Source organism: Anolis carolinensis, chromosome 4 (assembly GCF_035594765.1).
Source record: "Anolis carolinensis isolate JA03-04 chromosome 4, rAnoCar3.1.pri, whole genome shotgun sequence".
Lineage (NCBI taxonomy): Eukaryota > Metazoa > Chordata > Lepidosauria > Squamata > Dactyloidae > Anolis > Anolis carolinensis.
In genome coordinates this window covers 92,453,978-92,583,959 of record NC_085844.1, presented here as the reverse complement: position 1 = coordinate 92,583,959, position 129,982 = coordinate 92,453,978, and the positions used below count along the sequence as shown (strand labels likewise).

At 40.2% G+C, this 129,982-nt stretch overlaps 2 protein-coding genes across 7 annotated transcripts; one reads left to right on the top strand and one right to left on the bottom strand.

The window, feature by feature from the left end:
* Positions 1–8,353: 8,353 nt before the first annotated feature.
* camsap2 (calmodulin regulated spectrin associated protein family member 2) lies at positions 8,354–128,691 on the bottom strand. Of its 6 annotated transcripts, none has more exons than XM_008115025.3 (19): positions 127,978–128,691; positions 106,238–106,497; positions 72,134–72,295; positions 70,124–70,207; positions 62,395–62,427; positions 59,854–59,995; positions 58,574–58,713; positions 32,580–32,673; positions 31,908–32,001; positions 30,083–30,150; positions 29,129–29,198; positions 23,468–25,670; positions 21,669–21,805; positions 21,118–21,153; positions 19,585–19,805; positions 18,709–18,829; positions 15,680–15,795; positions 13,712–13,830; positions 8,354–11,638 (listed from the first exon to the last, which is right to left on the bottom strand). In XM_008115025.3, the coding sequence occupies exons 1-19, from the start codon at positions 128,114–128,116 to the stop codon at positions 11,333–11,335; spliced, it is 4,545 nt and encodes a 1,514-aa protein (XP_008113232.2). In that variant the 5' UTR covers positions 128,117–128,691; the 3' UTR covers positions 8,354–11,332. The 6 variants fall into 6 exon arrangements, with proteins under 6 accessions (XP_008113232.2, XP_008113235.2, XP_008113233.2 ...); XM_008115028.3 differs by having other exon boundaries at positions 18,709–18,781; XM_008115026.3 differs by lacking the exon at positions 62,395–62,427 and having other exon boundaries at positions 127,978–128,690.
* Positions 99,175–104,456, top strand: LOC134299011 (uncharacterized). Its single transcript, XM_062980794.1, has 2 exons — positions 99,175–100,948; positions 104,177–104,456. Exons 1-2 carry the CDS (start codon positions 99,536–99,538, stop codon positions 104,216–104,218), a joined length of 1,455 nt encoding a protein of 484 aa, XP_062836864.1. The 5' UTR covers positions 99,175–99,535; the 3' UTR covers positions 104,219–104,456.
* Positions 128,692–129,982: the final 1,291 nt, after the last annotated feature.

Genomic DNA, 129,982 nt, shown 5'->3' with positions numbered 1-129,982 from the left:
CTGTTAGTATTTCTGGTAGTTGAAAGTCAAAACATCTGGGGATCCACAGATTGAGAGCTACTGTTCTAGAGCAAATGAGAGGAAGAAATAAATAATGTTGGGAGTTAATGTTCAGTGAGGGCTAAAGTGATTCCTAGACATTATTGTCATATGCTGTTAAGCCAGCACAGGGCCAAGAAATTGAGTGGCCTCCACTTCCATTGGGATCACTCCAGACCATATTAACTGACAACAGAAATAACATCTATGACTCATCGTCATCCTTCCTCTAAGGCTGAACAAATGTGACATGCCCAAGGTCACCTGGTGGGTTTCCATGACTGATTAGGGATTTGAACCCTGGTTTCCAGTTATAGTCCAATGTTTAAACTACTGGGCCACACTGAGAATTTCTACACGTATGTAATTTCAAGTTGATTGTCAAAATATGGTGACTCCATAAATGCAATAGGATTTTCTTATACATACCTGTGTATTGTTGTTTCCAGGTCCTCATTTCTGTATGTCAGATTAGTTTAAGTTTGTGATGTAGATTTTCTCTTGAATTAGCCCAGCCCTCAATCAAAGATGTGTTCCTGCCACTAGCTAAGCAGCTGTTGCCCACTTTGTTTTCCTTAAACTTGGGAGACTGAAAATAGTCTGAATATTTCCTGATGCGAGCTGATTGTTCTATTATCTACACTAGATATATAAAATTAAGAAATAATATTGAGCATATTTGTGTGAACAAGTCATTATCTGTACATTGGCACCCTTTCCCCTAACACAAAAGACTGACTGTTTAGGATTCAAAACCACGTTAGTAATTGTTCTTTAAAGAATCTGTTCCCATTTCACCCTGGCCCTTTTATAAATAGATGCATTTCTGTGCCTCAGGTTTTTGCTAACATTTTGATAATAAAACCAATGAGTGAGTGTAATTCATACTGTCTTCAAGATAAATAACTTTCAACCAGCCACCAGGAACAAAAACCTTTCTGTTTAATGTGGTCACTCACAACAGCTGCCAGCAAAGGAGAGTCAAGAGATGATAGGCAGTACCCACACATCCTGTTTTTAACCACAGGCTTGCCTTCATAAATTATTTATTCCACAAGGACAAAGAACATTATATAATTATGACAAATGTGCAGTGGCTGTCATAGCTGGGTTGTTCAGTAGTTATGGCAAGCAGAGTCTGAGGGTGTGTTCTAATGTGAGTTGATGAGCTATGTGTATTTGTAATATAAGTGGGTCAGTGCCATCAATATTATATACAATGCTAAGAGAAAACCAACTAAGATTTTGCTATAGAGAAAAGATTTGAATACATTTAAATCACTAAATTAACATAGTAATTCATTGAGGCATAACTGATAATTTTCCATTATAACCAGTTGTAATCATAACTAGCCATTTCTCTTTTGTCCAGTTTAACCAATACTGTTCTCTTCATTTCAATTATAGCATAGCAAATACAGATGCCTTTCTTTCATGGGGAGAAATTCTTGTGAGTATCCAACAGTCAATTGCATTAAAGAAAGCTTAATTTTTAAATAGGTTTTTCCCTCTACCTCATTTCTACCTCTAAAACAGTGGTTCTCAACCTTCCTAATGCCGCGATCCTTTGATACAGTTATTTTATTTGCTACTTCATAACTTCATCCTTTGGGACTGTCCACGTTTGTGTGACGATGTCCTTCAGACTAGGCTGTCTCTGAGTTACAAACAACTCCTGTTAAGAATGGGGCTGAGACAACACAGAGAGAGAGGAATCTATCCTTTGGAAGAGAAGTTCACTCCTGAAAGAGTTATCAAGGGAAAACGTGTCTCCACTGAAGTTTTATCTCCATTTTTTTCAAAATCCAATTCTCACAGGGATGGAAAGTGAGGTGACATCTTCTGAACAGGGGCAGGGGCAGAGATAGCAAAACAAACACCACAGAGGTATTAATCCTTCCCTATGCTATTCAAAGCTTGTGTGTGTGTGTGTATGGCTAGTGTTACACTTAAGAAATGTACCTATTCTGGCTTATATACAAATTCAGCTTAAGAACAACTTAAGAACAAACCTACAGAACCTATCTTGATTGTAACCTGGGGACTGCCTGTATATGCTTAAGAGGAGGGAGGAATTTGCAAAGATTTGAATGGGGATGTGGATGAGAAGGTCTCTTCTTTAGTGGGAGGCTGTTCTGATGTGACTTCAAACCAAGCCTGGCTTTTGGAAATCAGGAGAGAGAAAGAGAAAATAAGGGACAGATAGAAAAAAGGGAAAGAGAGGAGAGAGGGAAAGGGAGGGTGATCCATCTCTCCTTGCATTGCCAGAGGAAGAGGAGGAGGAGGAGCCTCTCCATGCCAACCCATAGGACAAAAGATAGAGAAGGGGCTGAAGCAACATGGATGTGGGTGCTGGCTATTTGGCTGGCAGAGGGAGCCTGGCAACCCATCAAACGCTTATTCGACCCCCAGGTTGAGAACCGCTTCTCCAAAACCAATTGTATCTTAGACTTGAGGGGATCTGGTGCTGTAAAGTTTAGTCCGGAACAGGTTTATTTCAAAGGAATATTAAATAAATATATTTAAGGAATCAACTGGGAATATTGTGTCATGCAATCAAATCATGTCTGTCTTATGTCAACCTTCACACTAGAACAGAAATTCTAGAAAAATGTATGAACTATTCTAAATATTCCTTGGCAGCTGAATACATAGCTTGAAGATCTGAATTATAAAAGAGATCTTCACTCCAGTCTCAATAGTCCTCTACAAAGGTGGGCTGAGAGGTAGAGTACATTTTTTTCCTGTGAGGTTTATTTGAATCATAAGACATATTTGTCCCATTTTGTTTTTGCTTCTCTCAACTAGTGCTGACTCCTTGTATCTCTCTCTTTCCATATTCTTATTGGGTCATTCTCAGAGACAGTTGGCTTGCCAAGAGTAGGCCTTGGTATCACAATTTGTCATCAAAACCACATTTTCCTCTATTTCTGCACTGGACAGTAATGGCTTGTTGCCAGTGCATGTAATTGCCATCTGAGTGTGTGCTTGATTCCAGTCTCAAAACCTTTCCTCACTTTTTCCATCACTCTAGCACATCTGTTTTAGCCTTATACTGTGACCAAAATAAAACTAACCCCTAATTCATACAAATCCCTATCTTCCTGCTCGTATACCCAAGCGGATGGTTCCAAATATTAATTACATTAATTAATGTCTTTAAATGTTTTAAGTGATTCAAACATGCAGTCACTTAAACATTTTGACTGAATCAGGCAAATGATTGTGTGTATATGTGTGTGTTACTTATTCTTTGCTCAGGAGAATCAGAAAGCACTTAAGCTTCAGAGCACTTATCTTTAATACCACAGTTGTTTTAATAGAGAAAACAAGAATAAACAAAAATAAAGAGGTAAAATGGGTGAAATGTTATATGCAGGGATGGCATCTGTACAGGTATGTTAATGCAGGCATGCCTCCCTTAAATAGCACCACTTTGCAACATATTTTTACACTTGCCCAATGCCCCCTTTCCTTATATTCTGTTAAACTGAAATTTTAATAGCATCAGCACTGACAGAGTGGCATTGGATTGCAGAAGCATGATTGTAGAGAACAGTGCAATGGAGCTTAATGAAGGAAAGAGTAAAATTCTACCTTTCTGTCTGATCCTATTGTAGCTTTCTTGACTGCCTGCAGCAGGTAAGATAAAGAATAGCTCCCCCAAGAATCCCCTACTGAGTATGTGTGAAAGACAAAAAGGGGAGAATAGATACATCTGCATCATCAGCTCCCCCATCATCTTTTTCAATAAAAGCATAGTTCTAAAAAATCTCACCAGCAAAATGTAAATCATAAGAAAAATGGAGAGCAGTGAAATAAAAATTCATCTTTGGATGCATTTTGAAAGCCAGGCTTGATGACCCAGTTGTTTAATTTTACATGTGCATAATGTTAAGTTTGAATAATAGATATGCTGGAACATGATGAACTTTTTTGTAGTGCAGGAGCGTATCTTCAGTCTTCCCCTGTTACTTTTGCCTCTGTTATCATTTTTTCCTGTTAAAGAAGTAATGCACAGGAACACATCTGTATACTTGTACATGTTACAGTTTTGATAAGGCAGCTAGATAACCAGTGAGGCCTATCAAATCAAAGAGGTCACCAAAGTTGCAAATCAAATAAGCAATTTTTAATTAACATATGACACATGGGATTTGCAGCAAAATGTTGCAGATTACTCTGAGACTATTAAAAGGAGTCCTGTTGTTTAGGGATTCTACTAGCTTGAAAAGGAAATCCTACAGTTTGTTGTCAGATAGAAAAAAAGAAAACCTTCTCCCCCGCCTCCCCGCTATAGCTATATAGCAGTGGTTCCCAACCTTTTTTGACCAGGGATCTCTCTCCAATATTAGTACCAAAATGGGTACGAAACAGTTTTTGGTCAACTTTAGATTTGGTTTGGTTATTTGGGGCGCTGATTCTGAAAATTGCACTGAATAGACCACATCAGCTCTAGTATCTAATACCGAACATATGCCATCCAGTAGTCGCCATCTGCTCGCCCACAGAAAACCACATTTAATAATCTAGAGCTGATGTGGTCTATCCAATGTAATTTTCTGAATCAGCACCCCAAATAACCTGAGGAACACGCTTAAAAAACGAAGACACCAAGGCGCCCCTTCTTTCAGGTGCCACATGAAACGGCTCCACTCAGAGGGAGAGAAGAGAAGAAGCAGCAGTCAGGAGGCTTGTTGCCACATTTTTGTGGGTAGTTAGCCTATCGCCTCCCGACATCCCCGTTGCCTCTGCACTATAAGAGGGCTTTGCGAGACCAGTCGCACTTGTTGCAATGGTGTAGTAACAATGAGGCAGCAGACCATATATTAGTTCTTGGGGACAACAGTTTGGGAACCACTGCTATATGGCTTTTGGGTAAACACACAGCATGCATCATCCCTATCTGCGACTCCTTTGTATTGTAAAATTATAGCACCATGATTCCACTTTAACCATGATCCATAATGGAGTATTGAGTTTGTAGTTCAATGCGGTGCTAAAGCTCATTGGCCCATGGGCTGGATGAGGCCCTTCGGGTCATTTACCCAGCCCTGCCCTAAGTGTGAAATGACTTGGAGGCACACAACAACAATCCTAATGGACTTGACTATCTTATCAACCAAAGCAAGCCCATGCTTCCCATTGAAATATTGGTAAGTTTATGTTGGTTAAAATTGTTCTTCATTTTAAATATTGTATTGTTTTTTCTTATGGATTTTTTGCACTACAAATAAGATATGTGCAGTGTGCGTATGGAATTCGTCCATGTTTTTTTCAATCTATATTCCAGCGCCCCAACAGTCTAAGAAACCATGAACTGGCCCTCTGCTTAAAAAGTTTGAGGACTCTGCACTAGATATTTTCCAACAAAGAATGCTAAATATTCTTTCCTAAATTGGAAATCCCAGAATTCCATAGGATGAAGTCATGGTAGTTAAAGTGGAAAACAGTCCAATGTGATAGAATTTCTTTTCTAACCACCACAATGTTCTAATTCTGATCTGGTGTTTTGAGTGTTGGACTAGGATCCTGGAAGACCAGGGTTCAAAACACTATTTGGAAATGAACTCACATGGTGATCGTGGGCAAGTCACACTCTTTCAGCCTCATAAAAGGCAATGACAAATCCCCTCTGAACAAATCTTGTCAAGAAAGCCGAGTTGGAAATGACTCAAAGACACACAACAAATAACGGAATTGTAAGTACTGTTGCCATTTTGTTTAATACTTTCTTCTCTTCATCCTTCATTGGCACAATATTAATCCAATATTGGATTTCAACTCCCAAAAATCCCAACCAGCTTTCCGGCTGTTAGGAATTGTGGGAGTTGAAGTCCAAAACACCTGGAGGGATGAAGTTTGCCCATGCTGTTTTGTGGCTCTTGGGCTCTTCAGATTCCCCAGAACACTTTTTCTAGGCAAAAGAGACCAACTGTCTATCCAGAAGTAGACTTTCTCCTCCTCTTTTCTCCCCTGCCTCCTCCCTCAGCTATGTCAAACTTTAGAAGCAGCAGGTTCATGAAGCATCAGGCAGAACCTAATTCATAGCCCAACTCTACATTTATACTGATATTGATAACACCGTGCAACACGATTTTTGTTCTTGGGTTATAAATGTCATTTTCTAATTGGTTCTATCATAAAAACATGGTCAAAGTTTATTAAACTGCAAAAACTTTGCAGCACATCCTGCAGCACTTTTTGCTCTAGTTTTTCAATGAATATCTCATCGAGTCTCAACCAATTCCACATCATTTGTGGCAGCAACAAAAACTACTTTCAAAGTAAGTACTGCATAATTAAACAGGAAATAACACTTTCAAACAAGGAACAGATTTTTTTTTCAAATTTTGTTACATGATGTAATATATGCAGGCCTGCTTAAAGAACATCACATCAGACAAGAGCCACAAGGGGCATTCCACTGACAGAATTACTTCCTTTGGGAAAGTTTGGAGGGGTGAAATTTGCTTTTCCCTTTCAGATCCCGTGCATTCTCAATACATGTTTTGGAGAATGAGAAAGGCACATCATTTACAAAAAAAAAATGTAAAAAATGCATTCTAAAACCATTTATCTTCCACAATTACAACAGCAGGAAAATAAAAACACGAAAGAATAAAATGGCCACATTAGGCATATGTTTCTATAAATGTTGAAATGTCAAAATATAATTCTATTTGGAAATTTTAATTTAACAAATAAAGAAAATGAAGCTATAACCTCAAACCAACTTTTACATTATTATTTTTTTGCTTGACATCCAGCCTGAGAGTTCTGGGGAAGTGTTTTTTTTTCTTTCTCATATGAAATAGCACAGTTTCCTTTGCATGTTAGGTATTGCCCTGAAGAACTGAAGTTTGTACACCAAATTCAATCCTCTGACTTAAATGTTGTTCAAACAATCAACACAAATTGCTCATAAAGCCTTTAATGATGTTTACACAAAACCTTTCCCATGCAAATTCTTGTACTACCAGTTTCAATATGTGTCAAAACAATCAGCAGTATTGATTGAAGGAATGATAAGCATTTCATACTTATTTATATTCAGCTGGCTGTGCTGGGACATGCCAGTCTACAGGGTTTATGCTTTGATCGTGTATAAAGAATTGTGATGAAATATTGCTCGATACTGAGTGAAATGCTGTTACCTGATACTGAATTTGTTAAGAATATTTACAAATACCACTAGATACTCTGTGGGCAGATTCAGATACAGTCTTAGATATTTCATGAACATGTTTAAAATGTCCAGTCATATTCAAAATATCAACATTTTTCTGCTTATAGTGTTTCTGCAATCAGCCTGAAATCAGATTGTGAGCTTTCCCAATTAAGACTATGGAGTGCAAGTAGGTAATGAACTGAAAGGGGGCTCTACCTTGTTATTTTCCCTTGGCGTGTCTCTGTGCAACCAAAAACCTCTAAAATCTTGAAACAGCATGCAATTCAGCCTGTCATGGAACTATATAAGTCTCAGCTCCTCTTGTTAGGCTACCCTACCTACAGTTTGAGAATAGTCTTTTCTATTAGTTTTACGAAGGTAGAGCTTAAGGGGACCCCTCCTGGTTTGGATCAATAAGTTTGCCAGGCCCTTTTTGCCCGAGGAAAGAGAGCCATTTTTAGTTTAGAGTCTCTAACTCTGGCCTGGCCGCCTTGGGCATTGGGTGCCCCAGAGGCCCCTCTACCAGAGACAGTGAGCAAGGAAAACTTCAATCTATCTTTCATCTCCGGAATCATTCACGACCAGCAACTTCAAGAACAACCAGTCACCTTCAAATTTTAAGTATAGAGGAAATCAAGATAGTGCCTGGGTGAAGATAAGCCCAAGACTGATAATAAATCATTATTGTTTCTTGAAGGCAATAGCATGGACATTGATTCTGTAGGGTTCCTTGCTCAGACAGAAAGGCAATCCAGCATCCCCCAAGCTGGTAGAAAGTTGGGACATGTTCACGCTAAAGACATTTAAAGCAGCTTGGGTATGACAGCACATAGCTACTCATGGATATCTATCTATCTATCTATCTATCTATCTATCTATCTATCTATCTATCTATCTATCTATCTATCCATCCACCGACCCACCCACTTATCCATCAAGTGGTATTTGGTTGGCCAGTGTTGGAGCCAGAGTGCTGATCTTGGAAGTCTAATCCTAAGAGTCTGGGTTCAGTAGCTAGTCACTTTGGTGCCAAATTGGGTTCTCCATTTGTACAAAGTTTCCAAGACATTTCTGTCTGAATGAATGAACTAGCTGCACAGGCTGAAATAAACAATTGCATCAAAGACAAACACTACTACACAGTTTGGTGCCATGCCTTTTATTTAGATGGAAGGGAAGAACTACATTGTACTAGGTAAGAAGCTATATGACAATATCTTACAGCACAGCATCTGAAAATAAAATAAAAAGGATTGCAAAGCCCCACAAAAGTGGACAAGTAAGCGCATAAGACACTGTACATTTCTCAACCAACTGTGCCCATTAAATTATAAATAAACAAGATTTGGCTTTAAACAGCCAAAGCATTAAAACAAACATGCCAACAGTCACCCAAAAATTGGTTCAGTAGCCACAATGACTGTTGGAGTTTGAACACCTGGCCTGGAAATTAGGATGTTTGGCAAATTCTGTCATATAAACAATTAAAAACAACACCCTTCTGATGAAAGCACCAGTGTGTTCTGATAATGTCACTGAAAACCACTGGGTTTCTTCACAAAAGTCTTTTCTTTTCCTAAACGATATCCTAAACGAAGATACATTGTCATTAGAAAATTTGCAGGCTTACAAATAAAAATATTGTCCTTGCTTTTTAAGAACGTAGTACGGTTTTAATTCCAACATTTTCAGCCTTTAATTGCATGATTCACATTCTACCTTTAGATACTGCACAAATGTCTCTTTCTGAACTGTAGGCAAAATTCATAATACATTCGATAATTTAAAATTACCACCCAACTCTGTCACATTTCACAAATCATCCTATTTGGACAGATGTACATTATTCAGGAGATGGTATGCAACTTTAAATTACATTTCTCTTTTAGCAATAATACTTGATTAAACAATCCTTAAATGTAATTTCTGTTTTTGTCTATCCCATTTATGTCCTAGTAGCTTTTTCCAACCATAAATGCACTAGGCTGGTTTTCATTTAGATTTAGTTTTACATTGATGTGCAAAATGTTTATCCTATGCCATTAGCTGAAGGATAAGCCTAGAAGGTAGAAGGTATAGACTTTCTATCTCATATATATAAAAGTTATGAGTTAGATATCCTGGTCCATATACATGCAAACAATAGGAATCAGCTAACCACAAACAGATGTGAGCCACATACCTATTAAATGAGAGGGAAAGGTTTGTTTTTTTTTACAGTTTTAACAAATATACATAAAAATAAGAACATAAGTTACAGTAAAACATTGACTGCATTTCTGAGAAAATGTTGATAAACAACCCAGATGCATTAATGCCTAAGGCCTTTTAATAATTTAAAAAAAGTATTGTTCTCTAAATTACTTAAGGACTTCCCATTCCTGTACATCTATATAAAGAACACAAGCAGACTGTAGTGAAACACTACTTCTCCAAATCAAGCAGATCAGTGGGAGAAGCTGTAGAGTTTTTCAATACTGCAGAACACTTATTAAAGTATATATTTGAAGACAGCTAGTTCAATACTGTCTTTCAGTTCCAACACCTTTCACAATGATGAAACTAAACAGGGTTGTCAGTAATTCAAGTCTTTTCCTGAGAATGAGGTTCCAACCTGTTTCCCTCCCACCCACCCCCAAACCAAGTCTTCTGGTGTACAAATGTCAAAAACACAAACCCCACAAAAAAAACCCTCCCAACACTCACAAAAATAACGGAAGGTTTCAAGTTAGTACTTCCTTACCTGCTGAAAGAGTGCTTGCTTTATTGAGTAGGATCCTTTAAAACAAATTTCCAAGCAAAAAATGTCTTTTCTAACATAAAAGAGATATGCAGCCCTTTGTAAATACTGCAAAAACGTCATAGTAATTATTTTGGTTAGCTGTTAACATTAGTACACATTTGTAGATCTTTGCCATTCTCAAAATGCTATGTATCCCAATTAATACTGTTTTGTATGTTTTAATAAAATTAAATTAGTATCTTGTGTGTCTATGAAGAAAAAAAAAATCTTTGGTCCATACGTTAGGTGGCATACTGGGAACATATCAGAATAGCTTTTATCAGTAGATATATCTACATAAATTCCTTTTAAAGGACACATGTGAAAAGTACATTTTAGCATAGTTACTATTGTTGTGTTTAGACTTTTGAAGTGAAGAAATACATGGACCCAATCCCAGGAGCCTCCTTACTAGTATGCCTGTGTTGTTTAGCAATGTTGTTTTATTTGCATGTGTTTCTTAAAACCAAATAACACTCCTGAGCTACTTACATTTCAGGGTACTATTTGCTTGGGCAGAATTGTAAGGAAGATCCCTGTTTTTAAAAAAAGAAAACAAAGAAGGGGGGAGGATTGAAAGAGGGGGAGCACCAGTGCATACAAAGCTCATGCTTCCCTAGATCAGGGCCATGACTGATTTTTAAAATATTATGTAACTTTTACAGCAATATCTTTCTGAGCATCTTGGAGGAACAAGAAACGTCTTGGTATCACATTTCTTGGTCAAAATCCAAGATGTGCAAACAACATTTAATCTTGGATATTGTCTGAGAGAAAAATCATCCTGAATTTTCCCTGGAAACAAACGAGAGCCGAAAAAAAGAGATGTATATATAGTTCTCTTCCATTGGAAAATAAATGTGTGCCCTTTTAAAAAATTGTGGGGTACTAACAGTTTAATGGTGCAGCAAATCAAGACAGAAATTTCTCCAGTCAAGTTATAATGAACACAAGCAAATTCCAAAACAGGCATGAATATACCAAAGTATAAGGCAATATATATAAAAATGCTTTGATTTCGGTCACTGCAGATTTGCAAACATTCAATGATTCAGTGTCTTAAACCCAAAGCAAACCCTCTATAAATGGCGTGTTAGCACATACCTATCTGAACTGGCAACACAAGATTTCATGAGCACACGACTGCATGAATCCCTTAAGTGTTCATTTTCTGTAAGTCTTCAATACGGTGTTTACATTCCAGTTGTGCATGGCGACAGAGCTTGTTCTCAGTCCACAGTTTCCTTGGCAAATAGGAACCTCTCTTCTGATAGGCAGCAAATAATGAAGTGCAAAGTTTCCCACAACTGTCTTCAGCAAGGCATCCTCCTCTCAAGTCACTATGCTTTTGCAGGCAGGAGTTTTTTCGGCGTTACTGGTCTCTTGCTCTGCCACAAATGGCTGTGAATGGTGATTGCATCGACACTGGCTGACAGAGTTTTAGCAGGTATGTGGCTGAATTGTTTCCTGTCAGAGTTGTACTTATAAAGCCCTTCAATCATTTTCTTGCTGATGGATTTGGGGCCTATCCCAGTCAACTTACTGATTTCCTCAGTCTCAGGGCAGTACGTATACAAAGATCGGAACTGGCAACCTGAGTCCCGGAAGAGGATTAGGAAGTTGTTGGCATCCGATTTCTCCATTTCCTTTGGGGAAAAGAGAGAAGAAGTAATGTCACATGAAATGTTAAATTCAAAAAATGGTTTTACAAGGAAACAAAAGAATTTGTCTCTTTTTGGTAATGTTGGGCTGTGCAGCAAGGTGAAAGCACACTTATTTGCTTTAAATACAAATATATTGGTCAAAATTCTATTGTTTGTCCCACCTGCAGTAGAGCCATCAAATCAGCTGGATTTACCAATGTGCTGAATCTCTTTTCAACAACAGATTCAGTGGGTCTACTCTAGCTGAGATTGACCAATAGGGTTTAGGCCATCACTTGCAGAGATCAGACAACTAATACATTTACAAGATTTCTATTTGAGATCATCTGCTAGTTACTCTACATGGTGCAGGCAACATGAAGTAGGAGACGGCACATACCAGAATAACAGAATTATGCTGCTGTACTAATTAGAATGGACCCAGAGTGTGAGATTTTGAGCAAACCTCAACTAACAAAGCCTCTGACTATGAAACTTTTACAAAGGATTTTTAGGTTCATCTAAGTCCCATCTTTTTCTCCGCCTCTGTCTAGCTGGAAGTTGATTTTAACACTTTTGACATTGGGAATATGGCAGAGGAAGGCTGGAAAAATGAAGACTTTGGTGTCAAATTGCAACAATCTGCTTGAGCTGGAGAAGAATGGGATTGTGCTCCAGATGATCCTGCCAAAGTGTTTGTACTACTAGTAACAGGTAAGGTGACTCAGATCACACTGCTAAATAGTAAAGCAGAGGGAAAAGGGGAGAGTAGATAAGCCTATTTTACTGAAATCAGGGTGCGTCTTACAATTGATGGCGTCTTACAATCAAAGAAATATGAGTAGTAAGAAAAGTGGATGTTGGTGGAAGGAGGCATTTTGGCTGGAGCTTTCAGGCAATTTCTGGAAGGTCCATGAGGTATGAGGTCACAAAGAGTCGGAAACGACTGAACGAATAAACAACAACAACTAGAAGGTCCAAGATGTTTTCATTTACTTCTGCAAAACTTACCTGGCTGGTCATTTAACTTTATATGCATTCATTGTTAGTTTGGGATAAAAAGGTTTGCTGAAACATGTTAAACTGCTCTCCTTTTCCAGTTCCTAATTGTTTTTATGTCCTTTCTGTCTCTGGTATCACATTTTTTAATATCCAGGAACCAATCTACTTTGTTAACTGAGATATATTCTATATTTTGCAAAGGTCATATAGTTCATTAAATGTAATTTTTTTTAACAAAAGATAACACTTGTTAACTAGCCTCTATTATTAATGCATTAGTGTGGAGAAAGCAAATTTTTCTTTCACTGGTACTACTGAAGAGAATGCAATTGTATAGGTGAGAATATTACGAAGAGTCACAAATAAACAACAAATATCTCAGCCTCATGGCACTTCTTTGATGGTCACCCTCAGTTTTGCTCTGATCAGAAATAAAGCAATGTGATCCTTTGAAGATACCAGCCACAGATGCAGGCAAAACATCAGGAGAAAATGCTGCTAGAACATGGTCATACATCCTGGAAACCACACAACACCCTAGTGATTCCAGCCGTGAAAGCCTTCAACAATACAATAAAGCTGTAGTTTGGATCACCTGTCTCTAGTGTCTAATTGGTGTGGAAAAGATACTAGGGACACACCAAGCCTCAACACTACAAAAAGAAGTATTTCTTCCATAGTACACAGGTAACATAGAATTCAAAGCTTTGATGATAGCTACCAATCTATATGTCTCCAAAGAGGGATTAGATAGATGGCTAAGGGACAAGGGTCTCAATCACTACAAGTGACAATGTGTTCTGGTTCAGAGGCAAATAGACACCAAATAACAGGTGTCAGTAATGTTTTGACACCTGTTATTTGGTGTTGTTCTGGTCATGCCCTGCTATAGGTTTCCTAAGAGGGATCTGAGTGGCCACTTTGGGGGACAGAATTAAAAAGTGTGACTTGGCCATGGATGAGCAGGGATCTGGCTGAGCAGGAATCTGAATCCAGGTCTTCCATAAAAGATACCACATGTTTAACTTTAAATTTTATGTTTCCTCCTTTTCTCCACATACAGATCAGCCTTACCTCTAATATTTTATTCTTCTGGCCTTCATTTACTTTTCCAGCCAAGCAACAATGAGCCAGAGCATTTTGAATTATATGCTTGTTGGATTTTGCACTGGGTTCTTTGTAGAGCTTTGGTCCTAAACAGAAAGGTGGAGAGAAAGAGAGAAAAAATAGAGGATTTATTCAAAAGCAGTTTGATTTTAGGGAAGCAAGTCTTAATCTATACAAACAAACGATAGTCTATGTACAAAGAAAATGTGCCCAAATTACATATGTCATTTGGACACATTTTCTTTGTACATAGAGTATCGTTTGTTTGTATAGATACTTTACAAGTATTCTGGGACTTTGTATAGTAACATTATCACAGACTGTGAAGTTTATGAGTGATGCAACATAAAGCAATTCAGATCATTAGTAAAACACCTTTTCTCCCATTTTAGACATTGTTCATTTAATGTATAAAGAATGAAAGAGACTCTTGGAAAAGTTTAAGCATTTCATTTAGATCAGTGTTTCTTAACCTGGGGGTCAGGACCCCTGGAGAAGGGGTGTCGCGAGGGGGTGTCAGAGGGTTCGCCAAAGACCATCAGAAAACACATATTAATTTACAGTGCTCTCCAGAGGTAGGTGAACCCATAAATCACTGTCAATTCCTCCCAAATCCCTCCAGTATTTTCTGTTGGTAATGGGGGTTCTGTATAGGAAGTTTAGCCCGATTCTATCGTTGGTGGGGGTTCAAGGGGCTCTCTGATTGTAGGTGAACTATAAATCCCAGCAACTACAACTCCCAAATGTCAAAGTCTATTTACCCCAAACTCCACCAGTGTTCACATGTGGGCATATTCATACTAAGTTTGGTCCAGATTCATCATCGTTTGAGTCCACAGTGCTCTCTGGATGTAGGTGAACTACAACTCCAAAACTCAAGGTCAATGCCCACCAAACCTTTCCAGTATTTTCTGTTGGTCATGGGGGTTCTGTGTGCCACGTTTGGTTCAATTCCATCATTGGTGGAGTTCAGAATGCTTTTTGATTGTAGGTGAACTATAAATCCCAGCAACTACAACTCCGAAATGACAAAATCAACCCTCCCCCACCCTACCAGTATTCAAACTTAGTGGATTGGGTATTTGTGCCAAATTTTGTCCAGTGAATGAAAATACATCCTGCATATCAGATAATTACATTATGATTCATAACAGTACCAAAATTACAGTTATGAAGTAGTAACAAAAATAATTTTATGGTTGGGGGTCACCACAACATGAGGAACTGTATTAAGGGACGCAGCATTAGGAAGGTTGAATTTCACTGATTTAGACTAAGGGAAAAATGGACGTGAGTATTATATCTCAAATTGACAGCATGAATTCAAATCATCTTCCTTTATGTGCACTCTGATTAGCTGATCTTTTTTCATTATTACAATGTAGCATACAATATATTTTTAGTGCTAGATTCCACACTTCTTCATGGGCCAAAACAGAGGGTTCCCACAGTCTTTATTCTAACTGCAAATTCCTGCAGAAGTGCAGGCTTGGGGAATAAACTATTAACTTTCAGTAACCAAACATAGGAGACTGCAATCTTTAAAATGAATGCACAAGGAAATATTAAATAACACAAATGGAAAAAATACAGAAGTAAAATGGAAAACTGCGCAGTTAAAATTGTGGAGAAACAAACAAGTCCTTGCTCTGCCTCAAGGAGGCATGTTGATGTAGACTATGTGTTGGGGCCAGGGTGAACTACAATATTATTTGCTAGTATGGATGTCTCTTCCAAGTGGAAGGAACAGCCAGTTCCATTGCAATATGTATGGCTTAAGTCTCTTTAGGCCAAGAGTTGGGAGAGAAGGTGAAGGGCTGGGAAGTATTCTTTCATTATTTTCTAAGGGGATGCCAGGGTTGCCCATGGCAATGGTTCATGATGATTATTTTTAAGAAGAAGGATTGCTTCCAAGCAGTTTTATTTGATGCCAACCTGTATATTCTGTAGCAGAAGCAACTGAAGAGGTTGTTGATGCATTTTCCCAATCCTTCTCTCCATTACGGCTGCCACAACGACTTGGAGATATGAATCCTTCCACAGACTCGGATCTAAAAGTTATATTTAAGCAATAAAGAGTTGATATAAATACAACATATGAAAAAGAACGGTTTTAAGGTTAAGATAGAATTAAGAGGCACACTGCAATGGTTTGTGGTGGTTTTTAATGAAATGAGCCGCTGGTCATTTCTAGTTTAACATCTGTCCCAGAAGAAACACACTTTTGGTGAGGATGCACCCTACAGCAGCTATTTTAGGATAAAAGTTGGTGTTGAACCCATAGCACACTTTTATTATAATTGTATATTAGTTAAAAATATATATAGAGACATTTATCTGTAGAGATTTTGCTTCTCTCTAACCATTCCCATTGAGAAGAGTTAAATTATAATGGCTTCTTAAAATTAAGCTTAGTTAGATTGAACTTCTACATATACATCAGGGGTTGTGCAAAGTGTGGCTTCTGATCCCAGGGTTCAACCCCATCCCCATATGTGGGTTTAAAACATTTGGGCTCCAAAATGATCTCTGGGGTGTGGAAGACATTACTGCCCTATTGGAATCCACAGGGTCATAATGAAATTTTGCAAAACAATTTTATTGGCCATGGAATGACTGAAAATGCCCTCCTAATGACTTGGGAAGGCTCCCAAACTTGACCGCATGTCCCCAAAGAGCTTTAGAGGACATTTGCGGACAAAATGATTTTTTCGATGGAAGCCAGTGCAGTGAGGAGTGAAGTTGTCCAAGGTCTCCAGGATAGTTACTACTACCCCATATTTAGTCTGAAGCAAGTTCTACTGTATTTACTGGGTAAAACATCGACAGATTGCCAGATATATATTCAGGTATAAACTCATGTATAAGTTGAAGGCAGGCTGTGTAGCCAAAATATGCTATTTGGCATGATCAATCAATGGAGATTCTTAAGAACAGACAAGCATCTTATGAAGAGATAAGCATCTCGAGCTCTGAGGATTACCTGGAAAGGAATCCCATTGGAGCATTGCAGTACACCAAAATGCCTAGGAGTTACTCAAGCAAAAAGTGGGTGCTAGAAATAATATCATACGAAAGCTGACTGGCATTACAACCAAACACAGTTAAGACATCTGCCCTTGCGCTGTGCTGCTCTGCTGCTGAATACGCATGCCCAATGTTGAATACACCACGTTAAAACAGTGGATGTGGCTCTTAATGAGACATGCCGCTTTATCACAGGATGTCTATGTCCTACACCACTGGAGAAATTATACTGTTTAGCTGGTATTGCACCATCAGGAAGTAGCAGTCTGTAATGAAAGGACCAAGGCCATCTCCGACTCATCCTCTGTAAGCCAGCAAGCCAACACCTTAAATCAAAAAATAGCTTCCTAAGATCTACAGAGATACTCTCAGAAACACCTCAGCAAGCGAGTGTCCAAAAGTGGGAGGTTAAAATCAGGAATCCCAATCAGTGGCTGATACTGGATGAGAAACTCCCTCCTGGGCACACAGAAGACTGGGGGACTTGGAAGGCACTGAACAGACTGCACTCTGGCACCACGAGATTCAAAGCTCACCTTAAGAAATGGGGCTACAAAGTGCACGACATGCGAGTGTGGAGAAGAGCGAACCACAAACCACTTACTACAATGCAGTCTGAACCCTGCCAAATGCACAATGAAGGACCTCCTTACAGCGAAACTAGAGGCACTCAAAGTGGTCAGCTTCTGGTCAAAGGAAATTTAGTATAATGCCAAGTTTTTAACTTTGTGGTTTTTCTACACATTATAGCTGTATTCTCAATTTGCTTCTGACACAATAAATAAATAAATTCAATGGAGAGAGGAAAGCGCAAGTACCACCAGAGGGGGCCAGCTGTTTCTAGCTTCCATCACCACTTCGCTATCCAGGCATTCAAAAAGGCCAGAAGCAGCATAATGGTGGACAGAAGAGAGCAGAGAGGAGTCAGTGCTTCTTCTAGGTTATGCTGGGATGGACTAAGCTGTTGCTTTTTGCCACTCTACCCAAAGAAGGGGGTTGTTCCTTTTTACATATGAGATAAAAGTACAATGTTCAGGTTGATCCAAAGATATGTTGATCTAAGTTGTTTTTTTGACTAAAATTTCTAGACTTATACATGAGTGTATAGAGTAAGCCTGTTCTATTTCTATTAATACAGCCAGAAGGCATGTTACAGCCCCAGAAAAGCACTGAATGAAACCATCATACATGGTGCCCCCAATCCTCTGCAATACAGTCATACCATGTCTTGTGTTATCAAGTCATTACAAATGCATAAAAAGCAATGTGTCAATGGAGGCCTGTGAATGACTTATAACAGCCTGGAAATTACTATTTCCAGGCCCGTGTTATGGTCACTGTGTGTATTCAGATGGTCACATGAACAGAGCTAGTATATTCATCACTGGGTCTGAAGACATAAAGTCATGAATTTTTCTCAAAAATGCATTATGTTACTACCGTGTTTCCCTGAAAATAAGACAGTGTCTTATATTAATTTTTGCTCCAAAAGATGCTCTAGGTCTTATTTTTAGGGGATGTCTTATTTTTTCCATGAAGAAGAATTCACATTTATTGTTGAACAAAAAATGAACATTTATTATATACTGTACAGTAGTTGTCATCATAAACCAGCATAACCAGACAAACTGTGAAGCCTATCAAGAATTTCTTGTTACTACCAATATTTCCATGTACAACATGGTACGTACATTTACCGATCCTGCATGCTCTGGTGTTCTGTTCGACAGGCATGCTTCCAAACAAAAACTTTGCTAGGTCTTACTTTCGGGGGAGGCCTTATATTTAGCAATTCAGCAAAACCTCTACTAGGTCTTATTTTCTGGGGATGTCTTATTTTAGGGGAAACAGGGTACCTCATTGGCTGAACTGTGTTCTTGCAATCATATAAGGTTAACAATTTCTTCCAAATGGAAATGGTGTAACTGAAGACTTACCTTGGCGTTCTCTTGCCTGACTGAATACTCTCATTGTCTCCTGTATTCAGTGATGCCAATGAAAGGCTAGACACTGGGGATGGGGGGGAAACAACATCAACAACACAGTCAGGTTGTGAACCTAGATGAATACAAGGAAGTTTAAAAAATGATGAAACATAAAATAAAATTTTAAATCAATAAAGCATTAGGAAAGTTGCCAGGATTTCTATGAAATATTTTGGCTTTCTACTATGAATTCTGTGCCTGAACACTAATATAGTACAGATAAATAGATAGATCTGTTTATTGATTAGTCCACTGACCATATCAACAATAAAAGACAAAAACAAAAATATACAAATAGACACAAATCACTATGCTCAAATAAATTAAAATATGATAAAACTTGATTAAAATAATAAGTTTGGCAAAATGGGATTAAATTACAAGATAAAAACAGGGGGAGTGATGAGTATGAAAGAGTATAGTTTCTTACACAATGGTTATATCCTCTCACCATGAGATATGGTTCACAGAGATAAACCCCTTGCTAAAGTAGAGGTGATGTTTGTATTGATTTTCTTAGTTGGGAGTCAAATGGAATCTAGAGAAGTATGCAGAACTAAAACAATAACTACTTATACCTCCCCAATTGATATCCAAGCATGACAAAATCAACAATTCCGTTGAAAAGCATTAACTTTCTACTTTCCACCTAGGAGTAAGTAAAACAAAAGGCTAGAAAGGAGAACATGCCTGACAGGAGGCATATTGCACTAAAGTCCCCTCAGTTATGGAGACTAGAATAAGAAATAGCTGTATGTGCTTTCAGTTATTTCATTTTCCAAACCAAAGCTGTAGTTCTTAGCATTGATCTCCTTCTATATTTATTACCTGGAGGACCTTTGATTGGGGTTTTGGGTGATTCAATGTGGTCTCTATGAATGGATTTGGGTCGTGGCTTCTTTTGCTTGGCTGAGTGGGAACGGGGCTTGATGATAATGTCCATGTCCTCCATGAGCTTCAGCTGCTTTCGTCTCATGTATTCTTGCTTAATGAATTCTCGCCGTGCTTTTTCATCTTCCTTCTTCTGACGTTCCTCCTCAGACTTCCTCCTTGGAAAATTCACATCAATCCATTATTAATAAAATTATACTTCTCTCTCAGTTACAAAAAACCTTCTGATGGTCTCAAGAAAATTTCATGTAAAAACACCATGCTGAAATTCAAGGTTAACTCAAGGTATTCTAGTGCAAATGTGAAATGAGATGTTCTTTAGGTATTCCATTCTAGAACTTGTAATAGTCTATTGCCCAGAAAAGACATTAGCATTGTGCACTTGTGAGAATCAAGTGGCTTATTTGGTTTACCTGGAAGCATTTACAGAAAATGAATTTATTTGGGAATTTTAATATTCCATTGTTTGGGACGAGATATATTTTGAAATAACAAAGTTTGCATTTAAACATAGGTTCAATTAACACTATGTAACACATTTTTTGTTCCTGGGTTATAAATGTCATTTCCTAATTGGCTCTATCATAAAAAACATGGAAACTCTTTATTAAACTGCAAAAACGTTATTTTTGCGGGACATCCTGCAGAACATTTTGCTTTAGTTTTTCAATGAATATCTCCTCAAGTCTCAAACAGTTCAACACAATTTGTGGCAGCCACAAAAACGAAGTTCCTGGAGTATAACAACTACTTTGAAAGACGTACTGCACAATTAAACAGGAAATAACACTTTCAAGCCAGGAATATATTTTTTTTTCAAATTTTGTTACATAGTGCTATATTAGTTTTATTATATATACAGTAGAGTCTCGCTTATCCACCCTCCACTTATCCAACGTTCTGTATTATCCAACGCAGTCGGCCTGTTAGTAGTCAATGTTTTCAATATATTGCGATGTTTTGGTGCTAAATTCATAAATACAATAATTACTACATTACGTTACTGTGTATTGAACTACTTTCTCTGTTGATTTGTTGTAAAACATGTTTTGGTGCTTAATTTGTAAAATCATAATGTGATTTAATGTTTAATAGGCTTTTCCTTAATCTCTCCTTATTATCCAACATTTTCACTTATAAATGCCGGCCCATTTATGTTGGATAAGTGAGACTCTACTGTACCTATGGAATGTTAATAATTATTTGAAGAATTTTAACATCAAGCCTTCATATCTAATGTGACTTCAGATCTTGGCTTATTTATTAGCCATAGGTTAAACAAGTCACAGTTTCTCATATTGAGATGCTTCCAAAATCCGACTCCGGCATGTGCAAGAAGAGTACATTGTTCAAAGCATAGTTTGTACATGTACAGAAAATCCATGCTTTTCTGTTATATGTGAATCTGGTTTTTATTTAGTGATGGGAAGGGGAAAATGCAGTCTGTGTGTCACATGCAATTCTACCCACCCTTCTGTGCTCCCAACATCCTGAAAGCCTCTCCATCTAAAAAATAACATTTTTCTGGGTGAGAAATGTATCCCAATGCCTCCAAACACAACTCAGAAAGGCAGTATCGCATACCCAATTCCCAAATTCTGGAAATTGGTTTTATAAAAATGAAAACCAGAAGTAAATACCTACCGTAGTTACTTCTAGGACCAATTATCAGACACATTTCAGCTAAAAATCACACCTGCTGTGCATATGGAAACTGGACTTCTCCAGTGTTTATCTGAAGGTTACTACTACCCTACTGATAGAAATGTGTCAAGTTTAAATGAATCAGAAGCTGATCTTGTTTCATTTTTGTTCCTAAGGGCATGATGAATGTTGTCTTTGAGAACTACTCAAAATATTGACACTAGCCAAGTTTCTTCTGAAAACAGAAACAGAAATGGTTTTCAGGAGAAAAAACTGTTTTATGACACACATCACTTTTATGGTGTAACTGTTAAAATAACAGACAGAATCCAAATCAGCTATTTGTCAGAAAGACTACCACCAGCGATTGATCTTACTTTGTTTCTTCTTTCTTAGTTTCTAACTCTGCTTCCAACTGCTGCTTTCGAAGTAAGGTTTCTCTTTCTCTTCTCAATCGCTTCTCCAACAATGCGGCCCGTTTCACTGCCATATCATTTTCAGGTTTTTGATCATCCTGGTTGCAACATTGAGGAAAGAGCAAGTGATATTTTATCATTATTAGCAGACCATTTATAGTAGGCTATGTGAACAACTGTTGTAATATTCATTTCCTAGGTGGAAAAGGTATCCCAATACAAAACACTACCAATGAGAAAATGGGGGATAGCTGTGGTTTTTTAATGCAAAAAAATACACCAAGTTGTTCTGCACAAAAGCGTATTTTTGTGGAGGAAAGAAAAGATTTTATCTGGAAAGTAGTATTTTTCATAATATGTTTCTATGTAAAAAGATTCTTTTTGGCTAGAAAACACCGTTCCCTCTAAAACCATGATTAGTATATATTGCAAATTATATAATTTACAGAAAATTATCAAATATATTGTTTTCTTTGCATAAATTATAAAGTATGGGAAAAACATGTTTTATATGCAAAGCATTTTGTTTTAAATGATTAAAAATATTTTAATACTGACTTTGAAATATTATATGAATATAATATTAATATTGTAAGTAGTATTGGTTTTAATATATTATTTTAGTATATTGGTTAGGTGCATAAAAAAGAAACCTTTCTTCCAGTTTTTTTGCTTAGTACAACCACATGTATTTTTTCACAAAATGAATTTTCCCCAAAATCTCAACAAATATTGATAAAAAAATCTGCAGAAAACTTCATACTCTCATAAGAGTGGGAAAAATGCTGGAATTATTTGTCTTTGCACATGATAATTAAATAAATGAAGATTAACATTTGTAACTCATTGTGCAGTCACTAAGAAGGCGTGAGATCAACATAAAGTTTCAAAAGAACTTATCTAAATCTGTAGAGTGAAAAATAAGTCTATTTTTTCAAATTATATTGTTCATTTCTAGTAACCTGCTGCATTAGATTATGTGCAGGATCAAGAGATTCCCTAAGTAAACAGAATCCTACACCAAACTACAATCTTTTAAAACCATTCCTCATATAACAGAGTAAAGTTACTATAATTCTATTTTGCAGAGGAACTTATATTGCCCAGAGCCCTTCTACACAGCCATATAACCCATAATATGAAGGCAGAAAATCCCACAATATCTGCTCTGAACTGGGTTATCTGAGTCCACACTGCCATATATTCCAGTTCAAAGCAAAAAATGTGGGTTTTTATTCAGCTGTGTGGAAGGGGCCCCAATATTAGGTCCAGTTCTATATTGCCAAACCAGAGGCATACACTGTATTGCTGAGAGTGATGAGGGAATAGGCACTTAGAAAAGTATCTAGAACAAATGATTTGCTAACTTTAGTGCTCCAAGAGTTTTAGACATCAATTCCCAGAAACCAGAAATTCAGCTGACCAATGATCAAGGATCCTGGGAGCTGAAGTCAAAATCTCAAGACCAGAGTTTAGGAAACACTGATTTCTAGACTGAGATCATAATCTGAAGGACAACATCAGTCAATAACATTATAATCCAGAAACTGTAAAAACCGAATTCCAAATATTTAAACCACCAATCTCCCACATATTTCTTCCTTTGCTCAATGCTCCAAATACATAACATTTATTGGGGGGCAGGTGGGGTGGAATACTACCATTGAGACTTTAGCAGTGACCAGAGTGTAACCATGTTTTTCAGAGATGTCTAACCTCATTCTAGCTGTTTTGTTCTTGTGATGCACTTCTTCACTCACCTTAAAAAAGAACCCACAGCACAATTTTTGGTCGTCTTCCAACTGTTCTTTGTCACTCTCGCCCTCTGATTTCTCCACGATCTCTTCTGATTTTTCAGGCGGCTTCAAATCTGTAAGGGAAACCTCTATGAGGTTAACTGTTTTAGGTGGAGGCACTAGCAATGATGATGGATCCAGCAGCTCTTCACTGGGAGTAAGGCGGACAATTTCCGTAATGGGTTGGGAGAGAACTTCTGAGACTGTAGATTCCAGGGGCTTGAGGAGCTGCTGCTGCTCTGGTTTTTGCTCATCAAGCTCTTCAGTTGCTTTTTCTCCACCTTCTCCTTTAGCTGTGTCTTCTTTGCCAGGAGCTTCTTCTGTTGTACTTTTGACCTCCTTTGACAGGTTACGTTCACCATCATCTCCAAAATAAACAAATGATCTAGTCTGAATGGATGCCTGACTTGGAGAAAATCTTCTCAGACGAGGAAGGCTGTCCACTGATCGTGGTGCAGTCAAAGTGCGATTCAAAGGGGTTAATTTCAGTTCATTTGGCCTTGGAGTCCTTTGCATTTTAACAGGGAGAGTTGAATTCTTCCTAGAAGATGCCTGTGGGGATTGGTGGGAAGGTCGAGGGGATTCCACAGAAAATGGGGCAATGGGTGCAGATGATCCAGTAAATTTCAATGATGGCTTGAGCTCCCTAATTTGTTTCTGAGGGGAAGGCTGAGGGGGTGAAATAACCCAGGCCTGTTGTTCCCGCATCTGCATGAGCATCTCTTGCTGAAGTGATAGGCGCTGCATTTCTTGCTGAAGGAAGTTCAGAGATGAATTGAGCTTCTCAATAGATTTTGTATACTCCAAAAAGTCTCCTTCATTTAAATTGTCTTCTGATGGACTTACCAGATGACATTGCTTTTCTGTATCCACTGTGGTATTGGGAGACTTTAGCCATTTAACATGAGGCTTTTCGCTGCTTGTTTTGATCATCTCTGCCATCTTGTTTAGATGTTCACCAGGTTTTGGGGTTTCTTTTTCTTTCAACTTAGTGCTGTCAGTAAACACTTTCTCATCCTCTGCTCCAGCTGCTTCTTCTCTGAATGGGGAAATCGTATCACTTTTCTTTTTCACGATGCTAAGGAATGCTGTCCTTCCCATTTTTTGCCTCTGCTTCGTGAACGCAGCCTCAACTTTCTTTTTCTGTGCTTCAATGGCTCGTCTCTTCTCTTCCAGCTTCATCTTCAATTGCACCATTTCAGAGGCCAGCAACTGTGTTGTATCTCTGCTCTGAGGGACAGGGGATTCCTCCGGTATTTGAGCCCACGAAACCATGTGAGGAATGTTCAGCTCAGAGCCCTCCGGGGTTGTTTTCTGAGAACTGCTACCGCTACTTCTACTATCTGTATGATTCAGCTTCTTAAATTTCTGTTCTGCAAAGCTGGTCATTTTTATTCCTGAACTTGAGGATGCGCTGCTACCCGCTTGTGATTTGGCACTGACCGAGCTTGGACAAGGACTCAGTAACTCCTTGTGGTTGCTGCCTCTGCCATCATATTCATGCAGAAATCGAGATGACTCCTCCATATCTGAGTCCAAACTGACGGTATAATCCCTCAAAGTTGAATCCTCATCCATAGTCTCTGGAATGTCTGAGGGGACATGGATTCCAGTATCCACTTCTGTATTGTCAGTCACAGGACTAAGGGCACCTTTAGTATCTGCAATGATGTCAGGACTAGTCTGATTGGATTTTAGATTTGAGTTTAGGATGCTCATCTCTGCATTGTGAAGGAAAAATCCATTCGTAATTTGTTCTGGCTGAGTAACACCGGAAGATTTTTCATTATCATGGATAATTTGCAATGCCTGCTCAATGCTTGGTGTCTCAATCTGATTGCCAAATTCATCAGTGACCAACCTATTTTGCAGTGCTCCATTTGGCAGGCAGTATGGATTAATTTGGTTAGCATTCCTCTGATTGCTATTGTCCTCTAGATGACTGTAAAATTCAACATCCTTTTCTTCTTCAATATCGTCACTTTCTTCCTCACCATTCACAGGCTTGAATGAGATGTTCTTTCTAATATGTCTTGGCATACGGTTCGCATTTTGCTCAAGACCTTCATTGCTGAGAGATCTAGTAATGCCTCTTTTTGGAGTTCTAATATGCATGCTGTCCTCTTTATCAAAGGAAATGTCAAATGAAACTCCATGCACTGAAGATCTAAAAGGGAATGAAAACAAAACAAAAACTGAGAAAACCTTTAAATCAATTCCCAATTGAAAAATTAAAATAAATTATAATTAATACCCAACATTTCCTGTTATAGCATAAATGACGGCTTCATATTCTAGTGACAAAGTGCTAACATGTGCTAAGGCAGTGGTTCTCAACCTGTGGGTCCCCAGATGCTTTGGCTCACAACTCCCAGAAATCCCAACCAGTTTACCAGCTGTTAGGATTTCTGGGAGTTGAAGGCCAAAACATCTAGGGACCCACAGGTTGAGAACCACTATGCTAAAACATAGGAAAAAACCAGCAATAAAGTGTCAATCCTATCTAAATGGTATGAATACTATTATCCAGTTAGTAAAAAATTAGATTTGATTCATTTTTTATCCATTTGAGGTTTCAGTGTATCTTTAAAAAGTTTCTACTTAGCCTCTTTTTGATGTTATTGAGAGCAAAGAGACAGGCAATCATCATTTTTTGTTCTTGCTCGGAATAGGCAAACACATTTACCTTCTTTCCTAAGAGTTCCTGAATGTCCATTGGTTGTTAATAAGATAAACTTCCCTGATGCAAAAAAAAAAAGGTTGCGGAAAAGGCTCCATAAACCACTGGACTCAGACTTAGCAAATACCTCAAATCTGTACAAATGATAATCTAACTGTTTAGACTTGTCAACTGACTATATTACAAGCAGAATCCAAAACAAATAATAGGCCCCCACTTCTTGTGACATTTGCAGGTATTTTGGTAATAACTTTTTCCTGTTCTCTCTGGGAAACTGTTAAAAAGAGCATGTAAACAAACAAGCAGGAAGATTTGTCCACAAGGGCACAGCTTCAAATGATAGAGAACCTTCATGCATCTGACCATCACATCTACAAATCAGATTATTCAAGCGTAATGGTGATGCTTACCTACATGATAGGAGTACATAAATAAATTCTGGATTTTCATGCAATCATGCATAAAATAGGTACTGTAAACCAGAGCTTCTTAAACAGTGGGTCCTGACCCCAAATGGGGGTCACATAAAGTTTGGCAACAGTAAAAGCCATTACACAAATCTGTTAGCAAGAACCTGCAGTGATTGCAGTGGATTCTGCAGAAAGGCTGTACTCCATAAAAAGGAAAAGAAGCCTTTTGTGGGTGTCCATGCATGTACATGTGTATATGTGTGTGCACATCTAAATGTAGTTTGTAAAAAAATAAATAAATAGGGGGCCCCTGGTGGCACAGTGTGTTAAACCGCTGAGCTGCTGAACTTGCAGACCGAAAGGTCCCAGGTTCAAATCCCGGGAGCGGAATGAGCGCCCGCTGTTAGTCCCAGCTCCTGCCAACCTAACAGTTCAAAAACATGCAAATGTGAGTAGATCAATAGGTACCACTCCGGCGGGAAGGTAAAAGCGCTCCATGCAGTCATGCTGGCCACATGACCTTGGAGGTGTCTACGGACAATGCCGGCTCTTCGGCTTAGAAATGGAGATGAGCACCAACCCCCAGAGTCAGTCACGACTGGACTTAATGTCAGGGGAAACCTTTACTTTACCTTTTGGTAAAAATGGTCCTCAACATGCCATACTCAAAGTGACAGCCTCAGAATCAGTTCTGGTTCAAAAGCTATTGACTACTAGTCTATGGCAAGTTTCCAGGAAAGAAAAACGGCACCCCTATTAAAACAGCTCCACTGGCTGCCGATAAGTTTCTGGTCCCAATTCAAAGTGCAGGTTATGACCAATAAAGCCCTAAATGGGTCCTGCCTATCTTTGGGACCACATATCTCCCTACGTGGTCCCAAGGACCACATATCTCCCTACGAGGAGCCTCCGGTGGCCTAGGGGATAAAAGCCTTGTGACTTATTTGTTGGGTTGGGTTGCTGACCTGAAGGCTGCCAGGTTCGAATCCCATCCAGGGAGAGCGCGGATGAGCTCCCTCTATCAGCTCCAGCTCCATGCAGGGACATGAGAGAAGCCTCCCACAAGGATGGTAAAACATCAAAACATCCAGGCATCCCCTGGGCAACGTCCTCATAGACGGCCAATTCTCTCACTCCAGAAGCAACTCAGGTTGCTCCTGACACATACACACACACACACACACACAAAATCTCCCTACGAACTGGTGTGGGCCCTAAGATCCTCCAGTGAGGCCCTTCTCTCACTCCCATCACCATCACAAGCATGGTTGGTTGGGACGAGGAAGAGGGCCTTCTCGGAGGTAGCCTCCCGACTTTGAAACACCCTTCCAAGGGAGTTTAGGCAAGCCCCCACACTGTCCTCCTTTCGTAGGGATTTGAAAACCTGGATGTTTCAGCTAGTATTTGAGAATGTCTAGTCCCTAGTTATAAATGCCCAGTCCCTAGGTTCTCTGATAATATTTTGTTATCTGCGCTTCATCCCATATCCCCGTCCTATGGTACGCTGCTTGCACTATCCCATGCCTGGCCTCTTTACAGTGTGGTCACACCCATTGTACTACTGGTTATTGGTTTTGCTGAACATGGTTTTGATTGAGTCCCAACTCTGCTGTTTTATATTGTTATGTTTTATTTTAATTGTGTTTTTATCTGGATTGTTATTTTTTTTTTACTATGTTCTTATTTTAATTGTGTTGTGCTTTAATGGATGTTTTGTATTTTTGTGTTGTGGGCATTTTGTCCCATATGTAAGCAATCCTGAGTCCCTTTGGGGAAGTGGTGGCGGGGTATAAGAATAAAATTGTTACCATTATTATTATTTTATTGCCACAAAGTCATAGTATGACACAGCAAACAAAATATATATGCTGGATTTATTATTATTATTATTATTATTATTATTATTATTATTATTATTATTATTATTGGATACTGGTCTCTGACCAAAAAATAATAATTCACAGCACTCTCACATATAGCACGCCCCTACAGCATTGTCTTTTTACCCATCCCAGTAAAATCAATCCTAGACCTAAAACAGTCTAGGGTAACTGAAAATGTGGCAAACTGCTTTCCTCTAGGGTGTAGGGAGCATTTTTAACAAAAATTAAAATTAAAATGGACATAAAATTGACTGACATTTAAACACAAAGATTCTTTTCACTCTAGAAATTCTTTTTGTCTGAAAGAGTTTTACAAGCCTGAAATCTCTGTGTTGTGCTTCTCCTCCATGTTGTCTGGCAAACCCCAGTAGTTCTAGTATACAAAAGTAAAAGGCGAAAGATTTATACAATCTGAAGAGAAACCAGAGTTTATTTGTTTGGCTTGGTACTTTGATATGGCCTAAGGGCTAATCAATAAAATGTTCTTCTAGTATACAAAAGTAATTTTGACAAGCTCTAGTTATCCCATGCATGTTGCATGTGAATTTTCAAGATATTCATATTATGATACAATCCTCTTGCAACACAGAGTAATATTAAGTGATGCATGCCTATTTTAAGGTAACACAGCCTGAACTGACAAGTGGCTTACCTTTTTTCCTTGGGCCATGTTCCTACGTATCCATCCATATAAGACATTGATGAAGATCTTCTAATGCTGCCTATCAGAAATCAACACAGGATGAAAGGTAATAATCAGTATTTCTTTCTTTTTTCCCTCTAATCATTTAAACCAAAGGAATTAGCTCGCTTTTTTCAACTAAGGTGGACGCATGTAGGATGTAGCTATTTGGCTACATTTCCTACAAAAAGAACAGTTTTACTTAGATAACATTTTGATAAAGCAAAAATAGATGATCGCTGCCATGAAATAAAGTTAGAACAGCAACCATTCTTCTACCAGTCATATTTGTGGGGATTTAACATTTGTGCACACAATATTCTAAAATAATATCCATAGCTAGAGATCTTGCTGTGTATTGCAAAAGAAAGAGTTCATCATATCATTTCTATCAAGGAAAAGGCTTTTAAATTTCAAGTGGGTAGGTGTTTCCTATTTCACTAGAAAAGTATCCTTTGGTAGCCACTTTGAATCTCCTTTCAGAGAGAAAAGGGATATACATGCAAATAACAGTAATTATCATTAACTTATTCCTCATCCCCAATCAACTACAGTGTCCTCCAGTGAATAGTGTTATGTTCTAGTTGGGAGAACCAAGTTCCAATAATTGCTTATACAAAGCTTGCTGGCTTATGCTTGGCTAGTTACTACCTTCAGCACTACCTAACTCAACGAGTTGATGCATGATTCATGGGCGGGAGACAGAAAAGGGATCGGGCTCCTTAGAATAACAAAACTGGCTATTTGTCAAGCCATGTCTAGCACCATATTAAAGTAATTTAGGACTCCATAAAAAGATCATGATTTGGGGTGTGTGTGTGTGAGAGAGAGAAAACTCCTTCCATAGAAAGCACAAGAGATACCCCTGGCTACAGCCAGATTTCAATATGCCAAACTTCCAATGTTTCTCCTTTACACTCATACCTGCAGCAGAGGAATAAGGCTGTTGGTGTCCATGGCTAGGAAGAATCTGATGGGATGGACCCTCCATGCTGAAAAACAACAAAGTGCAGACTTGAACACTTCTGTGAAAACATCATCAGATGACTTGGTTGGTGCAGTTAAAATAATTTTCAAGATTTCAAATCCAGTATTTTAATGTTAATGGAACTGTATCTTGTGAAAAGGCATTTAGTAATTCTGTATTAATACTGCAATACAATTATTTTTGCCCTCAGGGAAGCCATTCAATTGAATAACATTTCATAACTGTAAGTAGTTTGTCTCGGAACTATGAGAGGAGCTATTATTTGCATGAAGATATCATACTTCCTTAACTTATCACCTACATATACCATGAAAATGTAAAGGTTAAAAAACCATGACTGTTCATCATGCAATGGTTTAAAGTTCTGATTTCTATTTTGAAAGCATGCCTTGTTTCTAGCTGCAAAGCACTTGCTGTATATATTTGGGGATAGCAGGGTTAGGGTCAGCTAAGTGCATAGTTTATGTAAAGAAAAGAAATCATGGGGGGAAACAAAGTTCTTTTGATTCTCACAATGCTTGCTGGGCTTTTAAATAGGTTAAAGGGTTCTGTTAGAAATGCATGGTGGATGCATCCCAGACAAATGTTATGAGTGTCTTCTTTACTCCGATGATGTATAAAGACTAATTGACTTCCCAACTGAATAGAGTGACAGATACTTAAACAAGATATTTGATTCTGCAAAGCTTCAATAATTCCACGACTAAATCTATTTGTTGACTTAGTGATGAAATGGGACCAAACAGAATCATGTTATGAATGGTCTTTCTATTGTAGACAAAATCCCTTCACTCTTGTTTAAAAGACTATTGACTTGGAAGAAGGCATTCCAGTTAACCTATATTTCAATGCCTTTCTAATTAAATTGGGGAGGGCAGAAGATGGGTGGAGATTTATTGATAGATCTCTGAGGGCCCTTCCAGATAGGTCCTATATCCTTGGATCTGACCCCTGGTTTTCTGTTTATCCCAGATTATCTGGCAGTGTGGACTCATAAAATCTAGTCTAAAGCAGAAGACCTGGGATCAGATCCTGGGATAAAGGACCTGTCTGAATTATTTGCAGAAGATTAGCATATGTCTAACTTCCAATAGGGTAAGAAATCTCAAGTTAAAATTTAGTACTTTGAATCCTGAAGCCAACATGAATATATGCAAATTGTCTCACCATATGGCTAATTAGGTTCAACACGTAATTGCCATCTGGGTGTGGTTCTGGTAGATATTTACCTTTTATTGAAAAATGAAGCAGATTCTGTAAGTCTAAAGTTGACTTACCTTTCAGACTCCCCATCAAAGGGCCCAGAGCTTTAGGTAGGTGAGGCTAGCTCTCCAACCTATTCAATTCTTGTTAGCATATACTTTTTAATGTGATCTTGTCCTCCAACGCTTTGAAAGCAGGGTGTGTTGAAGGGGCCCTTTTAAAAGCTTTATGTAAAACTAATTCTATAAAATGAAAATGGCAACTGCAAAAATATCAGGTAGAAAATATATAAAATAAAATAATGACACAAATAATGTGTCAGAAGCAAATTGAGAATATACTACAAATTGCTTCTGGTGTGAGAGAACCGGCCACCTACAGAGATGTTGCCCAGGGGACGCCCGAATGTGTTACCAGTCTGTGGGAGGCTTTTCTTATGTCCTCGCATGAAAGAATATCAAATTTGTCAGTTAAGGAGAGAAAACGAAAGCAAACACATACTAATTGCTTTCTTAGCTACAACTTGCATGATAAATACATACACAGAAATTAATTTACCTTGCTGTCAGCTCAGAATCACGTGAAACATCAGGATAGTGTCTTCTATTGGCATTTGCATCAGAAAGGGAAGATGCTTGTTTTGTGGGTTCAGCTAAAACAAAAATGTTTATAATATATAAATTGTGGGAAAATAAATTAAACCCAAGCCACATGCAAGCCTTCAGCAACCAGAACAGTCATAGAAACATGGCTGTTTGAAAATACTACACTCATTGTACAATTTTGCATTGGCTACCAATATTCTTCCAGGTATGATCTGAAGAATATTTTTTACCTCCTTTATCTATTAAGTCCCTGGGCAGATAAGGTAGCTAGATATGGTGACTAGAAGGGAGAAGGCATTTTCAGTGGCACAGCTTTTTCAGCTGTGAAACCAGTCTGTGACATATCCTCCCCACCCATCTAGACTCTTTTGAGTGCCAAGTAGAAGATTTTTTTTTATTTTCTCAGGCATTTAAGAAAGTCTTTTGTATGCTTTATGTTATCACTGTGACTGCTTTATCCTGTTTTCTGATTCCTTCTCTTTTCAGATTTCTTCTCTTTAGCAGTCCACAAGATGTTCCACATAAAAAAAATAATTATAGCTGCCCAGGAAGTAATACACTGAGATAAAGCTACAGTATTTTAATATCATCCTATTAGCATAAAATGAAGCCCCTAAATAAATACCTTGGGGATGAACTACAACTCGAGGTTGCACAAATGAAGGTTTCACTACTTCAAACCACCAGAAGAGTTCTGCCATGAACACCAAATAATTGTTCTGTAAAAAAAGGACAAAAGTATTGTTAGGATTACATTGCAGCTTATATAGAAACGTTTGCTCTACTTAATCTGAGAACAAGTCAGATTGATACAACAACTATCACAGCAAACAGACACCTATCACAAGATCCAAATTATGTTTCAGAAAACACATCAAGGTATGGTTTACAGCAAAGGGGGACTTTTCCCACTGGCCAGAACCTCAGCAGTGCTGAAAACAAGTCTGAAAGGAATACAGGTACTCCCCAAGTTATGAACAAGATTCTGTGTATACTCAAGTATAAGCCAACCTGAATATAAGTGGAGGCACCTAATTTTACCACAAAAAACTGGGAAACCTTATTGACTTGTGTATAAGATGAGGGTGGGAAATACAGCAGTTACTGGTAAGTTTCAAAAATAAAAATAGATACCAATAAAATTACACTAATTGAGGCATCAGTAGGTTAAATGCTTTTGAATATTTACATAAAGCTGTAGTTTAAGATAATAAGACTTTAATAAGATAAGACTGTCCAACTCAATTACCTATATAGTTGAGTATAGGCCAACCCGAATATAAGCCGGCCAGGACCCTCACTCGAGTATAAGCCAAGGGGGGCTTTTTCAGCCCTAATAAGGGTTGAAAAGGTTGACTTATACTCGAGTATATATGGTAGGTTCTGTAGGTTTGTTTTTAAGTTGAATTTGTATGCAAGTTGGAACAGGTACATTTTTAAGTGTAACTCCAACGCTCTCTCTCTCTCGCTTTGAATTACACAGGGAAGGGTTTCTGTGATAATTGGATTTTGAAAAAAATTGCTTGTTGTGGAAACGAGGATTGGTGATAAAGCTTCAGCTGAGTCACTTTTCATCCATGATAACTCTTTCAGGAGTGAATTTCCCTTCAGAAGGGTAGATTTCTCTCACTTCCTGTTGTCTCAGCCCTATTCTTAACTAAGAGTCATTTGTAGTATTTTAGAGGATATATAGAATAAAAGGATAAAAAGAAGCTAAAAAGAGAAACACTTATTGCTGCCTGCAAGTATTTTGATAATAACCCTATAGTCATAGGTAAGGATGAAGCTACTTTAATGCAGCTTCTTCACATTCTTGAGTATCACAGACAGAAAGTACAACTGCCTCCATTTGATTTCCTGAAGCCTAAGGTACATCTGCTGAAGTCCAGCCACAACAGAATAAGCACTGAGAGTAAGTAAGAGTAGGTGTTGACATTGAGTTCAGAGACAGAGTTGGGAGACTGAATCCAGGGCCTGACTGCTCATAACAGGAGGCCATAGGTAGAAGAGACACAGCATTTAAATTCAGACCCTGTTTCTCATTTTAGAACTACAAAGACTCTACACTTTAAATCAGTATTTAGGGCTTATGAGTTCCATTTGGAGGTTGAATATAATGTCTGAGGGTACTGGCTGAAATACAAGAACAACATCTGATTCTATCAACTCCCATTCATAAAACAGATACATTGGATTTGACACCTCTATCTCACCACAAGATGGCAATAAAGGAAAAATTAAAGCATTTATTTTCAGGTTCCAGTAACCTTCTGCAGACATACACAGAAAACACTATGAAGCATAACTGTGAAACTGTTCCCCAACGTTTTACCATTTTATCTTTCTAAGCTTCTTTTAAGATATAAGCTCAAGACTCCTCAAGTTATCAGAAATGTCAAGAGGCAGACCGCACCTGGGTGATGTATATTCAGAGAAACACACTCTCACCTATGGCTCTGCATACACAACTCATCTCAACTTTCTACAATTATAATTTAGTACTATGGACAGCCTCTTTAGCAGGAATAATGGGAAGAGAAAGGGAAGTAAGTGTATCTTGTCAACAACAGCTGTCTTTGTCTTCTTTGGACATCCCTTTAATATGCTTGTTGCAGTTGACATTTGTTTTAAACCTGCAAAACCATTCTGAATACATAAAAACTAAATGTGATAACTTATTAAAAGTATTCTAACATTTGGAAGTATTAATACACACAGGCCAGATCCAGGTTATTTGTTTTAGAAATATAACAACTGCACCATGGATTGATAGACTCAGCATCAAATGTATAAGTTGTTGACCTGGTTCTTAATGAATATGATCTTGGGTATAATAAGCTAAGCTGCTCATGTAAATGCATTCTGCTTCTTTGTCCCTTCCTTTGTAATATGCTTGATTTCACTACAGAAGTTTTTAATTAAACATATCCACATTTGGAAACTATAGTTCCCAGTACAAATGAAACAGGAAACTATGGTTGGATGAAGACCTCCTGGCTAATCACATATTGCACAAAAGGGATAGGTAAGGGACTTCATGTATAGGAAAAACAGTGAAGGGAACACATATTGTAGTCCAAAAGTTATTAAGCTAAGATATGATCATCTGAATACCGTCATTGTCTGCCCACAGCTGAGAATAAGCTTCATGTTGTCATAGTGATCAAATACAAGCTGCAAATAGTACTGGAAGGCGGAAAACACTGGCATTGGTATTCAGCGCAACAGCAATAAATGGCTAAATAAAGGGCTAAAGAAACATTACACAGAACTGTTGCATGTAATAGAAGGCAGGATCCCCACCACGGTTCACATTAGAGATCTATATCCATCCAGTGTAATGCACTATTTGGTATATGTGTTATTACAACCACAAACCCCTCACATCACATGTCATACTGCTTTTGAAATTATGTTCAGTTTTAAAAATGAGTTGTAATGTGAGATTTGAATTCTATTGGAGAAAAACAAGTTTAAAGCACCTTCAGGCTCACAGAAGTAGTTTCACAGACGTTTCAGTCCTGGCCATGGTGTTTTTCTCTTCCATCCTCTGCTTCATTACTTATGCATAGTAAGTATTATTCATACATAATAGATTTACCATATTTCAGAACAACGTTAACACTAGGTGGCAAGCTTAAGACTTCTTGTTCCACTTTGGAAAGGGAGTTTGACCTTCATTTTTTCTTTACCCCACTTTCTTTTAATAGAGCAACCATTCACATATACTGACTAGCATTGCTGAGAGTAGCAATTCAGCAACTTCCATAGGACTGTACTTTGCACCTTACTTATGTGAATGGTTGCTTGGATAATAGCCCCCCTATTGTCCATCAAATTCAGTTATCCAAGATTAGGCCCGCCTGTTTAACTCAGTGAAGCAGGCTCTACTGTAATATCAACACACACATACGCGTGGTCACATTAATGGAATAAAGGTAGTAAAATCTACAGTGATCATTTTATTTTTTCATATAATAGATTAAGCACTGCACCATGTTCAAGGCTTCTATGCAGACTCTTGGTAAATATCATTGGGTGCAATGTGATCCAAGATCTTGGCAAATATTATTGGGTGCAATGTGATCCTATCCGGCTGGTTGTTTTCAGAGGGAGATGCTTGGAACTGAGGAGGTATCCCCTGGCATTTATGCTACAGTGTGCCACTGGACTTTATTTTGTCCTTAGCTTAAGTGAAGTTAATAGGAGACTTGACATCTTCTAATCACATTTCCTGTGAGACCATGGAAGTGCTTAAACTGCCTGAGTCTGTAAAATACTATATAATGGCCAAATAACTCGAGCAATGTTCAGTTCAGCCTTTCCTGGGTAGTACTTCATTCCCCATGAAACACGTTCAATCAACTTTCGGAGACTCAGTGTCATGATGTGCCTTGTTCGCACTCAAACACAGAGTTCTTGAATCAACGGCTACATCCACAATCTGAATGCCAGTAGTCAGTGTCCACTGTCTGAGGTCAAACAAGTCAGTAAGTAACAGTATAACTAATTGCAAAACAGAATACAAAGTACTTAAGTCCAACTCTGGTCCAGGGTTCACAAAGTCAATCACACAAGTTCTCAATAACACCATCCAGCAAGACATTGCCTCCAGCAACTAGACTGCAAACTTGAGTGTCTTTTATGCTAAGGCCACAGGTGTTGCTTGTGGATTACCTGTTTCTAAGATAACCTGACAAACCTGTGTAATTGAGTTTGCTCTCTCAAAACTGTACATGAAAAGGAGCAGTTAACTCTTCAGCAGCCTGCCCTGATGTGCTGGCTTCTATTTGCTCCTCATGCTGGGAGGTGGTGGCTACTGCTAAGGGTTCTTCAGCAGCAATTACACTCTGCTGCGCATGCTGTTGAAAGCTGTTGGTCTGCAGCTGCCAGAGCTGACCACGACACCCAGCTGTAATGTTAGAAAATATAAAGCCATTTCCCCTTTCAAGCAAAGAATATAGTTCTCATGTACCCCATTTACAAGAATTCCACTTTTAGGTGGCCCCTGGGGGCTCAAATCTACCTGTAAGAAAGGTACATAGTCCCTTGTCTAAAAGGGATATACCTCCCATTCCTACATACACTTTTTTTTAGTGTCAGGAGCAACCGGAGTTGCTTCTGGAGAGAATTGGCCATCTGCAAGGATGTTGCCCAGGGGATGCCCGGATGTTTTGATGTTTTTACCATCCTTGTTGGGAGGCTTCTCTCATGTCCCCGCATGGAGCTGGACCTGATAGAGGGAGCTCATCCGCGCTCTTCCCGGGTGGGATTCGAACCTGGCAGCCTTCAGGTCAGCAACCCAACCTTCAAGTCACAAGGCTTTTATCCCCTAGGCCACCGGAGGCTCCCCTACATGCACTAATACAGCAAATTTAATTTTTTATTCACTACCCTTGAGTCCCTATTCCCATCATTAAATTTGCTCTCCTACATGCACTAATACAGCAAATTTAATGATGGGAATAGGGACTCAAGGGTAGTGAAAAAAACAGAAGAGCACCTGCAACCAAGGACCACATTTCTGATACTCTGTCCAAAAAGATCAGGCCAATTTGGGGTTTTCTTAGGCCCCTTCTATACTGCCATATAATCTATCAAAGCAGATAATCCACATTATCTGCTTTGAACAGGATTATCTGAATCTACACTGCCATCACTGGATGTCCAGATGGCTTTCATGGTAACAGAGCACCTATCTTCAGGTGAGTCTATCTAACCTAAACAAGGTTAGATAGTTCAGCCATGTGTTGTACACAGTCAAGTCTGAAAACCTCAGCTGGTATAAAACTTACCAAAATGATAACAGACCAGGGCTATCTGAAGAGAATCTGCCACATCAGTTCTGAAGCAGTTACCTGGCTACTGCTTTGCTTCTGAGTACAATCAGAGCATCTCATTTTTAAACCTTTGAGCTCTGAATGGCTTCACGCCTGTGTAACTTGAAGGATTGACTTCTTCCACACAGATCTCGCTATAAAGATAAATCAGAGTAGGCTTTCTCCTGGTCCATGTGTGTTCAGATGATTTTTTTATTTGGCCATTTTATGGAGCCTCTGGTAGCACAGTGTGTTAAAGCGCTGAGCTGCTGAACTTGCAGACCAAAAGGTCCCAGGTTCAAATCCAGGGAGCGGACTGAGCGCCCGCTGTTAGCTCCAGCTTCTGCCAACCTAGCAGTTCGAAAACATGCAAATGTGAGTAGATCAATAGGTACCGCTCCGGCGGGAAGGTAAGGGCGTTCCATGCAGTCATGCCGGCCACATGACCTGGAGATGTCTATGGACAACGCCAGCTCTTCGGCTTAGAAATGGAGATGAGCACCAATCCCCATAGTCGGACACGACTGGACTTAACATCAGGGGAAACCTTTACCTTTACTATGGAGTGGGAAAACTGGACCACCTCTGTCCTCCCAACTCTGCCTTTTGGTGAAGAGCCTGAAGAGAGGAACCTGCTTTGTGCAAACTATCTCTCCTTCCAAGAGGTTGAACCCTTAACAATTAGGGTTGTATACTCCAGGTAGAAGTTACACATGCAGAGCAATCTCCCCTCTTCCATCTTGCAATTGCCATTGAATGAGTGCACATGCAACGTGGATATATGGCATCAACCTGTTTATGGAAGGCAATCCCTAAACCTAGCAAGGCCCAGAAGCAGAAATCCTCCAAAAACCAGGTAGAAAACTCCTAACTCCTTTTATTCCATATATGATTGGTTTAACTGTTGTTTAATTAAATTCAAGCTTTTTAGAGACTTTTGCCTAAGAGTAGATTAACAAATAACTACTGCAAATAGTGAAACCTCCATCATCCTCGACCAGTGAGGGCAATCAAGGAACACGGGGCATTCAAGTGGTCCTGGAGACAAAACAGAATGAAATTACTACTGATACTTTTTCTCCCATTAGACCTAGTCTTCTTTTCATGTTAATCTAGGAAGCCTTAAAAGTATGAAGAGGCATAAATATCTGAAGGTAGCAGAAAGGCAACTTTAGAAGTATAGGTTGAGTATCTCTTATCTGGAATTCTGAAATAGCCCAAAATCTAAAATTTGCTTCATGCACAAAATTAATTAAAATATTGTTTAAATTATCTCCAGGCTGTGTATATAAGGTGTATATGAAATATATATGCATTTTATGTTTAGATTTGGACCCCACCTTTAACATATCAAAGATACTCAACCTGTATAATGTGTATCTAGAGAGAATGGATGTGGGTTGTCAAAGTGCTTCTTCTTCTATAACGTTCATGAATCCCTAACCACAAGCAGCATAAGCTTTTGTGGACTACATGCCATGTAGTTCACGAATGCTTATGCTATAATAAAACTTGATAAATCTCTAAATTGCTGCAAAATGCTTTCTTGCTTTGCTGCAACAGACTAACATGGTTACCCTCCTGCACATATTTAAAGTGTTTCTGAGTTTGGCTCCTATATTTGTACTGTCAGATATAGATGCATGTCTCGAGGTGCCAACAGATTTTTCACTGCCTATTAAATAGAACCAGGAGGACTATCTGAAGAGACATGTATTTGAAAGAGAAACATGGGAAGCATGCCAAAAATGTGAAATTTCCTTCTGCAAACAAACATATTTGATTGGGCTGCCATAAATCAGTTTTATTTTTCAAAAGACAAATACTGTTTTGTTGACCCAAGCCTAGTGTGAAAGCAGCTGTAGCAGGAGCTATATATATTTAACTAGATGAACTGCTTTTAAGAACATATACCAGTGGTCTTATCTCACAGTAAGTGAGGCATGCGTTATTGTACCTGACTGCAGCTGAATTCTGGCTGACCGACTTTTGAGAAAAGTGCATTCAGACTGGAGCTCCTTCAACATGAATATTTTAGAAGATACATAGCAGATAGAGGAGGTCAGACTATTCTTCAGGGCTTAGTCACATGGATGATCCTTTGACCAGCCATGAATTTGTCAGAGAACTCCTAGAACAGCCTTAAGTAGGACAATATGTCACACAGAAGCAGTTAGAAAATGATCCAGTTTCTTCTTTACTGATTCCCTTTGAAAGCAATTAAATCTCAATGGCTAAACATGACCTACTTCACAGTGTGTAATAAAAAAACTGCAAATATCAGAAGAATTTACACACGTGAATATATAAATCTAATTAAAAACTGTGTGCAGACCTGCTTAAAGAATGAACTAAAGTTGCAAAAACAAGCAAAAACAGAGGATAGCATTATGCTCTTCCAGGTGTTTGACAGCCCTTGTTTGCAGGTCCAGACATATCAAGGTGGTGTGGGTGGGGGGAATGAAATTTAGTTATGCGTATTTATTTGTTTTACTTATATACCATGTTTTGTCTAATGAACAGAAGGCAGCACACACACAGTCCCTATTTCAAATTCACCTGCCCTGTGACATAGGTTAGAGTCATACCAAGAGACTGTGGATAGCAAGCACAAAAATACGTACAGAGATTCATGACTATGAAGGGATAAGAACTGAAGGGATAAACTCAAGTCATACTTCCACATTCCCAACATTTCACCTCTCTAGTAGGACCCCCCGGGTGCACAATGGGTTAAACCTTTGTGCCGGCAGGATTGCTGACCAACAGGTGGGCGATTCGAATCCGGGGAGAGCGCGGGTGAGCTCCTTCTGTCAGCTCCAGCTCCCCATGCGGGGACATGAGAGAAACCTCCCACAAGAATGGTAAAACATCAAACATCCGGGCATCTCCTGAGCAATGTCCTTGCAGACGGCCAATTCTTTCACACCAGAAGCAAGTTGCCATTTCTCTGACACAAAAAAACCCCCTCTCTGGTTGTGTTGCTGGGCTATGTCTGTTTTGGTTGGTCACAAAGTACACTTTTAAGAAAGTGTATTTGAAGAAACGTTTACCATTCCACTCAGAAAAGCCTACAATAAAATGACCTAGATGCTTATAAACTCTTTCTTGTGCTGTCAGAAACCCACCTTGGACACAGATTCTTACTTGGATGCCAGTTGCTGATTCCAGACTCACCAGGCAACTAAGTCTTGCACAGTTCTCACTTTTGTTTACTAATTTATGTCCAAATAGTTTTTTTAACTTTGCTCATTGAAAAAGGTACCATGGAGATTTTTTTAAAAAAAATATTTCTATGTACTTGTATGAGATTTTTTTTTTTTTGCCAGAGAAAGAGCAACATTTGGGAATATGGTATCTTGTTCATGATTCTGAGTTATTTTGGTTGACCTTAATGAAAGGAATATCATACTGCGGACTCCTCTTCCCCCAGCATAAGTAACAGCGACATGTAAGTTTGTGTTACTTTGCAGTTACCAGGTAATTCTGTGGGTCACTCGGATATGGGCAGGCCTGTCCAGCCCCCTAAGTTACCCTCAAAGCCCTTGACCCCTCTAACAACTTAAATTTTTTTCCAGGCAATTTGTTGTCCCCAAATTGCTTCAGACACCCTACATTTCACAAAAACATAGCAGTTTCCTTGTTTTAGTCTCTCCCACAATATTCCACGCACATATTCTATATAAGAAATGGAAGTGATATCGCACAAATACAACTTCACTGGCAATGCACTGATTCACACTGCCTCCACCATGCCTTTTCATAGTCCACTTTTCCCAACATATTATCCTCTAAATGATTTGTACTGCAATCTTTGGAATACCCCATCCAACAAGGTTATATTATCAAAGATATCTGGAAAATCCTAAGATGAGGAAAACTGCTAAATTATTCCATACCACAAAGAAGTGGTAATGCATAGAAAGAAATCTGGTTACGGTAGCAAGAAAACAAAATTCTCCCTTAAAATGAACTTCAGCAGAGAAGGTTATTTCTTTAGTCTTTTTGTGTCCCAAATTCCCAGATTAACATAAGACTGCCCAAAATATATTAGCTGGAGTTGCTAGAGTGAAATTGGTCGAGGGCTCTTTGTATCTTTAATGGTTGTCTAGAAGAAGGGTTTTCAACAGGTGTCATTTGTTATCTGGTTGTGTGACAAGCAACAACTGTTGGAATTTCCTTTTATATACAACTATGTACAGAGCCTTCTCCAGTTTTCACTTTGAAAGTGTGAGAGATATTTAAGTTGCAAGTGGAGAGTCTGGGAATGGGAAAAGGCTGCAGAGTTAGAAACATACAGTAAGCACTAGACATGTGTTTGAAATTCGTCCCTACCATTTTACTGTTTCTTTTGTGTCTCCAGTTTATCCAGAAGTACAAAACAGGAAGCTCCCTTCTGACACAAAAGCCTGGAGGCAAGGAGCCGAATTGTCTCCTTGCCTGTATGTAGGCAAGCTTGGAGCTAGGCTGCTGGCGAGATCCGGGCCTGCTTGTAAGCCTTGCCACACATAAACACACTTTCCAAGAGTGTTGAGGGCATGTTTGGTAACTGGCGTATGTGTGGTGGGGCCTGCGAGGAGACCCGGAGCTCACCATTTGCAGGAGAACTCCGGGCCTGCTTGCAGGCCCCACCACACACACTCTCAGAGTGTGACAGGGTGTGTGTGGCAGCTGGCAAGATGTGCAGGCAAGCCCGGAGCCTACCTGCAGCTGAATGCCTTACTCCAGAGGAGCAACAGCAGGTGCCACCAGGTAAGAACAACAGCAGGAAGGAGAGGAAGCCCTTCCATAATGGTCCGGATTCTGGGGCCCGATTGCAAACCCCCCGATTTCAGGAGGCTTTGGTTCGGGGTCTCGAACAAAAGCTGGGACTTGAAACAGGGCAAGGTTTACCCCAAAAAACACAAGCACTGTTGAAAGGTAGGCACAATAATAGTGTTGAACTACAACTTCCGACATCCATCATCACTGTCTATGTTGGAAGGAGTGTTGGGAGCTGCAGTTCAACAGGAAATGAAGATCTGAAACTGTCCTCTGCCCTTTTTCACTCAGACAATTGATTTGCAAGGCAAACTTTCTGTTGTTGTTTTTTTAAAAACGATTTGCAATTGAAATGATGCTGCAGGACATTGTTTACTGGAGGGTATTTGGAAGGAATAAACTCTCAAGTGGAGGCTGGCCGTGCTAAAGTTGCTGAGCTCCAGGAGAGAAATAATGCAGTGTGTGTGTGTGTGTGTGTGTGGGGGGGGGGGTTATAAATAAGCCATACTTGGGTTTTCTCTAGTAAACTAGAAAGGGAACTAAAACAACAATGAGCACCAGCAGAGAAAAATAGGGAATGCTTGTCAGGTGAAATAAGTGACAGGCCTTTTCTCCCTTTAATAGTTGTGCAGAAAGGGGGAATGTCATGTGAGCAAAACTGCTGAAATTCCTTACTCTGTACAACCTTTTCCTGTCCTTTAGTTCATCTGGCAATCCATCTCCTCTCTGCCAACAAACTAGATCTATAGTGTTTTCAGAAAATGAAGAAAGGGGAAAAGGAAAAAATATTCCTTGCTAATTCCCTTGAGAATTAGAAAACATACTTTTAAAGTCCCGGTTTTTCGGGCAGCCTATTTTTGAGTGGCTTCGTTGTATGCTGAACAATAAAGTTTCATGAACAAAACACTTGGAGGGCCCAGGTTTGCCCAGGCCTGGTGTAAGCAGTTTTTCAAGATAAGCAACAAATGTAACATGCTATGAAATAAATCATACATTCATAAGTGACAGAAATGCTACATTTTAGTTAAGAGGTCAGACAAAATAAATAAGTTTTTTCCTTCAATTTAAGCTCATAGGCTCCCTGAAATCTTTCCACAGACCCCTCATTAAGAACCACTGATCTATCTACTACTTTGGCTTTGCACTAAATAAATGAGTACAGCCAAACCAGTTTGTTCTCCTGCAGCAATTTTTCAACCTCAATGAAATGTTTAGGAACCGTATTTTTTAAATGAGGTAATGAGTAGTGCATTTAAGATGCAGTTGATATTTGATTGCTGTTCAGAAAGGTGGCATATGCCACGAATGAGCAAATACAGCTCACAATCATCAAACAGATATTACCCTGGGTGCTGATGGTGCTCACTGCACCAAGCACAAATGCCAAAGGCAGAAATCATATGCTATGCAGTCTGCACATACTGCAGATATGATGTAAACCAGCTGCCTGCTAAGAAGTGGTACATTCCTTAGAGGAAAAGCAGTTAAACAAAACAAAACCAGAACAGTGACAGTCAATCGGAGCAGTCTGGATGAACAACATAAGAAGCCGAGCATAATCAATATCCCCCTAAGCTATAGAAGCATTTCACATCCTTATATCTGTATTGAAATTCATTCTTCATATTAAAACCATCAGAACTCCTTTCTTCCTGCTGTTAAGATTCTCTTCATGGAGTCTATACTCCAGAAGGCCTATCCAAGTGCAGCCATGCTGTGAATACAGCAGTAAACACCAAAATCTATAAAATATCAATAGGTAAATTGAAACACATTTTGTGTATTTTGAATGGTCAATAAAGGTATTGCTCCTCTGTGAATTTTGTATTATACTCCAGAGGTATAGGGCTTTTGTAGCACCTTAGAAACTAAATGTGAGAACCAAGTTGGTAGTACAGTACAGTCTCATTTATCCAACATAAACGGGCCGGCAGAATGTTGGATAAGCAAATATGTTGGATAATAAGGAAAGATTAAGGAGAAGCCTATTAAACATCAAATTAGGTTATGATTTTACAAATTAAGCACCAAAACATCATGTTATACAACAAATTTGACAGAAAAAGTAGTTCAACATGCAGGAATGCTACATAGTAATTACTGTATTTATGAATTTAGCACCAAAATATCACGATGTATTGAAAACATTGACTATAAAAATGCGTTGGATAATCCAGAACGTTGGATAAGCGAATGTTGGATAAGTGAGACTCTACTGTATAATATTTTGTAGGTTTCATGTAGTTTGACATCACTTTAACTGCCATGGCACAATGCTATGGAATCATGAAAGTTGTAGTTTTACAAGGTCTTTAGCCTTCTCTGCCAAATAGTGCCGGTGACTCACTAAACTATAGTAAAGCTCCCATGATCCCACAGCTGCGTGAATTCTATGGTGTAGATGCACCCTAAGTCTTCTTCCTCAAATGGAGGTGTTTAGAAATAGACCTTTATAGTCAGACTGTGTGTCAGAATACTCACAGTAATGCACACATTGTGGATATAGTGATGAGTGACAAGTTCAGTTTTAGCAATAGTCACTGAAGGACAAAGAGAAGAAATAAGATGTTGCATAAAGCTAAATGAGTAGATAACAGTATGAATGAAAGAGAGAGTTATTGGAAAGTAGTGCGATGCCAGAAATGAGATGGGATAAACTGACCAAGACAACGCTCAAGATGCTGATGTGTTAACTTGTGACCAAAGGCAATGGTTTCCTGGCACACTACATATATTATAATGCTGGTAGACACCAGATATCTCGGATTTACACAGGGCAACCCCTGTACCCAGAAATTGTAAGAAATGAACACAGAAGAGAGGAAGAAAAAGTTCAGAACAAGATGTCTATTTCTGGTTTTGAATGTGTGTGTGTTCAGGCCTGTTGCCCTTGTTTGGCTAAGTAGCAATATTCCAGAAAACCATTCCTAATGGGAGGAAGGATATAAGTGGGCATGCACTGGTAACCCCAAAACTGGACTTCTGCAATGTGCTCTACATTGGGCTACCTTTGTACTGAGGGTGGGAAAACATCTGCCTGCCAAAATAGGCAACATTTAACACATCTCCAAATTAATACCGAAACTGGGAAACAAGACAGAAAGAAGCCACCACCCAGAAAACAAACACTCAAATTCAAAATGCTCAGCATGAAAAAGAAGCCAATTGGCACTTGATGATGTTCATAAAGAAAACTAAAGCACAAGTATCTGTGGTCTCCCCAAGCACACAAATATGAAACCTCCGAGGAAGTAACAGCAATGCAATCATTAAAATGCACGCATGTCTGCATCTTCTTATATGTCTTTGTAAGAAATGTAATAGTATGAAAATCAATGTAAACATAAACACAATGAAATTTTTAAAGGTCTCACCAGCAAATCGAAGAAAGGCTACCACAAATTTTGTGAACAGGGAGTATATAACTTGCAGCCACACCACAGGTGACCCAATGGATTTCTTCATGATTAATGTCATGACCCAGGCTACAGAGCACCAATAATCATACGCAGAGGCCAGATTCTATCTAATATCTTTATTAAGGAAATATATAAAGTTAGTAAAAGCAAATGTAAAAGTTAGTCCAGAAGCAGACCTTTCAGGAAAGGTCAAAATTAGTCCAAAGAAACAATGTCCAATATGAAATATTAAGGTCCAAAGTTGTAATCCAATAACCGAAACACTCACTTTGCCAGGCAAAGTGAGGGGAGATGACAAGGTCCTTTAGTCCATGAACTTGAGCAAGGCTAGGAAATAACTTGATACTTGAAACAAGGCTTGAAACGTGGAACAAGGTAACGAGGAACAAGAACAAGGTCCGTGGAATAACTTGGTAAAATCCGTGAAACAAGGCAAGGGTTAGTCCTGGGAACAAGGCAAGATCCGTAGGTAAACAAAGGCTGGGAAACAGGAGCGGAGGCTGGAAACAAGGCAAGGCTTGAGCAGGAACGAGGCTTGAATCGGAGCGCGCTGTCCAGACACAACTCACTCCGGAGGCTGACGAATTGACTCCGCGAAGTTACTACGCGGGTAAAACACCTATATAGAGTCTAACTTTCCCGCCGAAGCAGTTCTCTGGGAACCAGAAACGAAAGCTAAACTCTGAGACCAGATGTCTGACTCCTTAAAGATTCTCACGAAAAGCAGACTTAATTGGGTACATTCTTAGCTGCTATCCTCGCACTCCTGCGCGAAGCTGCTTCCAAACCCCTCTGTTGTTTACAAAACTCATGGCGAGAGAACACGGGAGATGTAGGCTCAGGGTTTGTTTGACATACTTCTGGGACACAACTTTCTTGCAGGTGCAAGGTTCCCAGATCTGCCTGGGAAAGATCTGGCTGAGAAGATTCCAGTTCTGACTGGGAAGGTAAAAAACCCAAGTTTTCTTCTTCATCAGGCATTACAATGTCATGAGCAGGACTACAAGGCCCATGAGTCATCACACTATCCCCCTCCTCAAGGCCCCTCCCAAACTGGGACTCTCTCCCCGAGGCGCGAGGTCGTGGCTTGGCGGGATAGGTTTGATGAAAGCGACGGGTTAGATCAGGAGCATGGACTGTGGAGGCGTCTTCCCAAGAGCGTTCCTCAGGGCCAAAACCCACCCAGTCAATGAGATATTGCAGGCGGCGGCGGTGAAAGCGAGAATCTAAAATGTCCTGAACCTCGAACTCGTCCTCCCCATCCACCAAAATAGGGACGGGGGCCGGCCGGTCTACATCTGGCCGCACACCATCCGCCGGAAGGAGCAGGGAGCGGTGAAACACTGGGTGAATGCGCATTGAACGTGGAAGTTGGAGTTTGAAAGTCACGGGGTTTAATTGCGCCACCACTGGATAGGGGCCAATGAAACGGGCATCTAACTTCCGGCAAGGGCGGTGGGAGGGCAAAAAGCGAGTGGACAGAAAAACCCGATCTCCTACCTTGATTTCGGGGCCCGGCTGGCGATGTTTGTCCGCGTGACGTTTATAGTCCTCCTTGGCTTGTTCCAGTTGCTGGAGCAAAAGTTGTTGCACCGCTGTGAGTTCCTGCAGCCAATCTTCTGCTGCGGGAACTTCTGAAGTTTCAATGACAGGGGGAAAGAAACGTGGATGGAAGCCGTAGTTTGCAAAGAACGGCGTTTCTTTTGTAGAAGCCTGGACTCCATTGTTGTAGGCAAACTCCGACAGTGGTAACAGAGAAGCCCAATTGTCCTGTTGGTAGTTTACATAACAGCGAAGGTACTGTTCCAAAGTGGCATTGGTGCGCTCCGTTTGCCCATCCGTTTGGGGGTGATGAGCTGAAGATAAACGAGAGTCTATGCCCAATAGTTTTTGTAGTGCCTTCCAGAAACGAGAGGTGAATTGGGATCCACGGTCTGTGACCAAACTCTTGGGCAATCCATGTAGTCTGAAAACATGTTGGAGGAATAAATCTGCAGTCTCTTGGGCCGTGGGAAGACCTTCACAGGGAATGAAATGGGCTAACTTGGTGAAAAGGTCCACCACCACTAGGATCGTGGTGAATCTACAGGAAGGTGGTAAGTCAGTGATAAAATCCGCAGAAATTATTTCCCATGGGCGAGATGGGTTAGGAAGGGGGTGTAGAAGCCCTGAGGGCTTCTCCCTTCTTATCTTGGAGCGCTGGCATACTGGGCAGGTGTTAACATATTTTTCCACATCCTTGCGGATCTTGGGCCACCAGAAATCTCTTAGGATCAAGTGCATGGTTTTAAATAGTCCGAAATGCCCTGCTGGTTTGCAGTCATGACACAGACGAAGTACTTTTTCCCTGCCCGGTCCGGGTGGGATATAAACATGATTTCTATAGCAAAGCAGTCCATCTTTAAGCGAAAAGGGAAAGTGCAGACCTTGACGAAGTTGGTCCTGCGCCCAGGCATCTGCTTGCTGACTAGCCCTGATTTCTTGAGCACAGATGGGCCCTGGATTAGGGGGAGTTGAATCAATGGGAGTGGATTTGGTGTTCCCCACTGTGAGCGTGGCAAAGTTCTCGGGTTGTAGTAGTTGGGATTCAAAGGTCTCCTTGCGTCCTGCAGCGTATTCCGGTTTACGTGACAGGGCGTCTGCTTGCTTGGTTTGGGCTGGGGTCACATAATGAATCTGGAAGTTGAAACGTTCAAAGAATAAAGCCCAACGTTGCTGCCTTTGATTTAGCTTGCGGGCAGTTCTTAGATGTTCTAGATTCCGATGATCAGTGTGGACTTCAATGGGAAATTTGGCCCCTTCTAGCCAATGTCTCCAAGTTTCAAAAGCTGCCTTTATGGCTAATAGTTCTTTTTCCCAAATGGTATAGTTCCTCTCTGGTGCGGTTAGTTGACGAGAATAATAAGCACAAGGATGAAGGTGATCTCCCACCGGTTGTAGGAGCACAGCCCCAATTGCCACATCAGAGGCGTCCGCTTGCACCACAAAAAGGGTTTCAGGATCTGGATGCTGAAGGATTGGCTGGGATGTGAATAATTTCTTTAGTTGCTGGAACCCTTTCTCTGCTTGATCAGTCCAGCGGAAGGGCCGTTTTCCACGGATGCAGCTAGTGATTGGGTCAGACCAGCGGGCAAAATCTGGAATGAACTTGCGGTAGTAGTTCGCGAACCCCAAGAATCGCTGCACCTCCTTCTTGTTAGTTGGCGCCCGCCATTCCAATACTGCGGAAACCTTGGCTGGATCCATGGAGAGCCCTAGAGGCGAGATACGGTATCCAAGGAAATCTACCTCTTGTAGATCAAAAGCGCATTTTTCCAGCTTGGCATAAAGTCCATGATCCCGCAATCGTTGTAACACCATTTTGACGTGGTTCTCATGTTCTGATTGTGATCTAGAAAACACCAAAAAATCGTCCAGGTAGATTATCAAGAACCTATCTAGATAGTCCTGGAAAATGTCATTGACAAAATGCTGGAACGTTGCGGGAGCTCCGCATAATCCATAATTCATAACTCGGGACTCGAATAATCCGAATTTAGTCTGGAAGGCGGTCTTCCACTCGTCTCCTTCTCTGATGCGAACTAAGTTGTAAGCTCCCCGAAGATCCAGCTTGGTGTAAACCTTGGCTCCTCGAAGTCGGTCTAGTAGATCCGAGATTAAGGGCAGGGGGTAGCTGTTCCGCTTGGTGATATTATTCAATGCTCTGTAGTCCACCACCAAGCGTAATTCCCCTGACTTCTTCTTCACAAACATCACTGGGGAGGCGGCTGGGGATTGAGAGGGTCTGATGAATCCCTTGCGAAGGTTTGTCTCTATGAATTCCCTGAGAGCTTCTTGCTCTGGTTCAGTCAGGGAGTAGAGATGCCCTCGCGGGATCGGGGCCCCCTCCACCAAGTCAATGGCACAGTCATAAGGTCTATGTGGGGGTAACCTTTCGGCTTCTTTTTCATTGAATACATCCCAATACTCGGAGTACTTCTTTGGCAAGGTGATAATGGGCTCGGTGTCTGTGGCATGGCAGACCTTGGCTACGAGGCAATGATTTTGGCAGTACTTTGAAGCAAACTGCAGTTCTCTGTTGGACCAGGAGATGCTTGGGTCGTGAAGTGTCAGCCATGGAATCCCCAAAATCACAGGGAAATGGGGAACCTCAGTAACAAAGAAGGAAATCTCTTCCATATGTTCCCTTATCCACATCCTGGTGGGTTCCGACCACTGGCTTACGGGGCCCGTCTTGAGAGGGCGACCATCAATGGCTTGCACCACACGGGCATTCTTGAAGTCATGATATTGTAATCCCAGAGAGTCGGCATACTCTCTATCAATGAAATTGTTGGTAGCTCCTGAGTCTATCATGGCGTGGATCATGACGGGTCCCCTTTTTGCTGACCATAAGGTGACCACTAGAAGGAACAGGACCCCGGTTGGCGGCTCTTGAACGGGTTTCTTGACCGGGTTGGCGAGCCTCTCTACGCCCGGTCGTTGGCTTCCCCCGCCGGCTGTGTGCCAGCCGCCTCAGACGCCTTCGTCTCCGTGGAGGACGCCGCCGCAAGACGGGCGGCGGGCTTCCCTTTGGCTGGGCACTCTCTGGCGAAGTGGCCCCCATTCCCGCAATACCAGCAGAGATTTAGGCGTTGGCGGCGGGCCTTCTCGGCGGCATCTAATCTGGGACGCACATTGCCCAACTGCATCGGCACCTCCTCGCTCCCTCTGGGGTATGGGGATGGTGGTGGGGGTCTCCACACTGGACGCGGCTGAACGCTGGCGGGAGCGGAGGGTTTTGCCCCAGCTCTACCGCTCTGGCCTCGGACCCACTGTTTTCTGTTGGCAATCATGACTTCAGCCCGTAAACATTGATCGATGAGTGCTTCCAGCGTTTGGGGAGGATCCACCTTGGAGATTTCCTCCAGCATTTCAATGTTGAGACCCTCCCGAAATTGTCCTCTGAGGGCAACATCGTTCCAGCCGGTGTTGTGGGCCAGCACTCGGAACTCGGCTATGTACTGAGACATGGGTCTGTCTCCTTGGAAGAGGCGGCGGAGTTTGTGCCCGGCGGCCTCCAAATTGTCCTCGATTCCCCAGGTCGCCTTAAGGTGGTCCAAGAAATGTTGCGCTGACCTTAGATGTGGGGAGGCTTGGTCGAACAGAGCCGTCGCCCAGTTAGCCGCTGGCCCGTCTAGGAGACTGTAAATCCACGCCACCTTGATGTCTTCCTGGGGAAACTCGGCATCACGGGCCTCTAGATAAGCTTGGCATTGGCGACGGAAAACATGAACCTTAGAAGCTTCTCCAGTAAACTTGGTTGGCAACGCCATGGCCGGAAGACGGATTCCGCGTTCCTTCAAACCCTTTATTTCCCCATCCTGTGCATTGAGCTTATCACGGATTCGGTCCACCTCATCCTTGTCGATGGTGTAGGTAATCGGCTGGCCGCTCGGCCCAGGTACGGTTCCGGTAGACATTCTGGCCGAGGTTAATTGGTGCTTAGGGTGGCGGAGTCAAACTGTCACGACCCAGGCTACAGAGCACCAATAACCATACGCAGAGGCCAGATTCTATCTAATATCTTTATTAAGGAAATATATAAAGTTAGTAAAAGCAAATGTAAAAGTTAGTCCAGAAGCAGACCTTTCAGGAAAGGTCAAAATTAGTCCAAAGAAACAATGTCCAATATGAAATATTAAGGTCCAAAGTTGTAATCCAATAACCGAAACACTCACTTTGCCAGGCAAAGTGAGGGGAGATGACAAGGTCCTTTAGTCCATGAACTTGAGCAAGGCTAGGAAATAACTTGATACTTGAAACAAGGCTTGAAACGTGGAACAAGGTAACGAGGAACAAGAACAAGGTCCGTGGAATAACTTGGTAAAATCCGTGAAACAAGGCAAGGGTTAGTCCTGGGAACAAGGCAAGATCCGTAGGTAAACAAAGGCTGGGAAACAGGAGCGGAGGCTGGAAACAAGGCAAGGCTTGAGCAGGAACGAGGCTTGAATCGGAGCGCGCTGTCCAGACACAACTCACTCCGGAGGCTGACGAATTGACTCCGCGAAGTTACTACGCGGGTAAAACACCTATATAGAGTCTAACTTTCCCGCCGAAGCAGTTCTCTGGGAACCAGAAACGAAAGCTAAACTCTGAGACCAGATGTCTGACTCCTTAAAGATTCTCACGAAAAGCAGACTTAATTGGGTACATTCTTAGCTGCTATCCTCGCACTCCTGCGCGAAGCTGCTTCCAAACCCCTCTGTTGTTTACAAAACTCATGGCGAGAGAACACGGGAGATGTAGGCTCAGGGTTTGTTTGACATACTTCTGGGACACAACTTTCTTGCAGGTGCAAGGTTCCCAGATCTGCCTGGGAAAGATCTGGCTGAGAAGATTCCAGTTCTGACTGGGAAGGTAAAAAACCCAAGTTTTCTTCTTCATCAGGCATTACAATGTCATGAGCAGGACTACAAGGCCCATGAGTCATCACAATTAAGATGCTCTGAGTGACTAAACTTTGTTCTTTCACGTTTGGACCTGTGAAATTTGGGAGGACTAATCGTGGCTTTGTGATCCTGCATTTTGAGGACAGAGCAGGCAAAAATGCTTTTTTTAAAAACAACCCAATACATTACTGTAAATCCTGAATTCACAAAATTCACTGCATTAGGGTCATTGTGAGTAGCTGCTGTTTTAGAATTTGACTCTATTATTCTCTCCAGGGACAATGCCATGTCTGTGAGGATTTGGCCTTTCTGTCAAAAAAGTGAAATGCCACAAAAGGAGCAGCACAGAAGCAATGGAGGAGATGACCTAATTATGCATAAAGCTGGTTATAGACTAAACCCACTGGATATGCTGACATCATGAAGAAAAAAATGCTACATTGATGGCAGAAATAATGGAGAAAAGGGAATATTTTTGTTTAAATTCATGCTGTAAGGATTTGTAATTTTAAGGATGGGTTTTCCTTTGCTATACACACTGGGTGGGCTGGGCTGGGGTAGGGGGGAGAGGCAGAACTGGTAGCAAGTAGTCATTTCTTTCCCTTTTTATCTAAAATGATAAAATATTACAATGAGAAAAAGAAACTATGGATATAAGGAATTGTTTGTACTGTCAGATGATTTTTCTATTCAATCTAGGAATGGGAGCTCTCTAGCTCATAGGACATGTGGTTCACCACGGTGTCCTTTGTAGTCCCTGGTTAAAAAAATAGTTGTATAAATGGGAAATCTTGGTCCCTGGAAATTTCCAGGGATACAACTATTTATTTAAAGACTATATGAGCCCCCTGAGTCTGCTTCTGGCTCAAATGAGTCTATAATTTGAGGAGTCGGTAGCAAATGAGGCTGCCAGATCCATGGCAGCTTCTCACCCAAAATGTATTGATTTAGAGTTAAAAACACAATAAAAAGGACAAAACAAGTAAGATAATAATAATAATAAAGCTTTATTTATATCCTGCTTCCTCTCCCCAAAGGAAGTTGTCATATTAAAATTCCATTAATTTAAAAAGTTAAACATAATACTTTCAAAACATTATCATAAAGATAAGAATACAGCACTGACCATAAAATAACACTTCTGCCCAACCAAAGCATCAAATGTCTGTTCAAATAAAAACAGCTGTTTCCTGTTATCCCATGGGCATTAAAGAGGTGGGATTCTCAACTGGAATCCTCTCTACAGGCAAGAAATATTGACTTTTGCCCCAAATTAAAACTCAAAAGTAAGCTGCATGGCATCATTTGGGGCTCATATAAACTCTATGTAAAGAAGATTTGGAGCCACTGCTCAAGCTCAAAAATATCAAACCCGCTTCTCCTTGATCATGCTGTAGTATTATGTACATGCTGACCAGCCATGGTTAACCCAAACTAGGTTCCCTACCTAAAGGAAAGTGTGTAAATCCACTACAAACCATTGTTGAGTACAGGACATGATCAACATTACCCTGTTTCCCCAAAAATAAGACATCCCCAGAAAATAAGACCTAGTAGAGGTTTTGCTGAATTGCTAAATATAAGGCATCCTCCGAAAGTAAGACCTAGCAAAGGTTTTGTTTGGAAGCATGCCCGCAGAACAGAACAGCAGAGCATGCAGGATCATACATACCATAGATTGTTGTACATGGAAATAATGGTAGTAACAAGAAATTCTTGATAAGATTCATAGTTTGTTTGGTTATACTGATTTGTGATGACAACTACTGTACAGTATATAATAAATGTTCATTTTTTGTTCAACAATAAATGTGAATTCTTCTTCATGGAAAAATAAGAAATCCCCTGAAAATAAGACCTAGTGCATCTTTGGGAGCAAAACTTAATATAAGACACTGTCTTATTTTCGGGGAAACACGGTAACTACATTTCACATTGGTGCAGATGTAACCCAAATTACTAGTTAATGACGAGAACCTAGAACTTGCCTAGGAAAGGAACAAAGCAAGATCCTTATTGCACCACTCTTCCATGCTAGATTATACCATCTGAAAAACACCTCAGCTGTACTCACAATGATAGCTACTTGTTGAACCCATCACACTTTTGCTACATGTGAGCTGTATTTTTTCATCCGCACAAATGCCTTTATCACTACACCATTTGCTCTGCCTTGCATAATAATGCTATTACAATATGATGTCCTTATAGCCCACACACCACTGTCCACATCTCTTATCACGAGAGGTAGCATAGGAAGAGAAACAGACCACACATTCTCCACCATTTCTGACCTCTTTTTCTTGTGAAAAATAAAAGTGCTCATCACACCCATCAGTTGTTTCAGGTTGTCCTGTTCAAAACTGCTTCATTAAACTGTAATAACACTATTACAGAATGGCATCATTACAGTACATCCATCACAGCCCAGATCTTGCATTGTGTTAGGTGACAAAGGAAAAGCAACAACTACATCATCACCCAACAATTTTGATAACTTTCTCCTGAAAAATAAGTGTTTAACATGTTAGTCAGTTGTTTCTGATTGTCCTGTTCAAAAAACGTTTTATTTGTACTCATTAAGCCACAGTAAGGCTAATATAGCATGATGAAATAGATATAACACTATTACCTTAATGGTTTTTTTTTTTTGGGGGGGGGGGGGTAAGACTGTAGTGGCAACACTGTGGTCTATGGTACCACAGGAAAGCAATGGAGAAATATTTAAGCAATGAATAGTGAATTTATATGGCTAGCAGGCCAGGATGACAGTATTATTGCTCTAACAAGGATTGTTGATTCTCATCAGTAATATATTCATTTCTTGTAATTTAGTCAGCTCCTCCCACTTGCTCCAGATAGGCAGAAAAAAGAAAACGCCTTTTGGTAGCCCTACATGGGGGAGCTATCCTTAGAAAGTCAGTCGTTAACACAGTCAAAGAAACAAATGATCCGGGGGGGAGGGGGGTATCAAAACCTGTTTTTATGCAACCAGTATTACACACTGTATTGTAACAGAGAAAACCAGTGAAACAAGACCTATGATGCATACTTGTCTGCACTTTGAAGAAACATCACCAGAACATTCAATTATTTTAGAAATGTTTTATTTTCTGTTCATGCTTAAAGTCAAACATAGTACAAGGCACACATTTTTCCGCTTTCATATACCCTTATCTATGTGTCCATATGTTATTGAGCCACAATACGCCCCACCCAAAATATTTTTATTTCATCAGGAGACTACAGCAAACATATGATTTCTTTCTTTTTATTAAAAACCATTTTTGGAGGTCCAGAGTTGTAAAATTTAGAGTAGTAGTTTTCAATCTTTGGTCCTCCAGGTGTTTTAGACTTCAACTCCCAGAAATCCCAGCCAGCTAAACAGCTGTTAGGAATTGTGAGAACTAAAGTTCGAAACATCCGGAGGACCAAAGGCTGAGAACCACTGTGTTAGAGGCTCTGGAATGGATCTACTGTGTCTACCCTTTAATAAAATGTAATAATTTGATGATTTTTGTATAATTTGTATCTTTCCTATACTGGTTACTGTAGCAATTCCTTACATAGAATGTATATAAAAAAGGTAAAGGTTTCCCCTGACGTTAAGTCCAGTCATGTCTGACTCTGGGGGTCGGTGCTCATCTCCATTTCTAAGCCGAAGAGCTGGTGTTGTCCGTAGACACCTCCAAGGTCATGTGGCCGGCATGACTGCATGGAGCGGCGTTACCTTCCCGCTGGAGCGGTATCTATTGATCTACTCACATTGGCATATTTTCAAACTGCTAGGTTGGCAGAAGCTGGAGCTAACAGTGGGCGCTCACTCCACTCCCGGGATTTGAACCTGTGACCTTTCAGTCTGCAAGTTCATCAGCTCAGTGCTTTAACACACTTCACCACCGGGGCTCTTAATAGAATGTATAAACTGTCCTCTAAATATATGTATCAAATTGTAACTTGAAGGCAGCCACCTCTCCGTGACCCACTTTGCATAATCCCTTGGGAAGAGGACCATGGCCAAGATCCCTCCAGCTATTTCCCAAACCAGATAACTATAAGACCCATTGTGTAGATATGTAGATAGATGGTCTTCTTTTCCAACAACACAAGCTCAGGATGTCTGCCTATTTAATTTAAGGCTGAGACCCTCCCGTTCCTGCGGAAGAGGGTGCTTAAGAGATGTACATTCATTAACTTTCTATACTGCCAAGCAGGTCCTTGATTGTCTAAGATCAGCACCTTTGTCTTTTGAGTCTTACACCTTTGTCTCGCACAGAACTGGACACTTGAGTTAATCAAAAACTCAACAGCATATCTGCACCATTGTTTCCTCGTGAACTACACTACACCCTCCCCTGGGGCATCTCTGCAGCAGATTGGCTTCTTGAACAAACCAATCCTTGGGTGCTATTCTTCCTGCCATGGGAATACCCGCCTCACTCTCATATATGTTAAAGAACAAAGACAATCCATCAGGTATTATGGTTACCAGTGTGGTGCAATGGTTTGAGCATTGGACTACAGATCAGCCATGAAAACCCACTTTGTTACTTTTGGTGAATCACACACTCTTAGCCCCAGAAACCACCTTGATAGGTTCATTTTAGGACTGCCATAAACTGAAAGCAATTTGAAGGCACACAACAACAACAATGCACATATTTAAACTACCACTATATACATACTATAGAACTCTGTGTTACATATTACAGATTCTTCACTCAATGCTTCCCTCCCCCTTGGGTCCAAATTATGTAAATTATACTTGTATAAAACTTCATTATAGTCTGTCTACTTCAAACAAGAAGGTTATAGAGATTTCCCACCCATAAAAGCTCTGCTATTGATAGAATTTGGGCAGAAGACTTTTCAAGTAAAATGCCATAGTCAATATTATAAGAAACAAAGATATATATTATGCAGCCACAGCCTGCTGTTACTATGCATATTATAAATTAATCATTATACTGCAACAGATGTAATACTCTATTGCAGTGAATCATAAGAAGCAGTTTCTGTATGTGGGTAAAAATAGCACTACTAAGAAAAATTTTTACAGTCGATCCTCAAAGTCCATGCTTGAAATGGTTTGCATGTAACAGCAAACCAAGATTTTACTTTCATATGTTTTCTTTCTATGGAAATTCTCTGCTTTCTATTTTGGCTGAAGCAAACCATTTCTCCATCTAGTGTGGTAAACAATAGTAGGCACCTGCCCACTAAATCAGAATCAAACCAGGCTTGAATGAGCCAGTGTAGATGATCATTTCTCTCTCTCTCTCTCTCTCTCTCTCTCTCTCTCTCTCTCTCTCTCTCTCTCTCTCCCTCTCTCCCTCTCTCTCTCTCTTTCTCTCTCTCTCTGCTTGCCCACAGATCTCTTTCTTTGCATGAGCTAGGATTAGAAGTATCCAGGTTTAAATTAACACAATTTCATGTTTTGTCCAAAGGTGGCAACTAGCTGAAGTATCCAAGATAATAAAGCATGTTTATTGAGAACTGTCTCAGTTCTCAATAAACCGGCATGCAATCACATGGTGTGACAACTATACTAGTGGATACCCTTGGATGTCTTGGGCTACTTCAAAGTATTGGTATCAGTTCTTAAAACCATTTATTAACCAGTTTGATATAAGAAACTAATCAAAACATTGGTCTTGGGGAAATATATTAATGAAAAATAAAATTTTAAAACAAAATAGCAAGAATATCATAAATTGATATTAGTTGAACTTCTTTCTAAGAAAACAGTGAAATGTGGTATCTTTGAATTAAACTTGCAATGAGATTTGCCTACATATTGACTCACCATTCAACAGTGGAATGAATGGGTCTACTCTCATTTGGACTAACCAAAAGGATGCTTTTTTTCATTAAAATATACCACAAGCTTTATTTATGCAAAGTAAACCTTTCCAAATTCCAAACAAATGTGCCTCATATGTCAGAACTGCAGGAAACAGAGATATAACCCAGAAAATGATGCAAGTTATGACAAACATATTAAGGAAACAATCCCCTCAGAATATATAAAGCACACACACATATTTCTACACATGTACACATAGATGAATAGTAAATATAAATCACATCTGACATACCAGAATCCTCCAAGAATTCCAGTGCAAATAAATGCAAATATTATTTCCTGTGGATAATCACACAAACATATTGCAACATTCTTTTTGTTACCTTTATTGAAGAAGCAGCATATAGCATATCCTCAAGTGAGAAATGGCAACATCGATTCAAATACTCCTGACAAAATTCTTGTATCAGTTGCAAATTATACAAGCTGTCAGCCAATGACATGGTTTCCTTTAAACAGATATCTACAAAATAATGAAAAAGAAAATATAAATATTGGATGAGTCTAACCCAACACCTCTCTCTTCACTGTGTTTTATATTTATTTCTAAACAGTCCGCTTCACAGGAAAGAGAATATGGAACTCGAATAGTGGCTCAACATGCTCAGTATGAAAGAAATGTCCTGTTTTCAGGAGTTCAGAACGAAGCAAACACTACAATTCATTTCAATGAGTTTTAGAAACATTTTGATTGATGCACAAGCCCATTCTGGACTTACACATTTATTAGCCCAGTCATTACACCCCTCCCCCTTTAAAAAGCTTATGCATCCTCTCTACTTTGTTTCTCTTCAAGTAGCAATGAAGAGCTCATAACCATTCAATGATTAGCTGACATTGAACATTATATCACAACTGTGATTAATCTTAAGTGTAATTTTCTAAAAACCAGTTTCCTGGCTTGTTTCATAAATGTCATATGACTAACAGAAATACACCACGTTTGAATGAAATTGCAAGAAACCTAAGCAAAAACAACCAATCCTTTCCAGGGGAAGAAAAGTGTACAAAGTGAAAAATTCACTGCTACTCATCATGAGAAGACAGAGTTTGTCACAATGTTTAAACACAGTCCTTATCTATGTCCCTAATGGCATTCAATTTTTCTTAGTACAGTAGAGTCTCACTTATCCAAGACTCGCTTATCCAAACTTCTGGATTATCCAAGCCATTTTTTATAGTCAATGTTTTCAATATATCGTGGTATTTTGGTGCTAAATTCGTAAAGAAAAGGGATGCCCACTGTTCTGCCACCAGTGTGGAAGTAATGGATACCTCTCTGTACACATGTTTGGAGAAGGAATCAACCAACTCCAACTCAGCATTAACATCCCATTGGGATTCTGTTGGGGCAGACTGCACCCCTATCACTCTTCCCTTGCCTTCCCCTCAGCACACAATAGTTTTTGCACAATGATCCTGGATCAACATTGTTTAAGAAAACTAGGAAAATAAGTTAGGATAAAAAGAAAATGTAACATTATTCTCAAATCTTGGAAAAACTGCTTTTTTGGACTAGAGATCCTGGAATCCCCCAGCCAGCAAGGTCTCCGATTATTCTCTAAGCAGTGATATTATCAGTGAGCAGGAAGAGTGTTCTCACCTTCCAACCGGATTACATCTGGGCAGTAAAAATGGATCAGAGCAGCTAAAGCACAGCCATCTGTACCATCCTTTAGCAGATTTTCCACCAATGGGATGCAGGGCAGCTGCTTAAGCAGAGCTTGTTCCTTCCTGTATCGAGCCTGTCACATAAAAAGAGGAGGGGAAAAGGAAAAACAGTTCCAAATTCAGAAACATATATAAGAACAGATTTGAACTGCAGATTTAAAAAAAAATCCCATAGCACTAGCAAGAAAAAGAGACAGAGACTGCTTCCAAACCATATGCATTTCTTTTTTTAAAAAATTATATAGATTTAGACATAGAAGCAAAACACAGCTTCATCTTAAAGGAAAACCCACTGCCAACTCCACTTGGAGTTCTGCCAGTCTTAATCAGCCACACACAAGACTATATTTTAATTTCAATCAGTTGTGTACAGGCGCTATTTTAATCCATCAGTAAGCAGGGCCGGCCGGAGATATTTTTTGATGTAAAGCGGGGGTGCTGAAAAGCGCCCCCGCCACCGGCGCCCTGGCCCCGCCCAGCGTGCCCTGGCCCCGCCTCCCACGCTGCGTGGGAGGCGGGGCCAGGGCGAATAGTGAGGGGGCGGGGCCAGAGTTGGCCCCGCCCCCCGTGCCCTGGCCCCGCCTCCCACGCAACGTGGGAGGCGGGGCCAGGGCACGCTGGGCGGGGGGGGCGGCGTCAGAGCTGGCCCCGCCTCCCACGTTACCCCCGCTCGCCCGTCTGGCCTTGTGTAGCAGGCCAGACTTAGCGGAGGTTTCTCCAGGCCGCGATTGCGGCCTGGAGGAACCTCCGCTAAGTCTGGCCTGCTACACAAGGCCAGACGGGCGAGCGGGGGTAACGTGGGAGGCGGGGCCAGCTCTGACGCCGCTCCCCCCCCCCCCGCCCAGCGTGCCTTGGCCCTGCCTCCCACGCAACGTGGGAGGCGGGGCCAGGGCACGCTGGGCGGGGGGGGCGGCGTCAGAGCTGGCCCCGCCTCCCACGTTACCCCCGCTCGCCCGTCTGGCCTTGTGTAGCAGGCCAGACTTAGCGGAGGTTTCTCCAGGCCGCGATTGCGGCCTGGAGGAACCTCCGCTAAGTCTGGCCTGCTACACAAGGCCAGACGGGCGAGCGGGGGTAACGTGGGAGGCGGGGCCAGCTCTGACGCCGCTCCCCCCCCCCCCCCCCGCCCAGCGTGCCTTGGCCCTGCCTCCCACGCAACGTGGGAGGCGGGGCCAGGGCACGCTGGGCGGGGGGGCGGCGTCAGAGCTGGCCCCGCCTCCCACGTTACCCCCGCTCGCCCGTCTGGCCTTGTGTAGCAGGCCAGACTCAGCGGAGGTTCCTCCAGGCCGCAATCGCGGCCTGGAGAAACCTCCGCTGAGTCTGGCCTGCTACAGAAGGCCAGACGGGCGAGCGGGAGTAGCGTGGGAGGCGGGGCCAGCTCTGACGCCGCTCCCCCCCCCCGCCCAGCGTGCCTTGGCCCCGCCTCCCACGCTGCGTGGGAGGCAGGGCCAAGGCACGCTGGGCGGGGGGGGGGAGCGGCGTCAGAGCTGGCCCCGCCTCCCACGCTACTCCCGCTCGCCCGTCTGGCCTTTTCTAGCAGGCCAGACGGGCCAGGGCGCACTGGGCGGGAGGCGGGGCACCGTCAGGGCGGTGCCCCGCCTCCCGCCCAGCCTGACGGCGCCCCCCCGGGCCTGCGCCCGAGGCGGCGGCGTCAGCTGCCGCATGAGTGGGGCCGGCCCTGTCAGTAAGAAACCAACAACCATACAGTTCTCAAGAGACTAAAGAACAACTTCAAGCTTCTAAGGAACTAAGCAATGTGAAAAACAGAAGGGAAAACTGTGCAATGGCTCTGATTCAACTTCTATCACTTAAATGAAAGAAAAATGATGCTAATCTCTACCACCATCTGAGATGATGAACTACTCTTCTTTGCATTTCTCAGTTTGGGAAACTCGCATGTCTATTCAGCACTGCTGTATATATAATTTACCACAGTTTCCAATGCTGGCAAAATGGAAAACTTCAGCATTGGGTGCGACTTTTCCCCTTCTCAGTTCAATCCACTTTGGATCCTGAAAATCAGATTTAAAGAGCCTTGGAGTCCTGTTTTTAGACAGCAGGAAGGGCAGATCTTCTGAAGGAAAAAGGTCTGACCACCGCTAAATTTCTGAACTTAACTCAATGTTTCCTTTTATATTTGGAAAACACAATGGTTAATTCAAAATGAAAGCAGAAGCTTCCAGTCTTTTCCTAGGATCCACACTAAAAGAAAAGACGTAGAACCCCCCCCCCCCCTTCATAATGTCCACATTAATAAAATTATATGTCAACTGAATTAGAACATATCCATAATCATAATGAAAATGACAGTCCTCCCCATTTATCATAAACCATCCCTGAACAGGATGCTCCTGTAAAGTACTTAACTGAGGAAAGAAGGAGAAGTGAAATGAATTGCTAGACAAACATGACATGAGCAGAGCCATTCCTTAAAAAAAAAACATGATATTGAAGTGAAACAGTTGAGAAAACTTACAGGAACCAGTTTCCAAAACCATTTGGAAGGAGACTTCAGAGGAAGCAGTAGGGAGAAAAAAGAGCAAAAAGCTAAAGAAAGAGGAATACTTTGACCAGAAATTACAACTGTATTCCATTAATGTATTTTCAATTGCATGCAAAATATTTAATTCTATGTGTGAATACCACCATATTCATTGATTATAAAGAAGTTGTTAACAAAAAGATGTTGTGAAAATAATGAGTTATATTTTGAACCTTTCAGTATATTTATACAGAAGAATAATCACTCTGAAATAAAGATTTATATAAATCACTGCCTTTTATCATTAGAATAGTAGAACTGCTATTTCTCATAGACTTTGTCATTAATCAATTAATTCAATATTAGAGTTCATAAAATCAATCATCTATGTGAAGCAATAGAAGCAGCAACATACGAACTGAGAGATTGTGCATAACTTTTGTAGCAATTCCTGATCACAAAAAACAGCAATGTTCAATCTCATGTATGGAATTGCACTTTGATCAAAATATTGAACATGATATTTTAATTACTTTGAAACTAATAAAGATACATATTTTTTTCTCAACAGTACTTTGCAGACAGGCAAACATTGCGTATCAGGTATGAATCATGTACCCAGAATTCTGGTTCACCAGTATTTCTTGAGGGCATGAGATTAACACTAGCTGTAGCATAATACAGTACGTTCAATATTTGCTGTGTTTGAACAGCACTTGAAGTGTGTATCTAGTCTAGCATGAAACAGTTTCTATACTCATGCCCTCCGGTGGCTCAGTGTGTTAAAGAGCTGAGCTGCTGAACTTGCAGACCGAAAGGTCCCAGGTTCAAATCCGGGGAGCGGAGTGAGCGCCCGCTGTTAGCTCCAGCTTCTGCCAACCTAGCAATTTGAAAACATGCCAATGTGAGTAGATCAATAGGTACCGCTCCGGCGGGAAGGTAACGACGTTCCATGCAGTCATGCCGGCCACATGACCTTGGAGGTGTCTACTGACAACACCGGCTCTTCGGCTTAGAAATGGAGATGAGCACCAACCCTCAGAGTCGGACATGACTGGACTTAACATCAGGGGAAACCTTTACTTTTACTAGTTAGTTCAGTGATGGGCAAACTTCAGGGGGTTCTGTTTTCCCAGGCTTGGCATCCCCTGGTGTCTGCACTGACTCCCTCCTCTTATTTTTTTAAAAATTGGAAACAACTGAAAGTGCAAAAAATCACTTTCAGTTTTCAATTTTTTTTAATTAAAAAAACCTTTAAAAAGAGGTAGAAGATATTGCACCGTCTTTAGAACAGTTACTGTTCATTTAAGAGCAAAAATTATCTCCTTCCTTCATCCCACCATCTCTCTTTTTCAGATTTATTTTATTTTTGGAGGTATCAAGAAAGCAACAAAAACTGCAATGTGTTACATGATTCCTACACCCCTGATGTTTTTTCTTGGGTTTTCTGTAGTACTGTCTTTGACTTTTAAAACTCAGCATTGGCTGGACCAAGCTTATTAGAAGGTCCACCTCTTTGATTTTAGTTTTTCTTCCTCCATGCTTGAGGCATTGCTCAGACCACTGCCACTCAAAGACTGGTGTCCCCAGAGTGGTACCCTTTGGCTGCTGATCCCTCACCAAGTCTCCAACAAAGGAAGAGACATTTATACCCAATGGACAGAAATAGGGTGCTGGTCCCTGGAATCCTGGTAAACAATTATTGTTTGTTGGTAAGTTCTGGTTAATTTTTCAATGTTTTATGATTACTATTTTAATATATTTCATTTTTACGTACACTGGCATGTTTTTTTTTTAAAAAAATCATTCTGCTATAAGCTTGCTATGTTAGGAAGAAAAGAAAAAAGGTATACTTCACTATTAATATAATTGAATATGTGCAGGAAGAACAGCTGCAAAGGGACCAAACTGACATCAATTAAATTAGAAATCGGGTTTCTCCAAGAATTAATTTGACACTATCTCTGCTTTGTCAGCTTTAAGCTCCTTTGCTATAACTCCATGTGAAATTGATTTTAAGTAGACCTATTTAAGCTTAGTTAAAATTACCTTGTTCTGACAAAGCTTCCCGTGAAAGCAATAAAAGGTTGTTATAATTTTTCATATAAAACAGAACTTTATTATGTCAAAATACCAGTTCAGGAGGCTGACAGCAACAACATACCCAATGGTACAAATAGACTGTGGAGTTGCAGTCATAGGGATTAATGGGTGAGTATTGGGACTCTTGGGAGACAAACTATTTCCTTTTTGTAAGGTTGTCCTTGTGTAAAACTACATGCTGACTTGAGCATAGATCCAGCTTTGCTTCACATAGATAGTCTGGTACACAGCCATTTGGAGTTAGCTTCCAAAAGGTAGCAAACCAGCTAAATAGCTTTATTGTCAGGTATCATTTTAACTGATTTAAAAACAGTGACTGCTTCTGGTAGCTGCCATGTCAGTGGAATGGTGCATCTCTTTTGGCAGTTTACCTTTAAAGGAGCTATTTGAGAAACAGGACTAAAAATGTTGGACAGCTCCTGAAAAGCCCACACTAAAACCCAGAGCACATTTGCCACCTCGCTGATATGGAAGTCACTGCAAGAAGTAATGATCACAGTGCAAAGCCCCCAACAAGTGGGCCTAGTATCAAAGGAGAGATGGCTGCACAGGGATCACCTTAGCTAGAAGCAGAGTTTACTTGTGGGAGAATGGCTTCAAAATATGAACATTTTTACTTTTCAGTGTCACAGTGTTTGAATCAGATGCCTCTATAGCTAACATTTGGAATGCAATAGTCAACACTCTGGTTGTGCGTATTCAGTTCATAATGGATGGACAAGGATTAATACTAACAATAATCTAAGTTCTTCCAGTAAAATAAAGAAAACAGAAGGGGATTTTGATGTGTTCAACTCAGTTCTGATCCAAAACCCATGGTACAGTGTTCCCTCACTTATCGCTGGGGTTAGGTTCCAGGACCACCCACAATAAGTGAAAAACCGCAAAGTAGGGACACTATATTTATTTCAATATTTATACATTATTTTAGTAGTTATATACTATTTTAAGTCTTTATCAACCAATTGTGTGTTGATAAATCGCCTCCTTCTCCTCCCGTTGCCACTTGGGCTCCTTTTCTCTCCCTTTGGCTTCTCCGTCCTTCCTTCCTTCCTTAGGTTGTAATTTGTAATTTTTTATGATTTATAATAGTCTTTTAGAGTTTATTGAAAAACCGCAAAACAGCGAATCCACGAAAAGTAAACCGCGAAGTAGTGAGGGAACACTGTATATCAATATTTATTCTGGGTCTTTATGATATCTTAAACTACAAATGTGGATGGATGGTAAATTCCAAGCCAGGTATCTACATTATTGCACTGAATTGTCTTCTAGAATGGAGTGAGGGACGGAAGAGTTTGGAAACTAAAACAAACAGCAGCTGAAATAGCAAGGTCTTGATTTAGTAAATTTCCAGGAGTCATTAGAAACAGGATGCTAACTGTTGATAAGGCATATCAAGAGAAAAGGATCACAGATGTTATAGTTGTAAATTAAGAAGTGTGTATGAGGAAACAGACTAACAATAGATCAGCTTGCAGGCTACAGAATTAATACTGTGTTCCCACTTAAACAATTTCTGGCAGATAGATTTGATTTCATTTTATGTCTACAATTGCAATACTATTTATTTACACATTTATATGTAATGGATCTACATCTGCTCCCAGCATATCAAGTCCCCCTGGAGAACCCCATTATCTGAACAAAAACACTGATAAACTGCCTCTCCTGGGAAGCCTTCAGGAGGTTGCTCCTGTTGCTTAAGATTCTACAAAAATCATAATTTTCTAAACCAGAGTTTGAGTTCTTTCTACTTCTGATTTTGTTTTGCACCATTTTTGGTAGTTCATGCCTCAACTCCAGAGAAAATGTCCCCTGGACTGATTGTGGTTGCTCACCCTGGTAAGAGATCACAGTGGCTAAGAATAATGAATGAACCCTGAAGAGTAAGGACAAAAATTGCAGCTAGGTAATGCCTTTGTAAAGAACAACAAAGTATTACAAAAGGGACAAATAAGGAAGGGCATTTGTAAAAAAAAAATATCAGAACACTATACCAATGAGTAAAGTAAGTGCAACAATAACGAAGTATGTGAATTTTTGGTGGTTAACAACGCCAAATCTCTATTGCATGCTACTGGCAATACTGTAAATCTGGTGACAAATGTAGTGGTTAAATGTGGAAGTGCTGTGGAATTTTCAAAACCAAAATGCTGTAAGGAGAAGTGTTCCCGCAGAGAAGTTCTGTTGTTTGACTAGAAATTCCTTCTTATCAAAGGAGGGAAGTGATCAAATGGAGATGACCCTTTCCCCTTGTATCCTAGGAAACTCAAATACCAAAGACAGGAAACAGTGAGGGATACCTTTCCCTTCGAACACCAAACAGAGAGAATTGTATTTAAATTACAGGATATGGGGAAGACTGGTATTTTTGCTTTTGTTATTGTGTGCCTTCAAGTCACTTCCAGCTTACAGCGATCCTAAGGAGAACCTACCAAGGTCAATGGTATTTCCTTTGCCAAATTATTTACAACTGTGACACAGGCTAATAGACTATTCATAATTGAAAAAAAAATTAACATACTTTCACAATGGACTAGCAGATTATCAACAAAAGCAATTTCATGTTCTTTCCACTAAGATGAGAAGAAAAATTACAACCCAAAGTGAAGGTTAAAGATATAATGAAGAACAGTGTGTGTGTTTATTTACGAAGAAGGGGGATCTATGAACTGATCTGACTTAGCCCACTACTAACATTCCTTTATTTGACCCAGTTTTGAGTCAGTTAATTACAATCTCCAATGAAGCAAATAATTTAGCTCCCCTATATAAAATAGCAAAACATGGGAGGAGGAGGGTGGAGAGGGCAAAAAGGCAGAGAAAAGTCATCAGAAGTGACAGCTGCATTTATGTGCCTGTGTCAGCAACTTTAGGATAAAGTGGTGCTGAAAAATGTTTGTGATGGATGCTTAGCTCTGAATGGCATAATACAGGAGATAGCAAAGAAGCAGGATACATAGAATGGTTAGTCATGAACTCTTAAGAAAAATGGAGCAAACTGGATTGTGGGGAGGAACCAAAAATAATGGACTAAGAATTTCATGAATTCATCAGCATTGTGCACATCAGAGTTGAACACATATGACAAATCAACCATATGTAGATAATACTTGGAGTAACAGTTAGTCAGGGCTATGGATGCGGCTATTTTCTCATTATGACCATGACTGGGCAATAAATTTTTTTCTAACAAGTTAAATCATGAAATATTTCATTTCTTGCACCTGTACATCTCTTGTGGTGTGAGCAAACCATCCAATAAATCTTTAACCAACCATATTTTTACATTATATGTGAACTACTATTTTAATTAACCTGAAGTCCAACATGTAATGGATGGGATCCAGTCATTGTGGTACCCAATGAAACAAATAATCTTGATGAACTCTGCCAATTGATTTCATGAGTCTAATTTTAAGCATAAAGTTTGGATTCAGGCCAATCAGAAATAGTATTGCCTATTCTTTTCTTTTTTTAAAAAACAACAATTAGCTCCAGCACCTAAAATCTAATAATTATATTGTGACTCATACTAGATGTGATTTTAAATATATTCTTGCATTTAATGGGCACATTTCCAAAGAAATGATGAGAAAGAAAGGTAGAATTTTACTCGTTTCCTTTTCTGGCAGGGAAAGTTTGGGGTTTTTTTTAATAAAAGAAGAAGCTGGAAGTGCTTCAGCTACTTAGGTGCTCATTTCAGAGTCTCTAAAAGAGCAAGTGTTTAGGCATAGCTTTTGGATTAATGCTCTTTTGAAGTTCTTCTGGCACAAATATGACAACAGCCTATTTAGAAAAATGTAAGAACAATTTTTAAGTGATATCAATTTTGTTTCACTTGCTATTTGAAAGGTAAGTTTTTACACCACTTCCACAAATAGATTCCTCTTAATTTTCAAGGAATATAGAAAAAAGCACTGATTTAATTAAGGTAACTATTATTTGACCCAAATCTGGAAAAAATCAGTACAGCTAAAATAATATAATGATAAAGTTAGACAACTACATCAATAAGTAGCTGATAACAGGAACACAAAACTCATACCACATAGAGGCCCCAACAGCATCTTCTGAGGGGAATATCTTTGCTGGTAACAGATGAGCTCCATGCTCTTCAGGCTTAAGTATGCTATTGCAATAATATAATTACATTACACTGTAGTTATGGAATAAAAGCAGGTGCATGCAGTTGGAAGGCATGTGAGTCTCCCAGTTCTATTTTGTTTGGAACAGTAAAAAATGAGTTTTTCTCTGGTAGCAGATTTACACGGACATAAGTCAGCTCACTTGTATTATGCTGCTTCTCATACTCAATAATAAAGCTACATATCGTAATGGAATGAGTCCTTACTAGAAAAACGTTGAATTTTGGAGATACAGCACCAGTATTCCCCAACGAACATTGCCAGTGGTCATATTGCTAGATCAGTAGTTCCCAATCCTTTTTTTGACCAGGTACCACTTGACCAGGGACCACTCGCCAACATTAGTACCAAAAGGGTTACAAATCCATTTTTGGTCAACTTTAGATTCGTTTTGGTTATTGAAGTGCTGATTCAGAAAATTGCATTGAATAGACCACATCAGCTCTCGTTTCTGATACAGAACATATGCCATCCAATAGTTGCCATCTGCTCGTCTACAGAAAACTATATTTAATAATCTAGAGCTGCCGTGGTCTATCCAATGAAATTTTCTGAATCAGCACCCCAAATAACCCCAGGAACAGGCCTAAAAACGAAGACACCAATGTGCCCACGCTTCCAGGAGGCATATGGCTTCGCTCAGGGGGAGGGAGAAGGAGGAGAAGCAGCAGTCAGGAGTATGTTGCGCCTTTTGTTGGTAGTCAACCTCTCACCTCCCAACATCCCTGTTGCCTCGGCACTATAAGACGGTTTTGCCAGACCAGTCACTCTCGTTGCAATGGTGCAGTAATGGTGAGGCCGCAGAGCATATTTTAGTTCTTGAGGACCATTGGTGGTCCACAGACCACAGGTTAGGAACCATTGCACTAGATGGATCCTGGAAGCTTATTTTCCCCAAGTTCTGATTATTATCACATAACTTAAACAAAGGAAGTTCACCTAGTATTTTTTTTCAATAAAAAGACATTACATTTGTTGGGAACTACTTTTACATGCAGAGGAGCCCCGGTGGCGAAGTGCATTAAAGCACTGAGCTGGAGACCGAAAGGTCCCAGGTTCAAACCCCGGGAGCAGCGTGAGCGGCCGCTGTTAGCTCCAGCTCCCGCCAACCTAGCAGTTCAAAAACATGCCAATGTGAGTAGATCAATAGGTACTGCTCTGGCGGGAAGGTAACGGCGCTCCATGCAGTCATGCCGGCCACATGACCTTGGAGGTGTCTACGGACAACACCGGCTCTTCGGCTTAGAAATTGAAATGAGCACCAACCCCCAGAGTCAGACATGACTGGACTTAACGTCAGGGGAAACCTTTACCTTTACCTTACTTTTACATGCAAAACTAAATTCTCCAAGAACTTCCTCATATACCTTATTATATAGAAACAGAGGAAGACACAGATTACAGGAAAAAACAGTTCATAGTTGCATTTGATTCTGGATGCTTCTTAAATCTATTTCTTCTATACATACCTTTTGACCTCCCGGAGTTTCAACACTAAGATGCTCTTTAAGTTTTTGCTCTTGTTCCATGATGTCTTTTAAGTGTTCATTTACCTAAGATGTCAAATGAAATAGCATTAGTTTTAAAAGAGTTTGGCATTTTTTGCTGAATTGAAAGTAAAAGTCAATTTTGTAAAGTGTAAAATTATGTAAAGATAATTTGATATAATTTTATTACGCCAAATATCAAATATAATTTAAATATCATTTATTAATTCATTATGCAGCATATGAGTATGCAATATGCCAGCAACATCAAGAACTAGTGTACATACCCAGCATTGCTCAAGTTTGCATTTTCTTTGTGGCTCTTTCTTTTCTTCTTCCCTTTCCTCCATATACCTTTGTCCATCTCTGCTTGCTTGCTGCTTGCTTGCTTGCCTGCCTGCATCTATCTATCTTTCTCTCTTTCTCTTTCTTTCTTTCTTGAATCCTCACCCCAAAACATAACTTTGCAATAATTTTACCTTGCACAATGAAAGCTATGTGTCAAGTTTGGTCCACATCCAACAAGCCACGAAGGAGCCTTTGTGGTACTAACAAACCAACAAACCAACACTCATACTTTGACACACACTGATATATATATACACACACACACATATACACACACACATACACCTATACTGTAAGAATTTACGAGTAATATACAATATATCAAGAAAACAATTCTTCCCCATGCAATCAATTACATTAACACACACAATCACACGCACACATGCATACTGCTAAAAGTTCAGCAAGAAAGAAGGAAAGAAATACCTTTGACATTTGTTGCATGGTACAGCATAGTACAATGCTAAAAATTTCAAGGGCATTTTCTCCTTTTTTCTGAGCTTTCAGGAAAAAAATCTTACAAGAGAAATAGGGTTAATCTTCAAAGCTTTGAACTGCTCAATCCCAGCACGCCTTAGAGAAGGTCTGAGTCTTTCTCACTTATTATCTTTATCCTATTGCCTTTGCACTATACAGGAAAATGAAAAGAGTTATTGTGGTCATGTTGCATGTGAACCTCCTGCTGTAAACAAATATGTCTGGAAAGACTCCTATGCATCTGTTTATTGATCCTATGTTTTTTTGATAGGTTATTACTTACCACCCACAGACTTCGGAATTAGGTAGAACAAACATGTATACATGCATGTATATATTATTATATATTATATATATTTACTCCATCTATCAATAGTTGAACCATCTGCAAACAACACACTTTAAATTCGGTCAAACACTGTTGTCACATGACTAAATGCTAATGGTTACTAACTGATTCAAAAGGAAATTAGAAGAAACTTAACTAGGTTCCTTCCAACATTTTACCCATAGCACAGCTTCCCACATTATCAGTCATCACATGGTATTGCTTCTGGTGATGATGAAGAATCCCAGCCCTCCTCCTAGTCTCAGAAATGAAGACTTGGCATTTTTGTCTCAGCAGATATTCAGTGATATATGGATCTTTACCTGCTTTACAGAAGTGTCACCCCAATCTCTTAAAAAGTTAAGCTTTAGAGACACGGCTTGTTTATTGTGAGGTCTACACCAGCCCTTTGGCTTTCTTTTTCCTAGAAAACCAGAGTAGTTGTTTGTTTGTTTGTTTGTTTGGAAAGAGATAAACCAAAGTGCCTGGTCTGGATGTCACAAACGATAAAGGGAGTCTTGTCCATGGGATGTATACCATTTTTCACTTGAACCAAGAACAGTTAGGAAACGTGTCTCCTTCAGAATTCTGGGTTATATGGCATTCATTATGCATGGAGTGAGATCACTGCTACATAGCAGTCTTAAAATAATTAGAACCTTTGGAGCAACATTAGCTTCTTCTCAATAAATTGTAGGTTCATCATGTGAGAGCATGGTTTGGTTTCCATCCAAATTCCATCACCAACTGATTTAGTGACCTTCTGTAGTGCCTGATTTACCCAAGTACCTTAACCATGAAGAATTTTCAATGTGGAGAATATTTGTGGCAGATCTTACCTTATTTATCCAGAACATGACAGCATCTTCTATGTCATAGGGTAGATCTGTGGCTTGGAAGAAGGATGAATATTGCTGTACACATGCAATCACTTTTTCCACACTGATCATTTCCACCGTATATGCCATCATGAGGGTGTCAATCATGGCCAAATGAGCACTCTGAAAAGAGAAGTTGTTATGGATATGTTGAGACTACTTGTTTGAAAAAAAAATAAGCCATCACTTTCATTTCCCTAAGCAACTATCCATAAAAGATCCCAAAAATCCAAAGATTTTTTTCCATGGGTAAAATTGAAAAATGATCTCAGGGTCACAGAACTGTAACAAGAAGCAGCAGGTTTTCCATTAAATGATTTATTAAAGTGCATTTATGTAAACCCCTCCCCATCATGGCTATCTATGAAAGGAAATAAATGGGAATTGTGAGATTTCATCTTTATTACTATAGTATAACTTTGAATACTGAAAAGTACTTAGAAATCCTACAACAATGGTAGAAGTATTCGGCTCCAATATTCAGCAGATACTGGAGATAATATATGAAGGCAAATTATTAAATTTATAGCAAAGGGAAGACCTGAATGAAAAATTTCTTTGTATAGTTTTTTCAGCCAGCAGGCGAAACTAGAAGAGGCAACTGGATTTTAAATTGAATAGTGAAAGCCCAAGTACCATGGAAGTATAGCTGTACCATGGAAGTATAGGTAAAAATACAAAATAATAATTGTACATATGCAATTTTGAATTTTGAGATACAAGGTACAAGCTCATTGTTATAAACAGAGACAAAGATATTGCTTCAGTGCTTTAATCACTAGTATTTTTAGTCATTCTGCTCTTTCATGCTTCATCAAGTGACATAAAAACGTTATAATCAGTTCAATATTGCAATGAAAAATTGAAGTCTTCAAGATAATTGACCATAACGAGTAGCTCAAGTACTCAAAATCTGTAAAACTCATCAGTTCAGTAAATATGATGTGCAGCATTAGAAAACACCATCAGCACACATATGGAAAACAGTGACAACAATCAAAACAGTCAACATAATACATCAGGACCAAGAAAACTTTTGCCCTATAAAAGTTGTAGACTACAAAAGTCCCCTCCCATTGCTGGAGGTTATAGGGGCAGAAACCCACAATATCTAGAAAGCAAAAAGTTCCCCAGCTCTGCAAGAACACCAGGTCTGATTTTCTTTTTGTAGTGTACAAAGCTTTGAAAATATGACTCTTTCCTCTCCAGTCTCAACTTAAGTCCTTTTTACCACTTCATGACTCTACATATCATGTCCTTAATGGTCTTACTAAACTGTGAGGAAACAGAAAGTGCAAAGGGGCAAGGTATTCGTCTTTCTTACATCTTAAATCATTGTAGATTTTGACTTCTTAATATTGAATTTGGAAGTGGTCTTAAAATGTAGTAATGTCACCAATGCTGCAATTTGATCTTTTGTAGTTAAATTTGATCTGTCAAATAATCTCTGAAATAGTCTGTAATTATTGCTCTTGCTTTGTGTGAATTCCAGAAGCTTCAGCCATACTGGAGATTTAGGTCTGCTTGGTAAGAAGCTTACGGGGTCCTGAATTACAATTATTCTCAAGCACCATGGCTAATGCTTCCTTGGTTTGCTATTTGGGAATTAAGTAGCTTTGATTAGAAGAATCTTGTTTAAATGTTTCTGGAAATAATCTGTCCAGATCTTTTTTTTACAATACACAGAGAGTAAAAGCATTTAATTTACATTAAAAGACATTAATACAGCATATTTCTTTTGAGGCTCAACTTTAAACAAGACAAGTGTCATCTAGCTGAGGCAATCCAAGTTTATCTCATGGAAGAAGGATCATATAACATAAACTATGGCTAGCCGGTTACCATTAAGCAAAATGTTCACTGAATGAGACTTGAATGATTCTTAAAACACTGTTTATACTAAATCTGAGTTACACACATTTGAGGATGTGTGATACCAGAAAATATTACGAAATCTGAACCGCTGACAAAATAGTCTTCAAAAATCCCAGAAAAACACATATGTAAATGGTATCTAAATCAAAAGTAGCGAGTTTGCATGACTATAGAACAGCTATGCCTCAAAAGAGAAAACGATCTGGAACATAACTATTGTTGGTACAGGTTGAATATCCCTTATCTGTAAATAATGAAATACAAAATATTCCAAAATTGCCCACATGGGTGACTGAGATAGTAACACCTTTGCTTTCTGATGGTTCAATACATGCAAGCTCGTTTTATGTCCAAAATTATATAAAATATTGTATATAAATTTCAGGCTGTGTGTGTAAGGTGTATATGAATCATGAATAAATTTTGTGTTCAGACTTAAGTACCATCTCCAAAACATCTAATTTTGCCTACATAAGCATTCCAAAATAGGTAATACTTCCAATCCCTAGCATTTTTGATAAAGGATATGCAACCGGTACTACAGTCTCCCATAGGTTCAGAACATTTGAAGCTTAAGAAGTGTCAGTAAGAGATTTAGCTGGTACAACAAAAAGCTTTGGTCTAAATGATGGCACTACATAGTAAGCAAGCAACTATAAAGATCAAGTTAATAGTAACAAGGCACAGGAGACTGTACAAATGCCCGACTCTTGGCCAGGAGTGGAAAAAATAGGGACTTTTAAAAGAATTTCAGCACCACCAACCCTGCATCCCAGCAACTGTCAACTTCCAGTTTCTGAGGAAAGCTTCTCCTGAGCTTAAAATAGTTTCAAAATCATGGTGAAATTGGCCTATTTTAGCTAAAAAGTTTAACATTTAGGCACAATGTGGAGTTTATACAACCCACTAAATTCTCAAGGAGAGTTGGAATACAAACGGCAACCAATGAAGTCATAACTAAATATGATATCCATGCAATTCTTTGAACGAATAAGATGCACTTTCCTCACTTTCCCTGAAATCCAGGTGAGAATAATCCTCCTTACTAAATAACAAATCAACACAGATGACAAGTTTGTTAAGTAATTGCATACACACCATAATTCTTTTTCTTTTTGCTTCATTAGTTGCTCTCTATGGTAGAGTTGGGTGCATCCAAGTAAGAACAAGAACTAGTTGGAGGGGCGCAGAGGTCACAATATTCCGTAAAGTGAGAAGTTAAAGACATTAGGTTTTTATTCTCCTGAGAATTTAGGACACAAAGGACATATTTCTTTGACAATATGGTTTGAGATCCAACTATGGCTTGATGAAAGAGATGACGCACGCAGAGGAAACATCACAGAACCTGCTTTCCGTACATTTCTATTAAGCCCTCTTTTGAAAGTGAAGCAAGGGACCAAAACAAAGTGGCTACCAAGGACATAATCAAATGTTGTGTATTAACTAAATGCTGCATTGAACTGCTCAGTAGTTCACTTTCACAACTTTACAAAAGCACCCATATTTATATGGGAAACTTTAAGAAAAGTTCATTTCTAAAAACAAGTCATTGATTTTTGCTGTAAAGAAACTGCAATTATGAGCACATTAAATGATCTGCACATGTATGCAAGACAGCTGTATAGATAAATGCCAATGCATGCATTTTCTTATAAAAGGCTCCCTCGAGGCAGCATTTGTCCTAGAAGGTCAAGCTCAAGACAAGGCACAGAAAACTGAGAGGAGGAGTGGATAAAACTGCACCTGGCATAACACAAGAGCCAACTTTTCTAAGCTTTGCCCATGGCCATTATAAACAACTATTAATTGTTTATTTTTGTAAAAATATTTTGCATAGTGGAATAGCCCAAGTCAGAGTTTCTCAAACGGTACTCCTCTGGATGTTTTGGACTTCAGTTCCCACAATTCCTAACAGCTGGTAAGTTGGCTGGGATTTCTGGAAACTGAAAGCCAAAACACCTGGAGGAGCAGAGTTTGAGAAACAATGGCCTAAGTGATTATGTTGAGAGATGAAGATACAATCTCATAATTAAAACTGTATCAGAGCAAGAATGGGCAGAAGAGAGATCTGGATCTCTTAGTAGATCTTTAGTTTGTCTGCAGGAGATCAGAGATGATTTCTGATTCCTACGCAATTAACAATATGAGCAACTTCTCATTCTTCTCTATCCTAGCTTCCATCCCACCTCTAATTCAATTGCTCTAATTTAATTTCTAAGTGTAATTTAGAACGATTGGATTGAATTTCTAAGCGCAATTGGAGGTAACTGAAAATAGACTTTCACATGAAAGAACTCGGAGCTTTGTCCAGTTCCATTGCCCAAAACAAATATCTGGATTCAGAATTCCTTCATTCTTATGTTTTTTTTTTTTTTGCATTAAGCTCTTTTGTTCTTGTAAGAAACCCAAGTATTTCCACTAGCCTTTCTCTTTATATGTTTACTAGCTTTGCCTGGCCACGTGTTGCTGTGGCTTATGGGAATCATTTGTTGGCCAGGTGGAATAGCAGTGAATAACTTTGCAGCCTTAAAGCCTAGCTGTTTTCTGGAGTAGCTGGAGTAGCACCTTCAATCAAAGAGCCGCTTTGAAGCCTGGCTACTTCCTTTGTAGGGGAATCATTGTTTGGCCAGATTGAATTGCACTGAATAGTCTTGCAGCTTAAAAGCTTTGCTGCTTTCTACATAGGGCATCCTTGCTAGGCCAGGTTGAATGGGATGGAGTAGCCTCATGGCTTTAAAGCCTGGGGATTTTTCACCTAGGGGAAATCTTGGTTGGCGAAGTTGAAAAGCACTGAATAGCCTTGTTGCTTGCAAGCCTGGCCGCTTTCTACCTTGTGGAATCCTTGGCTGGCCAGGTTGAATAGCAATTAATAGTCTCAACATCTTTATTAACAACTTAGACGAAGGGTTAGAAGGCACGATCATAACGTTTGCAGATGACAACAAACTGGGAGGGATAGCTAACACTCCAGAAGACAGGAGCAGAATTCAAAACGATCTTAACAAATTAGAGAGATGGGCCGAAACTAACAAAATGAAGTTCAACAGGGATAAATGCAAGATACTTCACTTCGGCAGAAATAATGGAATGCAAAGATACAGAATGAGGGACGCCTGGCTAGACAGCAGTACATGTGAAAAAGATCTTGTAGTCCTTGTGGACAACAAGTTAAACATGAGCCTACAATGTGATGCAGCAGCAAAAAAAGCCAACGGGATTCTGGCCTGCATAAATAGAAGTATAACGTCTAGATCCAGGGAAGTCATGCTACCCCTCTATTCTGCCTTGGTCAGGCCACACCTGGAATACTGTGTCCAATTCTGGGCACCACAGTTGAAGGGAGATGTTGACAAGCTGGAAAGCGTCCTGAGGAGGGCAACTAAAATGATCAAGGGTCTGGAGAACAAACCCTATGAGGAGCGGCTTAAAGAGCTGGGTATGTTTAGCCTGCAGAAGAGAAGGCTGAGAGTAGACATGATAGCCATATACAAATATGTGAGGGGAAGTCATAGGGAGGAGGGAGCAAGCTTGTTTTCTGCTGCCCTGGAGACTAGGACGCAGAACAATGGCTTCAAACTACAGGAAAGGAGATTCCACCTGAACATCAGGAAGAACTTCCTCACTGTGAGGGCTGTTCGGCAGTGGAACTCTCTGCCCTGGACTGTGGTGGAGGTTCCTTCTTTGGAGGCTTTTAAGCAGAGGCTGGATGGCCATCTGTCGGGGGTGCTTTGAATGAGATTTTCCTGCTTCTTGCAGGGGGGGGGTTGGACTGGATGGCCCGTGAGGTCTCTTCCAACTCTACGATTCTATGATTCGGTGTGGCAGGTATGAATGCTGCAGTTAGGCACCTTGATTAGCATTTAATGACCTTGCAGCTTCAAAGCCTGGCTGCTTCCTGCCTGGGGGAATCCTTTGTTGGAAAATGTTAGCTGGCCCTGGTTGTTTTCTTTCTGGAATTCCCAATTTCCCTGCTTTCAGAGTGTTGCTCTTTATTTACTGTCCTGGTTTTAGAGATTGTATTATTCTGTATTATTATACCACAGTAATTATTTCATATTACATTTATAATCTTATATTATCTGCTTATATATATGAGATCCCTTCTACACAGCTGTATAAAATCCACACTGAAGTGGATTATATGGCAGTGTGGACTCAAGATAATCCAGTTCAAATCAGATAATATAAGATTATAAATGGGTAGTATAGCTGTGTGGAAAGACCTTGAGTCTACACTGCCATATAATCCAGTTCAAATCAGATAATCTGTATTTTATAGGCAGTGTGGATCAGGCCTAAGTGCACTCTGCCTGTGCTCTGGGTGCCATTTTGGCTGAGGGAGTTGCTAGGATATGAAGGGGGGGGGGCTAAAGGCAGCGGGGGAGGGGGGGGGTAAAGGCAGCAGAGCCTACCTTTCTAACTGGCAGTTAGGGGGAGAAAGGCTCTTCCTCATCCTCTGTAATTTGGACTATTTTTCTTGGTTTTTTGATTGAAAGACATATTTTGAATGACTATGTGTTTTGTGATTTGGTTAAGTGGTTTTGTTGTTTACTCTACAGTAAAGCGAACATTACATTTTTATATATATAGATTAAAGAATGCAGCAGAGATTGTCTACTTTGTGATTGCAAATCAAAGAAATATACACCCCAGATTGTTACCGGCAGTGTACTGTATACCTCTAATATATAACAGACTGATCTCTAAAGAAATCACTTCCCAAGTTGACAGGCTTCCTTTCTACCTTGGAAGCCTATCACCATGGAAACTAAATGGTTCTTATATAACATTACTAATGGTAAGTGCTGAGGGTTCTTCCAACTCCCCCGTTTTTTTTTTGAAACTATGATGAATTCTTAAATTTTGTTACTATATGGACTTTCATGAGATGATGTAAAGCATGACTTATTCACAGCTTAAATAATCAAAGCTCAGGGTTTTTGGATGTGTGTGTGAGAGCAAAACCTGAGATTGGAATGAGTGTCAATATTAAAAAGCACCAGCACCATTCAAGTGCTATGTTATGCTACCATTGAATTCCACTTAAAAAAACTTCATTAAAATTGAATTACCCCTCTTACAGAAATTGTATTTTTTCCTTTTCCTTTTTTGAGGGCAGATGGCACACACCAGTACCAAAGAAGTTAAAACAAAAAAGGTTTCTCAGGGAGAGGGTTGCACTTCACTAGAAATCAAAACAATCCAGTATATTGCTGACACCTTTTCCTTCAATTAAGCAGTCATTGCTGATGAACAGGCCAAGGAAACCTAAGTTTAAATATGTTCCCAGACATATGACTCAACAGGTTGTTTTGAACAAGATGCGGTTTCATAACCTAACCCAGCTTTCTCGTTTCTGATACCATCCAGACATTTTGCATTATAATTCTAATATACCCTAACCAAAAATGGACAAGAGTCTGGTAAGCCTTAACCTTGAATCAACCTGGACAGAACCAGGTTTAGAAATCCAGCCAACATAATCTCAGAAGAGATGTCATGGGGACTCTTGTATTTTGAATGAATAATAGCATGTTTGTTTTACTATCTTTGTGAAAGGAAAGTGGGATGATCAGAATATTATTAAGGCCTCCATCACTGTACAATCCCTTATCAAATACACACATGAGTTACAATTCATCTCTAGTTCTACGTTTTTGATGTGAAATTTAAAATTCCTCAAGTTCAGTTTTCCAAATGATAAAACGGAAAGATAGTCAGGGAAGGCTAATCACTCCTGTTGTTTCAGTAGTGTAGAAAATATGCACACACTCATACACACAAACACTTTCCATCTTGAGATTAAAATGTATCAGTCCTCTTCAATGAAGGATGGTAAGGACATCCAGATCATCATCTTATAGACCAGTGGAATAACTGCCATATATACTTGTGTATAAGTTGACTTCATGTTAAAGTCAAGGGCATGTTTTGTGGTCAAAATTATGGATTTTGATATGACCCATTAATAAGTCAAGGGCCATTCTGTGGAGAGGGGAAAACACCATCTGATGGCCACCACAATTTTCCTGCCCAGGCATCCAAAAAAACCATTAACTTTTATATATATATAAGTAAAGATGCAGTATTAAACCATTTAGGAATGATCCCCATCTCTGAATCAAGTGGCAAAAGGTGAAAGCTTAGCCTGCCCTGTGAGAACCTAACAGAAACATAATTTCCTCTTTCAGCACTCCTTTGGGAGCAAGCATCAAAATGCCATCTGTTCCCTCTCCCAAACAGATTATTGGCTTTATCGCAGTGTTTTAGCCCAAAGTTACATGGGACATATCCCAAAACCTGGAGCTGGCCATAATCCCCTATACACAAGAACTGTTTTGACTCCAACATTCACCATAAATGTTTAATCTGTATGCAGGGGGGGGGGGGGGGTTAAAGTCCAAAAAAAACCCTAAAATGTGTCAGGTTAAAAAATCCTGGTTTACTTATAAATTGGTTAACCAGTTAAAATTCATGAGTAAACCAGGTTTGGGGGGGGGGGGTTGAACCCTTTCAGGTGAAGGGTTAGAACCCTTAACACACACCCTCCCCCGCTGTCTACAGGCCTGTCTGTATGCCTCTGAACACTTACTCAGATGAAACACTTCTATATACAGTAAATGAATTTTAAATAAAAATTGCAACACTTCTACATACAAAAGGCTTAATGCTAGTGCTTCTCAACTTGTGGTTCCCCAGATATTTTGGCCTTCAAATCCCAGAAATCCTAACAGCTGGTAAACTGGCTGGGATTTCTGGGACTTGTAGGCCAAAAACATCTAGGGACCCACAGGTTGAGAACCACTGCTTTATGCAACAGAAATCTGACAGCACAATATGAAATGTAATGCAGTGCTGTGATGGTAACATTCTGAGGTCACCCACTACTCCCCACACAGTTTTCCAGACTATCAAGCTGTACCAATTCAGAGAAATTTCCCTAGCTACTTTGATTGGTATGCAAATCTGATTTGCTAATCACATTAGGCAGAAAAAATGAAATGTGCAAGTATAGGATGGATGACATGTGGCATGAAAACAGTACATGTGAAAAGCATCTAGGAGTCTTAGTAGACTACAAGCTAAGCATTATTCAACAGTGCGATGCAGCCACTAAAAAGCCCATGTGATTCCAGGCCTCATCAGGTGCAAAGTGTCCAGATCGAGGGAAGTCATAGTTCCGCTATATTCTGCTTTGATCAGATCTCGCCTGAAATACTGTGTCCAGTTCTGGGCATCACATTTCAAGAAGGATATTGACAAGAAGTGTGACCAAAATGATCAAAGGTTTGGAAGCTAAGCCCTATGAGAAACAGCCAAGGGAGCTGTGTGTATGTTTAGTTCAGAAAAAGAAGACTGCTAGAGGACATGATAGCTATGTTTAAATATTTGAAGGATATCACATTGAGGAAGAGGGAAGTTTTCTGCTACTCTGGAGGATAGGACACAATGGAGCAGTGGATTCAAATTACAGGAAAAGAGATTCCACCTAAACATCAGAAATAACTTCTTGATGGTAAGAGTTGCTTGGCAGTGGAATATGCTGCCTCAGAGGGTGGTGAGTCTCTTTCTCTGGAGGTTTTTAAACAAGCGGCTGGATGGACATCTGTTGGGAGTGGTCTGTGGTCTCTTCCAACTCAAAGAATCTGTACTTCTATGATTTGAGCAGAGCAGAACAGAAAACAGGAGACTGTATCCACAAACCCTTTAGTTGAGATATTTCAAATCTCTGAATGTTGTTGTTGTTGTTGTTGTTGTTGTTGTTGTTGTAAAGTGCTTTCAGATCAACTTCATCTTATGGCAGTACTACTGTAAGGTTTTATTGACAAGATTCACCTGGAGTAGGTCTGTCGTTGTTTCCCTTTTAAGCAGCCCAAGGTCACCTAATGGGTTTCCATAGTTGAGCAGGGGCTGGCTTTTTGGAGTCCATCACCCAAATCTCTAGGTTCTCCTAACAACACCGAACATGAATACTTCCTTTGAAAAATTTAACTCAAAAAGAAGTTCTAAGAGATATAGTTCACCCTTATATATTTGTAAATCAGACACATTTTAAAGTCAAAAGTTGAAGTAAACACACCACAGTTTTAAATCTTATTGTTACCTGGAACTGTACTAGTTCCTTTCATCGAATGTCCACAAATACTCCTGCACTGCATGTTATCTTCTTCATTTTTAAAAAAATACTCTAGATTGCTTCCTAAAATTGCATATTTAGAAAGAGAAGTGTTAACACGTTCCAAGGAGGCTTAAGAGCAACCACCAAGGGCATTTAATTGTTTCTAACAGGTTCTGAAAGGGCCTGTTAGCACTACACAGTGGAAAGTGACAAGACAGACTCTGTCAGACTGTTTTTTTACAGGGAACCAGGTTAGGAGGTCTCAGCGGGACATTTCCCAGGCTCTTACTTAAAACAAATGTATTAGAGACATGAAAGAAATAGAGATGGACAGGTGAGAAATATCCTTATCACATTAAAACTTGTGTCCCCTTTGGTCATTATCATAATACCGGCCTGTCAAACTGATAAGCTGCAGACTAACAGATTTACTAGAAAGCTGACCCATACATTTCCATCGAGTGAATAAGAGGCTGTGACAGGCCCGAACAGCAATTGGCGAGACAAAAGGGAAAGCCTAGTGACTGGGAAAGAGCTCAAGCACTGAGTGCAGGAATGGGATGGAACAGTTTCACCAAGTCATTGGAACATCTTGCCATTTTAAATGGTAATTAAGTATAAACCACAATGAAGGACTTCTTGGTTTGCCAAAAGTGAATGCTGCTGCTTTAAATAAGCCATGTTCAAAGAGTGCTCCTAAATAGCACAAGTTGCATACCCTGTGTGTGTGTGTGTGCACCTTCAAATTGCCTGTCAATTTATGGAGACCCCACAAATTTAATTAGATGTTATTAGGCAAGTAATACCCAGAGGTTTATACTCTGAAATAACAATATAATAATAATAATGCTTTATTTATAGGCTGCCCTATTTTCTCGAAGGAAGCACCTGAAATTCATTGATATTCACTGAATCTCCCATTCAGCTCCAAGATTAGATTGGTAAAAGGAATATATATCTATTATTTTTAATAACAAAAGTGATGCAAAATGAATGATGTTAACATAATCTTTTTCTCTGTTGTCCTGCCTCCTTATTACTTCTGCCTACCCCAGTTCCAATTCTGGGAGAAAACGAAGCTTGAAGGAGGAGGCATATGGTCATACAAAGCTCCCTTAACCCACATAAGAATGTTGATTCTGACATAATCATCATCATCATCATCATCATCTTTATTTATGTCCCACCCCTAGGGGACTTGGAGCGGCTTACAACAAGGCAAAGCAATACAAAATAAGAATAAGCACATAATACATTAAAAATTAAAACAAATGATAAATAGAACAAAACATAACAAAAACATAGATCACAAAACATATTAAATATAACTCAAATATAAACCATAAATTAAAATAGGTACTAATTATATCAAGTGATGCAATTAAAACATTTCGGCCCGCAATTAGTTGATGTAAGCAACTAATTCGTTGACTTAGGGTGCTTCTGCACAGCACAAAATGTAGGACAAAGTAGAATTGAAAATGTCGGTTCATGCTGCATTTTGTGGCCACATTCCGGTGCCTCACTGGTGGGGGACCAGCCATACGGGCCAGCAGTACCAACATCAGGTTGGTATGACTGGGCATAGTCAGTGCCTCCCTACCCTCCCCCCCCCCATTTCACCCCCAAAACAAAGAAAAAGCATCCTTACTGTTCCTGGTGGCTGTTTGTTTCCTTCTTCTGACAGAGTTTTTAAGAAGGACACCCTGCTCCACTCTTCAAAGATCTGTCAGAACTTCATTTGAAGGGGGGGGGATGGGGGTAAGGATGAACTGCCACCTCATCTCCCAGACTGCCTTGATACCTCCAAAAGTTTGGATTTTCAAGGAAGATCCGGATCTTTACAGGCATTTTTTTAACCTGGATGTAAACTACACTTAAAGCTTTATTCCAGGTTACTCTGCATCGTTTTAATGCCTAAGGCTAATGTGACATCTATACTGCCTTTGTTGGCATTAGAATTATAGCATTAGGATTCCACTATAATTACTATGGAAACATCCTACAGATTTACCCAAAAGAGGCCTTCACAATCACTATTTGACCCTTTGTAAGGAAGATTACAAAGACTGAACCTCAGCCCTTGTGGTTCTGTACCAATGAACCATAGCCTCAGGTCAATGGGGACTGATGGATGATGAGAGCAGGGGATTCCAGATCTCTCAATTGTGTGGAGGGAAAAAACATTCCTCGCCTTCTAAAAGGCCATATCCTTCTTACCCAACCATCATATTTCAGGTTCTCAAGCATATAATAAAATACTTCTAAGAATTGTCTAATCATGACAAAGTGAATCAACTATTCTTTAACACTAAGAAATAAAAGAGATCAATTCTTTAGCTAGTCCCAGAACAGAGAATGCTGGAAAAAAAAATGTATACTATAGGGAGCTATAGGGAGCACAAACTGCTTCGTTTTCAATTCCTAAATTTACTGGCATTTAAAAAACTGTATGAGCCTATTTATTAGATCAGTACAGATTCATAAATACCATGACCACATGCTCCTTCCTTTTGACATGCAAATTATCCCTTCGATCTACTGTTTCAAAACCTACCAGGATGCCTCATTATGTCTGCGCTCACAATCCCTAAGGATGGTGAGCCCAGTATGCAAAGAGATCTTACAGCATTTTTGAGACTAACCAAGAGAATGAATTCAGAAGTATAAACATTTATAAACTCAAATGTACTTCCTCAGATATTAGACACTGCTAGTTCGAGTTAGAATTTGCAAATATGCTTCTAATTATGGTTACAAATTTTGACTAAACTTGGTCAGCACCAATTCAGCACAGATATAACTTTAAAAGTCACAGAGAGGAGAATACACACGTCAGACAAAAGACGCAATCTGATGTGTACAGATTTCCCATTTCCATCCATGGAGACTGATATCTGCTCTGACCAAGAATTCATATCCCCCATTCACTCACTGGCAAACCTTCCATTTCCACTATATTATAGCTTAATAAAAATTAGGACTACTTTTTTCTAATGTAGCAAAACAAAGAAGGAAGTTAACTGTGAAACAGCTAAATATTCTAAATATTCTGTTCACAAAGGCCTGGTCTTTGTGAACAGAACAGAGTAATGCTCATTTAGACCTTTGTCCCATCAAGCTGTCACAGTAGCTCCTTTCTGGGAAGAGCACACGGGGGAGCCACCGATGGAAATATCTCCTTGCTTAGTCTTTTGTGTGGATCTCCCAAATCCAAAACTGAACTTTTACTAAAATGACTGTGTGGCAAGCAACTTGGAAAGTTTAATCAATAAGTAAGAGAAGAGTATTCCGATATTACCCCAGAAGATAAACACTTAGGAGCTGTTTCTGCCATTGTACTATCACATACCAGCTCGGAGTTGTACATCAGCATCATGCCTAACACATGAGAAATATAAAGTCAGAGCCAGGAGACTACTCGTGCATTTACTTGCCACAAATGATAGTTTTAAAGGTCATTTTAAAAATCAATTTTGTCAAAATCACAGGGTTTTGATTATGAACCTAGCTTCTACCATTTCACCTGGCTTCTATAATTCAGCTGTCTGTCATTTATGTAGAAAGTATTTTTAAATTCATGTTGAAATTCATATTTAAAGTGGTAAAAGAGCAGAGATGGGAGAGAAAAGTGATATCCTAGTTAGGAAAAAATGAAGTCCAACTAAATTTCATTGGTGGATGCCCCCAGCAAAATACTTGGAATCTATTGCTGTATATAATAATTACAACATGCACTGAACTGTAGCTAATCGAATTCCACTTGTAAATAGGGTTCAGTGCATACTGAAAATTAATTAGACCTCACTAAACATGAAGGTCAATTTTTCAGAAGCTATTTTAACCTAAATCCTTAATCAGCAGGGCATTTAAAAACAGCGGAAACAAGTTCATACAGACACCATTCATATTTGGTGCATCACATACCATGCAATATGAGATTAAGAATCCAGTCTCAACAAGTGTAGCCCAGCAATACCATTTCCACCCTTATAAAGCATTAAGCACTAACAAATAATTAAAGTCAAAGGACATGAACTTTGAACTAGCAGCTTTCTCTCACTCAGAACCTCTCATCATAAAATCTCTCACACTCACTCATGTACCTGTAATGGGTGAATAAAGCTCCTGGCCTATTTTATAGACTAATTGGAAGTATTAGCAACATAGCATTTGTGATAGGTTATTTTGATGCTGAAACAAAGTATTTGAAAAAAGGAGGAAGAGATAAGAAATGTTTACTTAGCTGCGAGGCTATTCAATGCCATATAATCCAGTTCAAATCAGATAATCTGTATTTTATAGGCAGTGTGCCCTAACTGCCTGTGCCCTGGGCAACATTTTGGCTGAGGGAGTTGCTAAAGACAGCAGGGTCTACCTTTCTGACTGGCAGTTAAGGGGAGAAAGGCTCTTCCTCATCCTCTGTAATTTGGACTATTGTTCTAGGTTTTTTATTGAAAGAAATAGATTGGATGACTATGTCTTTTGTAGCCAAATTTGGTGTGATTTTGTTCAGTGGTTTTGTTGTTTACTCCATGGGAAAAACGCGCGCGCGCGCGCACACACACACACACACACATATATAATTTTGTGTATGAAACAAGTTTTGTAGACATTAAACCAGAAAGGAGGGTTCAATTTCAGTCACTTACAATTTTGGATTCTGGGGCATTTCGGATTTCTGGATAAGGAATAACAAACCTCTTTGAACTAACAGCAAATCCTGCCCACAGTCACCAGGATACACTGATGGAACCAAGTGTTCTAGGTTTTCCCCTAAGCCGAATGGTTTAGTTCTTCAGGATCTCCTCAAATAACAGTTTTGGTTTTTTTTTTTAAATTAAGGATTGTATGAATATTTTATCAATAAAAACTGTGGAAGGGAGGGTTCCGACTGAATGTTCTTCCCAGGAGCTAAAATAACCTCAGTGAAGTGGCTTACTATACAACTGAAGAATTGATATGAACATTTTCAAGGAGAGATATTTTTACAATCCACAGGTCTGGGGATTTATTTCTGCTTGTGATATGTTAATATAGCTGTAGGATGGTGATATTCACAAAGACATCTGTGTCCTTGTAGTTATTCATTCATCTGAGCTATCTATTTCTCTATTCTCAGTTGACTTGTAATCTAAAATAAAGCGAAAATTGCAATTCAAAGCTTGTTGGGGAAGCCAAACATTAGGCACAGAAACAGAAAGAAACACTGTAATATAGTTAAGTAAGAGAACATTAATAAGAACACAACTTTGCTCATTCCAATGGAATCCAATGTAATCGATCAGTAAGTGCTCAGTTCTCATTTACAGACTAGACCCACAGAGACAGCTTGTGTTCTATAATTACACCACCCATTTCCAAGAAAAAACAACCGCAGAAGGGAAAAAAGACAGTTCTATAAAGATTTACTTTTAAAATCTTTAAAATTTACTTTTAAAATAGTTATATTTCTTTTTAAAAACTCTTATATATATGTATTCCCTGAAGTACTAACAAATGTTATTCAGTCCAGTACTACTCAAAATGGTGGTTTGTAAACCAGTGATGGTCCACACGCTATTATATGCCAGTCCGCAATGAATTTCCAAGGAAGAGAGAAAGACGTTGTGGTCAGTGGGCACAAACATGATGCTAGTCTTAGGAACATGGGGGGATAGCTTAAGAAACACTGTTTTAGTCTATATATGTGAATATTATATCCTAAATATTAACATATTAACAAAATTGCATTCCTGTGAAATAGTAGAGACCAACAAGTTTCTTCAATGTGAGATTCAGGGCTGAAGGGGAATTTGAACCTGGGTCTCCCTATTTCTGATTGTAAATTCTGGCCACTACCTTATAATGGCAGTTATAGTGGAAACTCAAGGGCACTTATGCAAAAGAGAACATTATAAATAGCCTCCAGCAGATGTTTCCATTCTGTATATTCATGCAATCCAAAGAAAAATCAGATCTGTAACCTGTAAACACTAAAAATTTAAATCACATACATGCTTTCTCTTTTGTGAAGTCATGAAGATGAGTAGGGGTGATTTATGAAGATCAGTCTCAAATGCTAGAAAATGTTTTCAAACACCACTCTAAAAAAAAACTCACTTATTTTTGCTGTATATTTTAATAGCTACATAGCTAGATGCATTTTGGAGTGGTCGATGAGACAAAACTGCATTTTCCACATAATATAGATTTCCTAGAGAACTGTGATATGCACCAGCCCTTCTAAAGCTACCGCTGTCCTAATGACAGTGTCAGAACTGGAAGTGAGCTGTCCAAAGTGCTGAATTATAATTGCAACATATGTTCAGTACCTTGGATAATTAACATCACTCCACTGATATATGAACCAGACATGGCTTAATAACAATATGTTTTTCCTTGCTTAACCTAAGTCACAGGTATCTTTCCACTTGTGGAATACCTTCCAGAAATCTAACTGTGCATTTCAAAAGGTAACCACTGTTGGAATTTTCCTCTACCAAGGCAAGGTGAAAATGACAAAATAAAGACCTGTATATGGACTAAATAAAAGGATCTGGCAAAGAGAGGAAAGGCAAAGGATATGAAGGATGCCTTCAACTTGGAGGACTGGAATGATCAAATTCTGACCATGGAAAATTACCTGTATTTACTCGAGTGTACTGCACCCTCAATTGTAATGCATACCTCACTTTTGAGGTGCACATTATCAAAATGGATTTGCTATCCATTTTGTGCCAGCTGGGTGCAAGCAGAAGAAATTCCACGTGCACCCTGGCTTGATGGGGGACTCTGCTTCTCCTTTGCCTTTCAGCTGACAAAAGATAAGGGAAAAGGCAGCTGGGAAGGAAAGGGGAGGGGAGCTTTCTCCTTTTCCAGCTGGAGAAGGAGTAGAAAGCCAAGGCTGGGAGGGGGCTTTCTCCTTCTAGTAAACTCTTGGTGTAGGGCCGTGGTTTATAAAAATAATAAATAAAACTTTATTTATATAGCGCCCTATCTCCTGGATGGGACTCAGGGTGGTTTCCAATCATAAAAACAACACATAAATTACATAGCAGCATAATAACACATTATTAAACAAGGTAAAACAATACAATTATATAGCAATAAATAACCTGATCAAGGGAACGGGAACCATAAACTCAATATATTAAAGTGTATCATTTCAGGCTAGATAAATCTTGTGCAATATATTCAGGCCCAGATTGATCGACGGTATTCCAATGTAATTACTCAAAAACCTGCCGACACCACTAGGTCTTCAGTTCCTTATGGATAATGTAGGGGATTGCCTGATCTCTTTTGGCAGTGCATTCCAGAGCCAGGGGGCACTTGAGACGGTGGTGGGAGCGCGAGGAGAGCCTCCCCGGATGATCTCAAGGTCCGCACTGGCTCATAGGAGGAGATGCGATCACGGAGATAGGTAGGGCCCGAGCCGTATAGGGTTTTATAGGTCAAAACCTGCACCTTGAATTGGGCCTGGCAGTTTATCGGCAACCAGTTTCCCAGCTGGTCTCATTCAGAGCCTGATCAAAGCCAGTTAGTAACCCTCAGCTCCTCCATCAGGCAGAAACTGGTGACTTCGCTAGTCTCAGCCTGACAGAGAAGCAAAATCAAAGTTTAGGCACGCAATTGTAATGCGCAATTGAATGTAATGCACATCTCCATTTTGGCTAAGCAATTTAGCCAAAAAAAGTGTGCATTATATTCCAATAAATACAGTACTTTTTTTGATAACTCCCAGAATTCATCAGCCAGCCTGGCCAAGCTCTGATCAAATTGACCTGGCCAAGCTCTGAGTAGCAAGATAGTTCATCCTATGTAGCCTATAAGTGTCTTATAGATGACAACACACGCTCAATATACAGCAGAATATGTTAAAGCAGAAAAATAAATACAGATGGTAAAAGGCTAAAAAAAAGTTGGGGAAGGGGAGGGAGAGAGAGATAGAACATGATTCATTGGGAAATTCCTTTATCATCCTAGAGGTAACAATTTAGTTTTTCATCATGGGAATCACTTCTTAATAGGTTGGAACCAGGCCAGTTCGTTTTCTGCAATATAACAAAATATATACAAGTCATGGCCTATCGTTCAAATGGTGGTGGTGGTCATATTTAATCTGACAATTGTGGAACTTTCTCAACACAAACCCAATATGTAGGACAATGTACATGTCAACAATGGGGCCGGGCTGTGGCGCAGCTGGTTAGTAACCAGCTGCAATAAATCACTACTGATGAGTTCGAAGCCCAGGTCGGGTTAAGCCCCTGATCATTAAATAGCCCAGCTTGCTGTTTACCTAAGCAGCCCGAAAGACAGTTGCATCTGTCAACTAGGAAATTTAGGTACGCTTTATGCGGGAGGCTAATTTAACTAATTTACAACACCATAAATCTGCCAGCAGCACGTGGAACGGAATGAGGAAGTACAGCACTCAGTGTCACTTGTGGATGATGAAGCAACAGCTCCCCCTGTGGCTGGAATCGAGCATACCCTCATAAAGCTGGAAATATTAAAATTGCCTCTGTGTGTGTCTATACTGTATGTTGTTTGTATGATGGCATTGAATGTTTGCCATATATATATGTTCATTGTAATCCGCCCTGAGTCCCCTTCAGGGTGAGAAGGGCAGAATATAAATACTGTAAATAAATAAATAAATAAATAAATGGCCTGGCGGCTCTTTTCTTAATGAAAAGCAATTGAGCATGGCGATTTCTTGCTTTCTTCCACCTTTCTGCTCTCAGTACAAGCAGTTTCTTATAAAAAATGTTATAACACAAACAGTATATGTAATGCATATACCAATAATCCCACAGCAACAAACCAGGGATGAGCCTGCAGCACTGCCTACCTTGAAAGAAGTCAGTAAAGCCATAAACCCATTTAAAATAAAAAAACCAGTGGAACTGATGGGATCCCTGCCGAAATCATTAAAGAGGGTGGGGACCTGAGCTGACACAACAGCTCCACCAGCTCATTGGAAAAGTGTGGGCGATCGAGATCCCAGCAGATTTCAAGCATGCCATCATCACCTTTTTCAAAAATGGAGAAAGAACAGATTGCGGAAACTATCAAGGTATCTCCTTTCAGCCTCTGCTGGGAAAATTCTTGCAAAAATCCTCACAGACTGCCTTCTACCTATTTCAGAAGACATCCTCCTGAAATCCCAGAATGGCTTCTCCCCTCCAGAAGAACTGTATATATGATCTTTACTGCACAATAACTCCAAGAAAACTACAGGGAACAAAAGCAACCTCTGTACATGGCATTCATCGACCTTGCAAAGACCTTCGATACCGTGAATCATAATGCTCTCTGGACCATCCTCCTGAAAAATGGACGCCCTAATAAATTTGTGGACATCCTGCAGCTCCTCCACAATGATTTGATGGCAACAGTCTTTGACAGCAATGGCTCCCGAAGTGATCCATTTCAGGTGAGATCAGGTGTCAAACAGTGATGTGTTATTGCCCCAACTTTATTTTCCACCTTGTGGACGGGAAGCTTCCCACCTGTGTAGAAATCACCTATCAGGCAGATGACAAGCTCTTTTACCTCAGCAGGCTGGAAGCCAAAAGTAAGGTTACAACAACATGTCTGATAGAACTCCAATATGCTGACGATAATGTAGTCTGTGCTCATTCTGAGGAAGAGATACAAGCCACTTTAAAAACTTTTGCACAAGCATATTAAATGCTTGGCCTCTCACTGAACATTTAGAAAATCAACATGCTCTACCAGCAGACACCAATCACTCCCTTTGCAATGCCAGCAGTAAAGGTTAATGGTTTTACACTAGAAAATGTTGACCATTTCTACTAGGCAGCCATCTCTCCACAAAAGTCGACACTGACGTTGAACTACAACAGCTGTCTGAGCTCTGTGGGTGCAGCATTTTTGACTGTTTAAGGACCAGGAAATTTGTAGGGATACCAAGATGCTTGTTTATAAAGCTATTGTCCTTCCAGCCCTGTTGTATGCTTGCGAAACATGGACTGTCACTTTTGACTTCTGATCAGCGTTGCCTCCAAAAAATCCTGCAAACCACTTGGGAAGACAGGTAAACACATGTCAGCATTCTGGAAGAAGCAAAGACCAACAGCATTGAAGTGATGATCCTCTGCTATCAACTTTACTGAACTGGCTACATTGTCCAACTGCCCAATCACCATCTACCAAAGCAGCTCTTTTGTTCTCAACTTAAGAATGGAAAACAGAATGTCAGGTGGACAACAAAAGAGATGTAAAGATGGGGCTAAAGCTAACCTAAAAAATGTGGAATTAACTCTGCAAACCGGGAAGCCCTAGTTCTAGAGTGTTCTAACTGGAGGTCAGCTGCTACCAACAGTGGTGTGGATTTTGAAGAAGCTCCACTGACAAAAGTTCAAAATTCTGGATGTGGTATTATCCTAAATAGAATAATATGAAACACAAACAGAATTAAGTGATTTGATACATTCTACGTTTTTGACCAGAAAAAAATATATATCAGAAAGTAGAACAATATATCTTCACAGAAGTCTGCCATCTAACATGTGTATTCTGTTAAAAATGCCACATCAACTTTGCAAATGTCAGATAAAAGGCCAGCTCTCGATACTAATTGCATTATAACAAAGCTCCCCCTTCTTCCTTCTTACTCTAATAACAAAGCTAATTGTTCCTCTGAGAAAAGAAGAGCAACCTGAAGTAAACACCTGCCTTGACATAGTAATTCATCCTAAGGCAGACTCAAACCTGGATTACCCAAGCAGCTTTAGCAGTTTTTTTTTTTTTTTGCTTTGCCTTAAGGCCTCTCTAACAGGATAAGTTGAAAAGGCATATAACTTATTTAGGCTATTTATCCATGACAGGCAGAAAGTCTAAAAAGTGTCAACATCCCATGGATGGTTTCATTTAAGTGAATATCCAGACTCATACCACTCCTCTGGCTTCGCTGGGAATGTGAATTCTTGTCAATTTAAAGATGCACACATAATATACCTCTTATTATCCCAAAATCCATAATGCTCCAAATTTGTCCACCTGGCTGGTTGAGATAGCAATACCTTTGCTTTTTGATGGTTCAATGTATACAGAGTTTGTTTCATGCATAAAATAATGAAAAATATTGGACAAAATTAGAACTATCAGAAAATAAAGGTGTGGTGCAATATGCATAAGGTATATATGGAATGTAAATGAATTTCATGCTTAGACTTGGGTTCTATCTCTATCGTCGAAGAAGATGCCAGGAAGTTGTTTTTATGTTCTATTTTATCTTTCCCCCATTTTCCTTTATTCTTTTTTTTCCTCTTTTTTTCTTTTCTTCTTTTCACCTTGCCTCTTCTTCTTTCTATTCTTCACTCTTTTCTCCACTATTTTTGGTCATACCTCTACCCTTTCCTACCACATACCTTACCCTCTTTTTGGACTTTTATTTATTTTAGACCTATCAATATTTTAATCTGTAGAAAATTAATAAAGATTATATATTTTTAAAAAGACTTGAGTTCTATCTCCAAGCTATTTCATTATGTATGTATATGCAAATGCAAATTCCTCAAAATCTAAAAAAATCCAAAACGTTTCTGATCTGAAGCATTACGGACAAGGAATATTCTGCCTGTATATCTTTCTTGCACTTAGGTAACAGGACTAGGAGTCTAACCGGTACCAGCTCATGGCCTGAGAGGCCCCTTGGCATTTGGGACTCCTGTCTATCTCAAGCAACCCAGTTCTCTCTTGATCAGTTGCCATTTGAATTCTCCCCTTCATCTGATGTTTTAACTTTACACCAGATCCAAATGGCTCTGGAGCACTGTGGAAACTAAATGGCTTACAGCAAGACTAGATCAGTGGCCACCCAGTTTTAAGTGCCTACTGAAGTAGGACCTTGAACAGACATTGGCAATAGATCTTGATAGCTGTCTGAAGATGTTGTGAAGAGGAAGTGACAATGGGACTGGCTCTGGCCCAGTTCAAAGCAGCACCTGATTAATAATGTTATTTCCCACATTTCAATATTTTAAAATGAACAATTCTCATGCTGAAAAACTAACATGAGAATTAGTATACATTTAATAAGAAAAGTATACATTTTTTCAGGATTTGGGGGCTTTATAGCACAGGCATAACTGGTTTTTCCTGTATGAGGACTTCACTTCAGAGAAAATCCTTTCAAAATACCATATATATCTTTGCCAACCCCTTCCCACGGAGACTATCCCAGATTACAATATCCTTATTTATCTTTGCAACAGCCTTATTAAGTAGGTTAGTAGGTGACATAAATGGTTTGCTCGGATTACTGCATAAGCTTCAAAGCAGTGCAAGCATCTGAGCCTTAGGCTTCAACCTTATACTAATTTGCAGTGCAGTTCTAATGCAAAGATTTGCCAGATGTGTGGGGTTATCAAAAAGAAGAAGCCTCTTGTGCCAGATGAACTGATCTTCTGCCAGATGATCTACTTATAGGCCAGCAGAATCTTCTTTGGACAACACAGATGATCTGCCAGCTGATCTCAACCCAGCTAGGGTAGAAAAGGGGCAGATTGAAGAAAAATTCTAATTATGCCAGATCTTCCTGATTTAAGAACCTCGCAACAATCTTGGCACAAAGTTAGGCCTAAGCAAGGATAGTGTCAACACTTTTAGATAAGCAGGATTTTAGATAAGTAGGATTTTGGATTTAGTACAGATTCAGCAGGACTTTTGTCATCTCAGTCAGCTCTTGGCCATGCTGGCCACCTACCCCAGTCTCAGCCCACTGAACTGAATGAGCATTGCCTGTGGACAGAGGTGGCTATTCCAATACCCAAACTCAATGCATAAAGTTAGACAGACTGGTGGGTTACATATGGATAAGCTATCAAATAGTTGCTCTTTCTTTTCACTGCTTTCTGATTTTATAGATCACATTCATTTCTAAGTTACAGTTCTGTGCTCAGTTATATTATTCTGCTTCCTACTTTTTCCAAAATCCTGTATTTCAGGAAACACTACCAAGAAAACTCAGCCTTTATTTTTTATTGAAAATAAGAAAACTTATTTAAAAGCAGACAGCTCATGTCACAAGTGTGGCATTTTACTGTCTTATATGTTTTTTCAATGATGGCCATTCTTTATTATATGAAATCATGAATATAATACAAATCCACAGATCATGTAATAATGATAATAATAATTTTCTCAGTTCTAGATAATTTTTAAATAAAGATAATATCCACTGAAGAAATCAAGCATTATTTTAAGCAAATCAAGCCACACCATGCTAGAAAACGAACTGGTTAAAATACATTGATAAAGATTCAACGACAACAAACAAACAAACAACAACAACAACATTTATTGCAGTCCATAGACCCATCAGAAAACGAACAGTCATTTTGAATTCTCCCATCTCAGGAGAAGTTCACTGTACAAGATACATCTACATGGTTTCAAGTGATATACCTATCAGAGGTTAGTTGCTTCCTAAGCCTTGCTGCCACTGTGAGGAATTTTTCCACTGTGAGAGTCACCCTGTGGCACTTGTCCTCTGAAAGATATGTAACAATCCTCTGCGAGGGATGGTTTGTCATGTGGAAGAGGATTGGATATAAAAGTTGGCTATGTTGCACTGTATAATAGTGGCATTGCAATAAAATGTGTTCTATTGTTTCTATTTCATTTCCTCCACAGGGGCATAGTCTTTGGGAGAGGGGGATTCCAGACAGTCTGCCTCTTAGCAGTTCTGAGAGAAAAACATTTAGTCTCGCCTTTGTAAAAAATCTACAAAATTTTATTACTGTAAGGCTTTCTAGGTATTCACATGTCTTAATTGGCTCTCTGCATGGTAAGTTCAAGACTCTAGGGGAGCATGGTGAATTTGAACGGGCTCTAAGATCTCCCAGGGCAATATCCCGTAATCTTTGCTTCAGGGATTTTTGTGCCATTTTGAATCCCAAGTGGAGCAGAAGGGGTGCGAATAGTCCAATCGAGGCCTTCTAGAAAAAGGACTTCTGCTCCCATTTTAGTTTAAAAGTATGCCTTCTTTCTGATGAGAGAATATTGAGCTGGAATATGTTTCAATCCCAAACACCATTTCAGCTATTTATCTGATAATAAAAGAAAAAGATACTTCTTTGACAGTTCAAGAAAGGAACACATTCACAGAAAATTGCTAAATTGGTTATTTAAGAGTCAAATATTTATGTCCAGGCTCCAGAATCATTCCTGGGAAATCACTGATTGGGTCTGGTGAAAATAGATTATAATAGATAATAGAACATAGTTTTGGTACATGGCTAGCTTATCAATGTTGTGTATGCATATGTATTTTTAGCCTTCCCCCTACCTACAGTCTACTGAAGAACTTAAATTTACAAAGCAAAGATATACACAGAAGTTAGAATCTGAGGAGTAAAACTTCATACGCCTGTATAAAACTTCATAGCCTGGTCATGCTGGGAGTAGTAGCAGCTGCCATGTAATTAGGACAATAGTTCCACCCGCTTTCAGTCTATATTTTAAAGGTGTTGTCCAAGGTACTGACCCCTACTCTCAAAAAGGTCCAGAACCTTGGATAGCCCCTTGAAAGCTATCCAAAACCAGCAAGGGATTCATCACCCAATAATCTGGGAGCCACAGATGCTGCTGGATGGGAGCAGAGCTGTGTTCAATTATGTAAGAACATCACAGGGACCTTCTTACACAAGCTTGGCCACAAACGCATCCACCAATGTAACAGACTGTGTTGCTGTTCAACAGGATTATGTCCAGAATCTCTTAACAGTTAAGACACAATCCAACTATGTCGAACAATCTAAGGAGTTGCAGTCAAACAGCATCTAAGGCAGATCATATATTCCCTGCACAACCTCAAGAGAGAAAGACAGCAACTGGGACATCTCTGTCCACAGATCCAGCTAGCCAGATCGAGATTAGAATTTTTAAAAAGAGTATAACTAAAATAAGCCATGTTTCATCCTGACTGGTAAAGACAGTAGCCCTTAAGCATTTATTATAGTCCCCTTACTCTTCCTAACACTGCTTTACTGGTGTTATGTGCCAACAGTCAAAATATTTACATTATAGCTCCATACATCTTACAACCACAGTTCCCATATTAGGACAAAGTGCTTCTCTGTCAAGTAAAGCTGCTACTCAAAAACATATTAAGTACCTGGTATTCCCCCTCCTACCTACGCTGCCCTGGAAAGATGCTGCTCCTTAAACTTTTTCTTGAACCTTTGCTAAATTATGCACATTAACAGCATTCAAATGAAAGTTGTCAATACCCTTTAAAAAAACTATAAGTTTTTAAAGGGTATTGACAACTTTCATTTGAATGCTGTTAATGTGCATAATTTATTCGAGGAACAGAACTTGAAATGTCAGCTTTATAAAAGAGAGAATATACATACACAGAGGCCTGATAACAACTTGCATCCTTTTCTCTCAATAGAGTTTATGAATTAAAGAATCAGGCTACGATTTCCACATGCAAAATGTCTGAAACAATTCTGGAAATATATTATTATGGCTGTACCGTAAAAGTCATAGTTCAGCAGTCCACATCACATGATCAAAAGACCACAAACACTTTATTTATGCATTCTTTTCTCCACACCAGACCTCCTTTTTGCCAGTTAGAAAACTCCTGCTCTCACTTGTGGGAAAGAAATTAGCGATGAGACAGGCCTCAGGCAATTCCCACAGTACAGGTATTCAACACTCCCTGTTTTGTCTCAAACACACCAAAGGATGAAACCTGCAACCCATGCCGATTTTCCTCCATCCTGTTAAGAAATGCTATGAGATATAGCAGCACAGCAGTAAAGTACATATTAAACATAGCAAGCTCTCAATGGAATCCACAATATGTACAAACTAGGATGGGCATTGCTGGTTATGTGCCCCCTGCATGTCTTCTAGAGAAGCTGACATTTGCTGCTTCTTTTAAAACCCAATCTTGGAAGGCCTCAGTGATACTGGTCCTTGTGGAAAGAACAGAAGGGAATGCTCTAAATTTGGAGGCAGAAGCTAGTCGGTGTGTGAATTATCTCCTTCAGAACCAAGGACAGTCTAGAGCCTATTTGTACATTAGGGTTCCTAAAGTCATATGCCACTTAGTGTTCCAAGAGGTTCTAATAAATAACGTTAGTGAGAGACATCTGTTTTCAGTGCTGTTTATCATATTGATTTAAGCCACTGTTATGAATAAAGCTAAAAACTCAGGTCACAGGATTAGTAAGCATATGCTACAACTAAGGAGATAACTCAATCAGCAGCTACTTGAGTGAAACCACAAGAGTACAATTTTGGTTTACAAATGTGAAGGCCCAGGAAAAAAAACTACAAAAAATCTGGGGAAAAAGGAATAACTGTAATGTTTATTTAGAGAAGACTCAACTAACCCAAAATACGGAGATTTGTATGTAAGACCACTTGTGGCAAGGATGGGCTAAACCACCCCATTTCTGGCTTCTCTGGAGCTCTGGAGAGCTGCAGTTCATTCTCGGAAACCAGAAGTAACAGTGTGTCACATTTTAGGAGATGATACTGTGTCTGATTTAGGTGTGGAGTTGTACAGTGCATAAATGTACAGCCTCACAACTTGTTTTGAACATTTTTTCCCTGCAAGAAAATACTTTTTAGTTCTATTTTTGAAGGGAAGTAGCATAACCTTTGGGTGTTCTTAATGAAGACTCAAAGCAACCTATGGGTCTCACAATTCACATTCCTATTCTACACAAATAAAGAATGATAATTTCTATGCATATATTGAATATACACAAAACTCAAGCTCAAGATGCATTTCTGCACATTGTGACTACAGCATTTTTAAAGAGAAGAATAGAGTATGGGTGTGTCTTTTGATTATGTTGGTGCAATATTATGGAGTTCAACATTTTCCACACCATATTAAGTTTCATATCCACTTATACAGCCAGCCTAACTTTTATGATTGTGATATCCAAATAATAAATTTCACATTGCTTGGTTGCTGTGGGTTTTCCAGGCTGTATAGCCATGTTCCAGAAGCATGTTTCTGGCACATGGCTGTCAGAACCCTGCTACTAGAGCCTGGATGTGGCTCTGAGTTTCAGGGTCACTGACATTGATAAGACACCTGCGGCTCAGGACTTGGAGAAGAAACGGCTGCTGGACTTGGCGGGGAATTTGCGCGGGGTTTTACTGAGCGGGAAGAGACTGTTCAAATGAGGGGGAGGGTATATAAAGGAGGGTTGGCCGTAGTATCCCATTCTTGGCTTTTCTGATGTTCATGTTTCCTACAGTAAAAGTTTCTGGTGATATCACAGAGAGTCTTGTGTGTTCATTCAGGAGCGGCTGTGGTGAGCTGACACTAAGCCAAGAAATACGGACACCATCCCGCTGTAGCGGTGAGGTGTAACATGCAAGTGGAGGATGAAGAGCTCTTGGGCGCAGGAGGAGGAAGGTCGGAAAGGGCCACTCCCGAGCCGGACGCTGAGTTCCACCAGCTGGCGGCCCTGGCGTCATCCACCGCTTATGCCCAGCCAAATGGGGTAACCCAGAGGCGTGGAGTGGTGCGGGGAGACAGCACCGGAGGAGAGGAAGGTTCACCTTCCCCAGGCCCACAAAGGATGGTGTTTCTGGAGGAGAGGATGTCGGCGATGGAGACCACCCTGGCAGTGATGTCGAGGGCGATGGAGCGCCTGGCGGTTTTGGCGGAGCCGGAGAGAGGAAGGGAACTTCGGGCTGGCTCAATGTGGGACGTGAGCGTGGGAAGCAGCCAGGGCTTTGCAGACCTCCCAGCACCGAAGGGAAGGGAAATGCGAAAGGAGCCCGGTGCCCGGCCCAAGATCCAAACAAGCCTGACGCGGGTGGAGGAGAGTGACGACGAAGGGGAAAAGCCTCCGAGAATCCCGGCTACGCTCCCAACTGAGACCCTGGTGCCCCTGGCGAATGCCGGGCGTGGCACAGGGCCAAGAGAAGCAGCAGCGGGGCCCACTGGTCCGCAAGGGGGCTTGCGACGGGCGGAGAATTGGGGATTGCCACCACAGGGACCCCTACCGAGACGAGAGGAACTAAGGATCGAGTTTGGGGGAGAGTCCTCTGAACTGGATTTTTTCCTGACCACGGTGAGGGGCTATATGGAGGACAATGCTCACACTTTTAGAACGGAATCCAGCCGGGTACGGGCCATTGGTGCAGTGTTGAAGAGGGGAGCGGCCAGCTGGTACGTTCAACTGCACGCGCGGCGCGACCCATGTCTGGGGTCACTCCGACGCTTTATGGGGGCCCTGGAGACCCGTTTCCGAGATCCACTGGAGCAGATCCGGGCGAGGGAGAAGTTGAAGACCGTCTCCCAGGGGCAGAGATCGGTATCTGAGTATGCGGAGGAGTTCCAATGCCTCGCTGAAAAGGTGCCGGAATGGTCTGCAGTAACAAAGATAGAACTCTTCAAAGAGGGTCTCAGGCGGGAGATCCTCTCCTGGGCGGTGCATCGTGATGAGCCTGACACACTGCGCGGATGGATTCAGCTGGCGGGGCGCATCGAGACATCGCTGGCCCAGGCGAGGAGGCACCGAGGAGGGCTACAGCAGCGGCCGCAGATGAAAGAGGGGAGCCGGAAGGAGGGATCAACCCCAGCCGGGAGGAGAACGGAGCCGACAGGGAACGTGAGCACCAGCAGGAGGGGCTGCTTCGTGTGCGGCCGTTTGGGCCACAGGGCTGCCGAGTGCTGGCAGAGAAAAGGGGAAGGCGGAGGCCAGCCCAAACCAAGAGCCGTGGCAGGGAAACGCGCCGAGGAAGAACCACCGATGAGGCACCACTCGGGGGGGTTGGTAAGTCAGGACAAAGCCATGATAGTGGTCCCCATTCAGCTTGAAAGTGGCAGCAAACAAGCAACCTGCAAAGCATTTGTGGATTGTGGATGTTCCAGGAACATCATCTCCCCTGAATTAGCCGAGGGATTGGGATGCGAAAGAACGAACCTAGAATCCCCAATAGCTTTTTCGCAGTTGGACGGATCCACAGCATCGGGATCATTAGCTAAGTACAGTGCCGAAGATGTAAAGTGTAAGATAGGGAGTTGGGAAGGAAAGGTGTCATTTGTGATATCACAAATAGCCAGCTATAATGTTATACTAGGCATGCCATGGCTGGGGCAGGCCAACCCGCAAATCAACTGGGAGGATAAGAGCATGATCTTCAGGATGAAGTTGGAAGAAGGGAGCCAGGAAGTGGAGAGAGAGCCGGGGAAAAGGGGGGAGGAAGACTCTATCAGGATAGCAGAACTGGCAGATAAATTACCCCCAGAGTATCGGGATTTTGTGGACGTATTTGATGAGAAGGAAGCAGACAGTTTCCCACCGAAGCGGAGAGTTGAAGTGAAGATAGAGCTAGTCCCAGGAGCAGAGCTTCCCAAGGCAAAAATATACCCAATGTCGGCTAGGGAAAAGGAGGAACTGAGAAAATACATTGATAAAAACCTAGCGAGGGGTTTCATAGAGCCTTCAAATTCCCCTCTAGGGGCGCCTGTGTTGTTCAGGCGGAAAAAGGACCAAACGCTGAGGCTCTGCATTGACTACAGGGGCCTGAATGCAATCAGTTCTGTAAATAAATACCCCCTACCCTTAGTGAAGGACTTGATCGCCCAGTTATCGGAGGGACAGATATTCACTAAATTGGACTTAATTGAAGCGTACCATAAATTGCAGATCAAACCAGAGGACAGGTGGAAGACGGCCTTCTCCTGTGCATTCGGATTATTCAATTATCGTGTGCTCCCCTTCGGTTTGTGCGGCGGAGGTGCCGCGTTCATGCAATTAATCAACGAAGTGTTGCATCCATTGTTGTACAAGGGGGTCTTTGTTTTTTTAGATGACATATTGATAATATCTCGGACTAAGGAGCAACACATAGAACTAGTCAGGGAAGTCCTGCAAAAGTTGAGAGAAGCAAAACTGTATGCGAAGCTTGCCAAGTGCGAGTTCAATAAAGACCAGATAGACTTTCTGGGGTATAGGATTTCCTCCCAGGGAGTGGCGATGGACCCTGCGAAGGTAGAAGACGTGAGGGGGTGGGAAGCCCCCAAAACACGGAAGCAGCTGCAATCCTTCCTAGGGTTCGCAAACTTCTATAGAACATTTATCAAGGACTTTGCGCGCCTCACTTTGCCATTAACGGATTTGTTAAAGACTAAAGGCAGGGGAGAAACAGCCAAAGTGAAGGCCCCAGGGGCCAAACTGACATGGACAATAGAATGCCAGGAAGCTTTCGAAGCCCTTAAAAAGCGTTTTACTGAGGAGCCTGTCCTACAGCACCCTGATATGTCTAAAGCCTTTGTATTACATTGCGATGCGTCAGACCGGGCATATGGGGCAGTTCTGCTACAGAAAGACGAGGGGGGGAACCTGAAGCCATGTGGCTATCTGTCAAAAAAGTTTAGCGATACAGAAAAAAACTGGCCAATTTGGGAGAGAGAAGCCTTAGCTATTCTAAAAGCACTAGAGTGCTGGAGACACTTTCTGGAAGGAAGTGGAACACCGTTTGAGGTGTGGACTGATCATAGAAATTTACAGTATCTAAGATCCCCTCGTAAACTATCGGCGAAGCAAATTAGATGGGCCCAATATTTCAGCCGTTTTGATTTCAGACTCAGATTCTTCCAGGGGAAACATAACATACTCGCTGACGCTCTCTCTCGGATGCCTCAGCACGGGGGAGGAATTCAGGAATCTGAAGGGAGCCTATTCCTAGATAAGCAGTGGGGCCTGGCAGTACTAACTCGAGCACAAGCGGCCAAAGAAAACAAACGTACTGCCATTTCCACGGGGGGAGGAGAAATATGGGAGGAAGAGTTGAAGCGAGCGTATGGAATGGACAAATGGTTACAAACTAACAAAGAAAAGGGAGAATTGTGTGGGGATTTGGTGTTTGTAAATAAGAAATTGTATATCCCTGAATGTTTAAGACGAGAAATGTTAAGGAAGTACCATGATAACAAAGGTGCGGGTCATCTAGGCCCCACCAGGACTATTAAACTGTTGGCCAGACAATGCTGGTGGCCCGGAATGAGGAAAGACGCCAGGGGGTACGTCACGCAGTGTGAATTATGTGCAGAGGGAAAAACACCACCGGGGAAGCCCCAGGGGCTATTGCAGAAGGTGGTGGAGCCCATGAGGCCATGGGAATGCGTAGCCATGGATTTTGTAGGCGAACTACCCCCCAGCAGAGGCCACAGATACATTTGGACAATATTGGACCTATTCTCAAAACAGGCACACTTTGTGGCCCTGCCAAAACTCCCTTCAGCTGAAAAACTTGCTGATTTGTATGTGAAGCATGTATATCGCCTACATGGGTGTCCCGACAAAATAATTAGCGACCGGGGAGTCCAATTTACTGCAAAATTTTGGGGAAAATTCTTACAGCTGTTAGGAGCAGAAAGGAACCTGAGCTCGGCCTTTCATCCCGCAACCAACGGGGGAGTCGAACGCACCCAACAAACACTGTGCCAATTCTTGAGGATGTACACCAATTATAGACAGGATGATTGGGCGGACCTTCTTCCGTTTGCTGAGATGGCTTTTAACGGGGCCGTACATTCGGCCACAGGTCGTGCCCCATTCGAAATAGTATACGGACAGGAGGTGGCACCTTTCCCCAGGCTACCCGAGTGGAAGGAAGGGGAGGGCCAGACCGACGAGGAATGGCCGGCCAAAATCAAGCAAGGGTGGCAAACCGTGGTAGAGGCATTGCGGGAAACACAAAAGAAGTACAAGCTCTTTGCGGATCGTAGGCGCCGAGAGGGGGACAAATTGGGCGAAGGAGATCTGGTTTGGCTGAGCACAAAAAACCTGAAATTGGGGTTCCCATCTAAAAAATTGGCTCCACGCTATATAGGGCCGTTCAGGGTAGCAAAAAGAATAAACGAAGTGACCTATGAGCTGAGGCTACCCAAGGACCTAGGAAAGATACACCCGGTATTCCATTGCAGCCTGTTAAAAAAGTATAAAGGAACTCTGGACGGCGGAGAACAATAGTTGTGTTTAATCTTTTCCTTCCAGGATGAAGGGGAGGAGGACGCCATGTCAGAACCCTGCTACTAGAGCCTGGATGTGGCTCTGAGTTTCAGGGTCACTGACATTGATAAGACACCTGCGGCTCAGGACTTGGAGAAGAAACGGCTGCTGGACTTGGCGGGGAATTTGCGCGGGGTTTTACTGAGCGGGAAGAGACTGTTCAAATGAGGGGGAGGGTATATAAAGGAGGGTTGGCCGTAGTATCCCATTCTTGGCTTTTCTGATGTTCATGTTTCCTACAGTAAAAGTTTCTGGTGATATCACAGAGAGTCTTGTGTGTTCATTCAGGAGCGGCTGTGGTGAGCTGACACATGGCCATACAGCCTGGAAAACACAGCAACCCAGTGAATCCAACCATGAAATCATTCAACAACACATTTTCACATTGCCTACCATACAATTCATGGGTCCTGTTTTCCTTTCTCCCCTTCCTCTTACTCACATGAAAAAATCAAGACACACATGCTTGGGCAACACAGGGTGAAATAGTCTATGGCTCTGTGATTGCTATATGGCAAATTCACAATTTTGCTTGTACAAGGCCTTTATACTTTTAAATTTCATAAATACATTGAATATTACTAATGCTAACCAAGTTATGAATGAAGCACCAGATATGAAAATGAGTAGTGCATATATCAATTTCATGTTTTGCCTGAAAGTGAATCTGGAGTGGGTGCGTCTTTCCACAGTTTCCAAATTTTTGAACATTTCATCTCTCTAGTAACATTACCATTTTGACTATAATCTGCCCATAAAGCAGAAGAAAACAGATATATAATTGATAATTCTCAGCAGTGGTAGTGACCATGAGTTACACATTCAGCAAGGTATTTTATTCATGTTGCCAGGGATCTTGAACAAAATGTGCCAGGCAACCAAGAAAAAAAAGAGTAAGAAGCATATTTAATAAAGAGAAATACAGAGAAAATAATAATAATAATAATAATAATAATAATAATAATAATAATAATAATAATAAACTTTATTTATACCCCGCCACCATCTCCCCAATGGGGACTCGGGGCGGCTTACATGGGGCCATGCCCAGAACAATACAATATCACAGAATATAAATAGAACAACAAATCATAACACATTAAACAATACAATAAAAGATAATATACACTACATTAAGCAAAATCAAAAGAACAATAAAACCACGGGCAGAGAAGCAAATACAGAGAAAACAATCATTCCGTATATTATAATATTTGCATTGCTTCCCTTTTTCCCCAGGCCAGCTTCTATTCCAGAAGAATACCCTAAGTAACTGCCACTTTATTGTCTGTACAGCTGCCCTTATTTTATATTTCTGCAAAATTAACAACTTTTTTGTATCAGCTCTTGATTGCAAACATGCACACAATACTCTCTTTTTTTTGAAGTTCTTTGCACTCAATATTTTAAAAATCTCAAAAAAGAGAAAGGAAATACACAATTGCATTATCTGTACTTTTGTAAGCTTTTCTTTAAAAATGCAAAAACCTTGCCATTAACCACAGAGCAATAAAGAAGAAACACAACATACACCAGTTGTTTTCTCAGAACTTCCCACCCTCGGGGAACCCTTTCCTCAGCTATTCATCTGCCAGCATTGGGCATTTGCCATGATGAGCAACAGAATTGCTGTGCACTGCAAAGAATTCTGACAATGCACCCTCAGTTCATTCTGGGTTTTACACCAGGCGTTCCTGGTGTAGCTGTGACTCCTTGGAAACAGAATCGCTCCCCAGATTCTTCTGTGACTGCACAATTCGCCTGTGGCTGGGTGAAACTGGCTACAGCAGACAAGTTGTTTTGGGGAGTAAAAGCTTTAAAACAAAGTGCTTCCAACTCCTGCACCTTCCTACTTCAATGTTGCAAGAATCATTTAATTTGGTTTAACAACTAAACATAAGTCAAGAGTCTTTGATACTTAACAGAGCTCACTTTTAGTGCAGATGCAAGCATAAGCTTTAGCCTTAAGTTTAAAACAGAAATGGTACTAATATTACTGGAAAAACGTACCCTCCTTCAGGAACAAGATCTAATACCAACACTCACCATCTGAATGGGTTTCTTGTGCAAGTCTCTCTCCGTTACCAGTTTCTCTTGGTCAGTGACATAGAGGCCTTTTTGTGCCAGGGCTTGGATAACAGCATCATGGCCAAGGAGTGGTTTGGCAGCATCGCTCTTCAAAATTAGACTCCCAGCACGACAGTAGAGTTCAGCAGACAGCAGCAAATGAACGACGGGAGGTTTAATATGTTCCTGGTCATATTGATCTGTATAAAATGGTTCTCGAAGCTCCTCTGGTACATTTTCTACAAAGTGAAAAACACAAACACCTTGAATATTTTTAAAGAGTCTAATTGCCAAAAAAAAGGACCTAGACAGAATATATTAAAAGAATCGTAACAAACAGGAACAGTGTTGCAATCATTATGACACAGAGGTGCAGTTTTCCAGATTCCATAATTTTAATGAAGGGGAACATTCAGCTTAGAAGAGGAGCTTTCACTCCTCATCGCACAAAGCTTGACAAGGACTAACTTTGTACTGAGAGGGACGACAATGCTTCCTTTGATTTTGATCTGCACGGTAGCCTATAATTTGCAGCAAATGTGACCATTCAAATTGGCCTTCAAGCCAATAATTTTACACACAGCCTCAAACTGGCTTTTTAGTAGGTTGGATCAAAGTGCAAATGTGCATGCATACATGGTATATGCCTTCAAATCACCCAGTGACTTATGGAGAACCCACAAATTTGATAGGGTTTTCTAATGTAAGGAATACCCAGAAATGGTTTTGTCAGTTCCTTCCTCTGAAAACAGACTACATTGAGGTCCCCCATTCAAGTGCTCATCAGGGATAACCTTTCTCAGCTTCCAAAATGCAAATACCACTACATGTAATCACCATCTAAATTAGCTTCACTTTGTAAATTACCCTATACCAACTACCACACATCTGATGGAACAGTAGATATGTCATACTGCAGTCATCATAATCTTTAGCCATCATGGCCTTTGAGGATAGCTGTATTTCTAACCCATCTGTAGGACCTTGGGCTGAGGAATATTGACACATTGAGGGTTGTTTTTTTAAAGCAAATGAGGTACATTCCCACTGCCCTCCAAAGGTCAGAGAGTCAGTCTTGACTGGTTCTTATTCAGATGTTCAATGTTTGTCTGGGTTGCACAGTTTCAGATCACAGCTTGGGTTTGGAAGATTCAGCATTGGTAATCCAATTCTTTACCAGATCTCACAAATAGGGAATTTATCAAAGAGAAGGGACATAGCATTTCTGCAAATTGTAAGTTTATATAGATATAAAGTATAGCTCTAGATTTGATATAGGTAAAGACAGCTAGAGAACATCACAAATTTTGACATCAAAGTAATTTATTAAGGCTTCTGACCCTAATTTTAGTTGATTACTGCTAGGATATAGAGTAGCCAAACCCAAACATCTGGAGAGTGGGGAGGTCAAACAAATTAGGAAATTCATAATCAAGGCTTTCCCCAGATTTCTCTTAGATATTTTGTTGGTTTGCTTTCAAGATCAATGAAGTGGTGCTGGGGATGTGTAACCCTTTCTTGGCATAACTTTTTGTCCTGCAAAATAGCCCCAAGCTTGCTATTTATTTATATAAAATAAATGGGAAGAATAAAAATATGCTAAGAAATAACAGTCATGCTGGAGGACCTAGAGATTCTTGGGGAGCTAGATATTCCCAGAAAGACGTTCTCTAGGAATCTCTAGATCCTCCAGTGCAGTTCTATGGTAATCATCTGGGGACATTAACCAGTAATACTGGAGGACTTAAGAGCCTTATAGGAAAGTATTCTCTCACAAAAAATGAAGCCTTTTGATTCACAATTTCCCCACTTTTGTGAGGGTCTGATGCCCCTAACTCCAGCAAATGTGAAGGGTATCATCTTATACTATTGCCTGCTCCCTGATCTGCAAAGCAGCTGTGAACTTTATATAGATATAGATAGATAGATAGATAGTGGGAGAAATTATCAGGAATGTTTTTACATTTTATAATTGCTGTACGTATTTTGTAAGGAAAATGCATTAAAAACCCAGAGCTGCTGCAATGATAAAAATGATAGAATTCTCTTACAATATGTCAAAATTTTACAAGCCAAAAAATATTCCCCATAAATCATGCAACACCTATAGTTCAATTGTTAATTCTTGATCTTAATTGTGTTCTCCGGAGTGGAACAAGAAAAGATTTTGGAGGCCTATGATCTGGATCTGTTTATTATTAATGATAGGGAACTGATTAGATGGGATCAGGCTACCTACTTCAGAGTTATTTAAGTAACATTATATTTTGCAATAAATTGATGGATGACTCTTGGTCCATTGGGTAGGGTTATTTTGTCTTTCAGTGCTTAGATCAGCAGGTTACCTTCTCCCTCTTGAGACCTACTGCAGGCCACACCAGCCCCCCAAAATGGATCCAGAAGGGTACAGAACCTCCAAACCTCTTTAAGGCATATGGACAAGACATAGACATGCGTAAGTAAACTGACAGTGAACATGAAGATGCATTTTCTGTCAAGTAATTGGCACACGCTTGCACAGCTGACAAGGTAGAAAGTCAGTGACAAAAACTTTTTCAAGGCTTCGAGATATATATATATATATATATATATATATATATATATTTATTTATTTGAAGAACATAAATCTCTAAGTCAGCATGGCCACTGCCTGAGGGATGGTACTTCAATATAAAAGCAAGCCCAGAACATGACATTACTTCAAAATGAACATTAGCCAGACTTGTACTATATTATGAACGTAATTAAGGGTGGAAAGACAGAAGTGAGTATTCAGCCACAAGCAACAGTGAACCTTAGCAACAGAAAAGAACAACAAAAGTATTTTCTTCTTTTATCCAATACAGTGTCCAGATGTTTTGGGCTATTCTCACCAGTCCCAGATAATATGGTCAATTGTCAGCTTTGTAACAAAAATGTCAGTATAGCAGAAGCTATATCCCTGACCTAATGTATCTGTGCCAATACCTAATGGAGTACATAAAAGGATTGTGGTGTATGTCCTATGCAAACTGCTAAGCTTCTTGCAAATCTTAAAAATGTAGGAGGATATCCACCCAAACCTAGAGGCCATAAAACTTGGCAGTTTTAAATACAACTAACAAAAGATTTTAATATCAACACAAAAGAGAAAAATTCAAAATAACCATAAACCTTTTGTTCCCTACTCAAAATATAATTTTCTTTATCAATAGTACTACATCTTATACTGGCTGGAGTTGCTGTAATCAAACAGATCCAAAAGGCACCAGGTGGAAAGATGCCGCACAGGAGTACAACATCGTAAGCTGAGTAAGAGAAGTCATAACTAAAAATGTTATTGTGGATTAGTTGTACATGCAATTCTTTGGGGATTCTACCAAAGAGCACAGAAAAATCTTCAGAATGTTTTTATAGACTGAATGGCTGCTACAGGAAAACGGGAAGGCCATTTGATATACATTTTTTTATTTGCTACGGATGAAACAATTTGCTGAAACAACCATTCTCAAATTTGGGGCTTCCGGATATTTTGGACTTCAATGCTCAAATGTCATGCAAGCTTTTGAGAGTTGAAGACAATAAACCTGGGAGCTGAAGTCCAAAATATTAGGAAGGGATTGTGTTAAGACAGTAGTTCTCAACCTGTGGGTCCCCAGATGTTTTGGACTTCAACCCCCAGAAATCCTAACAGCTGGGAGTTGTAGGTCAAAACACGTGGGGACCCACAGGTTGAGAACCACTGTGTTAAGAGTATGCTGGGTGAAGAAATATATTAAGAAAGTTAATTTTCAAGACTGTGTGAGGACTGAAAATAAAGGTTCCTGCACCATATCCATAGCTGCTATATTGCTTCCATTCTGTGTATGCAGGCAATGAAGCTAAGAAAGAGAGAGGAGTAAAGCAATTAAGTAAGAGAGTAGTGAAGGTCTACATCAAGGTCTTGTCAATTGCTGGAATCCAAGACCAGTGACCGAGATGACAAGGAGGCAAGAGAAAGTTCTGCTTCCCTAACTGTAAAGCCAGGTTCACCTTGAAACCAAAAAGACAAATGCAGGAACAGACTTCTTTTAAAGGCACTGCCCTGTGGGAAATTGAACTGCCTTTACAGTCTTGTTCTGCTCACTTTATACACAGGTTCTAAAGATCTCTACCACTGCTTCTTTCAAATGTATAGGGGTGTTTTTTTGTGTGTTCAGAGGAAAACACATACTATCACTTAAGAGTAAAGAAACGTGTTCCTGCAGATTATTTATGGTGTGTCTGTGGGGGCAAAAAGTCCTCTGTGACACCATTTAAAATAGGAGGTTACACAAAATCTTATTTTCCACTTGGTTGCCTTTTTCCATGAACAGATGGGCACAAGCTGAGAGTAAAAGAAGAATGGCCATCATTTGCACTAAGTGGCCTCCACCTATAAAGTCACTGAAGAAAAATGGATACGCTTTACAAATTTAGGTATGCCAATAACAATCTTCACCCTCAGAAAAAAGCTTCAGGCCACTTCTTTATATCCTGTTTCCCTGGAAATAAGACCTAACATGATTTTTCAGAGGACTCGTAATATAGGTCCTATTCCAAAATAAGCCCCAGTTAATATCATCAGCCAGATGATATTACTACCATTTACTGGTAGTACTACCATTTACTGGTAGTACATCCATTGCAACATATGACAGATGCACTGAATTTTAAAATAGTACCAATAGTATTACTATATAACTGAATGTAAATAAATAATATGATTGACATAATATTATGATGATGTTCCAGAAGAAGCTGACATGATTGTATTCAACTAAATGTAGATTTTTACACATGAATAATATAGATTGTTGCATGTGAATAAATGTAGATTTTTGTACATAAAAAAGACATCCCTTGAAGTCCTAATGAGAAAATAAGCTCTAATGCAAAAATAAGACCCAGTCTTATTTTCAGGGAAATACAGTACCAGGGATGGATAAGATATAGTTATTCATGTTTTAAAACTCGAATTCCCACCATGCCCAACTATCCATTATGGCTGCAGTTGGCAATCCAACTACATATGAAGCTCCAGCATCCCTGCTTCAAACCTGACTGTCTATACATTAGAGTGCTTTTTTATGAAAGCAAAAAAGGATCGGCAATGAACAATACCCCAAGATAAATTATGCAGGATTAAGTGCTTTCTTTCATAATATATATGTATTTATGTGGGAAGTCATTTCACTACCATAAAACACATCAGAATACAACCTGTGGTAGTGAAAAAATGTGTCAAGGAATCTTGTTTTGTTCTGTTCCATGAAGATTGATTTGGTTTTTATATTTTTTTTTGATTTTTTTTTTTTTTGCCAAAACACATATTGCTTGATCTACAGAAGATCTGAAGAAGTATTCACCTTCTATGGACTTGTCTGCATTTTGTTAAGTAACATCCTAGAAGTGAAATGGATCGACTTAGCATTGTTACCACCTGACATAAACAGGATATTCAGTATTAAAGAGATGAAAAATATTTTTTATTATGACAGAACAAAAGGGGGCTTGTTATTTGCATAAGTATCCATCTTTTTTCTGTGACATGGCCAAATAAGTTCTGGTGCAACCCAGATGAAAATGAGGAAATGATTAATAATAATAATAATCATCATCACCATCATCACCATCATCATCATCATCATCATCATCATCATCATCATCATATTTCCCCGAAGGGACCCAGAGTGATTACTACTTTACATGTTGCTATATTCTACTCAACAAATCTCTGTAGAAACCAGCAGCTTCCCTCATGTGAAAAGAAATCTGTTTATTCCTTGTCTTGCCTATTTATTTTGATCAATCTAATTGCATGCTTTTTCTTTTACAGTACTAGTCAGGGCCCATAACAAAGCTTGATTGATTGATTTAGGGAGACATCCTGTTTACAATGTCAATGCCATGTGATATGAGATTTCTTTATTTATTAACATCCTGGCTTTATCCCAGTATAGGACCAAAACAGAAATATACTTGTTTCCTGAAGATGCCAGAGTGTTGGGAGAGCATATAGAATCATAGAATCGTGGAGTTAGAAGAGACCTCATAGGCCATCCAGTCCTACCCACTGCAAGAAGCAGGAAAATCTCAATATTAAATACTAAAAACAAACAGCAGAATGAAGATGAAAGAGCTATCAAAACAAACCCAGGACAAATCTGTGATTATCTATACACATAATAAAAGTGAAAATCTGTATGTGTGTATGTGGCACAGGCGTCCACTCACACAGACAGCCTGTGGCCTCCACAAACAGGCTCTAGTTCCCAGTGCTGAGGAGCCACCAAGTCTCTCTCTCCTAGGACATTGCAGGTTACAGCGAGCACATCCCAGTGTTCCTTTCCCTGTCTATTTGCATGACCCCACCCATTGCCTTTCCTTTAAACCTTTCCTACCCTTTCCTATGGCACACAGCAAACAGGAATTGATCCGCATCTAAACATACTAGAGAGAGAAAGGTTTGGAGAGAATTCGCCATGATTTATAGGAGTTGTAGGGACTGGGATGTATAGTTCACCTGCAATCTAAGAGCACTCTGAACCCCATCAACGATGGACCTGGCACTCAGACTCAACATGGCCAACTTTGCATACTGGCAGGGTTTGGGGGTGACTGACCCAAGATTATTGGGAATTAAAGTTCACCCACATCCTTAGTCATTTTGTAATGGGAGCATTCATTAAAAAAACAAAAGCAAAGACTGAGTTCTTTCCTAAGACATAGCGTAACCAAATATCAGTTATGACCAAACTGATATTACCTAACACCCCAAAACAAACCAGGCCCTTTTCAAATAGCCCGGGCATCGTCGGGTTCCCAAGCTAGTTTTATATAAAAAACAACATTCCACACTATGAATTTTTCAATGAAACTATTAAATTCCCTGTTATAAAATTTAAAGAATACTTATCAACTGCAACTCCGTCTAGGGCAGTGGTTCTCAACCTGGGGTCCCCAGATTTCTTGGTCTTCAACTCCCAGAAATCCTAACAGTAGGTCAACTGGCTGGGATTTAAGGAAGTTGTAGGCCAAAAAACATCTGGGGACCCCAGGTTGAGAACCACTCAAGCTGTCAAAGGGCATTCACGAAACCTCAGTGATCAAATAACGAGGGCATTCATCACAGAAGTGAACATGCTAACTCTGAAGGAGATGCACAGATCCATGGGACAATTCTCACCCTAACGCTCTCCATGCTTGGCTTTAAGGAAGACTGGTGAGAAAAACAGACACCATAGTTGGTCAAAGGAAATGAAGGAGACATAGCATACATGGGGGAAAAGTCTCTGGAATGCAAGGGACATGGGTTTCGATCAAAGGTAAAAGACCTTAAACAGGTAAAAGACCTTAAACATACAGACAACGCAACACTGGAGTGACTGAAAAAAAAACAAGAGCATGAACGTATTAGAAGTGGCCAGAAGTCTACTTATGATTTTAAAAAACATGGGTGACTCTTAATGTTAAACTGTGCTATACACACATTCACACACACACACACACACACACACACACACACTAGTAGCCTATTTATACAGACAGGTTTTAAAACAGGAAATTCTGGCTGAGTTTAAGTTTTCTCTTTTGCAGAATACATTCTAAATGTAATCCCATTTTGGTAGATTAATTCAAGGATTTGGCTGGTAAGGGGGTATTAATGAGCTAAAGTCACTATTAACCTTATTTTAAAAAACAGATATCAAATCAATTAGTTGAATCCTACAGCAGCTTGCTCTTACTAATACTACAGAAGTAAGAAACGTAATATGTACTAACATTACAGACAAATGCGAAAAGCAAAATAACACATTGCCTAAAAATTGCACTAACATATGAAAATGAGGTCTATTTTCTGTCTATTTTCTGTCTATTTTCTTTCCAAGCACCTCAGAAAAACTCAGTCTCTATATTCCTCCCAAATACAATGTCCCCTCACTTATTGCGGGGGTTACATTCCAGGACCACCCGCAATAAGTGAGAATCTGCAAAGTAGGGACACTATATTTATTTTAATATTTATACATTATTTTAGTAGTTATGCACTATTTTAAGTCTTTATCAACCAATCGTGTGTTGATAAATCACCTCCTTCTCCTCCCGTAGCCGCTTGGGCTCTTTTTCTCTCCCTTCAGCTTCTCTTTCCTCCCTTCCTTAGGCTGTAAATTGTAAATTTTTATGATTTATAATATTCTTTTAGAGTTTATTGAAAAACCACTAAATAGTGAATCCGCGAAAAGTGAACTGCAAAGTAGTGAGGGAACACTGTATAGTCCAGAATAGGATGGAAGATAATTTCTGCAGTCAGGTAGCATATCTGAGTGTCTGAGTACCCTGATAACACCACATAAAGTATGTCAAGCTTTTTCTGTTGCTTGACGTGAACAAAAGATAACCCTCACAGTGAATGTGAGGCCTTTCAAGTGCCCTCAAACATGCTTTCCTCAGCTTCAAGCTGCTCTTGACACTGGGGCTTTCACTGATGTATCTACCATATATACTCAGTTACAAGTTGACCTCCTGTATAAGCCAAGGGCATGTTTTAGGACCCAAATTATGGATTTTGATATAACTTATAGGGAAGTTGGGGGTCATTTCACAGAGAAAGGAAAGCCTCAATGCCATCTCAGGAGGACAGCAGCCCCAGACCACCGCAACCATTTCCCCTCCCAGTCATTAAAAAAGGTCAGACGCGGTGCCACAGCAGAAAGATCAGATAGGGTTTGTTGTCTTTTAGATTCTCCTGGGATGGACTGAACTCTTGCTTCTGCCACTCTACTCAGAGCAGGTAATGGATCCTTTTTAAAACTAAGAGTTAAGATATAGGACTCACATTGACCTATGGATAAGTTGACCCAGTTTTTTGGGGGGTTGGTTTTTACTAAAATTTCTAGACTTATATATGAGTGTAAATATATATAAAATTTATATGCAACTGGTAACTCTCTTTATCGTCACAAGAAATAAGTAGGACAGAGAGACAGATACTTGTTCACGGTCACCCAAGGAGTTTTATGAATCAGGGTACATCCACACTACACAATTATATTTCATGCCACTTTAACTTTTATGGTTCTATCTTATGGAATTATGGAATCTATACTTTGGTAAAATATTTAGAATTTTCTGCCAGACAGGTTTACTACCCGTCTCCAAAAAGGAGCTAAGTGGACAGCAAATCCCAGGATTTTATGGGATGATATGACAGTTAATATGGCATGACACATAACAGTGTAGTGCAGACACACCCTTCATGAGTATCTGAACCTGGATCTCCCAAATCCCATCCCAACCCTCTAAACAGAATACAACATCAACTCCCACACTGGTTTGGTATAGTTTTGGTGTCATACATAACTGAGATGATAACTTTCCTAGCTCCAACAGAACTCATGCAGTCCTAGGCAGGGTGACAAATTCACCTTGACAAGTCTAGTGAATAGAACTGTAGACATTTGGTATCTTATCCACACACTGTATGGAGTAATGCTTGCATAGATTTCTCCTGAACCTCCAGCTTCTCAATTCTTTTGGGATGACCTCAAAGTCCGAGTAGATGTGGAGAGAGCATTTAAAAGCTTATGAAATGATCATAGTCTCTTTCTCTCCTTCCAGCACCCTTTTTTTGTCTTTTAATATATTTAGCTTTTCTATATCTTTAGCTTTTCATTGTGTGAAAAATGCTTCAGCTCTTTGATCATTTTAGTGTTCCTTTCTGCTATCTCTGTCAGATTGACACTATTACCTTTCAGATGAAAAGCACTTGAAAAGGACTTTGTGATTTGGGATTAAGAAAGAAATAATCTGATGTTCCAGTGGACATGTTTCAAATAACTCTTTGAAACTCTTGATTCATGATGCTATGGATATTTTATACTTAAATGTTTGGCTCATATGTACTTACACAAGAACAGTGATTGTGTGTTGTATTTACTGTATAAGTAAAATGTTTAAAACAATTCCTGACTGATGAGGGCCTCACTTCCATTTCTCAATAAACTAACAAACTCAAACTAACTTCTGTAAATGCTCTTCTGGTTTCCCTTTTGTCCCAAAAAAAGTCTGTAAAGATGATGAGCAGTTATAACTAGCTATTTCTGTGTGCCATCTTGCCCTAAGTATAATGTAGGTTTAAGATTATCAAGTCAAGAGAGCAGGAGGGAGGGAACATCAGGAAGTAATTTGTGTTCCATTTTCAGAAAGCACTGGCCACAAAGAGGCTGAACTCTTGATTATCAAAGCATGGTCTATCTCATGCCTGCCTAAAGATGCTTGAATGACAAGCAACAAAATTTCTGTGCAACTGGGATGGCCATAAGCTCTCATGTCAGTGGTATGATAAATCTATTCTGTGTTTTATTCTAGACAGGAAGTGAGGTATTTTGGAGACAGTGTTCAGCACCTTGGAAAGCTCTCTTCGCATCTGAAATTAAACCCATTAATTAGACTTAGCACACACCTGACACAGATGCCACTAAAGCCGTAATGGCTACTGCAATATCCTGTACTGCACAATAAGGGCAAAAGATGGGCTGCTTTGCTGCCTATTTCTCAAGACATGGTGTCTGCGTGGTTGCTCAGTGAATCTTATATTAGCACACAGGCAACCCCATTGCTATTTCCTGCCTCCTCTGCAATTTAAGCAGAACTCCCCATAACAGCATGCTAAAGGCTCTCTTCTACCCCTAATCTATGCAGGACAAAATATTCCCAATACAAGATGTGATAAAAATGCCAGGCAATCTACCTCATGCAGCTGGCAAAGAAACAATGCTGCTTGCTTATTTCAATATAAGCAATAATTTTCTGTTTTCCTCCCAGGGCAGTATTTGCCATAACCACAAAACCATGAAATACAGCTTTAAGAACACAAACAATTTCTAAAACTAACAAACATATAATATAACCATCACCGTGCCACAATGTAAACCAAAACATGTTCCATGTTAAAACTTGTAGGCACAGAGCTATGTGTTAAACATCACAAGAGTATCACATTGACAGATGAAATGGAAGAAAACATTGAAGGGTTTCAGAGCAAAAAGAACATTCCAGAGTTGTGCCACTGCCATGGAAAAAGAGCAATTTCTCATGGTTACTCAGCACAATCTCCCAAGATTGCATAAAGAACAAGCTGTGAAGTGGTTCTTAATCTTAATGCAGTCGTATATGGGACCAAGGAGCCTCTAAGTCAGGGGTCCCCAAACTAAGGCCCGGGGGCCGGATGCAGCCCTCCAAGGTAATTTACCTGGCCCCCGCCCTCATTTATAATATAATATTTTTATATCAGTTTTAATAATATAATATATTGTATATACATGTAATATTGATAATAATATTATCATTTTATACAATATAATACTAACAATAATGCCATATAATAATATTGATTATATGTTATATATTACATATAATATTACAGTATAGTGGTATAGTTCAATATAGTATAATGCTAATATTGTGCCATGCTAATAATATAACATATTGTATGTACATACAGCTGCTCTGAGTTCCCTCCGGGGTGAGAAGGGTGGGATATAAATGTAGTAAATAAATGTAGTAAATAAATAAATGAATAATTTTGGACTTAGGCTCGCCCAAAGTCTGAAATAACTTGAAGACACCCAACAACAACAATTCTAATTAACCTGACTATCTCATTGGCCAGAAGCAGGCCCACACTTCCTATTGAAATCCTGATAGGTTTTTGTTGGTTAAAATTATTTTCATTTTTAAATATTGTATTGTTCTTTCATTGTTATTGTTGTTGTTTTGCACTACATATAAGATATGTGCAGTGTGCATAGGAATTTGTTCGGTTTTTTCCCCCAAATGATAATTCGGCCCCTCAACAGTCTGAAGGGTTGTGGACGGCGCCCTCTGCTTTAAAAGTTTGAGGACCCCTGCTCTAAGTACTAAAAAATAGAGATATAGAGATAGACAGACAGATAGATAGATGATGGATGGATAATGATGATGATGATAATCATCATCATCATAATGTTTTATTTATATCCTGCTCCCTCTCCCCGAAGGGACTCAGAGTGGCTTACAACAAAGAAAATAGAAACAAATAATAATAAATGCAGACACCATCAAAAATAACTTAATAACAATAAAATAAGCAAAGCAAACACAAAACATAATACATACAACTCAAAAATGGCAACTATCATTGGATTATAAAATATAGTGCATAGATAGATAGAAAAACAGACAGTTGTTTCAGCTGGCAAATGGGAAAAAGGTTACCTTTAAAAAATATTTAGAGAAATAAATGGTCATAGAGTAGGATCCAATGATCTACTGATGGAAAGTCCCTCAAAGCAAATGTTCATGTAATGGAGAAGGGGCTATTCGCTGCAGTAGACACTCTACTTCTATAGGGGCTAGGACTGAAGGACCCCCACAAAAGTGGGATTTTTTTTTATTGGAAAGAGCATCTCTCTAAGAATCTTTCGGTCCCCCAAAGAGACTCTAGATCGACTTCAATGGCAAGTCCACCACAGAATCATGCCCGGGAGGGGGGGGGGGTGCAGAATTATGTGGGGAAACATGTTCTCTCTAGGAGTCCCTTGCTCGTTCAGTATGACATTATGGTCAACTTTCAAAGGAGATTTATCACAGAGTAATTCTGGAGGATGTAGAGATTCCTAGAGTGAACATATTAATCAATACATGAGTAATCAAATCAACAAAAGTTAAACCCACAAATGTGGAGGGCCAGCTATAAACATCCATTAAGTAATTGTATACTTTATAATTTTCATAGGATCTCTAAGTGCAATTGCAATATGCAAATAGAATTTAAATAATAACAAAAGTTAAAATATAAGTACACAACTCATTCAGCAGACATATACCAAGTATAATGCCAATTTTAGTGTATTTACACAATGAAAACACGTCTTTCGAAAAGGTTTTAATTGCGCATCTAAATGAGGGGTGGGCAATTTTTGATATTTTTGAGCTGCAATTCCAATGATCCCTTACCACTGATTAAGTTTGGTAAGAGTGACTGATGTTGTCAAAGGCCAAAAATAACTGGCAGGCTACAGCTGTCCAGCCCTGCCTTAAACAGACCAGGATCTGTGACTTACAATGAACGTAGACTCACCAATAAAAAACATTCTATCAATTGCATTCATCTCATACCTCTAATATAGCCCTGCTGCAAGGTCTACTACTAGATTTCATCATATAAGATGTACATGTGGAATAAGACCAACCCTCACACATTTCAAATTGAATCTACAGAACTTTTAAAAAGTAGGAAACAGGCACACTGCACATAGCTCAACCCTAATTAGCTACTTGTGAAATTCCAAGAATCTTGTAATTACATGTCTAATACCAATCATTACTACAGTTCCACATTCTGAACCAACAAAAATGTTCAATCTGTCTTCAAGGGGAATCCTCGCATGGAAGATTACAGGAGTTCAGTTGAAAATGCACTCAAGATGTGTAAGCAGTCTCTTTTCAAGCAAGACAGGCAGATGGTGTGTTAGAGCTATTTACAAGCACCAGTGACAAGCACACAAGTAGATCTAGATCCACAGCAATAAAATCCCATGTTTGTTTTCCCAAAGGGGGTGGAATATCCATCCAGAATACATTTTTCTATCTCTTTTCTGAGAAAGAAACCCCACCTGGTATGAGCAACCATATCATGTTTGGATGAAATACCAATGTGTTCCCGCAGCCACTGATCCCAAGCAGTAATTTAAAGACAAAACTGCCACAGCTAGTACAGATAAAAAAGAAAAATACCTATAGGCCAAATGAGCCACCAAAAATAACACAGGCAATTAAGATTCCCAGAACAAGGAAACCAAAAGACGTGAAGAAATGAGAAGGAAAATATATATTTTGATGTTAATGCTTACTGCTAAGAAAATCGTTTAAGAAACACAATTCTCTATTGTTGTTCATACTGTGGATTTCACCACATTCAGTTAAAGTGATGAAGGATGAAAACAAGCTAGAAATAAACTAGCTAACAAAAATCTATGATTCAAGTGAATCTGTGGTTTTCCAAATGTTGTTTGAAAATTCATCTTATTATATCTATTGCCCATACATGCAGGGGTAATGTGAGGTAATATGCAACAACATCTGGAGAGGCAGATTCTTCATTCTTCACCTGATATAGATAATATCTAAGTTATTTAGACAACAGAGTTACGTATCTCAGAGTTACGTATGGCTGAGCTGTTACATTTCTAAAGTGAAATGCTAAAAAGATATATCACTACACTTTCATTAGGAAAACATCAGAGGTCACAAAATGCTATATGAGCTTTCAAGTTCTACATAAAATTTCATCAAGACAAGAGGAGGGGGAGGAAAAAGAGGTTACGTTTTTGAGATCTGCATGGCTGCAGAAACATGACAAAACACACTCATAGATTGGTTACACGCCTCAATCAGAGCAGAGCCACAGACTCAGTTGGTGAATTCTGAGTCAACGCACAGGTAAATCCCATTGATTTGATGACTCGGCTTTAATTGGAACTAACATTAGGATTTAGGAAGAAAGGGTTTTTTAAGAAGCTTTAGAGGCTTTCTATAGCATCCATGTTAAAATTGGACATTTTTTAGAGTAAATCTATTTCTATACTATTATAATCAATGGAAAAATTGATGCTGCCAACCCTCAACAATCTGTACCAACCTCTCCAACTCTCAGAAACCTATCTAAAGGAATGGCGTGCTACTATATATCATGCAATCATTTCTACTCATATATTTCAGACTTTCAGTTTCCCATTGTCACATGTTTTGTGGTTATTACAATCTGGTTTTCTAAACAATCTATTAATAGATGAGACATCTGTGACACACATAGCAAGAAGAAAGCAACTCAGTAAAGAGTGAGTCCTCTTTAAGAGGACAATTAAACTATGATTTGCTGGCTGAGAGGTTCATTTAGAATTATGGAAGAAGAAAAATATTCAACAAGGAAAACGTAGACTTCAGACCACAGGTTAAGATCACACATGTCATCACTGAAACTTACACATCATGCATAAAATATGACATGTTAGATGTATGGCTCAAGACAGAGGTGGACAATTCATGGCCCTCAGCCTAATTCCAAAAGCTCTCCATACATGATTGGTAAAGATCTCCATAAGAATGATCTTCTCCTTCCTCAACAGCTTGCTAAGAAAAGGGAGAGGGAAGGGGATAAGCAGAGTGGTAACAAAAAGAATGAAAATAGTAAAGTTGCTCACGTCACTCCTTATTCCATCAACTGCTGACTTCAGCTCTGCCCATGACAAAAATGCAGCTCCAAACAGATTGCCTTCAATTAAACAAAGTCTTCACTAGAAAAAAGAAGACATTGCCCATTTTGCCTAAGAGAAATATACAGTGTCCCCTCACTTATTGCGGGGGTTACGTTCCATGACCACCCGCAATAAGTGAAAATCTGTGAAGTAGGGACACTATATTTATTTTAATATTTATACCTTATTTTAGTAGTTATACACTATTTTAAGTCTTTATCAACCAATCGTGTGCTGATAAATTGCCTTCTTCTCCTCCCGTTGCCGCTTGGGCTCCTTTTCTCTCCCTTTGGCTTCTCCTTCCTCCCATTTTTAGGCTGTAAATTGTACATTTTTATGATTTATAATAGTCTTTTAGAGTTTTATTGAAAAACCGCGAAACAGCGAATCCATGAAAAGTAAACCGCAAAGTAATGAGGGAACACTGTGGTGTCTTTTTTAAAAAGACACTGATGCTCCTAAAAGGTTACATCTGTTAGGCAATAGGCCAGGATAGGAACTGGAACTTCTAGCATCCCTCAGCCCTTGCTAGATCAGATGGAATCTGCAGTCCTAAAATATACAGAGAGGCACAGGTTGCCCATTTTTGTAACAGACATTCACAGACAGTTGTGAGCCTATGGATATCTCTTCCTTCAACATATGAATGGCAGCAAGCATGAAGTAACATTGTGGTCAACACTGGATGCCTAAATGACAAAGCATTTGAGGTTCATGTTTGGCACTGCAACTGTAAGACATGTTGCTCTTGATGGAAACCACATTTTTCAGCATCAAAAAAAGCCAAAGCTGTTACTATTGTCAAGGAAAATATTATGCTTATGAATCTTCAGATGAATACATGATGGAATGGGACAAGGCAAAGAATGTGTTGCAAAGGTTAGGGAGTTGGACTGGGATTTGGGAGGCAGTTCTCATCAGGAAGGTGAAACTTGCCACTGACCTTGGGCCAAGCATTATTTTCCAGCTTGCTATACCTCACAGAGTTGTGCAGACAAAATAATACAGAGGAAAGCTATATAACTGAGCTCACTGGAGGAAAGGCAGGATATAAAATAACGAATCATTGCATGATAAATGTAACAAAACAAGTCATTTATTTCTGTAGTAAAGGGGGGCTCAAAGGGATAGCCACTTGAGATGTTAGTTTTAATATGAAGACACAACCACAAAAGCCACATTCACACTGCAATAATAGTTTGTTGTTTCTTGGTAGTATGTGCACACCATGGCTCTCTTTGTGAAGATGTTATTCAGAGGTTACTTTGTGAAAATGCTATTCATTTTTACACAGTAACAAAGAGAGGTTGTCAAAACTGTCTTTTCCATCCAAGACAAGTCTTCAAAATTTTGCTCCTTTCAAAGAAGATAATATATTTTACTCTTTTGTTCTGTATATATTAGGTACCATTTCCTATTGCATTATGTAACAAAATGTGAAAGATTTTCTGTTTCTGTTTCAAAAATGTTGTTTCCTGTTTAATTGTGTGGTACTTACTTTAAAAGTAGCTGTTATACTCCAGAAATTTCATTTTTGTGGCTGCCACAAACTATGTTGAATTGGTCGAGACTCTCTGAGATAGTCATCAAAAACTATAGCAAAATGTGCTGCAGGATGACCTGCAAAGTTTTTGTAGTTTAATAATTTTTCCATGTTTTTATGATAGAACCAATTAGGAAACGGCATTTACAACTTGAGAACAAAAATCGTGTTACATAGTGTTATCTTTCTATGTTAACTTGGAACATTACTGGAACCTGATCACAACAATTCACACTTTGAAGCTCTTCACAGCTACACACAGTATTCTGTTGCATGTTAGGCGGTTCTTGCCAACATTGTATTAGTTTCCCAGCAGACAACATGTTTTTTCTCAGACCACCACTACTTTTTCTTATACACGTATGAAAAAACCAAAACCACACAATTATTTCCTCAAACTGATACTATATCCAAGTTTACTTAAAAAAAAAAAGTTTCAGGGAGTTGAAAAAGAGGGCGGTCTTAGAACACATCTCCTGATTTATCTTCACCACACTACTGTCATCTTTCTTGGTCACCTGAAGATGGAAATGCAGGAATGCTGTTTCACTTGTTTATCAAACAAGAATGAATTCAACACCCTCACAATATGTTAATTAAACTATTTTCATGACAGTGCCTGCAGAATTAAATTTTACAGAAAAATATGTTATATTATTTCTGAAATTTCCCTTAGTCACACTTTCTCAGGTCCCTTTCACACAGCTGAATAAAATCCCACCGTATCTGCTTCGAACTGGGATATAAGGCAGTGTGGACTCAGATAACCCAGTTCAAAAATTGTGGGATTTTCTGCCTTGGTATTCTGGGTTATATGGCTGTGTGGAAGGGCACTCAGATTTCTAACACATCAGCATTTCTATAGTAACAAGAGACATGATGAAGAAATCAGAGTTTGTAAAGCATTAAAAGGTATTAAGCAACTCCATCAGTTAATAAAAAGAACAACAACAATATTTTATGGCCGAGTACACTATAAAGTACTAATTTTGACCATGATGTATTACCAAGCGATGAGTAACCTGCACACCATGGCGATGATTAAGGCAAATGAACAGAGGCGCCTTGAAACTCTCTGTAGTACTGACAGTTTCCATGTGGCCAGTTCAAGAACGAAACAGGACACAGTTTTTCCCTGTTACAATATGTAACCAAATCCTGGCTTCACTGCAACAGTGGCAGAACTACAAGAACCTCTTCCTGTTGTTATTTCTCAGTGGGGAAAAAGATATATGGATTGCTACTTTTGCCACATCTCTTTTGGGAAGGTCTCTGTTAGTAACATGCCACATAGGCCCACCTTTATAAAGAAATATTTACAAAAATATTTAAATATGCAGCTGTCCCAGTTGTCTGGAAGGGTTTTTCCCATGAGGTTAACATATCCACAGTGACAAGATTTGTTCCCTCTGCAAAGCCTGTCAGCACCGTGGCAGCCTCTCACCTTGTGAAGTGCATTCAAGGAATACTCTTGATGCAACCAGACAAGTGGGGGAAACCCGTCTCTATGATGAAAGGTGACAAGTGGCATGAAATCCTCCCCCACCCACCCTCCCTCCTGATCCTATCCCTTCTGCAAATGACTGCAGGCTTACCCCACACACCAGAAACTAACAGCCTCTCTGGTTTTCTGGGCCACCTCTCAAATGGAAAAACAGTGTGTATTTTATGAACTGGAAGAGAGAGAGGAGTGAGGGAAGGGGAGGCCATTGCTACTTATACTGACTGCATTGGAAATCCTATATATTCATCATAATTTGAAAGGCAATTTGAAAGACATCTTTGTCGGGTTCATTACTGAATACAGCCGGGCCTCTGTATCCATGGATTCCTGAAAATTGGAATTGCCAAACTGTATTTTTTTTCTGGGGAGAATCTATACTGCCATATAAAATCCAGATTATCTGCTTTGAACAATGTAAACTCATATAATCCAGTTCAAAGCAGAGAATGTGGATTATCCACTTTGACAATCTGGATCATATGACAGTGTAGGAGGGGTCTGCTGTATAGCCAAATTCATTATAAAAATCTCTTCATCTCACAAAATGGGGTCCCTTGTCATAGCAATGAACATATCTAAGGGTGTTGTGTGGTTTCCAGGCTATATGGCCATGTTCTAGCAGCACTTCCTCCTGGCATTTCACCTGCATCTGTAGGACCTTCCACACAGCTATATAACCCAGAATATCAAGGCCGATTTCCCACATTTTCTGCTTTGAACTGGGTTATCTGACTCCACACTGCCATATAATCCAATTCAATGTGGATTTTATATGGCTGTGTGGAAAAGGGTCCCAGCCAATCTTTAAGTATGAATTTTAAACTCATCTGCACTGAGTCCCCTTGGGGAGATAAGGCAGAATACAAATAAAGTTTATTATTATTAAGTGTATCATTTTTGTCTTTGTCCTGTGTGATTAATGCGTATTTGACAGAAATGCTTTGATCTGTATCTTTTATGGAATAGCATTTTCATGCATGTTTGTAGAATTTCTATAGTATTTGTGTGTTTTACACTGTGCTGTGACTCGCCGTGGGCTGTGGGGAGAGGCGGGTAAGAAATAAAATTATTATTTTGTCTTTGGTCAGTGGACTCATCCATAAAGAGATCTATCTGTCTGAAAAGAGAAAAACTAAAAACCCCAAAGCAAACCTTGATATTGTCATTTGGTATGAGGCACATCATCTTCCTAGACCATTGTCTAGAAGGCAAGCTTGTAGCCAAGGGGGTCGTTTAGGGGTTCAAACCACCCCTAAAATCTTTCAGGTATTAAAAAACCATGGTTTACTGATGAATTTTAACTGGCTAACCAAATTCCCCTGCCAAACATATGAGAAGCAAAAATTAGAGTCCCTCTAGAACTGAAAGAACCAACTCAATCAAATTTTGATTGTTCATACTATCATTATCTACCTTTCTACCAATTTACATTGCAATAGCAGCAATAGCTGACATAGTGGAAGCGACCATAGTGGAAGCTGTCAAAATGTGGTAGCCAGCAGGCAAAGCTTAAGGTATGGGACAGGACGGATTTGACCTGGATTGCAGGTGGAAACTGAGACGTCTCCCACTGGTTCATCTAATTCAGTGATTCCCAACCTTTGGTCCTCTAGGTATTTTGGACTTCAGATGCCACAATTCCTAACAGCTGGGAAACTGGATGGGATTTCTGGGAGTTGAAGGCCAAAACAACTGGAGAATCAAAGGCTGGGAACCATTGATCTAATCCAAGCCCTGCCAAAGAAACCATGGAACAGGAACAAAGAGAAGAAACTAGACCTTGGACTTTATATGAACAAGACTGTTTCTGAACATATGAAAGCTGAGTCAGTGCAAAATTTATGGACACTATTGCCAGGATATGTATTTTCTGTGGATAAGAAGAGGCATCTAAGATTTCAACTCAAATGGTTCAGCACATTCCCCTGCTTGGCCTACTAATTTCATCTACAAGGTGCACTCTGCAAGTACGCTGTGGTGTTTGGAGAAGTTGGGGGTAAAGGTGGTCATCAGTAGCTTAGGTTGTGTGATGGAAAAATGCAATAGAAGTCTTCAATAGACACTAAAAAAAACAGTACAATCAAAACAACTTTTGCTTGGCTGAAAACTTCATGCTAATTCACGGTGGAAAACGTCTTAATGCAACCTAGTGGTTCTCAACCTGTGGGTCCCCAGGTGTTTTGGCCTACAACTCCCAGAAATCCCAGCCAGTTTACCAGCTGTTAGGATTTCTGGGAGTTGAAGGCCAAAAACATCTGGGGACCCCAGGTTGAGAACCACTGTGTCAGGATTTCTGGGAGTTGGAGGCCAAAACATCTGGGGACCCCAGGTTGAGAACCACTGTGTTAGGATTTCTGGGAGTTGGAGGCCAAAACATCTGGGGACCCCAGGTTGAGAACCACTGTGTTAGGATTTCTGGGAGTTGGAGGCCAAAACATCTGGGGACCCCAGGTTGAGAACCACTGTTAGGATTTCTGGGAGTTGGAGGCCAAAAACATCTGGGGACCCCAGGTTGAGAACCACTGTGTTAGGATTTCTGGGAGTTGGAGGCCAAAACATCTGGGGACCCCAGGTTGAGAACCACTGTGTTAGGATTTCTGGGAGTTGGAGGCCAAAAACATCTGGGGACCCCAGGTTGAGAACCACTGTGTTAGGATTTCTGGGAGTTGGAGGCCAAAACATCTGGGGACCCCAGGTTGAGAACCACTGTGTTAGGATTTCTGGGAGTTGGAGGCCAAAACATCTGAGGACCCCAGGTTGAGAACCACTGTGTTAGGATTTCTGGGAGTTGGAGACCAAAACATCTGGGGACCTACAGGTTGAGAACCACTGATATAACCCATCATCATGATAAAGGCAATAAGAAGAAAACAGAAATAAACTACTGTCAATTGTGTAAACGATTGTCCTTTGTGACCAACAAGAGGAAGCAATGATTCAGGACCTATTATCTGTGAAAAATCTTTGAACAATGATGGTCATTTCAGGGCCGTGTCGAGATTTCGTGCCAGATCAGGAGACACCAGGCTTAAAAGTCATTTCAGGGGGAAAAAAGTTTCAACCCCTTCCAATTTTTTTGTCTGGCTATGGGCCTGCTAGAAGGTGTCTGGAGCATCTATGGATTGGGATATCTTTGGTGGATAGATACCCAAATCCGTGGATGCTCCAGACCCCTTCTAAACAACGGCCTAGTCAGAGAACAGGAGCAAAACCTGGTGGTTACCAAGGGCTTAGTGTCAATCCTTTCCTGTCCACACATATCCGGCCTGGTGCCCTTTCTTGGCCTGCAGATGGATGACAAACAAACAAAAAACACACCCAATATTTCTCCTGGATATGTGTGTGAGGGTGGGTGTTTCTCCCACCTCCAACCTACCTGTCCCAAAAGCTTTGGCCACCAGCCAGGCGAGATTGCAGGCGATCTTGGCCCGGGGAAAGTCGTAGTGGTCGAAGGGCTTGATGGCTGGGACAATAAACGTCTTCCTCAGCTCCTTGGCCTCCACAGCATCCCCCATTGTCCTCCCACTTCCCTTAGGAGATAGATAGATATAGATAGAGATATTTCCCCCGCAAAATAGTCTATTTTACATGATGCCAGGCCGAGAGAACCCCCAGATTTGCTCGTGGCCCTCAGCAGCAGCCTTGGATGGAAGGGAGAGAAATCCTCTTCCCTTTGAAGCCTCAGCACAGGAATGTGTCCTCTGTGGTTCTTTTCTCCCCTTCTCCAGGCGCTTTGTCTTTATTTTCCTCGCTTGCCTTTCAAATAAAACCAAACGCGGTCCTTCCTTCCTGACAGGTTATAAGAAGGGCTCCTTCCTGCCCTGGCTTCCCTCTTTCAGCAAACCCTGAAGGGAGGCGGCTGGGCTTTTCCTGCAGGAGCCAAGGCGGGGAGACGTCCCAGCTCTCCAGACCGGCTCCCCGGGCGAAACCAACGCCGTTTGCGGGGGTGGCGCTGGCTCCTCCTCTGCTGTTTTCCTAAGGTCTGGCTCCCAATGAGCCTCCTTCTCCCCCTCTTTTTCAGCTTGGACTCTTCCACGCTCTCCTCCTTTCCCTCTCGCGCCTGCCGCACTGGACTGGGAACACAGGAGCAGAGGCAGGCGGCACAAAGGCGCATGCGCACGCTTGGCTTCGGCTCCCCCCTAAAGCGAGCGGCGTTTTGGGAGGAGCCGCCCGGGAAGAGGAGGCGGTGGGCGCGGTGGGCGAAACCAAAGGAAAAGGAAAGGGGGGGGAGTGGTAGCAGTTTCCTCTCGTATAGGGTATTCTTGACGCCGGGGGAAAGCATCACCGTCATCATCACTATCCGGCGTCGAGCTGGGACAACATGGGATGCACGTCTAGAGGCGTCAGAAGGGGCAGCCATGCAAAGGGACGCCGCTTTCATTTTCCTGGGATTGGTGTGTTATTGTATATTTATTGGGAGGCTGCGTTTTTCCGGCCACGTTCCAGTAGCATTCTCTCCTGACGTTTCGTCCGCATCTGTGGCTGGCATCTTCAGAGGTTTGTTCAGATACTTTGTGCTTTTCCTGCAAGGCAGGGGGTTGGACTAGATGGCCCATGTGGTCTTTACCAACTCTATTATTCTTCATGGGTCTGTAGATTGTTTGTAGGTTGTGTTTCTTCATCAGCTTTCCTATGCGGTTAGTGGTTCCCGTTGATATATGGTGAGAACACCTTTCCTCTACAGGTAACTTGCTCCACAGTTACAACTATTATACCAAGTTCGGCCTTTGCAAGTAGGGCAGCTTGCCCAGTCTTTGTCTTTACTCTCTGGCTTGTTCTTGGCCTTGCAGCTCTTTTGATGTCTGTCATAGAGTACCTATTGGCAGTAGATCTTAGAAATAAGATCTAAGGACCCGTCAAGAAAATTCAACAAATGCTATCAACAAGAGGAATCCTCTCCCCTCTGCAGGAGTCTACCGTATACCATGCAGCTGTGGACAAGTCTACATAGAGACCATTAAACGCAGCATTGCCCAAACACAAATCAAGAAACATGAAAGGCACTGCCGACTAACTCAACCAGAGAAGTCAGTTATAGCAGAACACTTGGTGAACCAAGCTGGACACAGCATATTATTTGAAAACACAGAAATGCTGGACCATTCTAACAACCATCATGTCCGACTACACAGAGAAGCCATTGAAATCCACAAGCATGTGGACAATTTCAGCAGAAAGTAGGAAACCATGAAAATGAACAAACTCTGGTTACCAGTATTAAAAAAAATACCAGAATCAAGACAGCAAATAAAGAATATGACTCAGAAACAGGGGAATTCCAGACAACAAACAATCAAGTGCCAGTTGACACCTTCCAAACAAAGGATGCCTCCAGGCAACAACAGGCAACAAATACCCTCACTGATTGATTGCAGCTGCAA

Excerpts from the sequence above, each read along its gene's own strand:
- LOC134299011 (XM_062980794.1), top strand. The coding sequence starts at position 99,536 with ATGCAAGTGGAGGATGAAGAGCTCTTGGGCGCAGGAGGAGGAAGGTCG. Across the intron at positions 100,949-104,176 it reads GGCACCACTCGGGGGGGTTG|GATGAAGGGGAGGAGGACGC; the intron begins GTAAGTCAGGAC and ends TTTTCCTTCCAG.
- camsap2 (XM_008115025.3), bottom strand. The coding sequence starts at position 128,116 with ATGGGGGATGCTGTGGAGGCCAAGGAGCTGAGGAAGACGTTTATTGTC. Across the intron at positions 70,208-72,133 it reads TCATGTTCTGGATAAATAAG|GTAAATGAACACTTAAAAGA; the intron begins GTAAGATCTGCC and ends TTGACATCTTAG. Across the intron at positions 21,806-23,467 it reads GCTGTGGGTTCTTTTTTAAG|GATGATCAAAAACCTGAAAA; the intron begins GTGAGTGAAGAA and ends TGTTGCAACCAG.